Source organism: Lemur catta, chromosome 4 (genome assembly GCF_020740605.2).
Source record: "Lemur catta isolate mLemCat1 chromosome 4, mLemCat1.pri, whole genome shotgun sequence".
NCBI classification, from domain to species: Eukaryota; Metazoa; Chordata; class Mammalia; order Primates; family Lemuridae; genus Lemur; species Lemur catta.
In genome coordinates, this window is record NC_059131.1 from 77,318 (window position 1) to 221,496 (window position 144,179).

At 44.5% G+C, this 144,179-nt stretch overlaps 3 long non-coding RNA genes across 20 annotated transcripts; 1 reads left to right on the plus strand and 2 right to left on the minus strand.

Annotated features, from left to right (window-relative positions):
* Positions 1–2,629: 2,629 nt before the first annotated feature.
* On the plus strand, positions 2,630–34,779 carry LOC123636548. 3 transcript variants are annotated; one of them, XR_006734605.1, is made up of 3 exons: positions 2,630–2,819; positions 27,838–27,984; positions 34,612–34,779. It is a non-coding gene; the product is annotated as an uncharacterized LOC123636548 (long non-coding RNA). The 3 variants fall into 3 exon arrangements; XR_006734606.1 differs by lacking the exon at positions 2,630–2,819 and adding an exon at positions 6,078–6,175 and having other exon boundaries at positions 27,850–27,984; XR_006734607.1 differs by lacking the exon at positions 2,630–2,819 and adding an exon at positions 16,648–16,783 and having other exon boundaries at positions 27,850–27,984.
* Positions 26,609–32,155, minus strand: LOC123636549. Its single transcript, XR_006734608.1, has 2 exons — positions 29,732–32,155; positions 26,609–27,184 (listed from the first exon to the last, which is right to left on the minus strand). It is a non-coding gene; the product is annotated as an uncharacterized LOC123636549 (long non-coding RNA).
* LOC123636547 lies at positions 32,629–110,682 on the minus strand. Of its 16 annotated transcripts, none has more exons than XR_006734592.1 (8): positions 103,440–103,566; positions 90,679–90,848; positions 74,087–74,201; positions 70,310–70,402; positions 70,130–70,203; positions 68,054–68,128; positions 36,210–36,301; positions 34,083–35,814 (listed from the first exon to the last, which is right to left on the minus strand). It is a non-coding gene; the product is annotated as an uncharacterized LOC123636547 (long non-coding RNA). The 16 variants fall into 16 exon arrangements; XR_006734589.1 differs by having other exon boundaries at positions 36,210–38,406; XR_006734594.1 differs by lacking the exon at positions 36,210–36,301.
* Between the last annotated feature and the right edge of the window lie 33,497 nt (positions 110,683–144,179).

The window sequence follows — 144,179 nt, forward strand, 5'->3', positions numbered from 1 at the left end:
AGCATTGTCTTGCAAGAGGACTGGCCTGTCTCTATCAACCAATATCACTGCTTAATTTCAAGCATCCTCATCATTTCATCCAATTGGCTGCAGTAGACATCCACTGTAATCCACTGACCAGGCTTCATGAAGCTGTAGTGGATAATACCAGCACTGGACACCAAACAGGCACCATTAGCTTTTTTTGATGAATATTCAGTTTTGGACTGTGTTTTGGCACTGCATCTTTATCCAACCATTGTGCCAAATGCTTGCAATTGTCAAAAATAATACATTTTCCATCACACATAACAATATGGTGTAAAAATGGCTCATCTTTATGTTGTGACAGCAAAGAAAAGCAAGCTTTGGGGTGATTTCTCTCCTGACACTCATTTAATTCATGCAGAACCCATTTATCCAGCTTCTTTACCTTGCCAATTTGTTTCAAATGATCCAATGCCACTGGAACAGTAACAGCAAACCTTGCTGCTGGCTCATTCACGCATCCATTGAGATGGATTCGTTTCCACTACAACTTTTAGCTCATCATTATCCACCTTGGTCTCAAGTTGCCCACGTGGCTCATTAGCAAGTCCTAAGAAATTTGAGTTGGTCTTTATTATACAAAGAAAGTAGGAGAAAGGGTATTACAAGAAACTTCTTATGGACATATTTTAGAGTAGGACTATACTTGTTTTTCACATATAGGATTTATAAAGTTTTACATACTCAAATTTATCAGTCTTTGTGTGCATGTGATTTTTTTCCCCATTGCTTTAGGGCTTTGGATATTCTTCTCCATGCTCAATCTTACAAACAGGTGCCTATATTTTCTTATAGCTTTTGAAAAAAATCTTGTGTTTTTACAGTTGTATTACTTAAGTGATTTGGACTTTGTAAAAAGAGTGTAGTGTAATGTAAGGATATATTTAATTTTTACAGAGACAAATTTTCCACTCCAGTTTGTTGACTAATCCATGCTTTCTCTATTTATATAACATTTCTCAATGCAGAATCTGGAGAAGTGGTATACTGGTCAGGTGTTATGAAACACAGAGAGTGTTCGTTGGGGCAAGGAAGAATTTGGAGGGCCATGCCTAGGGGTCCTTCCCTAGGTGGTCCCGGCTCTGAAACTAGTTGATGAAAAACCATACCTCATGCCCCATTACTCTCCCTTTCCCTTCCTTCCCCTCACCACCTTAGTCTCTTGCCCTCTCTTCACAATCTAGTAGATAAATTCATAAATTCAACCTAATCCGAATTAGGTTGCATGGAAATAACTCTTTTGGTCTTCTGGACTTCCCCCCAACCTCCAGCCCCTGGCCACCAGACCCACACACACATTCACTCAGCTGAAGGACAAAAGAGATAAATAGAACCATTGTAAAGGGAAAACAGAGCCAAGGGTTAAATGCTAGGCAAAACCATTTAGAAATTCATAGATAAGTTACCTAATTTACATTAGGTTGAATGAGAGATGGTATGTGGGTACAAAAATTGAAATGATGCCCACAAAGTATAAGAGGAGAAAAATGTGCAGTTATGCAGCCACTACTTTCCTACACATATATGATGCTGTCTTACTCGAGTGGTCTCTGTGAAATATTAATATATAGAACCATACAGTCCTCTATTTTATAAATTAAGTACCAGACTTAAAAAAAAAGAAAGGCGATTCACTTAAAGCTTTTCATTGTTGGAAGTCCAATGTTCAAACCAGTTATGGCTTGCTTTTCTTCTCACATTCTTTAACCTCTCTACTAAATTTTAATGGCATATATTTATCCTTAAAATCAAAATAAGTTAAAATTATTTTGTGATGGTCTTTGAGATAGACAAAAACTCTGGGATGTATGAGAACAAGGGCTGTGAATGGTTTGAAAGATCATGTTTGACTGATGTACATCATAGACCTATTCAAGTACCACCTGTTTCTAAGTTCTAACTTAATCTTAGAGACCAGCAATGAAAGCTAATTGATAAATTGGATTAGATTCCCAAAATTTCTAGAACAGTCTCTTTCTGATGATTCTCAGGTATAGTGGTCCCCCCTTAAGCTGTAGGGGTTCCAAGACCCCCTGTGGACGCCTGAAACCAGGATACTATCAAACCTTACTTATACTATGATTTTTTCCTACACATACATGTTTATGATAAAGTTTAATTCATAGATTAGGCACAATAAGAGATTTACAACAATAATAATAAAATGGAAGAGTTATAACAAAATACTATAACAAAAGTTATGTGACTGTGGTCTCTCTCAAAATATCTTACTGTACTGTACTCGCCTATTTTCAGACCTCACTTGACTGCTGGTAACTGGAACTAAGTATAGGTGCACGTGCCCACTGATGATGAGAGCAAGACGTCTTAGCCAAAATGTCTTCCTTCCAAACTCCTGGGAGAAAGGACAAGAGGGAAAATATGCGAGCATTATAAAAGTATGCCTATCGCTGATACTTTCTTAAACCACAGGTGTGCGGGGTCTCCTCCCGTTAGATGTCAGATGCAGACTGACTGACTGATAGACAACCTACTTGGAACGCAAATTTGCGGTGCTCTTGCCAAATTGGCAAGGGCTGGTCCTGTTCTTGTTGAGGTGCTGCTTGCCTGTGCACAGAACGGGAGTGCAGCACCTGTCTGCAATTCCTCCTGACGACGGATTAAAAAGATGCTAGAACCAGGTGGCCGGTTTTGTGGCTGCAGAACCAGCGGCGCTGGGACCGCGGAGCCGGCTGCCCCTCGGCGCGCGTGCGGACGGAGGGCGCGTGCGGCTGCGCGGGAACGCGCTGAAGCGGCTGCGGGCAGCGCGCCGGAGCTGGGACGGAGCGGAGGTAGGAGCGGCGCACGGGGCTCTGGCGGGCACAGCCCGGCCGGGCGGCAGGGACGGGCGGCCCGCGGGGACGCCAACCTTTCCGGCGACGGCGCTGAACTTCCTGCCTGGCCGCGGCCACCGCTCGGAGGACACACAGACAGTGCGGACGCGCTGCCAACATGGCGCCCCCCGCGCCCGCCTGGCGCCGGCTCAGGCCCCAGAGGCGCCGGGCGGCGGGAACCGGCGGCTCCGGAGGGAGGGCCGGGCGTGGCGGCGGCGGAGCCGGAGTATAATGGTGGGGAAAGCACGGCGGCGCGGGGCGGAGGCCCGGGAGGACGGCGCGGGGCCTGGTCGGGCCGGGAAGCTGCATAGTCGCGTGATCACGTCCGCCGGGCCCCGCGCCGCCCGCCCGGCCAGGCCTCCGGCCGTGCGCGGTGGGGCCGGCGGCAGCGCGGGCCCGGCGTGTGGACGGCGGAGAGGAGAGGACGCTTCGCAGTCTCCGGGCGCCGTGGGCGGTGGGAGCCGCGGCGCAGGGTTGGGCCGAGGCCAGGCGGGGGTCCGTGCCTGTCCCGGGGGCTGCGGGCGATCCCGGGGGTGAGGCCGCCGCTGCCTCAACGGGTCCTCGCAGGCCTCCGGGACTGTCCCGTGGGGTCCGCCGCCCTCCTCCCGCCGGAGCTCTGGGGAGAAGCTGCCGGGCCGCGCTGGGACGAGGGGGCTCCTTGGGGACGGCCGGGCCGCGAACTGTCCTTTGCTCTGTCCTCCCTCGCGGTTTTCTTCAGAGCCAGGCTGTGGAGGCGCTTTGCGGTGTGTGCACAGCACCTGGTGTTTTACACGGCGTCCTGTGCGGGGTTGTATGTGGTGTGTACTCAGAGTCATGCTGTGTGTGCACGGCATCCTTGTCCTTAAGCTGTGTATGCAGTACCGAGTGTCATATAGAGTATTACACAGTACCCAATGCCATGTACAGTGTGTTCATAGTACCTAGTGTTCTGTACTGTGTGTACACACTGTCCTTGTCACGCTGTGTATGCAAGCGCTACCGGTTGTCTCATACAGTGTATACGAAGTACTTGGTGTCATATACAACAGTGTATACATAGTTCCGCATGTCATACATGGTGTGTAGGGAGTATTCTCGTCACTTATGCTGTGCATACGGTACTCAGTGTCATAAATAGAGTATATACATAGTACTTGGTATCATGGGGTATGTACATAGTACCAAGTGTCATATAACGTGTAGATGGTATCCCTGTCTTGCTGAGTACGCAGTATACAATGTATCGTATATAGCATATACATAGGACTGCTGTGTATGCAGTATCTTTGTCATGCTGGGTACACAGTACTCGGTGTCATATACATTATATACATAGCATCTGGCATCACATACAATGTGTACATAGTACTTGGTGTTATATACAGTGTGTACACAGTATCCTTGTCACTTTTGCTGTGTACCCAGTTCCCATTGTCATATACGGTGTGTATGCAGGACCCACTATCCTATACATTGTATATGTAATAAGTGTTGTCATATATGGTGTGTACAGTATCCTTGTCACTTCTGCTGTGTACCCTGTGTACATAACCAGTGTTATATACAGTGTATGTGCAGCATCTGGTGTTCTATGCTGTACACATACAGTACCAGTGTGCATGCAGTACCCAACCCAGTGTCATATACAGTGTGTATGCGGTACCTGATGCTCTATGCAGTGTGTACAAGGTACCCTGCTGTCATGTACAGTATGTATGCAATACTCAGTGTCATACAGTGTGTACCTAGCACAGTACCTGGTGTCACATATAGTGTGTCTGTAGTACCTGATGTCATATTTGGTGTGTATGTAGTATCCTTGTCACATAAGCTGTGTACCCAGCACCCACTGTCAGATGCAGTGTGTACACAGTCCCCAGTGTCCTATCCTGAGTATGTAGTACCCTATGTCATACAAAGTGTAAACATTGTCCCTGGTAATAAGGATGTTTGTGAGGTTGGAAGTGATGCCCAGGTGGCCCCCTCAAGGAGCGGGCATCCTACAGGCAGGCTGGGTTTTTAGGAAGGTCCTGGGTCCTTGCTCTGCCTCACTGTGGCATTCTGCACCCCACAGTCGCTGTGTCTCATGAGGCAAGACAATTCTTAAAAATAATCTAATTTGTTTGTCCACAGGCAGAAAATTAATGTTTACTTGTTTACTTTTAAACTGAGAAGCACAGTAGTATCAGCTTACTAATAATGGAACGTTTAAACTTTTCAGATTTTGGGGTCATTGGTTCTAATTAATGGTCTGAAGTTATCAGAGAGAGAATGTTGGTTGTACTTTAAAAGTTTAAAGGTTTGAGTGCTTTCTGGTAGGCAAGGTCATATTTGTAATTCTTCTGAATGTCTGATTTGTACATGCAGGAGATAAAATATGATTTTCTGTACAGGCATATTATTTTACTTGTCTTTGACTAATTGATGCAGATTACATTACAGTCATTATTTTTGGTTGACTCATCTTTATAAGATGAACAGGATACAGAATCAGATCAGAAGATATAGTTTGTAATTATGACAGAATCAAAATATTTTTCTTATTTAAGTATGAGATTAAGAGGATTTCTGTATTTTACAATGTCTTTGTTTTCTGTAGAAATTGCTGATGTGAAAACTGAATCTCCCTTTTACATTCTCTAAATTGGGCACCTTATTTTTGCAATTACCATTTGTGAGGTATTTAAATAAGCATACATGTCCTTCCAGCTTTACAAAGAAAAATCAATTAAAATGTTAAAATTTAGCTCTTTAGTTCATACTAAACATTCCTAGGATGTGGTTATGTTGGTGCTTTGAATAGATATCATCTTGCATGCTTCAGTAAATGACATATGTTTGTTTGAACTCTTACCGTTTTGTAACCCCCCCTTTTTTCTTTTTAGGGTTGCTCAGATAATGTATAATATGGGCATTCATACCCTTTGGCATACCTTAATTGAGACACTAATTGGAGCGAACTAAGAATTTTAACATTTGTAATAGAAGTATGAAATGCTGCTCTAACTTGCTTACTTAAAGCCCTAATGCTCTGATGTCAGATTGTCTTTGTCTTCCTTGTCCTTCAATTGAATTCTACACAGAGACCATCATTACATTTAAGCAAAGAGGCTGTGTCTTAAAAAAAAAAAAAAATGGAGAAAATAGTCTTATCCTTGATAGTTAAAAACTTTTCACTGTTTGCAAACCTTAACTTGAATTTACTATTTAATTTTTTTTACAGGGTGATAGGGGGTTTTTTGTTCGTTTGGCTTTTTTTTTTTTTTTTTCCTTTGTCATTAGAGGTAGCATGGCAAAATGATGAAGAGCACAGACTTTGAGACACAACAGCTCAGGTTTGAATCTCTCCTCTGTCCTTTACTAGCACAGTGACCTTGGGCAAATCACTTTAACTTGCCATGCCTTGTCTCAGTTTCCTTATATGAAAAACAAGGGGGATAGTAATTGCAGCAAACTCATAGGGTTATTGTGAAGATTAGATGAGGTACCATTTTTAAAGCACCTGAAACAGTGCCTGGCTCATAATGAGCACAGCAAAGATAGGTAAACACAAGTTGAGCTCCTTCTTACAATACATTAATTTCAAGTTGATTTAGGAAACACAGATCCTCAACCTGTAGTCTCAATAAAGGTATTTCCGTACTGTGTTCTGATATAGGCTGTCTTGTGTTCCCAGTGACAGTCTAACCTTAAGAATTCTTTCTAAATTTATTTGTTTTTTCTTCATTCTACTAGGAGAAGGAATATGTGTAATGCATGCCCGTCACTATTTTTTAAAAGCTGCCAGTATAAAAGTTGCCTATTAGAAATGGTAGTTTTAGTATTTGGAGCTCAAGTACCATGTACCTTAGGTTTTGAAACCTCATGTGCCCAAAGCATGGATTTAAATGAAATTCATAAATAACCTAAAACCTCATTCATCATTGATTTTGACTGTTGTTTCCTATGATAGAAGTTAGACAGTTTCTGTGTTTAGTTTGCTTTGTTTCTGCTTTGCTTTTCCTAGTGTGCTCTTATTATTTTTTTATAAGTCATATTAAGAATAGAAGGAAGAAGAAAATGGACTGTCACATACATAGAAGGTACTCAAGGTGGTTTATGAGTCAAATCTAATTCAGGAAAATAGTAATTAAACTAGTGTGGAAAGGGATGAGATCTGAAATTATGGTATGATATATTCACATACGATATGCCTTGTCTTATTAATTTGTATTTAACTCTCATGACATACATCTGAATCTCTGCTTTTGCACAGTAGTTATCTCAGAATGTTGGAAAATAAGCATTCCTTACACTCCTGAGGGCTTGTTTACCTGAAGCAATTTTAATGTTTTTTATCATGACTCAATCTTTGACGAATAATACAAATATCTGAAATACGCATTGTGAGAGTTCTTATTTTAACCATTAGTTTTAAATTAATATTTCCCTCCACATCTGTCACCCTGTCTGTAATTGTTTCAGGTTGTATGTTTTATATTTGTTTGAAACAGACTTTTTGAATAAAGAAAATCTTTGTCACCTCTTCATTTGATCGTCCTTAATCCCTTACCAACATTTTTACTAGGAATTTTCACAAGAAGTAAAAAGTAACTGATTTGAGTTCAGTGTCTACCTGTATCTGTCATGTAATAACTTTGAGTTAGTTACTTGCAGTACCACTGTCACATTTCAAAACAAGTATGAATCTGCTTTGGTGCAGAGACTTTGTGCAGAGGTTGCACTGCAGGTTATCAGTGTTTTGCCCCCCAGTAGTCTTGGTTTTTGAAATGTTTTGGTGTCTACAATTTTATAACACAGATGAGTTATAATGATATATATTAATATCATGTATTGTCCATCTACTGTATGTCAGCCACTGTGCAATTATTTACATACATTATCTCACTTAAAACCCTTATGTATTATCATCTTAAAAGCATAGCAGTCCTCCTTTAAGTTATGGAAGGTTCACCTTGTAGCACACCCCTCATCCCCTCCCATTGCAGGACAAACAGAAAAACACACAAGCAGAAGAGAAGTGGGTGAATCAGATGTTTTGAGAGAGAATGTGATCCATGTCACATGAAAGTTTGAGAATCCCTGGAATAAGAGGTAAATGATAGAAATGAAGATAATGGGAGGGACATAAGACTCTAAATCTAAATACTCAATAAAATAGTCTTTTTGAGTAATCACGGCTTAACTTTAATTTTTAAAACATACAGAAATGAATTATTGCTTTAAAGAAAGAGCTTCTGTGTGTGTAGGTACCTGCTGTTATGTTTTTTCTGTAGGAAATTCATAAAAAGTTATTTAGTTTGTATTGTGAAAATGCTATATAAGCTTTAATATCAAAATTAGTTACAAATGGAAAGAAATAGTCTATAAAATAAAAATTATTTGGAATTTTTTTTAGTACTTGTATAATCCATTACATATTTTAGGAGGGAAATTTAGCAAATTAGATATTTAACTCAATTCAACAAATTATTTAGATATTTAGTTAATCTTTGTTTTTTGTATATTTTCTATTTCAGAGTAGTATTCTGATTTTTAACACAGGTTTCTTTTAGGGGAAATTTAGCATCTTGGAATGTATTTTCACAATTAAGGTGCAGGGTAAGATCTTTTAAATGTGTTTGATCAGATAGCAGTAGAAATACCCTTATGTGCAAACACTGAAGTAATTTATTCACACTATTAAGTCATTGGAAAGTTACGTTTGCACTGGGTATGTGGCAGATTGCACTTAAAGTTGGTAACATCAGCAATTGTCCAGAGTGTTTGCTCCATAAATGGCTAAAAGTTTGTCTTTATGTAAAATTAAAAAGAGAAATGATGAGGGTAATAGAATACTGTTGCATCAGAGTTTTAAAGGAGTCATATAGACTCTTATCTATGTGTTCTTCAGAGATGAGAGTGATATATTTCCAGATCACATTATCTTATACATTAGTTGGAAAATGTGTTGCTGAAAACTTGTACACAAAGTTTTATTTTTTAAACTGAATAATAAGTATAGTAGGTAAGCTAGTTTTATTTTAAATAAATGCTTTTATAGTTCAAGTTGCTTCATAATTAAATCTTTCATAAAATCACATTAAAAATTGCATTTTTGTACAAGTAGAATATATGCAATTTTAATGTCTTAACTTCATTTATTAATACATTGTTATTTATTGGAACTCTGCTATGTGCCATACACTTGCTAGCTGCTGAGGTGAACAAGATAAGAGAGTTCTTGCCATTGCAGAGTTTATAGTTCAGAGTAACACAATTACTGAAGGAAGCACAATAAAGTGTAACAAAAGAGAGTAAGTGCAGGGTACTGTGGAACAGAATCTGAAGTAAGATACATTGTATTTGAGTTAAGATTATTTGTGAGGTGTTACCACTGATGACTTAAAATTTATTCTAATTTGTAACTTTGAGATTTTACCGTATTAACCACCTGCGGGTTTTGTTTTTTTTTTTTTTTTTTTGAGACAGAGTCTCACTCTGTTGCCCGGGCTAGAGTGAGTGCCCTGGCGTCAGCCTAGCTCACAGCAACCTCAAACTCCTGGGCTTAAGCGATCCTACTGCCTCAGCCTCCCGAGTAGCTGGAACTACAGGCATGCGCCACCATGCCCGGCTAAATTTTTATATATATATTTTTAGTTGGCCAGATAATTTCTTTCAATTTTTAGTAGAGACGGGGGTCTCACTCTTGCTCAGGCTGGTCTCGAACTCCTGACCTTGAGCGATCCACCCGCCTCGGCCTCCAAGAGGGCTAGGATTACAGGCGTGAGCCACCGTGCCCGGCCCACCTGCGGGTTTTTAAAAGCAACTTTCTTTCTTTCTTTTTTTTTTTTTTTTTTTTGAGACAGAGTGTCACTCTGTTGCCCTGGCTACAGTGTTCTGGCATCAGCCTGGCTCACAGCAACCTCAAACTCCTGGGCTCAAGCAAACCTACTGCTTTAGCCTCCCAAGGAGGTGGGGCTACAGGCATGTGCCACCATGCCCAGCTAATTTTTTCTATATATTTTTAGTTATCCAGATCATTTCTTTCTATTTTTAGTAGATCCGGGGTCTCGCTCTTGCTCAGGGTGGTCTCGAACTCCTGACCTCTAGCAGTCCATCTATCTCAGCCTCCCAGAGTGCTAGGATTACAGGCATGAGCCACCACTCCAAGCCTAAAAGCAACTTTCTTATGTTAATTTTTTACAGTACTCTGTTAAAAAGTAGACCTGTATTAAATATCAAACATATGTTCTCCAGATATTATCTGAGCATTTAAGTGAAACATAGACCCATTTAAAAGTTTTAGTGCTTTTTTTTCCAGTTTGGTCAGCTTGTATGTTAAATAAATTTAAAATATAATTCAAAGAATGTAGGATCTTCTTTCTTAGTTTAAGCATTTATCATATGGACATAAAAGCAAGATATACAAATATTTTTCAATGGATTTCTGTTGAGAGTTTGTCACATTCTCATAAGTGGAATTAAAAATACTATTTAAAAAAATTCAGTTAGATACGATGGTTTATAGCAAGAGAATCTGACTTATATACATTTTAATTTGACCATGCACATTAGATCACTTTGCAAGTCCACTTTGCAAGCAGTTTCTAGCAAGCTAAGTTTTATCACAAACAGTGCCTGTGGCACTACGGTCTTTTTTTAAAGATGTCCATCATTGAGCATCTTCCATACTAGGCAATGTATATTTTCCATTTAGTCTTCACAACAGCATCATGAAGGGAATGTTGTTACAACGATTTTACAATAAGGGAAGAGACACAGTTAAATTGCTGGCACCCAAGTTCACACAGAGATAATCAAATTGGTTTCAATCCATGTGTATGATGACTACCAAACCTGTAGTATGTTATGCTACTCTGTCTCCCTAAAACCCATCAACCTCTTGGGTCTTTGTACTGATATGCCTTCATCTTCCCAATGTATCTTTATAAGTCTGCAAAAGTATGTAATATTAACAAAATGTAAAAACTATGCTCATTCTACCTACAGAAGCAGAAGGTGGAAAGGCAGGGATATTAGGAAACTCCTGATAATCAAAACATTCCTCACATAAAATTCTGGTTAATTCCAGTTTCACTGGTGATGATAGCTGGCAATCTAAGAACAAGTGTGGGTAATTGGCTCATTTTCTTGCTGTCACTATGGTAGCTCATGTTATAAAGATAACTTGAGGCAGGAGCAGTGGAGGTGGGGAGACCTATGATCTTTATTTTAATACTTATGTAATGGAGAAAAATGTTTGAAAACACTTGGAATTAACTCCAACATTAAAGCATTCTTGTCTTCAAAGGGGAAGTCATTGTCTTGAGGAATCTTTTAACATGCCTTCTACTGGATAAGTTCAATTTAGATTGAAATAGCTAATTTCTTGAAAGCTGCGGTAAATGCTAAGGCTTCAGAATTCCATTAGGTGTGCACTGTCATCTAAAATAAAATACCCTTTCATGGCCGGGCGCGGTGGCTCACGCCTGTAATCCTAGCTCTGGGAGGCCGAGGCGGGTGGATCGCTCGAGGTCAGGAGTTCGAGACCAGCCTGAGCAAGAGTGAGACCCCGTCTCTACTAAAAATAGAAAGAAATTATCTGGCCAACTAAAAATATATATACAAAAAAATTAGCCGGGCATGGTGGCTCATGCCTATAGTCCCAGCTACTCGGGAGGCTGAGGCAGTAGGATCGCTTAAGCCCAGGAGTCTGAGGTTGCTGTGAGCTAGTCTGATGCCACGGCACTCACTCTAGCCCGGGCAACAAAAGTGAGACTCTGTCTCAAAAAAAAAAAAAAATAAAAAAAATAAAAATAAAATAAAATACCCTTTCATGAGAAGCATGTGGTGAAGAGAGTAACAGACCAAGTGAGTTATAGCATCCACAGATCCAGAGCATCCTGACAGCCATCAATAGCAATGTTCCAGTGGGTTATTAAATGATTTTCTCATATTTGATAGCTATGGAAAGATTTTTAAAAAGAAATTTTTTAACAAAGGCTAAGTATAGAGAAGCTCTCTGAACTTGAAAGCTATTATGAATTTTTTACTTTTCTCTTTTTGTAGATTCTTGATTTACTTGCTTATTGTTTGTTTTTTGTATCTCAAAAGTGCATCTGAAAAATGCTGTTTGAGAGAGCAAGTCCTTAATTTTCAAATGAATTTTGACATGGGGCACTTCCCCAATTAATATAAAATATGTCTGTTTTAACTTTCCAGTCAAAAAATAAGAATAATTTATTTGGGGTTTCCATTGATGGCAAATTTAATAGGTTTTGGGAGGAGGTGTATTTACCATTAGAGATGTTGTCTTTTTAAATTATAGACAATATAAAGTCTAAAGTAATTTTTTTCTACTGTACTTATAATTTATCATTTCTCTTATATGTTTGGAAATACCAAGTTTAATATCACTTAATATCAACATACCTGAAATGTTTCTTTTGAAATACCTACTTATTTACCACTCTTCACATATATGTTCTACACAATCTTAAGAAGCCTCTTACTTGTGATTAATATTCATGTTGGTTTGTTTCAGGCAAGAAACTGCCATTTCAATCATTTGAAAGTTAAATTTTATTTTTTTTAAGGACTATTCAAATAAAATTAGTTTTAGTCCTAGTTACTTTGTTTTTTTTTTTTGTTTTTTTTTTTTTTTTTGAGACAGAGTCTCACTTTGTTGCCCAGGCTAGAGTGAGTGCCCTGGTGTCAGCCTAGCTCACAGCAACCTCAAACTCCTGGGCTTAAGCGATCCTACTGCCTCAGCCTCCTGAGTAGCTGGGACTACAGGCATGTGCCACCATGCCAGGCTAATTTTTTTTCTATATATATTTTTAGTTGTCCAGATAATTTTTATTTCTATTTTTAGTAGAGACGAGGTCTCACTCAGGCTGGTCTCGAACTCCTGACCTTGAACAATCCACCCTCCTCGGCCTCCCAGAGGCCTAGGATTACAGGTGTGAGCCACCACGCCCGGCCAGTCCCAGTTACTTTCAAGTGACTTAAAAGCCAAACGACCAGCACTCTAACATAAAGTTGGACTTTCTCTCAGTTCATCTGCATTTTTAGACAAATGCTGATTAAAAATGTACTATTGTAAGCCTTAGTTACAGTAGTATTTGTACCATATTGTTTTAAATGAATTCTTTGGGATTTTAGGTGACAGTGCTACACAAGTCACATTAGGAAGAAACAATATTTAGCATGCTGGTTCTCAATCATGAGTAAGCATCTAAATTGCTTTTTAAATTTTGTTTTATAAAAACATTAAACCAGAATCTCTGGGGATGGATCTAAGCTCTAAGTTTTAAAAGTTACACTTTTTTAAACGTTTACATTTCAAATTTTTTATTTTTCTAAGTGGTATTCATGCTTTCTTTTTAAATATTTCTTTTTGGAATAGATTATAGAAAATGGTGTACCCTGGGACCTTTAGCTCTAAATCTCAGAAATTCTCTTTCAAGAATCAGATCAATTAAGTTTCCTAGGGAAAAAAAGACGATAATCAAAACAACCTGGGGGGAAAAAACACAACCTGAAAAATAAGTGCATCCTGGAAGAAAGCCTTAAGTCTTTTCAGGTTCCTCGGAAATGCTACTGTGTTGCTAGGTAAGATGGATAGCAAAAGTATCATTGACTGATGTTCCTTGATGGGCTCAGATATAGCTATAATCACAGGTAAATACGTACCATATCTTGAGGTAGGTAATATTCAGGAGATAGGCTGACATCCAGTTTGAATGTCTGGGCATTCCAGTAATTGGACTGAAAAGCAGCAGTGTGGTGTTCCTGCCCCTTCTGCCCTCAGTGCTCTGGATTCCTCATAATCCTGTACGAAAATCAGAAAAGCTTGAAAGCCTTTCCCTAGGGCAGTCAGACCAGCCGTCTTGGGGTCACATCTGCAGTCCATGATGAGACAACCTCAGAAAGTTTTCCAGGCTCTGCCCTGCTCTCTGGCTAGCCCCCTCTTTTCCCTGGCGTTTGTCTGGGTTTCAGATGATTCTTCCTGTCCCTTCAGATTGGGGGTGGCATTTCCACCTACAGGTGGTTCAGTGGGTATGGCCATCCAGAGGAGGAGACTCAAAGTCTTTCAGTTGAGCTCTAGAAGATTACTTACTTCCTTTGCCCTGGGAAGAAGTCCTTGAGCTGCAAGACTTACTGTGGCTTCAGCCACTACTGGACAATATCTGTGTTCACTCCTCACTAACTGTATTTCTCATACAAGCATTTTGAGGCTTCATAGTGATCCTAGGACCTAGACAGTTGTGATAATTTCCACAGGTTTCTTTAATTCCTCTTTAATATAGGTTCATAATTCTCCACCAGTTTCACAAAGTCAAGGTGCATGGCAGATGGGTTTTAAAGGAGGAGGGACATCTGGGAAGTGACAGGGAAGCCTCCCTGGGCTGGCACTGTTGACAGGGTGTTCAGCAGAGTCTGGTCCATGTTCTTTATTTGCTTCTCCCACTGCATGACATGGCCCTTCCCCAGGTGGCTGGATTCCCAGTGGTGTTAGTGTTCTGTCTTCTCAGTTTGCCTCGGGGATAACACACAAAGTTCTGTGTTTTTAAAGTGTGTTCAGTCAAATTTTCTAAATACACATCATTTTCTCAGTCTCAGATTATCAGATACAGTCAAGAATTATATTCTTAATTGCTGCTGTTAGAATTACATTTTAAAGAGAATATTTTTATAAAATTTGATCTTGAACAGAGTAGAAAATGTTAGGTGGCTATACTATTGTGAGTCAGTATTCTTAAGTAGGTACCATTTCATAGAATTATCCTAAATATTGTAAATAATAGGAAAGCAAAAGAATCTGAAGTATTAATCATAGAAAATAATTGGCTTTGAAAAATCTGAATTCTCTGAAAAAAGGCTAAACTGAAAATTGGCCACTTCAGTCTCTGGTCTCTGTCTCTGCAACTCAGTCCTCAGACTCCTTTTGGATTCTCTGTCCCTGCACTGTGGCCTGAGAACTGCTTCAAGGCAGTAAACTGGTTATTATTTTAAAAATATAGTTTACATTTGGAAGAGCAACACACTAGTAAAGTATAACTAAATATATTCAGTTACCTTACATTTTAAATATTTGTACTCTACATTCTGGGTATGTTTTAGTGTATATGGGGATGGATTTTATACTTTATCAAGCCTTACCCTTTAACTAGACATTATATCACTTAGGAGAATGGCACTTTATTGTGAGAAAGGACAAAAGCTGAAACAGTCTAACGACGTGCATTGTTTTCACTCTTTCACTTCCTTTTTTATGGAATCCTGCTCCTTAGGTGATGTAATGGTCACTAGTTACCTTGCCCATCCTATCTTCAAAGATAGTGAAGGGGAAATGTGAGAAATGTCATTGTGAGTGAAGGAAATAGTTTGCCAGAATTCACCCAAAGTTAGCCTGAAAGTGTTACATGACTGGCCCAGCACCATCCTGGCAGGTTTGAGTGATTAGCCATGCCTCAGGCTGTGGCCTGGGTCTTGGCAATTTCAGGAAAATAATTTAGATTTAAAATACATGGCACATGTTAATGAACTATTGTAGCACAAAAGGCTTATATAATTCTCTCTACTTTTGTGCTTGAAAAATGTCCATAACAGATACTTTTAAAAGTTAATAGTAACAGTAACAATGATGAAAACTTTCCTAGAGGGTGGGGGAAAGTCGCAAAGGAAGGGGAGACACATGGAAAAATCAGGAATCATTGAAAATTCTTTGTAAATTGATAATTTTAAATAGAAGCTACAAAAATAATCCTCTGCTGACTCCTCACTTGAACAAAGTGACATGTAAATTGGCTCCAGTGACTTTTTTCTTTAAATATACAGTTCAGTGGTTTCTAGTATATTTACAAGGTTTTGCAGCTGTTACTAGTATCTGATTTTAGAACATTTTCACTGCCCCCAAAAGAAACCCCAGATGCAATATCAGTCGTCTCCCATTCTCTTCTCACCCCAGCCCCTGGCACTCACTATTCTACTATTTGTCTCTGGATTTGTCTATTCTGGACATTTTATATGTGTGAAATCATATAATATATGGCCTTTTGTGTCTGGTTTCTTTTACTTAGAACGTTTTCAAGGTTCATCCATGTTGTAGCATGTATCACTATTTCATTCCTTTTTATGGCCAAATAATGTTTCATTGTGTCAATAATATTCCATCTGATGTAACACATTTTGTTTATCCATTCATCAGTTGATGGACATTTGAGTTTTTCCCACTTTTTGGCTATTATGAATAATAATGCTATGAATATACATGTACCTGTTTCTGTGTGGACATATATTTTCAGTTCTTTTGGGCATATATATAGAAGTGGAATTGCTGTGGTCACGTGTCAACTCTGTTTTCTTTTTGAGGAACTGCTGAACTGCTTTTGAAAGCAGCTGTACCATTTTACATTCCTACCAGCAATGTATGAGAATACCAGTTTCTCCTCATCTTTGTCAGCACTTGTTATTGTCCGGATTTCCTGACTATAGCTACCCTGGTGGTTGGGAATGGCATCTCATTGTGATTTTCATTTGCATTTCTCTAATGACTAATGATGTTGAGCATCCTTGTGCTTATTGGCTGTTTGTTGATCTTTGAATAAATGTCTGTTCACATCGTTTGTCCATGTTTTAGTTGGGTTGTCTTTATATTGAATTGTAAAAACCTTTTATGTGTTTTGAGTAGAAGTCTTTTATCAGATGTAGGATTTGCAGGTCTTTTTGACCATTCTGTGGCTGTCACTTTCTTGATGGTGTCCTTTGAAGCACAAAAGTTTTTAATATTGACGTAGCCCATTTTATCCATTAAATTTTTTCTTTGGTTGCCTTTTGACATGATATGATCTCTTTTTTCTAGTTTGTTTGCATTCCACTGTGTAGATGCCTTGCACTGTATTCCACCAGTTCCTTGTGGATTTACTATTACAAATACTGCCATAAGACATGAATGTGTATGTATATCATTTTGTGATTTTGCCAGTGGGATTGCTGGGTCAAAGAGAAAATGCATATGTAATTTTGGTGGTTATTGCCACATTCCCCTCCATAAACATTGGGACATTTTCTGTTCCCACCACTGCTATATGAGAATTCCTGTTTATAGTTTTGCTAGTCTGATAGGTATTAAATAGAAATGCTATATTAGATGTAGTTTAGAAATTGGTCTTCTCTAAGAGAAATTGTCTTTCCATAACTTGACCTTTTGTGTTGTGTTTTCTGTTTGTATCTTTTGCTCATTTTTTTCATTGGGTTTTTGGGGCTTTTTCTGAAATTTTAGAAGTTTCTTTTTTTTTTTTTTTAACATACCGAGGATACTAACCCTTAATTCATAATTTAATTTGCAAAAATTTCTTTTACTTTTACCTATCCCATTTGTCATGCATATTTTTGTGTTGTTTATGGTGTATTTTGGACATGTAAAAGGTTTTAATTTTGCTTGTTTGTTTTTAGGTTTTGTGGGGTTTTTTTGTGTTTTTGTGTGTATGTGGTGGTAGTCCCATTTTTCAGCCTTTCGCTTGCTTTGTTTCTGGATTTTGAGTCATAGGAAAGGGTGAAGCAGGGAGGATCTCTTGAGGTCAGGAGTTTAAGACCAGCCTCAGCCACATAGCAAGACCCTGTCTCTATAAAAAATAGAAAAATTATCTGGGTGGGGTGGCATGTGCCTGTAGTCTAAGCTACTTAACAGGCTAAGGCAGGAGGATGGCTTGAGCCCAGGAGTTTGAGGTTGCAGTGAGCTATGATGATGTCGCTACACTCTAGCTCAGGAAAGAGTGCAAGACCCTGTCTCCAAAAAAAAAAAAAACTGGAGTCTGTCTTCTCAAGCCCTGCTACTGCTTTATCAATTAAATTTATTGAATCCTTTGTTGTCATTTAAATGATGTTCACTGTATCTTCACCAGGAGTAGATTCTATTTCAAGAAACCACTTTCTTTGCTCATTCATAAGAAGCAACTTCTCATGTGTTAAAGTTTTATCCTGTGATTGTGGCAATTGAGTCACATCTTCATCTTCCACTTCTGTTTTTTTTTTTTTTAATTTAAAAGGCATTCTCCATGATTTTCTAGCTTCCAGGTTGCTACTGAGAAATCTGATACCAGTTTGTTTTATGACCTCTCCTGTCACCCACCCTGCGGAGCCTTTCACCTCCTCTTCGTACCACCAGTGTTTGACTTTCCAGGTGGATGTGCTTTGCGCTTCCTTCCATTCATATGCTGGGCATTTCATGGTCTTTGTCCATTTGCAGATGCCTATTTTTCATTGGCAGGTACTTTTCTTGAATAATTTTTCCCGTTTTCATTCTGTAACTCTTGTTATTCAGATATTGTATCGCAAAGTTTTTTTCTCTTATCTCCTATTTGTGTATTTCTTGTCTTTTGTTTCTACTTTGTGCAAGATTGCCTCAATTTTATTTTCTAACCCTTTTACTGAATTTGTTTATCATATTTAAAGTTTTTTGAATATTTCTATTTAGAGTATCGTATTTATGGTTTATACGTGCAATTCCATTTCTTACTTTTCCATGATATCAATTATATGTATTCTGTTTGCTCCATGTGGCCTCTTTCTCTCCTTTGCAGAGAAGCTGGTCTCAAATGTCTGGTGATTCCTGGCTGTCTGTTTGTATTTATGAGTGAGACATTGGGAAGCTAGTTGGACATTCTTTGTGTGGGTTTTACTGTTGGGATGTCAGGTGGTCAGATGGCTTTTTCTTTAGGTTCCTTCAAATGTCAGTGTCTGAAAATTCTTTCTCTGGGATCATTTAATTTCTCCAGAAAGGTACTGTTTGGTCTCTTGTCTGCGCCTGAGATCAGGCAACTGGAATTTGGTGGTAGAAAGGGACTTTACCTGTTCATGATTCATTAGGTAGCTTTTCCCTTAAAAGCCCCCCGATGCCCATCCCACCCACTCCAGCTTAAAATCCCCACCTTGCTCACCTATCGAAATGGTATGAAGCCCAAGCTGCCCACAGTCTGCCTTCAATCCTGCGTGGCCTGGTCTGAGTACAGTTCTCCACCTCCTTCATACTGATTCTCCTTATTCACCACACTCCCTCCACTGTCCTTTCTCAGTTATGTCTTTGCATGTGTTTTCCCCTTGGTGTGTCTAGCTCTTTTTCATCATTTAAGTTTTACTTCATTTATGATCCCCCTAACTTTCTATGATAGGCAGGATTGGTTAGGTTGTGCTCCGAAACAAGCAACCTCAAACCTCAGTGGTTCAAAAAATGGGTCATGCTCATTCTACCCATCCATCATGGGTTAGTGGGAGCTCTGCCTTGAATGGTCCTCATTCTGGTAGGAGGCTGACAGCAGCCACCATTGGGGCATTGCCATTGCCCGTGGTATATAGAAAAAGCGTAGCAAATCAGAGTAAGATTCATGAATCTTCAAATGCCAAGTGTCATAAATCACTTTTTTAGGGTTGTGGGGAAGTGTGACAACCCAAATAGGTGGCCAGGCAAAGATCTCAATCAGTGGAGGATTACGAAGCCAAAGTTCAAGGACAAACCACAGAAGCACCTGTGCTATCTGAAGAGGGATTTGGAAACTCAGTATTTAAAGAGTGAGGGCATATAGAAAGAAAAAAGGGGAGAGGGTGGGCCATGATGCAAATGGTGACATTCTTGTGTTAGTGCCAGGAAATCTTTATTTTACACAAGATTAGGTAAATGTTTGAAGAGAAAAGGGAGTAAAGGAAGAATCAGTTATGCAGATGTCCCTGGGTAGCTGGAAGAAAGAATGGTCTTGTCTCTGTTCTGCACTTGGGAAGATAAACTTGTAATCCACATTATTAGTGTGGAATCAAAGTGGACTTTAGTTTTAGGAACTAGAGTTAGCCTGCAGACCTGGAAGTTACAATTTGCATGTCCTCATTGATGGGAGGCCAGCAAACAGTGTCCTTATGGATGATCTGTGGGAACTGTCCATGTAGATGCCTGAAGCCTTTTACCTTTCTGTGGCAATCTGGCTAGTAGTGTTAGTAACAGCTGTTCATTTGCAAGAGGGCGTTGCATGACTCAGCATCTGGGCTTGACCTTCCCTTTTGGCATAAGGAGTTGGAGGGTCCTGAGGTTTTGATTTTCCTTTACAAGTGCAATACTGCTGTTGCTTAGGACAACTAGAAGTATTTAGTGAACAACACTGATGACCACCACAGCAACCTTGACCACCCAATCTAAAGTGGCACTCCCCATTGCCTGCTGTTTTTTTCCTTTTCTTTTCTTTTTTTCACAGGACTTGTCACTATCTGAAATCATCTTTTTGTTTTCACATTTATTGTCTGTTCCCCCAATAGCCTCAAATATTAACACTAAGCCATATAAGTATAGGAACCTTTCTGAATCATTCACCACTATATCCTGAGTACCTAGAGCAGTGCTTAGCAAATAGTAGGTGCTCAAAAACATTGGATGAATGATTCTAGGTTAATTTTTGAAATAAGCAAAATTTTACACTTCCCACTAACGGGAATACGCACTTTAATAGAACTGGGCCCTTTTCCTATTTTCTTTAATGTCCATTAAACAAAATTAGGTGTGCTTTTGATATGAATTGCTATAGACAACTGAGAGTAATTTTCTTTGATAGTAATAGAGTTATTTTTTAAGTATTCAAAAACATTTTAGGAAAAGTCTTTAGAAATGACCATCATTAATCAATACAAACCAGAAAGTTATTGCAAAAATACAATGTATTATGCTTATAATTCCATAAACTTCCAATTGCAGTATTGATTTAGATCACTGGTAAAAAACTTCGTTGGCCCAACAACGTGGAGTGCAAAATGATGCAAAATTAGTAGTGTTGTCTAACAGCAAATATTTTCAGCTCTTAGCTATATTTTTATGAGAATACTTGTTTATCTTTGCTGAATAGGGAGATATTTATGTTATATTTAATCATAATTTTACATGACAAGAAGTAAAAAAAAAACACCTTTTAACTTCCTTCTAGTTCTTTCTGTCCCTGCAGAAATGAATAGTCACTAATAATTATTACTCCCTTTTGTTTGTAAATGACATTCTTCCTTATGAAAGAGTTTTTCCTTCCTGTGAATAAAGAATTTTTTACATTTTGAAATTTTAGCTTTATATACTTATAGGCTGCTTTCTATTAGAAGTGTAAAATATTAGAGTTTTTAATGGAGGAAGTTTGTAACTTAATATTTGTTAGGTTTGGACACATAACCCACTTTGGATAAAACCAAAATAATTTATAGCAAGTAGAGAAACTAACAGCCTAGGTTTCATAATGTAGTTCTAAAATTTTTAGATTAACGTGATATACTCATCTTTTTAATGTAGTAAATTGTTGATAAGCTATTACAACTCAAATCTCTTCCATAATTTATGATTTTTTGTAGACTTCCATTTTTATGGAGAAATGTGTAGACAGCAAAACTGCTTTAGGTCATTTTTGTATGTGATAGTGTTTTTGACATGTTCAGAATGCAAAAATTTGGCTCACACCTGTAATCTTTGCACTCTGGGAGGCTGAGGTGGGAGAATTGTTTGAGGCCAGGAGTTCAAGACCATCCTGAGAAAGAGCGAGATCCTGTCTCTACAAAAAATAGAAAAATTAGCCAGGTGTAGTGGTACACGCCTGTAGTCCCAGCGACTCAGGAGGCTGGGGCGGGAGAATCGCTGGAGGCCAGTAGTCTGAGGTTGCAGTGGGCTGTGATGACACCACTATACACTGGCCCAGGCCACATAGTGAGACTCTGTTTCAAAAAAAAAGAAAGAAAGCAAAAATTTGAATTATGCAATCTGCACCCAAAATTTCTGTTTATATGGATTTATTTGCTTCCCCAGGATACAGTGTTGTACAGTGTTTTGGAATTATTAAATTCAGACTTTTCCATGTTAAGCTTGGATCCCATGCTGAATGGTGTAGGGTCTCTGTCCCACAGAATGTAAAGAAAGTGTCAAAACAAACTAACTCTTATGGGAACTGTGCTGTGCTCTGGCAGGTACAGTGCAGGTTGTATAGGTACATAGGACATTTTTATGCATCAAATACTTGAGGCTAACAGAGAAGCCCTTTATAGTTCCCCACTCTTTATGATTAAGCAGGAGAAAATTGAATACTTTCTTTTCACTATTCTTTTATATTGATTTCAATAATTTTATGGCGTATTCCTGAATTTCTATTTAGGAGAAGATAATTATTTTCCTTAGGATTCTTTAGATTTATAAATATTAATAAATTTTTTCAAATATGGCCAAAGTTATTAATTTGCATGTGATATACTTTTTTTGTTCTTATTAAAAACTATGTTTTCTCTGGCTTGAATTTGATCTTCTGGCTTTAAAAAAAGTTTATGTGTGTCTTTTCTCTCTTATATAGTCAACCTCATCCTCTCAACTGAATCTTTTTATAGGATCTCAAGCATTTTGAAGCCTTTAGTATTTGAAATGAATCCTTTGTTGAAACATGATTAACTGAATGTGCATTCTTTCCTGAAACCCTATTGAAATGAGTGTTGGGGTGTGTGTGTGTGTGTGTGTGTGTGTGTGTGTGTGAATCCATATATAGAGACAAAAAGAATGAGATAGACTAGAGTGTAGAAAAGATGACATTTTGGAAACTGGAAAGAAAGTGGTGGAAGTGTCTTTTGATTTAGCAGGAAAGGTAAGTGCCTGAGAGGGAAGGTCAAGGAACATGCCAGTTTGAGCCTCAAAACCATGGAAATCTCAAGAATTAGAGGCACCAGGTACCTCTGGGGGTGGGGAAGTGAAAGGGCTGAGAATGGGGTGATTTCTCCCAGTCTGTAGTAGTTACATGCGCAGAGTCCTTCCCTAGCACCTGCAGCCAGCTCGCCACCTTTTTCTATACTGCAAAAGCCTTGAGGTGTGTTTTCTGAAAAGGGCAAATGAGAACAGTTCTCATTTAGACTGTCTTGAAAGTGGATGATGCCCTTCTAGAAACAGGGGTACTAGGAAACAGTCTAGACTTCTACTTCTGGCCATGGCAGAGCAACTGCTAATGGACTTACACTCCCACCATCCATGATGAAACTGGGTAAAATACACGAGTCTATTGTTTTCCGGCACTGGGCGATAGACAGTATAAGACTGCAGTCTCGAGAGGAAGTAAATAGAGGAGATGAGCCCACAGTTGCCCTGCTCTGTGTCTGGGGAAATGTCTTGACTGGGTCTTGGGGCACTGGAGATGCGATAAGAGTTCAGAGCAGTTGTGAGTGTCAGCACGTTGTCCTGGTAGTTAAAACAGTGAATGCTGGGCCGGGCGTGGTGGCTCATGCCTGTAATCCCAGCCCTCTGGGAGGCCGAGGCAGGTGGATCACTCAAGGTCAGGAGTTCGAGACCGGCCTGAGCAAGAGCGAGACCCCCATCTCTACTAAAAATAGAAATAAATGATCTGGACAACTAAAAATATATATATATAAATTAGCTGGGCATGGTGGTGCATGCCTGTAGTCCCAGCTGCTCGGGAGGCTGAGGCAGTAGGATCGCTTAAGCCCAGGAGTTTGAGGTTGCTGTGAGCTAGGCTGACGCCAGGGCACTCACTCTAGCCCGGGCAACAAAGCGAGACTCTGTCAATAAATAAATAAATAAATGAATGAATGATAAATAAAAACAGTGAATGCTGGTTTAATTAGAAAGTCGGGTATGACTTTATTGAGAAGATAAGAGGAAGGATAGTGTATGTGCATTTCTGTTGGGGGTGGGTGTATGTGGAAGAGATTAATTGACTTGAGGTAGGACCTCAGTAGGTAAGGGTAGGGCTTATAAATACAGAGGTAAGTACCAAAAAACAAAACTAAAATAGAGGGCAGGGATTGCCGTAGGGTAGCAGCAATAGAGGTACAGGGTTTGGGATTGTTTGATTTTTGAAAAATCATACGTACGTATTTGAATTAAAATGAGGATAAAATTTGCATAATCATAGACCTTCCTGTGCCTTCTCATCTCTTTCCAGGTCCTTTCTCATCTGCCTCCTCCCTTTGTTCAGTCTGTCTTCTGGGAAGAGCTCTATTTCTGTTTCAGTTTCGCCACCTGTCACTCACTCCTTCACCCACCCTGATCTGATTTGGAACAATATTATTTCAACAAAATAATATTACTCTTGCTAAAGTCACCAGTGACCAACAGTTTGCTAAATCTAGTGGACTTTTCAGTTCCTTTTGCTTTTTGACTTTTCAGTGATACTCTGCACTTTTTGAAACCCTATCTTCACTGGATTTCTATAGGATAGCTCTCCTGGATTTGCTCTTAGTTCTTGGGGCCTAGGTCTCTTTCTGCCATATTCTATCCTAGGGAAGTCAAATCTGCAGTTATGGTTTTGGTTACTATTCTTGGGTGTCTCACAGATCTTCAGCATGTGCTCTCCTGAACTCCCCAGCTGTATCTCCACATAGCTGCTTGGCATCTTCCCTTGGATTTCTAAAAGGCATCTGAACTTGGTCTGCCCCAAACTGAACTCAGCACACACACGCACACACCACTGCCTTCTGCAAACTTAGTCTTCATCCCACAGTCCTTACTTCAGTACCCCGTGTAAGCCAGAAATGGAAGCTTTGTCCTTGAGACTTGCCTCTCCCTCATTCCCCGTCCAAAATTAAGTCCTGGTGATGTTTTCTCTAGGCTTTTTTTTTTTTTTTTTTTTGTAAGGCAAGCATGGAAATGAGGTTTATTGAGGAGAAAAAGATAGGATTATAGGGCAAGAGCAAGATACAGGTTTACAGAGTGTGATACATATGCCACAGATGACGACCAGACCCATTGTCACAGCAGAAAAAGAGAGCTAGGCTTTTTTTTGCTTGACTTGTTTTATGACGAAATAAAATAAAAACCTTATATGAGTTAACTCCAGAAGAACTCTCTGATACATAATCCTCTTGGGATCATTGTACTTTATTCTTGATCCTAATATAAAAATATATGAAGAAAAGACCTCTTAGGACTTTTCTGGCCCCCCATGGCTCTTTAACAGTAAAATTTAGTATGTAATTAAAAAATAGCATCCAAGATTCATAGGTCTTAATATATTTAGTAACTCTTATCTATTTATCTTTATAAATTCTCTTCCTTTGTGCATGACTTATTTCTTATTAGCTTCATGCTCTTATTTTATACTGATCTTGAATTAAATTGCTGAAGGGGATGTTACAATAGGGTTATTAAAAATATTTCAAAACTGTTAAAGTGGAAATAATTAAACTCTTCAAAACAGTTTCAAGAACAGTACAAAGATATCCTGTGTTCCCTCAGCCTGATTTCCCAGTTGTTAGAAATTTACCATATCTGCCTTATCACTCTCTCTTTCTCTGTAGATACAAGTCATTTTTTTTGGAACCATTTGACAGTAAGTCACAGATATGATGTCACAGGACCCCTCAATACTTCAATGTCTGTTTCCTAAAAAATAGAGACACTTTTCTACATGAATCACATTATGCCCATCAAAATCAGGAAATTAATACAATAGCGCATTCTAATCCACAAACCTCATTCAAATTTTACTGATTTTCTCCAATAAAGTCTTTTATACATCCAGGATCCAATATAGGATCACATGTTGCATTTAACTGTCATGTCTCATTAGTTTCCTTCTATCTTGAACAGTTCTGAGTCTCTCCTTCCTTTCATGACCTTGATATTTTGGAGAGGACAGGCCAATTACTTTGCAGAATGTCTATCAGTATGTGTTTGCCTGATGTTTCCTCATGACTGGATTTAGGACATGCATTTTGAAAGGCAGCTGTGCTCACCACTATACCACCAATGTACTCAGGACATACATTTTTGGCAGGAATACCACAGAAGTGATGCTGTGTTCTTCTCAATGCATCCTATCAGAAGGCACATGATGTTGATTTGTCCCATTGCTGATGACATTTACTTTTATCATTTGGTAAGATGATATCTGCCAGACTTTGCAATGGAAAGTTAATGAATAAATATTGTCTGGAGATATTTTGAGACTATGTAAAAATCCTGTTCCTGATCACACTTTCACCCATTTATATTAGTATCCAGTTTTGCTCCTTGACCAAAACAATTATTATAAGGGTTACCAAATGGTAATCATCCCTTCCATCATCGTTCTACATTTATTAGTTGACCTTGTATTGTAAGGGAAAGCTTTCCTGCCTCTGTATCCACCCCCCATTTATTTATTAATTGATATCAGTATGGGCTCCTAGGTTCCTATTTTATTCAATGGGTTATAGACAATTGCTCTCATTATATCATTTCTTTGATGTTCAAATTGTCCCAGATTTAGCCAGTGGGAGCCCCTTGGTTAGCTCCAGTGTCATTTTGACATATCTCCATGATCTTTTGGGAATTTCCATACTTTATGGCACATGATGTTCTAGGCTTATTCAATACTTTCCCTGCCTGAGCCCTGAAATTAGCCATTTCTCTGGTTCCTTTTGAGGAGAATAGTATTTAGAAACCAAAGTCTGGATGTCTGGCATGCTCATTGCTGCTGGTATACTCATCTTTGTGTTTATGTGTATATGTATGTATGTGTGTGCATGTATACATACATACATACATATACATTTGTCCCTTGTTCCTTAGTGGGGGATTCAGTCCAGGACCTCCTATAGGTACCAAAATCCATGGATGCTCAAGTCCCTGATATAAAATGGTGTAGTATTTGCATATAACCTATGCACATCCTCTTATCTACTTTAAATCATATCTAGATTACTTATAATACCTATAATACCTAATGCAATGTAAATGTTATGCAAATAGTTGTTACATGGTTTAGGGAATAATGACAAGAGAAGAAAGTCTGTACATGTCCAGTACAGATACAATTTTTTTCTCAAATATTTTTGATCTACAGTTGGTTGAACTGTGGGGTTTACTTGGGTTTGTCAAGGAAAGGGAGGACTGAGGGGGCTGTGAAAGGAAGTGTGGAGGTGTGGGGAAAGAGGAGATTCACAGGGGTCAGTTGCAATCATGGAATACTGTGAAGTGCTGAGAATGAGCTTCTCTCGCTCATTCTCTTCCCTTATGGGATGGGAAAGGTCCGGGCAAGGAGATTTTAGGAATCCCAGAAGCTTTAATGTTTACTGTATTTTTAAGGCCTAGAATTTAAACAGTATTATGATCTGTAAGATTTAGAGATATGTTTCAGTTGTTCCCAAATGCTGGCGCTCATGATCTAACACAAGGTTCGTGGTGAAGGTTTCCTAGGCTCATGCTGTTCCTAACAGACGAGTCCCTCCAAGCTGAGTCAGGAGAGGCCTCTTCTGTGAAACCCTCAGTCATCAGACACCCGAGTGTAGCCCCAGGGTTTTTCCCAGTCTTGCCAGGCACAGGTGGAAAATCATCTGGAGGTCGGGTGACTATTTTCTTCTGTTAATCCAGAATACTGAAATTTGAATAAAATAGCAATGTTGTTTCTTAATAATGTAATAAATACCCCTGAAACTAACATCTATTCAAGAATATGATTGTTCCTAATAATTTGTGGCCCTCTGGTATCCTGTTTGCCAGCTTTTCCCATCTTACCCCAGAAGTAACTATTAATACTTTTTGCATTTTCTGTTCATGGTTTTATTTTATTGAAATGCTTTCATTTATCAATATATGCATATACAATTGGGTTTTTTAAGCCATGATTATAATAAACCAAAGTACAAACAATTAGGGCATTTAAATTCCATTTTCTATTGATCAAATTACAAACAATGCATTATTGATAAATGTTGTCTTGTAATATTTCTGTGCATTAGAATAAAACTTAAATTTATTTAAAAAAACATGTTGGCATAAGGTAGCCATTTGTTCTCCTTGGGAAAACCTTAACCCTTTCATTTTTAGACTCTCACTTTTTATGAAGTAACGAAGCAAATGGTAACTTGTATGAAGAAAGTGGTGAGGCGGATGGTAGGGAATGAGGCAGAAAGTTGGCAGAGCTACCTGCTACCTTGGTATGATCAGTAGTCAAGAGGCACTGATGATGTTACTCGCTTGTGTTAATAATAATTCAATTTGTAATCTTTTTTTCCCTTATGTTTTTAGGTATTACTACAGCTAAAGAAGTAAACAGCTCATGGCACGTTTAACAAAAAGATGACAGGTGGATACAAAAGCTATCCAGCATCTTTGGGCAGCCATTGAGATTATACGGAACCAGAAGCAAATTGCCAACATTGACCGTATTACCAAGTAAGTAAATTTAAACAAACAGACAAAAAAATCCTTGTAAAATTTCATGTGAGACCTTGGGGGAAAAGTCCAAAAATACTTTATTATGCTAATCAACATATATTACAAAGGACTGAAGTCACTTTCTTTGCAGGAGTATGTAGTTGTTAGAAAAACAAATATAGAAACATACACAAGCAACTTGTGTTTATAAAATAAATATTAGATAAGTAAAATATCAGTATGTACTATTTATAATAGTTTTGCAGTTATCAGAATTTTTAACTCTTGGTAACTTTATTTAGGTCTTTTATTAAAATGGATTTTAGTTAATCATTTGCTTTTATGTAGTGAAGCTGTCTAAAAATAGTATACTGTTCATTACTCATTGTAATACAGGACAAGCATGGTATGTGCAGTAAGTAAATAACATCTTGGCTGTGTGCTCACGCTTGTAATACTAGCACTTTGGGAGGCTGAGGCAGGAGTATATCACCTTAGCCCAGGAGTTGGAGGCTGCAGTGAGCTATGATGATGGCACTGTACTCTAACCGGGGCCACAGAGCCCCTCAAAGACCCTCAAAAGAAAACAAAGCAAAATTGTATTAGGTCATAGCCCACTGACAGCATTTTTAACAATTTCATTCTATATTTTAGAAATTATTAAATAAACCACTCGGTTTTGGTTTTTTTGTTTTTTGACACAGAGTCTCACTCTGCTGCCCAGGCTAGAGTGCCGTGGCATCAGCCTAGCTCACAGCAACCTCAAACTCCTGGGCTCAAAGCAATCCTTCTGCCTCAGCCTCCCAAGTAGCTGGGACTACAGGCATGCACCACCATGCCCGGCTAATTTTTCTATATATATTTTTAGCTGTCCATATGATTTCTTTCTATTTTAGTAGAGACGGGTCTCGCTCTTGCTCAGGCTGGTCTCGAACTCCTGAGCTCAAACAATCCGCCCGCCTCGGCCTCCCAGAGTGCTGGGATTACAGGCATGAGCCACTGCGCCTGGCCAAACCACTCAGTTTTTAAAAAGAAATTTCCTCCCCACCCCAGTTTGTAATGCTATTTATATTGGTAGACAAAGATTCAGGATACAAAAAAAAAAAATCAAACTAATTCATGACTCTTCTATTTACTTGTTATATACTAATTATAAGGATGTCTTAAAATAAGAACTTGGTTTTATTTTGTTTCTCTGGGTATTTTTAAAGGAATAAAGCCAAATTTATCCTAGCACTCTGGGAGGCCGAGGTGGGCAGATTGTTTGAGCTCAGGAGTTTGAGACGAGCCTGAGCAAGAGCAAGACCTGTCTCTACTAAAAATAGAAAGAAATTATATGGACAGCTAAATATATATATAGAAAAAATTAGCCGGACACGGTGGCGCATGCCTGTAGTCCCAGCTACTCGGGAGGCTGAGGCAGGAGGATTGTTTGAGCCCAGGAGTTTGAGGTTGCTGTGAGCTAGGCTGATGCCATGGCACTCTAGCACGGGCAGCAGAGTGAGACTCTGTCTCAAAAAAAAAAAGTCAAATTTATCTTTTTAAATGTTTGGAGGTTGGTTTTTTTGTTGTTGTTGTTAATTTAGATAAAATTTCTTTATACCTATTTCTCCATATTCTTTAAATGCTATTTGTAAAAATGGAAACAGATAATTTAGAAAAGCTCACTTAAACACTTTTTGTTGGCTTTTGTTAATAAGTAACAAAATTGAATTCCATATATTTTTGTCCCTTCCCTGTATTCTGGTGAAGATCATAAAATTACCTGCAAGGGAAGGAACAGAAGATGGAGAAAGGCTTCGGGCTCTGTGTGGCTCTGACTCTACACTCACCCTCAGAATACTTTGACGCTGACCATGTTCAACTCTTAGCTCCTGTAGGTTAGTGGAAGGAACAAAATAATACTGTATGAAAAGTAAGAATAAAATAAATAGTACATTGTTTTAATTATTATAGTTTTAATTAAAGCAAATAATTTGAGGTGTGGTAGCTAAATACAAATTACAGAGAGGTGATGTTGATAATAAAAACATTTAAAGAAATCTCAAAGAATAAAAAGTATTTTCTTATGGTTGAGACTTTTAAGAAAACAGTTTTTGTATATCAAATTGCTCGTAGAAGACCACTGAAATAAAATACTGTTCTTTGGATTTGTTTTTAAAAATTAAAATCATGTAAGCTTGACTGAAACATTTCAGTTTTTCAGACTATTCCTTTTTCTCACGTGTAGCATCTTTCTAGATCTCACGTGTAGCATCCTTCTAGAAGCTCTAGGGATGTTCCCTAGGAAGCTGTCAGACTCTCCTAGTGAATATTGCTGTTAGATTGTGACCACCTGCTGTGTGGGAGTCAGAGAATTAACCCCACAGTGCCGGGTGAAGACGTCTGTTGGATTATCGCAACACTTATGTGTGTACGTGTGTGCGCAAGTTAAACTGTGACAAAAGATGCGAAGGTTGTTAAACAGGATTGCACACACCTTCTCCTTTTGTATCGCGGCTTGTCTTTAAGTGTTCCTTTCTCTCCTTGCTTCATCGGTATAGCCTTAAATGATGCCGAGGCTTATTTTCCTTCATGTTGTGAGGTCCATAGTTCCTAATTAAATATCAATAAATTTATTTTACCTAGTAAATAGTCTTAGTTTTATTAGTGTCATCTAAAGATAGATGAAAAGAAAGGAAGAAAATCGGAGGTTAAGTGCTCAGGAGGGGTTCCCCGTGTGTCCTCTGCCTCGTCCCCTCTGAGAGCTGTGTCATATTTCCTCCCATCGCAGTGGCTCACGTCTCAGCGTTCTGTGCTTTTTTCCCAACATCAGTCACAGTCGTAACTATTTCCCTGCTGGACAGTTGGCTCCAGGGGGGACTGTGCAGAGAACTGCCTGACCCAGTGCCTTTGCTTCTTGGTTAATGTCAACTTTCTTGCCTGTTGCGCTTGCCTGAGGTCAGTTAGGAAGTGGCGTGGGACGAGGACAGGCACTCTGATCTTTTGCTGTAAAACCTGATATGCCTATTCTGCACTCTCAAGCCTTGGATTCATTTTAAGTCAAGTTGTTCTGCTTATTTACAGGTAAGTCTCAACATAGAGGTGTCTTTTAAACTTTAGAAATGGCTGAAGTTACAGAAGGCTGCAGAAGAATTATTGTTAGGATTGCATATGTAGTCATTAAGTTTCACTCTTTATTTTGACTGGTGACTCCATTTTAAAAAAAATTGAAAGCTACATAGTTTTAGTCATGCATTCAAAGTTATGGGAGTTGGTGTGACTCCCTCTTAGGCTATCCTGCATCCTAAACATTATCATTTACTTTGGTATAATGGCTTCATTCTGCTTGTTTCTGTTTTGATCTGTGGATTTCTCATCCATCTTTTTTGTTGTGGCTTTCATTTGGGATTTATTGATTGGGGAAACTGGGTCATTTGGTTTCTCATAGTCTGGCTTTTGAGGATCGCAGCTCTGTGGTCCAGTTTGACCTGCTGCTCAGTCCTCTGTATTTCCCGGAAATTGATGGTTGGTCCAGAGGTTGTGGGGTGGGTCGAGGCTGTTGCACAGGCTGCGGAAAGTTGTGTTTTCAGGAGGCACACATGTCAGTTATCTCGTTTTGTGATATATGTAGCTATTGATGCTAGATCCAGTAATTCATTAAGAATTGCAAAATGGTGGTAATCTAATTTTCTTTCCTTTGCTAACTGGAATGCCCCTGTAAAGACATAGGCTTCCCATTATCTGCTATTTGGTTATGCTGTGGTATGGTTCACATGGGAAAAGTAGGAGAAGTGTTTAATTCCTTCTCTTCATGTATTTACCAGTTTTCAAAATAGCATCCTTCAGTGGTAACCAGCTAGGTTTTTTCTTTTAGTTGTCATTTTTTGACAAAATCCTTTCTGATGCTGAGGTTTTCCCATCTTTGACCAGTGGGGGCCTCTGTGTTGGATCCCAAAGTTTGTTCCTGCTTTCTCGGGTGACAAGGTTTAAGGCCCATTTTGTACACATCCTAAACCACTGCTTTCTTCCAAGGGCTCTGGTTTCTTTTAGTTTGAAATTGTATTTCAAGAGTACTTTCTGGCCACTCCGTGTTGCTACTGTGTTGTCTCTCTAGGCCTTGGAATGGACAGAGTTAGGAAATCAATATACTTTTAAAAGATAAAAACACCTCATTAATTAATACTGATATTTTCCATTGAAATTTATGGCTAATGGGTTTTATGTATCTCTTCTATCTAAAATCTTACCTCCTCTCTGACATGGTGAGAATTGTGGATATCATGAACAATAAAATTTTAGAATATCATATAATTAGTCAATATTTTATGCAACATTATATACACAGCTATCTGAGAATAAGAAACAAAATTATATTATATATAGTTAAGATTATATTACTATTATATATATTTAGTTAATATTATTTGAGGCCTGTCTTAGTGTGTTCAGTCTTCTTTTCCTGTCTTCTGTTTGTAATTTTCAATTGAATTCTTTTCATCTTTTTTCTTTTTGATTTTTAATTTTTTCATTCTTTGCAACTTATGTTTATTTGATATTATCTGCTGTATAATCACTCTTGTGTAGCTTCTAGTTTAGACTTCACTTCTGAAGTGATTTCTTTTCCATTTACTTCAAATGTTTAACCCATTCCTGAGTTTTTCTAATTCTGGTTTACAGCATTCCTATTATATCATTTTCTTAATGTCTTTTCTCATTTCTTGAAACAGTGGATCCTGGTTTTCTTCTGTTTTGCAGGCGTATCTTTCTGACATGCCTTCATCGTAAGGGTGTCACTCTGTCCTGTGAGCCACAGTCCTTCCTGTTGTCATTCTGGTGTGAAAATCTGTTTTCCCAAACTTGTAGCAGGGAGAAGTGGGTCTGAATCCTTTTACTAGATTTATGGCTCTAATGCTCTTCTTAGGCCAGTTTTATGAAGTGCTAAAAATATGGCCTCATATTTCTTGAGATTTCCTAGGTTTTTCTCTATCTTTCCCCCATTTTTCCTTGAACCACCCTTTCTTATACTAAAGGTCTTTTTAATTGACTCCAGTAGTATTTGATACTTTAATTCCTCACACTTCTCTATAATGTGGGGCTTTGTCCTGGAAGGGAGCTTTGCCTAATTTTGGGTGTTCAGAGAACTGTCGTGCTCCAGCTCCTGAGGACTTTACCATGGATCCGTGCGTTACTGTGAATCATTTCACGTGAGGGTGTCTCACTCTGTCCATTGCAGCCGCGAGGTTGGTCCTCCTGTGCTCAGCTCCCCTAGATTCCCCGCCATGTCCCTCCTTGTCCTCCGTAGCTGTCAGTACCAATTGCAACTGTAGCTCTTGCAGATTTGTCCTGACTGCTCAAATTTTGGGATTCACAGGACTCCTTATCACTTAATTTTTTTGGTACCGTAGATGTTGTCCCAGGGCCTTTTGCTTTGTTTTGTTTGCTTCTCTTCCAGTAACTCTGTCTAGGAGGTTCAGGGGCAAGTTTAAAACTGTTACCTCCACCATCTTCCCAGCTGACAACAATCTTGTGATTTTTCTTTAAAAAAAAAAAAGAGTTGTTGCTAAAGGCACTGGATATTTTCTGAAGTTCAAAAGCAGAGCTAAAAGCAATAAAAAGAATCCCTTTTAGCAGAAACAAACCCAAGACATGTTCTTCATGTTTGTATATAACACTGGACACCTCAAAATCCACAGCAATATCATCATCAAATACAGGATCCTGAATGTAGTAAGACTTATGTTACAATTTTAAAAGGAAATTCCACGAGTAGAATTTGTGGCCTTTTAAAGCAGTTAAGCCTCAGATCCTCATAATTGATTGAACTGTTAGGAACTAATAATAATATTCTTATCTCAATAACAAAACAGGAGAATGTATCTGTGTTCATTCTAGATGTTTATTCCACCTAAGTATTATGATATCCAACATTCAGAGTTCATAGCAGTACCTGTCCATGATACCTCCCCAGGAAAGAGTGTTCTGAGTCCTTTTTACCATTTTCTTTTAATTTTCCTTTTTTAAAAGAACTGCTAGTGCTATATCCAAGAAAGTAGGAAAGACGCTGTAAGTTACAGAATCACTGCTGAGATTTATTCAATAATTCAAATCTTTAAAAAAATATACCTAAGGGAAACTTCTTTCACAAGTTTTATTATTTTGCTGTGGAAAGTATTTTTACTAAAAAGATCAATCTGAGCTCAAAATACATATCTGGGATTAAGTCTGATGTTTTGATTAATGGTGAAGCTGTCCCTCTGATTTACAGCTCATGTTTATAAATTAATTATAACATAAATTCTATAGATGACTTCATTTGGGAACTAAATAAGCACGAATTTTGGCCTCTCAGTAAAAACGTTTTACGTTTCTAGAAATGGAAGGATGTCTTCTAATGTTTAATCATCATAAAATTGAAACAATTGAGTCATTTTATTATTAAAAAAGGAAATACAGTAGTCAGTTGAGGGTTGTATGAAGTTACGCATAATAGTAGTCCTCTTTTCAGCTTAAATGTCTGTAAACACTATAGTTGTCACATGAATTCATCACTTTAATGTAATTTGGATAGGTGTCATTAAAGCTTTGAAATACTCAGTTACTTAACATTTCTATTAAATATTTATAAAATATTTTTATGCTTCAGATGATGCCCTTGTTTTACAGATTTCCAATCAAGATGTAAAGGGTGAAGAATCATAGAACAAAGAATCAATAACAAGTGAAATTTAAGCCTTCAATCATGCAGATTCCTAATATGATTCATAACTCATTGTCATGTTATTTCTCTAAATGCCATGTATAGTTTAATGTCCAATAAAATAAAGTTACATATATCACTTCCTTTTCTTTAATCCAAACAAATTATGCACACCTAATCTGGGTAATTATAACATGGCATTAGAAGTTTATAATTATTTTAAGTAATAGTTACAGTTTAAAGACACGCTTTTGAAACAGATACGGATTTTTTACTAGTCTCTACTGGCATTATTAGCTAGGCAGTGTGATTGGGAGGTTAACGTATTTTTTATTGACTACTGGGAAAAAGCAATCAAAATAGTCAACCTATATGTTTCCTTTCTGTCTTGAGTAACTTTGACTTTGTGTTTTTAGAGATGATCACATTGTGACTAGCATGATTAGACTAACAGCGGATTGGTAGACTAGTCCCATTCAAGTTAATGTTTCAGAATAGGGCATCAATTAATTACATATATTGCTTACTTTAGGGTCAAACCCCAGTTAGAAAAATGTGACCTCTGACCTCTTGTGACATGTTTGGCATTGAAATTTCTGAGTTCTCCTGGAGTTCTTCCTGTTGCTACAGATATATATAAGCCCAAACTGTAAGTCCTCTTCGTGTGTAGCTTGACTTTGAAATTGCAACTAGGTACATATTATTTCTTTTTTTATGTATTATAATTTAACTTGTTGAAGCCCAATTTCCAGGAACTGTTTATTTAAGTTACAGTTTGCTATGTCTCTCTCTCTTAGAATTATTAGAGAGGAGGAGAATGTCCATTCCTAAGTTACTTCTTTGTAAATAAGTTAGTTTGAAAAACTACCTGTTATTATGCTGCTTATGTAATTCCAAGGATTCTTCATGGAATTACTCATTGTATTCTCCTTTCAATCTATATTGATTTATTCTTGTTACGTATCTTATTGTGAAAGTGGATTGGCAGGTATACTTTACCACTGTTATCATTACTATTTTATTTTATATGATAGCCTTACAGAAGTAGCTAATTCTGAATAACCAAAGTCCATGGTGAGTTTTTTCCAGAATGCCAAAATCTTCTGACATTCATCTTGCCTTGGATTGTTGTCTAGCTGTGTTCATGTGCTTGACATTTCTTTGCAGTTCTATGAAGGAAACATACAGACAAGGCACATAGAAATGTAAACAGCTGTTAAAGAATCAGACAGTAGTACCTAGTAATAGGAGAGGGTCGTTACCACATGATGAGGGTTTATTAATTTACAACACTGGAGGCTTTGTTTGAGGGGAGAGGCACCAGGAGAGCTCAGAAGGCCTTGTGGGTGGCATGGAATTAGTCAGGTCTCAGTCGTCAGATGGGGTTTGACATGGCAGAGAGGACAGTCCAAATAGAGGGACCATGGGGTGTAAGGAAAGTGGATAAAAAGGCAGAGAGGTCAGACTAGGAAGGCCTTGAACGCCAGCATTGACATTTTAATCCATAGGTAGAGGGGAATAGTGAGTGCTTTTTGAATAGGGAAATGGTAAAAATAGAACATACTCATTTTTTTCCCTCCCAGGCTAGACTGAACGGTCCCCTCAAATGTCTCTTGAGTCCATCTGTTCTTCCCTCTTCTGGGCTGAGTTTTCACTCTTGTGATTTCCTGCCTGTTCCTCCAGCCCCTGTTTTTCCACAACGTCATCTTCTCAGATCGCTCTACCATCGCAGGCCTTTCTCTCTCGCCCTCGAAGCCCACATTCCTGGGCAAAGGTGTCGCTGTCTTGGCCCGTGTCTTCCACATCACCTCCGCCGCCCCCACTCTGCTACGCTCTAGAAGCCAGAGATGCGCTTGGCAGGTCCTCAGGTCTGTGTCTCCCACACGCCACCTGGGATGACCTTCCCAGACTTCTTCTTCCAAATGTCATCCCTGGGAAGTCTTTCCTGACACTGTTAAGTCAACCTAATTTTACCAGTTATTTTTCTAAATTTTAGGTCTGACTGTGTTCTTAAATCCTCTTTTGATTTCCCTATTGTGCATAAAGTCCAAATAATGGAGCAGGGCATTTGTATAAAGCTCTTCACAATTAGATCATGATATTTCTTCTTTTTACAGCCAACATTTCCCCTCTCAGTGTTCCATCTGATGAGACAAGTCTCAATGGCCGAGCACTCTATAGATTTTTTTTTTAAGAGATGGGATCTCGCTAGGTTGCCCAGCCTGGACTCAAAGTCTTGGATTCAAATGATCCTCCCACCTCACCCTCCTGAGTAGCTGGGATTACAAGCATGTGCCATCATGCCTGGCTTGGATTTTTAATTTTGTACTTTTCCATCATTAATGGACAAAATCATACCCAGTCTTTCAAGATCCAACTAAAATATCATCTCCTTTGAGATTTTGATACATTCCTCATTGTAACCAATCCTGTTCCCCTTTGTCTCTGTTCTCATAGTAATAGACATAAAATTTGATTTTATTAGTTATTGAAGTCTCCTATTATCTTTGAAATATATTTCCATTTCTTTTATTGACTGTGAGAACCTTAAGAGTAGGGAATGTGTCTTTTCTATTTTTGTATCTTAATGTGAAACAGTGATTGGGACATTAATAATAACATTCAGTTTTATTAACTGTAGAAGTGGTTTTAAGGAGGATTATAATAATTGGTAACATTAAATGAGCCATTATTTTGTGACAAGCACTGTGCTATATATAAGTTACTTATTTAATTTTCACAGCAACGCAGGCAAGTGGTCGTTACCCCCACTGCTGAGAAGGTGCTGTAGTGAGAAGGTGAAGTAGTTGCCCAAAGTCATCCAGGTTGTTGGTGGCAGAGGTAAAATTTGAATATAGGTCCATCTAATGTTGGAGTTCAAGTTACTAAACATTTAAAATTTTTTCTTCTGGTATTTAATGGGTTTATATTTACATCTTCGTAAACTTCGAAGTTTTCAAAACATGATCATCTCCATGGTACTTACATATTATCTCATTTCATCCTCACAACTGTGAGTTAAAATTAGCCCCACTTTATAGGTGAAGAATGCAGCTCTCAGAGTAAATTATTTGTCCCAGGTTAAGTGTTAGAATTAAGAAGAACCTAGTGCTTCAGAATATACTCTAGAATTTTAAAATTAACTCCATTGATGGAGGATCTATAAAGATGCTGTTTAGGTTTTGAAGTTTAACACTTTTTGTTCAATGCAATTTTAAAGTAAAATATTTGTTTGCCATGAAATATTCCACTTCTAAAAGTAATATAACCATATTATAGGATACTCGGAAAATAGAAAAACAGAAAAATAACCACCTATAATGTCTCTACCCAAATTCAACTAAGGTACTCATTTTGATGTTGTTCTTTCTAGTCATTTTCTGTGTACGTGTGTGTTGTCTCAGCATGGCTGAGTCATCCTCCATGTTGTCGCGTGGCCACTGCAACGTGTGACGGTGGCACAGGGCTCCCCCTGGTAAGACAGTGCCTCCCCATACCTGGGAGGGAGGAGAAGCGATGTGAACAAGCACTCGTTACGAGGTTTGCATTATCTCATTTAACCGCAACACAGCCACATGGTACTGGCTTTAATAATTCTCTAGATGAGCAGCTGGAGATGCGGGTGGGGTGAGGGCTTGTCCCATCGTGCAGTGGCCGCTGTGCACACGGGACCCACAGACTCCAGAGGACTCGCCTCCCCTGGAGCTCACGTGTCCGCTGCGTCTTCTATTAAGTTCTCGTAACAAAGCTCCGTGCTCCAGCTGCACAAATAAACAAACGGTGGGGTGAAAGCTCAGAGGGGTAACCTATACCAAGGAGCAGGAATTACTTTCGTAGGACTAAGGGCAAGGGACTCGACACTTTACGTGCATTACCTCGTCTGGCTCTGTCTACAAGGCTGAGGTGAGTGTCCTCTGCCTTTTTCATCACCGTGCCATCACCGTCGCATGCTAGGATAACCTGGGTTTTTTTCACCATGCTCTGTGTCCCCTCGCATCATACCCTTGCCCCGTTCTTTGAATTATTTCCCTACCGTGGACAACACAGGTGAGTGTCTCCGGCTTCCCTCCAGCCCAGATGACTGTGCATTGCCCCAGCTCTTCACGGCCACTCACTGGGATGTACGTCCAGAAAGAATTCCTCCATGGTGATGCCATGCGCATATGGGTACTTAATTTGAGTAAGCTCTTAAGAAAGGATGCCTCAGTCTACAAGTTCGGTAGCGCCGTGCTCATTGGGTTTTGTTTTCCTGTACATCTGCATATACTTGAAGTTCACGTGCCCAAATTTTGTCATTCAGAGGGATGTTTTAATTTGCATTTCTGTATTTGGTTTAGGCAGCTCGTGGTGTTCTTATATGGTTCTGGGCTTCCTTTGCTGCGGGTGCCTGTTACTGCCTTCTGCCCATTTCCCACTGGGATTGCTGTCTTTTCCTGTTGACTTGCAGAAGCTCTTGTTACACTGGACAATAATTCCTTTATAGGTTTTATGGTTTGTAAATCTTTTCTCCGTCATCTGTTTATTAATTTCTTCCATAGTTTACTGAACAGAAAATTCTAATTTGCATGTGATCAAATTCAGTGTAGTTTGCCTACTGTTTTATGCTTTTGAAATTTTATTTAAGAAGTCCTTAAGGCAACAAGAATATTCCCTACATTTTCCTTTACTAACTTTTTAGTTTTACCTTTCATAGTTAGGTCTTTAAACCATCTGTAGTTATCTTTTTATGTGTTAGGTAAGGATCTACCTTATTTTATTGTTTGTTGTGAGTCTACCTTCTTCTTTAGACTTTAAACTTAAAAGCCTCAAAAACTCTTGTGGGAGATACTTTAGGGGCCCCTGTAGCAGACCATATGGTTGAATTGCTTGTTGGCAGTGCCATAGTGTTCTTTGCCCTCTGCCGTGAAACCTCTTCCCACCGGTGTGTGGTCTCTGTGAGGTCGGGGTCTCTGTCACATGTGGCTGGCATGTGGCCCTCACCCAGCTGTCTCCAGCAGTGTTTGTTACATGCTGGGTGCACGTGAGCTCTTTTCCTGCAGCCAGTTTGTCCTTCTGAAAGCTTGAAAATGTTAATAGACCGAGACTAATGCTAATATTGCTCTACTGTTAACTGGCTGTGTTTTCTCAAGGAAGTCATTTTTCTTACTTTGTAAATCGGTGCCCCTGTGTCACCACTGTCTCATTCAAGATACAAGAAGTTCCCCGTGCTCTTGTGTGGTCAGCCCACCCTGCCCTCCAGCCCCACTCCATCACCGATTGGCTTTCTGTCACAGTGATGAGCTTTGCCTGCTTTGGAATTTTATATAAGTGGAATTATACAGTGTATTACTTTCCATGATTGGCTTTTTTGATCAACATGTTTTGAGATTCATCTGCTTAAGGATGTTGGTGGTTCATTCTTTTTCATTTCTGAGTAGTAGTCCATTGTGTGCATATATATACCATGAGTTTTTAAATGCATTTATCTGCTGGAGGGACATTTGGGGGTAATTATGACATAAGATAGAGTGTAGGCCATATGATAAATGTATATTTAACTTTATTAGAAACAGCACAACTGTTATCCAAAGTGAAGAGTTTACATTTCCACCAGCAGTATATGAGAATTCCAAGTTTTCCACACCTGGTATTGTCCATCATGTAAAATTTGTGTCATTCCAGTGGGTTTGTTAGTGGCATCTCACAAAGTTTAAGTTTGCATTTTCCTGATGTAAGCACCTTTTAATGTGCCTATTGACCAATGATATCTTCTTTCACAAAGTGTCTGTTCAGTCCCTTTGCCCATTTCTTACTGAGTTGGTTTATTTCAGCATTCTTACTGAAGTGTCATAGAGTTCTTTATATGTGCTGGATACGAGTTCACTGACAGATCTATGTATCTATGGTTCTAGAAGGAGATAATAGAGGAAATGAGGAAGAATCACTATTTATAGAGATATTGGGTAAAAGATACTAGTACTCAATCCAGGAAGCCCAGTGCAGAACAAATGAAAAAGCCATATTATAGTGAAAACTGCACAGTTTGCTAGAGGGAAAGAGAAAACCTTAAATAACAAACAATAGATTTTTGAAAAGATATCATTTATAAAGGTGTGGTAGTTAGACTCATGACTGACTTCTTAACTGCAGCACTGGAATTCAAATGACTGGAACAATAGCTTCAATATGTTTTGAGAGATAATAACTCTCAGCCTAGAATTACTTACCTTTTAAGTAAGAAATTGAAATAAAGGCTTTTTTAGACAAAGTCTGAGAGAAAAGAATTTCTTAATGGTTTACATTAGGTAGAAAAAAAAATGATCCCAAATGAAAGTTCTGAAATGTAAGAATGAACAAGGATCAAAGTTGGAAAGTGTGGTTAAAATTAAAGCATGAACTATAAAATATAAAAATAACATTCAATTTGTGAAAAATAATTAGGCCAGAGCAACTGTAACACCAGCAGCAGAATATAGAAACAACAAAGGATCATTAGCAGCAGAACAGATAGTCATATGTTTATATAACAGGCTATTACACTACAATAAAAATAAACTGCCTCACACATCAATGTGGATTAATTGCAAAAATGTAATGTCGAAGAAAGGAATCAAATTACAAAAGAATACTTGGAGAATCACTCCATTTCTGTAAAGCTCAAAAACCGGCAGCACACAGCAATGTATTTTTAAGGGATGCACATACACAGAACCCAACGGTATGAAGACAAAAATGGGGAGATGGTTAACACAGAATTAAGGACACTGGCGGTGGTGGTGGGAGCCGGCAGGAGGGGCCTATCCAAGGAGCTTCTGCTCTTTCTGAGGCGAGGTGGTGGTTTCTCTGGTGTTTATTTTATTCTTCAAACTGCACATATTTCAAAATACTTCCTTGTATGAGTAATTTCTAAATGAAAAATTCTAAAGAAGGAGTAAGTGGATGGCACAGAAGCCTGTTGGGGAACGTGGATGATAAACAGGGGTCGGGGGGTGGGATATGTAATGAAAGGATTGATTATCCTGCCTGGTCGGATCCCTGTTGTGTTGCCAGCAGAGCTTTCCTTCTGTTCCCAGATGTGCACATCTCAGTCACACTCAGGCATTGACAGCCTATTCCACTATGTTTTAGGGAACCGGTTCATTCAGTAGTAATCACCATCATTTAAGTCAACTGTTTCTTTTTAGCTATTTCTCTTTTCTTCCACTGAAGACTTTTCTATGCCAGATTATCAAACTGAAAATGATATCCTAATTAAGTGGAAACTACATTATTTGGATGCTGTGTGTTTTTGAACACTTAGTACTATAGAAAGAAGTGTATTTGGTTGAGTGTTGTTGTGAGTAGAATTCTATCAAGTGTTACCAAGAGGAATTTCATACAGAATTGAAAAAGGCGGCCTAGTATTTACCATTAATTATTTTTCTCTGACAAATGGACAAAGCATATAATTTTATTGTGACCTTTTTTATTAGTTTTTTTTTTATTTCAATAGATTTAGGGGGTACAAGTATTTTGGGTTACATGGATGAATTATATCATGCTGAGGTTAGGGCTTTTCAGGTACAATGTACATTATTATGATACTATTTTACAATTGAGTTTAAAATGAAAATGGAAGTTTTAAAAATGTGTATGATTTAGAAAGATGTAATTTTCTAATTTTTAATTACATAATTTATTTTGAAAGAAAATCCATTCAATAAAATTAGTAGGTTATATACATCATGAAGTTTGCTAATCAATGAAAGTTCCTTAGAGTTCTGTTAAAATAGATTGTGTACTAAGTGTTGTACAAAATACAGTTAGATTTGGTTTAGGGCTAGTAAATGTATATAATAAGAAAAACATATAACAAATATTTTCCATGGTGGAATTGAGCTTTAATGTAACATTTTGAAACATCCCATTTCATTATAAGACATTGATTAATTCCTATTCTCAACTGCTGAGGAATGGAGAAACAAGAGATAGGAATATTTGCCACTGGCCAAGAGTGAGACTGGCGCTGTTACCAGTGCTGTTGGTGCAAGACACGAGCCACACAGTGCAGGAAGCAGGGTCCCCATCATCCTGAAGGAAGAATAAAATTCGGTTGGCTTTTAATCCATGTGTGTGCACATTGTCCTCATGTGTATCAATCAGTATACACGGTATATTTTATTAGAGCTTTTGTTCCAAAAATATTTTGAGGACAATTAGAAGATACAGAGTAAGGCTATATATATTAGAAGGGGATGAGAAGGATGAGGAAAAGAGAAATGAAGTTTAGGATCTAAAATAGAGCCAGGAGGAAACCTAATACGAGAAAGTCTTCCATGAATTCCTACAGCTTGTTAAGGATGTGTCACCAATTTGCCTTTTGGTATAAAAGGGCATGCTCAACATTTTAGTGATGGCCATAAAGCAAATTTGTGGCCCAGGTGAACGTAGCTATTATTCACAATGCTAAAACCAGAAGGAAATTTATCCTGAGGGTTTTCAGAAAGGTAACCATTTTCTAATTGATGGCAGAGCATAGCCCTGTGTCTTGAGTAGTCAAGGTTGGGCTTTCAGGTGCGATTTTGACTAAACTGTCACTGGTTGTGTGATGAAGAGTGTCCCAGGACAGTCCTCTGCTGTTGCCTGTGCTCTTTTTCCCAACTACCAAGGAAATGGACTGTACACCTTACCTTACAGTATATTTTAGGCCTGGTGCAGTGACTCATGCCTATAATCCTAACACTTTGGGAGGCCAAGGAGGGAGGATTGGTTGAGGCCAGGAGTTCAAGACCAGTCTGAGCAAGAGCGAGACCCCATCTCTACTAAAATGGGTGGGGGGGGGAGAAAAGCCAGGTGTGGTGGCATGTCCCTGTAGTCCCAGCTACTGGAGAGCCTGAGGCAGAAGAATCACTTGAGCCTAGGAGTTTGAAGTTGCAGTGAGCTGTGGTGGTAACACCGTACTGTATCCCAGGTAACACTGTGAGCTGTGGTAGTAACACTGTACTGTATCCCAGGTAACAGAGCGAGACCTTGTCTCCAAAAAAAGAAAAAAAAAAGACACTTCCCCCCCAAATTTACAATATGTTTAATCTTCAGATATGAAACAAGTACATTATTCTTGAACCTATGGTGAGTTTTGCATCGTTACAGAGATGATATGTCATTTTCATCAGTTGCATCATTGTTATAGACTGGTAAGTTTTTAAAAAGTCGGTAAAACTTGGGGATAGGTCCAATTTGTGTAAAAAGATTAGAGCAAGCTATAAAATGTATAATTCATCATTACTGAAATCACAACTTTGAATTAAAAATACTCTTTTTATAAAATGGAACCAATGTTAATAATGTAAGTAGTGTATCTGTCACAGTAAAAATGGTTTATTTCTCCCAAATGAAAACTCTGCCTGTTATGGAAGGGATAGTTAAGTCTTTACTAGCTTTAAGATAAATAAATGTTTTACCTTTCTAATTTTAATTAATGTCACTGCATAAATAAGAGGTCAAAATCTAATGTAATTATTTGCAGTGTAACCTTTGGGACAATCATAATAGAGAAACTTTTTAAAGAGAAAGTATTTCTAATGCCTTCACTATTCATGAAAGATATGGAAAGAAAACGGATTTTATTGGTTAGTTAATGCCCATAAAATCTACATAATCTTCCACATATATTTTTATTTGTCCTGGGTATACACCTAAGCGTGGGAATGCTGGGTCCTACAAGAGGTAAACACTTAACTTTTTAAGACAATGCCCAACTGTTTTCCAAAGTGGTGGTTCCATTTTACATTCCTACCAGCGGTGTATGAGAGCCCCACTTTCCCCCTTCCTTGCTAACATGTGGAGTCGAGACTGGCTATATAATTTGCTGGGTCTGGGGCAAAATGAAAATGCCGGGCTCCCTGTTCTAAGATCATTAAGGATTTCAAGATGAAAACAGGAGGGCATGAAACAAAGCGCAGGGCCCTCCGTGCAGGGGCTCTGTGTCACGGCACAGGTCACAGGCCCACAAAGCCAGCCCTGCGCGGCCCGCCAGTCTCTTTCAGGCACTCAAGCAGATGAGCAACAATTCTCACTGCAGTGTAGGTCGCGTTTCCCCCACGACTAATGACATTGAGCATACTTACTTGTCTTCTGAGCATCTTTCTTTGGTGAAGTATCTAGCCAAATTTTTTGCTCATTTTGTCATTGGGTTATTCATTTTTTATTACTGAGTTTGAGACCTATTTGCATATTCTGGATACAAGTCCTTTATCAGGTACAGGCTTTGCAAATATTTCCTGCCAGTCTATGGCTGGTATTTTCATGCTAACAGTGTCTTTGGAAGAATATAAGTTTAAAATCTTGATAAAATTCTGCATGTTCTTTCAGAAAATCATGCTTCAGGTGTTATATTTAAAATGTCTTTGCCTAGCCCAAGATCACAAACATTTAAGATGTCTTTGCCTAGCCCAAGATCACAAACATTTTCTATTTTCTTCTGGAAGTTTATAGTTTTACATTTACATTTATGGCCCATTTTAAGTTACTTTTCATATATGTATGAGGTGTGGAATGAGTTTTTTTTTTTTTTAATACATGAGAAGCCACGTTTTCCATCACACTTTATTGAAAAGACAATCCTTTTTCTACTGCATGGCCTTTGCTCATCTGTAACACATCTGTTTTCCATGCATGAGTGAGTCTAATTCTTTTCCTTTTTTTTTGAGACAGAGGCTTGTTCAGTCGCTGGGCTAGAGTGACATGGTGTCCGCCTAGCTCCCTGCAGCCTCTAGCTCCTGGGCTTGAGTGATCCTCCTGCCTCAGCCTCCTGAGCAGCTGGGACTGCAGGTGCCACCACCACACCTGGCTAATTTTTTTTCTATTTTTAGTAGAGACAGGGTCTCACTCTTGCTCAGGCTGGTCTCACACTCCTGACCTCAAGTGATCCTCCCTCCTCGGCCTCCCAGAGTGCCAGGATGGCAGGAGTGAGCCACTGCACCCGGCCGTGAGTCTGTTTCTGAACTCTCTATTTTGTTCTATTGATCTATTTGTCTGTCTTTATACCACTGTCTTGATTACCATAGCTTTATTAAAAATCTTGAAATTGAGTGGTATTAGTCTTCGACCTTTGTTCTTTTTTTTTTTCCAGAGGACTTATTCTACGTCATTTGCATGTCCACATGAGTATTAGAATCAGCTTGACAATTTCTACAACAGAGAACACTTTGATGTTGACTGGGCTTGTGCTGAATCTGCAGATCAATGTGATCAGAACTGATGTCTGAGTGTTTTTCTGACCTGCGAAGAAGGTGTATCTTTCCCTTTGCTGAGGTCTCTTTTATTTTTACTCTGCAATGTTTACAGTTTTTATAGTACAGGTCTTTTGTAGTTTTGTCAGATTGACCTGTAAATATTTCTTTTTAAATGCTATTGTAAATGGTATCATTTTTAATTTAAATTTCCAATCATTCATTGCTAGTGTACTCAAATAAAATTTATTTCTGTATGTTTGTCTTATATCCCAGTAGTCCCCAACCTTTTTGGCACCAGGGATCGGTTTCACGGAAGACAATTTTTCCACAGACCAGGTGAGGGGGGAAAGGTTTGGGGATGATTCAAGCGCATCACATTCATTGTTCAGTCAAGCCTCTGCTAATAGTAATCTGCATTTGCAGCCACTCCCCAGCGCTAGCATCACGGCCTCAGCTCCACCTCAGATCATCGGCATTAGATTCTCAAAGAGCCACAACCTAGGTCCCTCCCATGCAGTTTACAGTCGGGTTCGAGATTCTATGAGAATCTAATGCCACCAGTGGTATGACAAGAGGTGGAGCCCAGGTGGCAATGTGAGCGATGGCTTCTTCCAGAGCAAACGTTCCAAGAGACAGACAGTGGAAGCTGCTGGTTTCATGAGTCCTGGGCCTGGAAGCCGGCACCATGTCATTTCCACCATGTTCCATTCACCAAAGACGTCCTGTATGTTTTCTCTTCATCTCATCAGCTCTTTTTGCTCTGTTTTCTTTTATGACTTCTTTTGCATTGAGTACTTTTTCATTCTTATTTCCTTTGAGGCCCATTAGCTATAACTTTTAGCTTTAGGGCATGGTTTCTCAACCTTACATTTTGGGTTGGACAGTTCTTTGTGTGGGCACCTGTCCTGTGCAGCATAGGATATGAAACAATACCGTTGGTTTCTACCTTCCAGTGATATGACACCACTTTCTGTGCTGCCTAAGAGCCATACAGCATGCTCCACACTTCCGTCGCTTCCCCTCGGGTCTCTATGCTACTGTCACACATGTTACTTACACATGTCATACACCCCAATTTCATTATTGTTATTTTTTTTTAAACAGTCAATTATCTTTAAAAGATGTTTTAAAAAGAACAAAAGTCACATACTACCCATTTGGTTACCATGGCCAGATCTCTAAACATAATCTCATCTGGTATCATTTTTCTCCTGCCTAAAGTCTGTCTAACATTTCTTGCATTTTAAGAGTCTGTTGCTGATTGATTGATTCTTTCAATTTTTGTGTATCTTAAAAAGTACTTCACTTTAAACCTATTTTTCTTGTGATACAATTTGCCACTGTAACCATTTGTAAGTGTAGTTCACTGGCATTAAGTAAATTCACAATGCTGTACAACCATCATTATATATTTCCAATTTTCTCATCATACCAACCGGAAGATCTGTAAACATTAGGCAATAACTCCCATTTCCGCCTTCCTCAGCCCCGGGTAACCTCTAACATACTTTGTCTCTATGAATCTGCCTATGCTAGATATTTCACAGAAGTGGAATCATATGGTATTTGTCCTTTTCTGGGTAGAGGGATTCTGGTTTTTATGGCTGGCTTCAGGGAGGGATTGGTACAATAGGCAGGCAGACAAAGAAAGGTCAGAACGTTTTTGCTCCTGAAGACTTCGTTTTAAGCTAAGTTTTCTGAATGCCATATCAACATAAGATCATTTGAGTGTAGACTGAGAAAGAGGAAAAAAAAAAAACTCTCAGCGCCAGTCCTCAGCACCTCAAATAATAACAAACTAGTAGCATGCTTTTTCCGTGAGGATCAAGATTAAGCTATCTGGAAAACAATCCAAATGGTCTCGGAACAATTTTTTTTTTGGGGGGGGTGTACACTTGAGTACACACGATATTTATAAAGAGTAAGACTGTTTTAAGATCCTCTGGATAGTAATCTTCATTGACTTTTCATCTTAAAATAAATTACTACACAAAAATTAATTTAGAAACTTTTTACCCAGGCACAAACTTTGTTACAGCCACGTAACGTACACATAACCGGCTCGCTTGTAAAGACTGGGACAAAAATGGACGAGACCAAGGGAAAACTGAAGCTTTCAATTTAAGCTCTTCTAACCACAACTTCTAGGACAACTCTGAGTCCCTGACAGTCCCGTTAACATTACATGACACTGCGTTTAGAAACACCTTCTGTATACCTCCCTATAGACACTGAAAACATGGACTCTATCTGCCATTAGGGTTAAAACACCAAAACCGATATATTTTCATACACCTTTGATGAATAACTGGCATCGGGATCACCACGCAGCCTTTCCATTGTAAATGCCATAAACAATGAGTCATCTGGACATCAGCAGAAAAACTTAGCAGGGTTTAGAGTAGCCACAAAAGGAGAGAGAGAAATAGCTCCAGACACTTCAACTCTATAAGCGGTAGGTCGACCGTTTCAGCTCTGAATTTTCCTGGATGTAACTTGCCCTTTCGTAAAAACTTGTGCACAAGCATTAGCTGTAACCAGCTGGAGCCCTAGCAGCACCTGGCATGCCTTCCACTCTTTTCATTTCCAGAACTACTTGCAAGTAGAGGCACCACACACAAACTGTGGTGCCCCATGGGGGTCATTCTCCCCTGTCTTTCCTCGATTTTAAAGGATGTCCCATTTCTTTCTTTAAAAGCAGCAAACGAACTGTAACACGGGGTTTGGTGTCGTGGATCAGAGTGTGCTGCTTGTGGGTGGGGCTCCTCAAGGTCTCACCACTGAGTCGCTCCCACCCTCTCAGGTTTCTCTCTCCGAGATCTAGTACCTCCGAGAGGGCTCCAAATGCTGAGTGATCAGCTCCTATATGCGTTTCCTGGACGAGCCTTCTTTAAATTAATGTGTGTGGGGGTTCCCTATGGGGCCACTCCCACCTCGGGGAATTGCCCCAGGCAACTCCCACCAGGGACCCCGGTCGCCCGGGGCTGCGAAGGCTGGGAGGAGTGAGGTTGCCCCTTCTCTTCGGAGCTGAGGAACTCAGTCTCTCATTTGTCTACTAACAAGATAGTTCAGTTTACTCTTTCAAAAATGCACAGCAAAGCCAATTGAGATTAATTTTAGGATAAAAAGACAAGGGAGAAGACCCTTTAGGATGCACCTCCAAATCTAAGTTAGGATCCCAAACAACAATTCCTAGGAAAAGAACCAGCTTAGAGTAAACCAAGACCATCGACCAAAAACGGCGCTCGGGACGACCTACCAGTCCCACCAGAGAAGCTCGGAGTCGGAGGGCCCAAAGGGGCCGTGCCCGTACCCGGCACCGAGGTCGGGCTGCTGTTTCAGTGGTCCTGAGTCTTCCCCGAGCCCCACGCCTGGGCCTCAATCTTGTCAATGGAAAAGAAGCCGAACTCCGTAACGTAATATGAAAGAGATTTAATCTGAGCCAAATATGAGGCTCATGACCCCGAGCCACACCCAAGAGGCCTTGAGCAAGTGGACTCGCTGTGGCTGGTATGTTATACTTTGGTTTTGTACATTTCAAGGAGACACGGGTCACAGTTAAAGTCATAAATCAATACGTGGGAGGCACAGATTGGTTTGGCCCGAAGAGGTGGGCCATCTCGAAGTGGGCGGGGCCTCGCAGGTTATAGGCAGCGGCGGTGGTGTCTGGGGGAGTGAGCCTCAAAATTTTATTTTACTTCACAAGTCTCCCCCTTTTAGCCAAGATATGTCAGAGAGACGGCATCTAGGGCCAAACTTCTGTGACCTTTAACTTTTATATCCACTTAATTTTTAATGACCACTGACATATTGAAGTTTAGTTTCAAAGACCAGTGAATTAGACAAAACCATCTTTTCACAAAATACTTATATCTTATGATGTTTTCATTAAAAAATTTGGTATGGAATTATTTTCCTTTCATCTACAAGGTTTTTTCCTTGTTTTTTTTTTTTTTTTTTCCAGACAGAGTATCAGTCTATTGCCCGGCTAGAGTGCGTACCGTGGCGTCAGCCTAGCTCACAGCAACCTCAAACTCCTGGCCTTAAGCAATCCTACTGCCTTAGCCTCCTGAGTAGCTGTGACTACAGGCATGCACCACCATGCTGGGCTAATTTTTTCTACATATCTCTTTAGTTGGCCAGATAATTTTTTTCTATTTTTAGTAAAGACAGGGCCTCGCTCTTGCTCAGGCTGGTCTCGAACTCCTGACCTCGAGCGATCCACTCGCCTCGGACTCCCAGAGTGCTAGGATTACAGGCGTGAGCCACCACTCCCGGCGTCATCTACAAGTTTTAATTACATACATATACAGATGATCATGTCAACTCTTAGTAAAACCTAGGCAGACAAGGCAAGGTCAGAACATTTTTGCTCCTGAAGCCTTCGTTTTAAGTTTTCTGAATCCCACATCAACATAAGATCACCTGGGTGTACACTGAGAGAGAGAGACAGAGAGAGAGGGGAAAAAAAAAAAAACTCTTAGCGCCAGTCCTCAGTACCTCAAACAACGATACAAAATAGTAGCATCCTTCTTCCATGAGAATCAAGATTAAGCTGCCTGAAAAACAATCTAAATGGTCTCAGAAAAAAATTTTTTTTGGGGGGGCTGTACAGTTGAGTACACGCAGTATTTATAAAGGGTAAGACTGTTTTGAGAATCTCTGGATTGTAATCTTGATTCACTTTTCATCTTAAAATAAATTACTACACAAAAATTAATAACTTAGAAACTTTTTACCCAGGCAGAAACTTTGTTACAGCCACATCACGTACACATAACTGGCTCGCTTGTAAAGAGCGGGACAAAAATGAAGGAGACCAAGGGAAAACTGAAGCTTTCAATTTAAGCTCTTCTAACCGCAACTTCTAGGACAACTTTGAGTCCCTGACACTCCAGTTAACATTACATGACAGTGCGTTTAGAAACACCTTCTGTGTACCTCTCTCTAGACACTGAATCCGTGGAGGTAAACTCTATCAATCTGCCGTTAGAGTTAAAAGACCAAAACCAAAATATTTGCATACACCTTTGACCAATAACTGGCATCAGGATCTCCAGGTAGCCTTTCCATTGTAAATGCCTTAAAAAATGACTTATCTGGACATCAACAGAAAAAGTTAGCAGGGTTTAGTGTAGCCAGAAAAGAAAAGAAATAGCTCAAGACACTTCAACTCTATAGCACGGTAGGTCGACCTTTCCAGCTCTGAATTTTCCTGGATGTAACTTGCCCTTTCCTAAAAACTTGTGCACAAGCATTAGCTGTAACCAGCTGGAGCCCTAGAAACACCTGGCATGCCTTCGACTCTTTTCATTTCCAGAACTACTTGCAAGTAGAGGCACCACACACAAACTGTGGTGCCCCATGGGGGTCATTCTCCCTTGTCTTTCCTCCATTTTAAAGGATGTCCCATTTTTTCTTTAAAAGAAGCAACCGAACTGTAACACGGGGTTTGGTGTCGTGGATCAGAGTGTGCTGCTTGTGGGTGGGGCTCCTCAAGGTCTCGCCGCTGAGTCGCTCCCACCCTCTTAGGTGTCTCAGGTTTCTCTCTCGGAGGTCTAGTACCTCCAAGAGGGCTCCAAACGCCGAGTGATCAGCTCTTATACGCGTTTCCTGGAGGAGCCTTCTTTAAATTAACCTGTGTGAGTGGGTTCCCTATGGGGCCACTCACACCTCGGGGAATCGCCCCAGGCAACTCCCACCCGGGACCCCGGTTGCCCAGGGCTGCCAAGGCTGGGAGGAGTGAGGTTGCCCCTTCTCTTTGGAGCTGAGGAACTCAGTCTCTCATTTATCTACCAAGACAGTTCAGTTTCCTCTTTCAAAAATGCACAGCAAAGCCAATTGAGATTAATTTTAGGATAAAAAGGTAAGGGAGAAGACCCTTTAGGATGCACCTCCAAATCAAAGTTAGGATCCCAAACAACAATTCCTAGGAAAACAACCAGCTCAGAGTAAACCAAGACCATCAACCAAAAACGGCACTTGGGACGACCGACCAATTTCACCAATGGAGCACCTCAGAGATGGAGGGTCCAAAGGGGCCGTGCCGGTACCTAGCACTCAGTTCGGGCTGCTCCTTTGGTGGTCCTGAGTCTTCCACACCTGGGCCTCAATCTCGTCAGTGGAAAAGGAACTGAACTCCGTAACATAATTTCAAAGAGATTTAATCTGAGCCAAATTTGAGGCTCATTACCCCGAGCCACGCCCAAGAAGGCTTGAGCAAGTGGACTCGCTGTGGCTGGTATGTTATAGTTTGGTTTTGTACATTTCAGGGAGACACGGGTCATAGGTAAAGTCATAAATCAATACGTGAGAGGCACACAGTGGTTTGGCCCGAAGAGGTGGGCCATCTCAAAGCAGGCGGGGGCTCCAAGGTTATAGGCAGTGGCGGCGCTGTGGTGAGGGGGTGACCCTCAAAATTTTATTTTAGTTCACAAGTCCCCCCCTTTGGCCAAGATATGTCAGAGAGACAGCATCTAGGGCCAAACTTCTATGAACTTTAACTTTTATTTCCACTTAATTTTTAATGACCATTGACATACTGAAGTTTAGTTTCAAATACCAGTGAATTAGACAAAATCATCTTTTCACAAAACACTTATATCTTATGATATTTTCATTAAAAAAATTGGTATGGAATTATTTTCCTTTCATCTACAAGTTTTAATTACCTAGGAAGTTAAAGTAACTTTGAAGTGTTAGTCGCCCATTTTACTGGCATTCCTAAATACAAAGGTAACAAGGTATAAGCCTTAAACTTATGTTTAAGAACCAATGTTGTAGTATTTTACCTTATAAACGATCCAAACATTTTATGATTATCTCTTTTAGCTTAACATAATGACTTTAAGATTTTCAATGATAGGAAAATTTTATTCATTTGTATTTACCTACTTTATCTTATCTATTCATTTACCTTAGCAGTTTATTTAGATTTCAGCTATTCGTTTAAGTTACTTTTCTGCTTGCCATTTTTGTACCCTGTAAATTACATCTGTAACAGGGAACAGGGATTAAAATATAGTTTAAGTTACTGGCTTTTCAATCTTAAACTCGTAAATCTTACCGAGAAAAGCAAGTAAGTGCTTCAGTAAGTCTTAGTAAACAAATATGACATCACTATTAAATGTTATAAATGTAGTAGACGTTTTAGAACATCCCATTAGTTCGTTAGATCCTTCCAAAACGTGACATCCCAAAACAGAAGTTATTGACATCACAGGGATCAAAGTGTCTCTGGTCCCCAAAGTCTGGGAGCAAAGGCCCCCAAAAGGTCCCCGTGAAGACCTGTTCAGAATTTACTGCCATGAAGGTTACTAGGAGAAAGGATTAAAACTTAGGCCTGGACACCTTCAAAACAAACACTCAAAGGTGCAGGGGAAACCGTCCATTATTTATGTTTAAAGCATGGCCAGTGCAGTAGAAATGACTGGCCCAAAAGGGGGTGCGCTCATTCTAACAGGCAGAGTGGCAGAACCAGCAAGGCTCTTACATTTAGATTCTGCTTGGCCTCTCTCCAGTGTGCCTTCCTCCCTTCTGGGCTGCAGGGCGACAAGGCCCTTTCTGGCACGGGGTTTTACGGTAAAACGAAGTAAGAACAAAGCAGGTCAGATAATTACTTCATGGCCATTTTACGTAGACTAACTTGGGTTTTGAGGCTAGCTTTCAGAAAAACAGGGGTTCTGGGCTGTACGACCTGCCTTGGGTAGAGGGATTCTGATATTTACGGCCGGCTTCGGGGAGGGATTGGTCCAAGAGGCAGGCAGACTAGGCAAACTCAGAACATTTTTGCTCCTGAAGCCTTCGTTTTAAGTTAAGTTTTCTGAATCCCATATCAACAAAAGATCACCTGAGTGTAGACTGAGAGAGAGAGAGACAGAGTGAGAGGGAAAAAAAAAAAAAAAAAATTCTCAGGCCGGGCGCGGTGGCTCACGCCTGTAATCCTAGCTCTGGGAGGCCGAGGCGAGTGGATCGCTCGAGGTCAGGAGTTCGAGACCAGCCTGAGCAAGAGTGAGACCTCGTCTCTACTAAAAATAGAAAGAAATTATCTGGCCAACTAAAAATATATATACAAAAAAATTAGCCGGGCATGGTGGCTCATGCCTGTAGTCCCAGCTACTCAGGAGGCTGAGGCAGTAGGACCGCTTAAGCCCAGGAGTTTGAGGTTGCTGTGAGCTAGGCTGACGCCAGGACACTCACTGTAGCCCGGGTAACAAAGTGAGACTCTGTCTCAAAAAAAAAAAAAAAAATTCTCAGCGCTAGTCCTCAGCACCTCAAACAATGATATAAAATAGTAGCATGCTTTTTCCGTGAGGATCAAGATTAAGCTGTCTGGAAAACAATCTAAATGATCTCAGAACAATTTTTTTTGGTGCGGAGGGGCTGTACAGTTGAGTACACACAGCATTTATAAAGCGTAAGACTGTTTTGAGATTGTCTGGCTTGTAATCTTCATTAACTTTTCATCTTAAAATAAACTACTACACAAAAATTAATAATCTAGAAACTTTTTACCCAGGCACAAACTTTGTTACACCCACGTAACGTACACATAACTGGCTCGCTTGTAAAGAGCAGGACAAAAATGGACAAGACCAAGAGAAAACTGAAGCTTTCAATTTAAGCTCTTCTAACCACAACTTCTAGGACAACTCTGAGTTCCTGACGGTCCAGTTAACATTACGTGACAGTGCGTTTAGAAACACCTTCTGTGTTTCTCTCTATAGACACTGAATCCATGGAGGTAAACTCTATCTGCCATTTGGGTTAAAACACCAAAATGGAAATATTTTCATACACCTTTGACCAATAATTGGCATCAGGATCTCCAGGCAGCCTTTCCATTGTAAATGCCATAAACAATCAGTTACCTGGACATCAATAGAAAAAGTTAGCAGGGTTTAGAGTAGCCAGAAAGGAAGAGAGAGAAATAGCTCGAGACACTTCAACTCTATAGCACGGTAGGTCGACCGTTTCAACACTGAATTTTCCTGGATGTAACTTGCCCTTTCGTAAAAACTTGTGCACAAGCATTAGCTGTAACCAGCTGGAGCCCTAGCAACACCTGGCATGCCTTCCACTCTTTTCATTTCCAGAACTACTTGCAAGTACAGGCACCACACACCAACTGCGGTGCCCCATGGGGGTCATTCTCCCTTGTCCTTCCTCGATTTTAAAGGATGTCCCATTTTTTCTTTCAAAGAAGCAACCGAACTGTAACACGGGGTTTGGTGTCGTGGATCAGAGTGTGCTGCTTGTGAGTGGGGCTCCTCAAGGTCTCACCACTGAGTGGCTCCCACCCTCTTAGGTGTCTCAGGTTTCTCTCTCGAAGGTCTAGCACCTCCGAGAGGGCTCCAAACGCCGAGTGATCAGCTCTTATATGCGTTTCCTGGAAGAGCCTTCTTTTAATTAATGTGTGTGGGGGTTCCCTATGGGGCCACTCCCGCCTCGGGGAATCGCCCCAGGCAACTCCCACCCGGAACCCCAGTCGCCCGGGGCTGCCAAGGCTGGGAGGAGTGAGGTTGCCCCTTCTCTTCGGAGCTGAGGAACTCAGTCTCTCATTCATCTACCAACAAGACAGTTCAGTTTCCTCTTTGAAAAATGCACAGCAAAGCCAATTGAGATTCATTTTAGGATAAAAAGACAAGGGAAAAGACCCTTTAGGATGCACCTCCAAATCAAAGTTAGGATCCCAAACAGCAATTCCTAGGAAAAGAACCAGCTCAGAGTAAAACAGGACCGTCCACGAAAAATGGCGCTCGGGATGACCCAGCAGTCCCACTGGAGGAGAAGCTCGGAGTCGGAGGGCCCAAAGGGGCTGTGCCGGAACCGGGCGCCGAGTTCGGGCTGCTCCTTGGGTGGTCCTGAGTCTTCCCGGAGCCCCACGCCCGGGCATCAACCTCTTCAACGGAAAAGAAACCGAACTCCGTAACATAATTTCAAAGAGATTTAATCTGAGCCAAATTTGAGGCTCATGACCCCGAGCCACGCCCAAGAAGCCTTGAGCAAGTGGACTTGCTGTGGCTGCTATGTTATAGTTTGGTTTTGTACATTTCAGGGAGACACGGGTCACAGGTAAAGTACTAAATCAATACGTGGAAGGCACACAGTGGTTTGGCCCAAAGAGGTGGGCCAGCTCGAAGGGGGCGGGGGCTCACAGGTTACAGGTGGCGGCAGCGGTGTGTGTGTCAGGTGGGTGAGCCTCAAAATTTTATTTTAGTTCACAAGTCCCCCCTTTTTGCCAAGATATGTCAGAGAGATGGCATCTATGGCCAAACTTTCATGACCTTTAACTTTTATATCCACTTAATTTTTAATGACCACTGACATATTGAAGTTTAGTTTCAAAGATCGGTGAATTAGACAAAATCATCTTTTCACAAAATACTTATATCTTATGATATTTTCATTAAAAAATATGGGATGGAATTATTTTCCTTTCATCTACAAGTTTTAATGACATACGTATAGAGATGATCACGTCAACTCTTAGAAAAAGGTACGAAGTTAAAGTAACTTTGAAGTGTTAGTTGCCCATTTTACTGGCATTCCTAAATACAAAGGTAACAAGGTATAAGCCTTAAACTTATGTTTAAGAACCAATGTTGTAGTATTTTACCTTATAAACGATCCAAACATTTTATGATTATCTCTTTTAGCTTAACATAATGACTTCAAGATTTTCAATCATAGGAAAATTTTATTCATTTGTATTTACCTACTTTATCTTATCTATTCATTTACCTTAGCAGTTTACTTAGATTCCAGCTATTCGTTTAAGTTACTATTCTGTTTGCCAATTTTGTACCCTGCAAATTAGATCTGTAACACAGAACAGGGATTAAAATATAGTTTAAGTTATTGGCTTTTCAATCTTAAACTCGTAAATCTTACCGAGAAAAGAAAGTGCTTCAGTAAGACTTAGTAAACAAATATGACAACACTTTTAAATGTTATAAATGTAGTAGATGTTTCAGAACATACCATTAGTTCGTTAAAATCTTCCAAAACGTCACGTCCCAAAACAGAATTTATTGACATCACAGGGATCAAAGTGTCTCAGGCCCCCAAAGTCTGGGAGCAAAGGCCCCCAAAAGGTCACTGTGAAGACCTGTTGACAATTTACTGCCGTGAAGGTTACTAGGAGAAAGGATTAAAACTTATGCATGGACACCTTCAGAACGAAAACTCAAAGGTGCAGGGGGAAACTGTCCATTATTTATGTTTAAAGCATGGCCAGTGCAGTAGAAATGACTGGCCCAAAAGGGGATGCGCTCATTCTAACAGGCAGAGTGGCAGAACCAGCAAGGCTCTTACATTTAGATTCTGCTTGGCCTCTCTCCAGTGTGCCTTCCTCCCTTCTGGGCTGCAGGGTGGCAAGGCCCTTTCTTGCACGGGGTTTAACGGTAAAACAAAGTAAGAACCAAGCAGGTTAGATAATTACTTCATGGCCATTTTACATAGACTAAGTTTGGGTTTTGAGGCTAGCTTTCAGAAAGAAAGGGGTTCTGGGCTGTACGACCTGCCTTGGGTAGAGGGATTCTGGTTTTTCTGGCCAGCTTCAGGGAGGGATTGGTACAAGAGGCAGGCAGACAAGGCAAGGTCAGAACATTTTTGCTCCTGAACCCTTCGTTTTAAGTTAAGTTTTCTGAATCCCACATCAACAAAAGATCACCTGAGTGTAGACTCAGAAAGAGAGTGAGAGAGGGAGACAGAGAGAGAGGAAAAAAAAAAAAAAAACTCTCAGCACCAGTCCTCAGCACCTCAAACAATGATACAAAGTAGTACCATGCTTTTTCCATGAGGATGAAGATTAAGCTGTCTGGAAAACAATCTAAATAGTCTCAGGACAATTTTTTTTTTGAGGGGGGTGTACACTTGAGTACACGCAATACTTATAATGAGTAAGACTGTTCTGACATTCTCTGGATTGCCATCATCATTCACTATTCTTCTTAAAATAAATTACTACACAAAAATTAATAACTTAGAAACTTTTTCCCCAGGCACCAACTTTGTTACAGCTACATAATGTACACATAACCGGATCGCTTGTAAAGAGTGGGACAAAAATGTATGAGACCAAGGGAAAACTGAAGCTTTCCATTTAAGTTCTTCTAACCACAACTTCTAGGACAACTCTGAGTCACTGACAGTCACAGTGCGTTTAGAAACACCTTCTGTGTACCTCTCTCTAGACACTGAATCCGTGGAGGTAAACTCTATCAATCTGCCGTTAGAGTTAAAAGACCAAAACCAAAATATTTACATACACCTTTGACCAATAACTGCCCTCAGGATCTCGAGGTAGCCTTTCCATTGTAAATGCCTTAAAAAATGACTTATCTGGACATCAACAGAAAAAGTTAGCAGGGTTTAGTGTAGCCAGAAAAGAAAAGAAATAGCTCAAGACACTTCAACTCTATAGCACGGTAGGTCGACCGTTTCAGCTCTGAATAATCCTGGATGTAATTTGCCCTTTCTTAAAAACCTGTGCACAAGCGTTAGCTGTAACCAGCTGGAGCCCTAGCAACACCTGGCACGCCTTCCACTCTTTTCTTCTCCAGAACTACTTGCAAGTAGAGGTACCACACACCAACTGCGGTGCCCCATGGGGGTCATTCTCCATTATCTTTCCTCCATTTTAAAGGATGTCCCTTGTTTTCTTTAAAAGAAGCAACCGAACTGTAACACGGGGTTTGGTGGCGTGGATCAGAGTGTGCTGCTTGTGGGTGGGGCTCCTCAAGGTCTCGCCGCTGAGTCGCTCCCACCCTCTTAGGTGTCTCAGGTTTCTCTCTCAGAGGCCTAGTACCTCCGAGAGGGCTCCAAACGCCGAGTGATCAGCTCTTATATGCGTTTCCTGGACGAGCCTTCTTTAAATTAACGTGTGGGGGGGTTCCCTATGGGGCCACTCGCGCCTCGGGGAATCGCCCCAGGCAACTCCCACCAGGGACCCCGGTCGCCTGGGGCTGCCAAGGCTGGGAGGAGAGAGGTTGCCCCTTCTCTTCGGAGCTGAGGAACTCAGTCTCTCATTTATCTACCAACAAGACAGTTCAGTTTCCTCTTTGAAAAATGCACAGCAAAGCCAATTGAGATTCATTTTAGGATAAAAAGACAAGCGAGAAGACCCTTTAGGATGCACCTCCAAATCTAAGTTAGGATCCCAAACAATTATTCCTAGGAAAAGAACCCGCTCAGAGTAAACCAAGACCATCTACCAAAAATGGTGCTCGGGACGACCCACCAGTCCCACCACAGGAGAAGCTCGGAGTCGGAGGGCCCCAAGGGGCTGTGCCAATACCCGGCGCCGAATTCGGGCTGCTCCTTCGGTGGTCCTGAGTCTTCCCCGAGCCCCACGCCCAGGCGTCAATCTCCTCAATGGAAAAGAAACCGAACTCCGTAACATAATTTGAAAGAGATTTAATCTGAGCCAAATTTGAGGCTCATGACCCCGACCCACGCCCAAGAGGCCTTGAGCAAGTGGACTCGCTGTGGCTGGTATGTTATACTTTGGTTTTGTACATTTCAGGGAGACAGGGGTCATAGGTAAAGTCATAAATCAATACGTGGGAGGCACACATCGGTTTGGCCCGAAAAGGTGGGCCATCTCGAAGCGGGCGGGGGCTCACAGATTATAGGCGGTGGCAATGGTGTGTGTGTGGGGGGAGGTGAGCCTCAAAATTTTATTTTAGTTCACAGGGCCCCCCTTTTGGCCAAGATATGTCAGAGAGACAGCATCAATGGCCAAACTTTTATGACCTTTAATTTTTATATCCACTTAATTTTTAATGGACATTGACATATTGAAGTTTAGTTTCAAAGACCAGTGAATTAGACAAAATCATCTTTTCACAAAATACTTATATCTTATGATACTTTCATTAAAAAATTTGGTATGGAATTATTTTCCTTTCATCTACAAGTTTTACTTACATACATATACAGACGATCACGTCAACTCTTAGAAAAACCTAGGAAGTTAAAGTAACTTTGAAGTGTTAGTAGCCCATTTTATTGGCATTCCTAAATACAAAGATAACAAGGTATAAGCTTTAAACTTACATTTAAGAACCAATATTGTACTATTTTACCTTATAAACGATCCAAACATTTTATGATTATCTCTTTTAACTTAATGTATTGACTTTAAGATTTTCAATTATACGAATATTTTATTCATTTGTATTTACCTACTTTATCTTATCTATTCATTTACCTTAGCAGTTTACTTAAGTTACTTTTCTGTTTGCCATTTTTGTACCCTGTAAATTGGATCTGTAACAGGGAACAGGGATTAAAATATAGTTTAAGTTATTGGCTTTTCAATCAATCTTAAACTCGTTTAAGTCTTACCGAGAAAAGCAAGTAAGTCCTTCAGTAAGACTTAGTAAACAAATATGACATCACTTTTAAATGTTATAAACGTAGTAGACGTTTTAGAACATGGCATTAGTTCGTTAGATCCTTCCAAAACGTCACATCCCCAAACAATGTATTGACATCACAGGGATCAAAGTGTCTCTGGTCCCCAAAGTCTGGGAGCAAAAGCCCCCAAAAGGTCCCCGTGAAGACCTGTTGAGAATTTACTGCCGTGAAGGTTACTAGGAGAAAGGATTAAAACTTACGCATGGACACATTCAGAATGAACACTCAAAGGTGCAGGGGAAACTGTCCATTATTTATCTTTAGAGCATGGACAGTGCAGTAGAAATGACTGGCCCAAAAGAAGGTGCGCTCACTCTAACAGGCCGAGTAGCAGAACCCGCAAGGCTCTTACATTCAGATTCTGCTTGGCCTCTCTCCAGTGTTCCTTCCGGCCTTCTGGGCTGTGGGCAGCAAGGCCCTTTCTGGCATGGGGTTTTACAGTAAAACAAAGTAATAACAAAGCAGGACAGATAATTACTTCATGGCTATTTTACATAGACTAAGTTTGGGTTTTAAGGCTAGCTTTCAGAAAAAAATGGGGTTCTGGGCTGTACGACCTGCCTTGGGTAGAGGCATTCTGGTTTTTATGGCCGGATTCAGGGAGGGATTGGTATAAGAGGCAGGCAGACAAGGCAAGGTCAGAACGTTTTTGCTTCTGAAGCCTCCGTTTTAAGTTTTCTGAATCCCATATCAACATAAGATCACCTGAGTGTAGACTGAGAGAGAGAGAGAGAGAGGGGAAAAAAAAAAAAAACCACTCTCAGAGCCAGTCCTCAGCACCTCAAACAATGATACAAAGTAGTACCATATTTTTTCCGTGAGGATCAAGATTAAGCTGTATGGAAAACAATCTAAATGGTCTCAGAACAAATTTTTTCGGAGGGGGGCTGTACACTTGAGTACACACGATATTTATAAAGAGTAAGACTGTTTTGAGATCCTCTGGATTGTAATCATCATTCACTTTTCATGTTAAAATAAATTACTACACAAAAATTAATAATTCAGAAACTTTTTCCCCAGGCACAAACTTTGTTACAGACACATAATGTACACATAACCCGCTCGCTTGTAAAGAGTGGGACAAAAATGCACAAGACCAAGGGAAAACTGAAGCTTTCAATTTAAGCTCTTCTAACCACAACTTCTAGGACAACCCTGAGTCCCTGACAGTCCGGTTAACATTACATGACAGTGCATTTAGAAACACCTTCTGTGTACCTCTCTATAGACACTGAATCCGTGGAGGTAAACTCTTTCTGCCGTTAGGGTTAAAAGACCAAAACTGAAATCTTTTCATACAGCTTTGACCAATAACTGGCATCAGTTATTGGACCAATAACTGGTAGCCTTTCAATTGTAAATGCCCTAAACAGTGAGTTATCTGGACATCCACAGAAAAAGTTAGCAGGGTTTAGTGTAGCCAGAAAACAAGATAGACAAATATCTCGAGATACTTCAACTCTATAGCGCGGTAGGTCGACCGTTTCAGCTCTGAATAATCCTGGATGTAATTTGCCCTTTCCTAAAAACTTGTGCACAAGCATTAGCTGTAACCAGCTGGAGCCCTAGCAACACCTGGCATGCCGCCTTCCACTCTTTTCATCTCCAGAACTACTTGCAAGTAGAGGTACCACACACCAACTGCTGTGCCCCATGGGGGTCATTCTCCCCTGTCTTTCCTTGATTTTAAAGGATGTCCCATTTTTTCCTTCAAAGAAGCAACCGAACTGTAACACGGGGTTTGGTGTCGTGGATCAGAGTGTGCTGCTTGTGGGTGGGGCTCCTCAAGGTCTCACCACTGAGTCGCTCCCACCCTCTTAGGTGTCTCAGGTTTCTCTCTCAGAGGCCTAGTACCTCCGAGAGGGCTCCAAACGCCGAGTGATCAGCTCTTATATGCGTTTCCTGGACGAGCCTTCTTTAAATTAACGTGTGGGGGGGTTCCCTATGGGGCCACTCGCGCCTCGGGGAATCGCCCCAGGCAACTCCCACCCGGGACCCCGGTCGCCCGGGGCTGCCAAGGCTGGGAGGAGAGAGGTTGCCCCTTCTCTTCGGAGCTGAGGAACTCAGTCTCTCATTTATCTACCAACAAGACAGTTCAGTTTCCTCTTTGAAAAATGCACAGCAAAGCCAATTGAGATTCATTTTAGCATAAAAAGACAAGGGAGAAGACCCTTTAGGATGCACCTCCAAATCTAAGTTAGGATCCCAAACAACAATTCCTAGGAAAAGAACCAGCTCAGAGTAAACCAAGACCATCGACCAAAAACGGTGCTCGGGACGACCCACCAGTCCCACCAGAGGAGAAGCTCGGAGTCGGAGGGCCCAAAGGGGCCGTGCCAGTACCCAGCGCCCAGTTCCGGCTGCTCCTTCGGTGGTCCTGAGTCTTCTCCGAGCCCCACGCCCGGGATTCAATCTCCTCAACGGAAAAGAAACCGAACTCTGTATCATAATTTGAAAGAGATTTAATCTGAGCCAAATTTGAGGCTCATGACCTCGATCCACGCCCCAGTGGCCTATAGGGAAAGTCATAAATCAATACGTGGGAGGCATACATCCCTTTGGCCTGAAGACTTGGGCCATCTGCAAGCGGGGGCTTGAAGGTTATAGGCAGCGGTGGCAGGGGTGGGGGGGTGAGCCTCAAAATTTTATTTTAGTTCACAAGGCCCCCGTTTTGGCCAAGATATGTCAGAGATACGGCATCTATGGCCAAACTTTTATGACCTTTAACTTCTATATCCACTTAATTTCTAATGACTATTGACATATTGAAGTTTAGTTTCAAAGACCAGTGAATTAGACAAAACCATCTTTTCACAAAATACTTATGACATTTTCATTAAAAAACTTGGTATGGAATTATTTTCATCTACAAGTTTTAATCACAGCCATATACAGATGATCACGTCAACTCTTAGAAAAACCTAGGAAGTTAAAGTAACTTTGAAGTGTTAGTCGCCCATTTTATTGGCATTCCTAAATACACAGATTACAAGGTATAAGCTTTAAACTTATGTTTAAGAATCAGTGTTGTAGTATTTTACGTTATAATCGATCCAAACATTTTATGATTATCTCTTTTAACATAATGAATTTAAGATTTTCAATTGTAGGAAAATTTTATTCATTTGTATTTACCTACTTTATCTTATCTATTCATTTACCTTAGCACTTTACTTGGATTCCAGCTATTATTTTTAGTTACTTTTCTGTTTGCCACTTTTGTACCCTCTAAATTAGATCTGTAACACGGAACAGGGATTAAAATATAGTTTAAATTACTGGCTTTTCAATCTTAAACTCGTAAATCTTACCGAGAAAAGCAAGTAAGTACTTCAGTGACACTTAGTAGACAAATATGACATCACTTTCAAACGTTATAAACCTAGTAGACGTTTTACAACATGCCATTAGTTCGTTAAAACCTTCCAAAATGTCACGTCCCAAAACAGAATTTATTGACATCATAGGGATCAAAGTGTCTCTGGTCCCCAAAGTCTGGGAGCAAAGGCCCCCAAAAGGTCCCCATGAAGACCTGTTGAGAATTTACTGCCGTGAAAGTTACTAGGAGAAAGGATTAAAACTTATGCATGGACACCTTCAGAACGAACACTCAAAGGTGCAGGGGAAACTGTCCATTATTTATGTTTAAAGCATGGCCAGTGCAGTAGAAATGACTGGCCCAAAAGGGGGTGCGCTCATTCTAACAGGCCGAGTGGCAGAACGAGCAAGGCTTTTACATTTAGATTCTGCTTGGCCTCTCTCCAGTGTGCCTTCCTCCCTTCTGGGCTGCAGGGCAGCAAGGCCCTTTCTGGCACAGGGTTTTACGGTAAAACAAAGTAAGAACAAAGCAGGTCAGATAATTACTTCATGGCCATTTTACATAGACTAAGTTTGGGTTTTAAGGCTAGCTTTCAGAAAAACAGGGGTTCTGGGCTGTATGACCTGCCTTGGGTAGAGGGATTCTGGTTTTATGGCCAGCTTCAGGGAGGGGTTGGTACAAGAGGCAGGCAGGGGAGGCAAGGTCAGAACATTTTTGCTCCTGAAGCCTTCATTTACGTTTTCTGAATCCCACATCAACATAAGATCACGGGAGTGCAGACTGAGAGAGAGAGAGACAGAGAGAAAGAGGAAAAAAAAAAAACGAACTCTCAGGCCAGTCCTCAGGACCTCAATGATACAAAGATGTAGCATGCTTTTTCCGTGAGGATCAAGATTAAGCTGTCTGGAAAACAATCTAAATGGTCTCAGAACAATTTTTCGGGGGAGGGGGGGCTGTACACTTGAGTACACACAATATTTATAAAGAGTAAGACTGTTTTGAGATTCTCTAGATTGTAATCTCCAATCACTTTTCATCTTAAAATAAATTACTACACAAAAATTAATAATTTACAAACGTTTTCCCCAGACACAAACTTTATCACAGCCATATAATGTACACATAACCTGCTCGCTTGTAAAGTGTGGGACAAAAATGGACGAGATCAAGGGAAAACCTAAGCTGTCAACTTAAGCTCTTCTAACCACAACTTCTAGGACAACTCTGAGTCCCTAACAGTCCAGTTAACATTACATGACACTGCATTTAGAAACACCTTCTGTGTACCTCTCTCTAGACACTGAATCAGTGGAGATAAACTCTATCTGCCATTAGGGTTAAAAGACCAAAACCGAAATATTTTCATACACCTTTGACCAATAACTGGCATCAGGATCTCCAGGTAGCCTTTCCATTGTAAATGCCGTAAACAGTGAGTTATCTGGACATCCACAGAAAAAGTTAGCAGGGTTTAGAGTGGCCAGAAAAGAAGAGAGAGAAATAGCTCAAGACACTTCAACTCTATATAGCGCGGTAGGTCGACCGTTTCAGCTCTGAATTTTCCTGGATGTAATTTGCCCTTTCTTAAAAACCTGTGCACAAGCATTACCTGTAACCAGCTGGAGCCTTAGCAACACCTGGCACGCCTTCCACTCTTTTCATTTCCGGAACTACTTGCAAGTAGAGGCACCACACACCAACTGCGGTGCCCCATGGGGGTCATTCTCCCTTGTCTTTCCTCGATTTTGAAGGATGTCCCATTTTTTCCTTCAAAGAAGCAACCGAACTGTAACACGGGGTTTGGTGTCGTGGATCAGAGTGTGCTGCTTGTGGGTGGGGCTCCTCAAGGTCTCACCACTGAGTCACTCCCACCCTCTCAGGTGTCTCAGGTTTCTCTCTCAAAGGTCTAGTACCTCCCGAGAGGGCTCCAAACACCGAGTGATCAGCTCTTATATGCGTTTCCTGGAAGAGCCTTCTTTTAATTAACGTGTGTGTGGGGGGGGTTCCCTATGGAGCCACTTGCGCCTCGGGGAATTTCCCCAGGCAACTCCCACCTGGGACCCCGGTTGCCCAGGGCTGCCAAGGCTGGGAGGAGTGAGGTTGCCCCTTGTCTTCGGAGCTGAGGAACTCAGTCTCTCATTTATCTACCAACAAGACAGTTCAGTTTCCTCTTTCAAAAATGCACAGCAAAGCCAATTGAGATTAATTTTAGGATAAAAAGACAAGGGAGAAGACCCTTTAGGATGCACCTCCAAATCTAAGTTAGGATCCCAAACAACAATTCCTAGGAAAAGAACGAGCTCAGAGTAAACCAAGACCATCGACCAAAAACGGCACTCAGGACGACCCACCAGTCCCACCAAAGGAGAAGCTCGGAGTCGGAGGGCCCAAAGGGGCCGTGCCCGTACCCGGCGCCGAGTTCAGGCTTATCCTTCGGTGTTCCTCAATCAAATTAATCTGTCAAACTGAAAATACTGTAGAGTCAGAATTAAGTAAAACAAAGCCAAATGGGGGCAGAAAAGTGTCATGTGCAGAGAGGAGGAAGAGAATGAACACACAGAGATGCAGAGGCAAGAAACCATATTAACTGCTACATGAGAAGGGAGAGGAGAAGCCACAGTTCCCAAACCTTCTGTTTAGGTCCCCATGTAACCTAATTCTACTTTGTTTCCTTCCTTCCTACTGTGGAAGGAAACAAAAAATTCACCCTACATATGAAAGGTCACTGAGATGAGAGGAAAGGAGTTTCCAGAAAGAAATGACTAATTTAAAGAGGCCAAGGAGTCAAGAAGGCAGATGGGGAAAGACCAACGAAAAGGTCACCAGTGACAACGGAAAGAGCAGTTCAAGTGAAATTGTAAAAACTGAAGACAGATTATTAGGACAAAGGAGAGAAGCAACCAAAGAAATTGAGACATTGGATATAAATCACTTTACTGAGAAGTCTGGCAATAAGAGCACAAGACAGATAAGGATAGTAATGTCAAAGGAATGCGAAGTCAAGTGGAAATCCTGTCGGGATAAAGAAGGGCTATGCCTGACTGAGAGTAGAGACAAAGGTCTGTGAATGGAAATGGTAATGGTAATGGTATAGAAAAGGAACGTCCTAACTCCAGGAATTAGGAAAGGATTGGAAAACAGACCGAGTTGAAAGAGATCCCTTTATCTTATTAAGGGAAAAATTTAGATTCATTTATTCAACGAATATTTTTCTTTCATCCATTTATTAAAAAGGGATTTGTGCTGATCTATAAATTCAAAGTAACTCCAGTAAAAATCCAAGTAGGATTTTTGTTGTAGATAGACAAGTTGAATTATAAAATTTATACAGCAAGACAAAACAGACTAGAACAGCCACAATTTTAAAAAATAATAAAGTTAGAGGACCCATTCCACCTGATTTCAAGAGTTACTATAAAGCTACAGTAATCAAGGCCATGTACTATGGGTGGAAAAATAGATAAAAAGTTAAATGAAACTGTCACAGTCTAGAAATAGATCCACACAAATGGGGCAACTGATTTTTGGCCAAGGTGCAAAGGTAATTCAATGGACATTAGACAGTCTTCTCAACAAATGACACTGGCACAATTCTATATGCAAAATAGAAACAAATACAAAGAATCAAAACCACCGCAATTCAACCTGAAACAATATATAAAAATTAACTCAAAACCTTTGTGACCTTGAATTATGCTAAGAGCTCTTAGCTACAACACTAAAAAGTTATAAAAGCAAAATTGATAGTTTATACTTTACAAAAATTAAAACCCCTGCTAAGAAAGACACTGTTAAGATGAAAAGACAAGGCACAAGTTGAGAAGAATTATTTGCAAATCACATATCTATCTGATAAAAAACTCAAAAGTCAGTAAGAGAATAACTGAATAAAAATGAGGAATACTTGAACAGGAATGAAATACTTACACACACAACAGCATGGATCAATGTCAAATGCATTAAGCTAAGTAAAAGAAGCCAGACTACTGGGGATACATAGTATGGTTTCATTTACATGACATTCTGAAATAGGTAAAATTTTAAGAACAGGAAATATATCAGAGCATGACAGAATTTTCTGGAATGATGAAACTGTTCTGTATCTTGATTATGGTGGAGGTTACTTGCCCATATGCCTTCATCTAAAGTCATGGACACCAAAATGTGCATTTTACTACATATACATTGAAAAGAAAGGTCTGTGGATGCCTACGGGATCCCAGGCATTTTGCTGAGAAGTGGAAAGAGCGAACAAAGCAAACTTCCATCATTTTCCACATCGTGTTTAAAACCTCAGTGAGGTAAAGATGAGGGCATAAAAAAATAAAATGACTGCATTTTATGGTTTCAACAATTATGAGATAACGTTAGCTATAAAAAGTGATGAAAGTATAATAATTAGTCACTTATAGAGTAGCACTATTCAAGAATAAAGAATAAAAAAAAGACTGTAAAGCAGCAGTCCCCCACCTTTTTGGCATCATTCCTTTCACAGCCATCTTTACATCACTGTTTCCTTTTTTTTGGAAAGCAAGAGATGCATGTCTAAATACAAAAGCAGAAAACCAAAAGATTTTTCATTAACGACTTTAAATTACCTCAAACTTAATTTTGTAACCTTTGGCTCAAATATAGTTTTCACAATAAAAAATGCTCTTATAAAGGATGATATACTAAGCCAGGCATGGTGGCTCACGCCTGTAATCCTAGTCCTCTGGGAGGCCCAGGCGGGTGGATCGCTCGAGGTCAGGAGTTCGAGACCAGCCTGAGCAAGAGTGAGACCCCGTCTCTACCAAAAATAGAAAGAAATGATTTGGACAGCTAAAAATCTATATAGAAAAAATTAGCCGGGCATGGTGGTGCATGCCTGTAGTCCCAGCTACTCAGGAGGCTGAGGCAGTAGGATCAGCTTAAGCCCAGGAGTTTGAGGTTGCTGTGAGCTAGGCTGACGCCACGGCACTCCCTCTAGCCCGGGCAACACTCTGTCTCAAAAAATAAAAAATAAAAATAAATAAATAAATAAATAAATGGTTGATATACTTAGCTTAAAATCAGGAAGAATGTTTATTTAGGATAACTGAAGAAAAACCAAATTGAAGATGAGAAATAAAAGATAGTAAGCATTTCTCATGAATTATCTCCTATTAATTTTATATTAAAATTTAATGTAAAACATTTGCAAAGCTGATATATGATAAAGTTGCAGAGATTAGCAATCTGGGGACCACTTATACTAAAAAAATTAAAATTAATTCCTATGTTCAAACATAACCTCCAGATGACTCAAAGGCCTGCAATGTGAAAGTCAAAATTTAAAACATTTACCAGAATATTTAAGAGAATATCTTTATGGCCTTGTTGTGGGGAAATATGTAGACCAAAAAAAAAGAGTTGGAACATCTAATCAGAATTTTAGCCATGTAACTGAGACAGTCGGGCAAGAGCTATTCCTACAAAAGCACAGACCTAGACAGTGGCAGGATACGTACCAAATCTGAAAAGTGGCTGTTTTCAAATGATGGGACTATGGATAATTTTTTATAACCTCCTTGTATTTTTGCATTTAATTGTATTTTCTAAATTTCCACACAGTATGTATAATACTTAAGAAAAAAAAAACCCACAGTTTGTTTTAAGGATTCAACAAGATACTGAAAGAATCTTTCACATCAGGTAATACTACTAGGATTATAATACTACTTTAATATAATGCAATGTATTAATACCACATTAATGAGTAAAATTTAAAAAGCATATACTCTTAGGTGACTCCATTAAATAAAATTAAACACCTATTTTTTAACAAATTTCAACCTCAACTACAAACAGGATTCTCTTAATTGATAAAGATTTTCATATCTGAAATGAACAGCCATCACTTTTTATCAGAAGACAGTAAAGGTATTTCCATCACCATTGTGATTTGAATGATCTGACAATGTCACAAAATAGAAAGTAGCTATGTATATAATGGAAGAGATTATATATAGATGATGTAGCCATCTACCTAAAAAGTATAAAAGTGTCATCTAAAAAGTAATTAAAATTAGAAATAATAGAATACAATTTTCTGAGCATTTACTATGTGCCAGGCTTTACTCCTAGTGCTTTCCATACTTAACTCATAGTTTCACAACAACGCTATAACAGTACTATTAACCTCACTTTATAGACAAAGAGGAGGCTGAGGTACAAAAAGGTTAAGTAAATTGCCCAAATTTATTCATGAAGTTGCTGACAGAACTGGGAATTGAGCCAAAGTTATCTATTTCTGGAGCCCATTTTCCTTAACTAAGGCACTCTAATAACAAGCTACAAAGTATAATCAAAGAAAGATCTGATTAAGAACAGCACAAACTAATGACTGCAGCTATTTGTCTATAATGACTGCAACTATTTATCTACGTGTCCCCCTATACTAGCCTGGGACACTGCTGTGGGAATGGCCTTTGACTTTATCACCACTGTGGCTGATGTCTGCTACAGAACCTCTAGTGAACAGCAGGCACACAGTAATGCACATTTGACTGAATTTGGGAAACACACCTGTAATTAGTAGAAGAATCATAAATTGAAATTTCAGAAACTTGGTATTTCTGGAAATGAGACCTTCAATCAGCCTAAAAAAAGAGAAATAACTTTGTGAAAAGTAGAAACACAACAAATAATCACAATATGAACAATTAACAAATTTAAAAATGAAGTTCAAAAAAGATCTTGGCATACCTCAGATACTGAAGGGCAGAGACCACCAATATGTACCAAATAACCTTTATTCTCTTCGTAAGGGTTCAGCATTCATTTCTGCTTGTAGAAAAACTCAATATACCACAGAAATGATCATTATTGTATTGACATGTTTAAGAGAAAATGAAAAATTGCTAAATATTTCATGATTTCTTTTTACTATCACAAAGCTTATTATAAAGTTATCAGCAAATATCAGCAAGACCAGACTAAAGACCAAAAGCCTGGAGTACAGTGCTAAGATTTCTGGGCCTTAATCATATCTTAAAAAATAAATGGGTTGGATTAGTTAATATTAACTCTCTCATAGCTCAAATAAATAAATTACATCTAAACGGAGTAATCTGTTACAGCTGTCCCTTGGTATCCCTGGGGGACTGGTTCTAGGACTCCCTGCACATACCAAGATCTGAGGATGCTCAAATCCCTTATGTAAAATGGCATAGTATTTGCATATAATCCACACACATCTTCCTGTATACTTTAAATCATCTCTAGATTACTTATACTACCTAATACAATGTAAATTCCATGTAAATAGTTGTCATGCTGCATTGTTTAGCAAATATTGAAAAGAAAGTTGGTTGAATCCATGAATACAGAACCCATGGGCTGACTGTGCATCACGACTAAAAAAGTCTGTCATTTGTCCTTGGTTCAGAGAAGTGCTGTGAGAACACTGGATGTACACAGGATCTTAACTCCTTAGTGTTAGCACTGGCTAGAGCTAGTGGTTTCAGAGAATTCTTTACACACATTCCTTTGCTGGGGAAATAATGCACCAAGAAAACCTTTCAATCAGATAAATATCAACAGCAGGTATTATATAACTTGTGATAATGTTAAGAGCACATACGAAAAAAAGAGACAAATTACTTGAGTTAGACAGCATGATTTAGGAAACCACAAATACTAGGATTATAGATAATTTTTTTCTTCCTTGACAAAAAAAATTCAAAATTCTTAGACTGCAATCTCATAGTCAATATTGTGAAGGGAACCTGGTCTGAAATCAAAAAAGATTCACTAAATTGAGATTTGAATTACTAGCAAATCCTATACCTGGCACATAGGGAGTACACAAATATTGTTGAATGAATCCATGAGTACTTTTACTTATGTTTTAATGATTTTTAAATAATAATGGGAGATTTGTAAATTTTATTGTGCTCAGTAAGTAATAATAGTAACAAGAGTAGCCTAGCACTTACTGAATGCTCCAGGCAACATGCTAAGCACTTTATATACACATCACCCCACATGATTCTCCCAACCACCCCATGAGGGAGCTATTATTAATATTATTTCCATTTTACAGATGATGATACTGAGGTCATAGAAGTTTAGGTCACAAATCTGTTAAATATTAGTGCTAGAATTCAGGCAGAGTCTTTCATCTTTAGGTAATTAATACCTAACCTTCTTCATTAACTTCATTTAATTTGTTAATCTCTTTGGATTATAAATGTATTCTACAGAGACAATAGCGAAACCACCTAGCTTTACATTTTTATATTGCAGTGAAAAAGTAGTAAAGAGATACAGTACAGTAAAGGAGTCAGAAGGTATACATTACACCTATCACCTAAACCTTCACTAATTCAGTACAAAATACCTACTGGACACTCTATGGGCTGCATGTTGTACTTGGCAGTGAACAAAAATCCTTGATCTTGTTGAGCTAATATGTAAGGGTGGGAAGGCAGTCAACCAAGTAATTAATCAAGTATCAAGTAAGCAAAACACACAGTATTGTGACAAGTGATATGGAGAAAAATAATGCAAAGGAAGAAAAAAATAGTTACAATAAAATCAGATGATATAACATTAAGTTTGGTATATGCATAAAGAAATGCATTGAAATGGTCACTAAAATATTCATAGTGGTTACTGCAGGTTGGAGAAACTTCAGGTAATTTTAATTTTCTTATATTTTCATATTTTATTTAAAAATCTTAATAAGCCATTATTTATACAAGCAGAAAAAAAATAAAACCGTTGCTAATATGGAAAATTAAAAAACCCACAGAAACATATAGATAAAAATAAAGGAAGGTAGCATAACTATCACAAGAAATGATAGAATAATCACAGGCACTAGAGAAAATTCTAACTATTGTAAGCATTTAAGGACTATCTAAAGATGCAAATATTCCTGAAATACATGAAATTATTAAAGTGAAGGAAAGCAAATAGTTTTCATCACTAATACGGATTTGATAGATTAGTACTGGTTACCTGATGAAAACTGAGAAGTTGGTTTTGTTCACCAGGTAACCACACCTGGAAAGTGTCCAATGAGGGCTCAGTGGAAAACAATGCAGCTTATCTACCTGCTAACTAAATCTTGGATTTAAGCTTTTAGCAATTTTCTGCTCTTTAAAATGTTGACCTCCAGGCCGGGCGCGGTGGCTCACACCTCTGGGAGGCCGAGGTGGGTGGATTGTTTGAGCTCAGGAGTTCGAGACCAGCCTGAGCAAGAGCGAGACCCCGTCTCTACTAAAAATAGAAAGAAATTATCTGGCCAACTAAAAAATATATATACAAAAAATTAGCCGGCCATGGTGACTACATGCCTGTAGTCCCAGCTACTTGGGAGGCTGAGGCAGTGGGATCGCCTGAGCCCAGGAATTTGAGGTTGCTGTGAGCTAGGCTGACGCCACAGCACTCACTCTAGCCCAGGCAACAAAGCGAGACTCTGTCTCAAAAAACTAAAAAACAAATAAATAAATAAAATAAAAAGTTGACCTCCAACTGGCCAATTTCTCATTTTGTATACAGAAAAGCCACAAACAGGAATAAAACATTAAAACAGCTCAGGCACTCAACACAACACAGAAGCAGGTAAGTATTATTTTACAAATAGGTTAGGATTTCTCAGTAAATTGTTAAAGCAATCGAGTGTAAACTTCGGATTCCATCTATCTTGTTCTATTTGATTTTCTTGCCTTCCTGAGAAGTCAGCTCCTGTCAGGTTTTCTTTAGCATCAAACCAGCCTTTACTTATTTCTTGGTAATTTCTACAGTCTCATAAATTGAAAACAATGAGCTATGAATTACCTATAATGTTTAACCCTCTGAAAAGTTATCTAAAAAGCATGATGAATCACTATGATAATTACTTGTTTGACATACAAATCTAAAGATGAATATTAAGCAAAATAAGAAAACCAAGCATAAAGATTCTATGAGAAGGGATTTCAGCAGTCTCGAAATAAAAAGTTCTTTTCAGTTTGAGTGATCTGCTTCTTAGTTTCCCTGTAATTAATATTGATTCCCAGTTTATTAAAACTGTTACTTTTCTGATTTTTCAATTATTCTTTATTGGAAAAAAGACATTATATACAGAATAAGAGAAAACTTCTTTAAAAGGACTAAATAGTGCTGCAGCTCTTTACATCATTAAAATTAATGATCTTTTTGGAATGACCATAATCTCTTTTCATAGAGGACAAAACTAAAAAAATGTACACAATTTACAGAGATACAATTAAACACAAGAAAAAAAGTTTTCAAATTGGAAACATGAAGCAGAAGAATAAAAGTCTATATTATTATTCAGCATTATCAGATATATTCGGTGACTTTAAAGACAAGTCAAGCAAAAATAAGAACATACTTAACATTCACAATCAGAACGATGGCATTGTAGTCTATTAAAAATATTTATTTTGATTTAATGAATAAACACTAGAGATATTTTAAACCCTGACTGTTTTCTGGCAACTATGAAAGGTAATATATTTTTATACTAACCTTTATCATCAAGTTTCAGTTGATCAAAGTCTACATTTATATCACCATTTTTTAAACCGTCTTTCTTGGCTGATGTATTTTGTTTAGGATGACTCTTGTCAGATAACAAAGATATCTGAGGATTAAGATGATAAAAACAATAATAAGAACTAGCAATTACTGCGCTCTTACTATGTGGCAGGCACTCTTCACTGGCATTATTTAGCCCTTACAATAATGAAGGCTATGAGAGTAAAACCATCAACTTGACTTCACAGATGAGGAAACTGAATCTAAGAAACTCACGGCGCCAAGTCACAGTTAACAAGAATTAGGATTTGAACCCAGTCTGTGTATAGTTACTATGTGCTAACACTAGTATTTTGCAAAGTGTGCCAGATACACACTAGAAGTACTTGAGATAACTTTGGGAGGTACATATAAATATTAATAACATTAACCTTTAACAGTTATGTATTTAATTTAGTGCATGTTTATGTATATCTTTTATTTATGGGAAATAATATTTCTTATATGTAAGAGTGAATTATTCTTCACACTTAAAATTTCGTGACAAGGAGAATCATTTAAAGAAAATTACAGAATAACATTATAGGTAACATAGGGCTATGGTAAATTGTGAAGATGGTACATGAATAGCTGAAATTTAGAAATACTGTACTGCCTTTCATGCATAACTAGTTAATTTAATGAGACAGGGACTAAAATGTAATCCCAACTTAAAATAGATATTGTTTTATAGCCAAAAGTAAGATTATAAAAATTATGTTACATCTACATCTTGTACTTTTAAAAATAATTTATTATTCTCCCTAAATAAGCAGGTTATACCATTGGTACCATTGCAATGAAAATAAAGCCCTTAAGAATTATCATGTAGTACTAAATGTATAAACTGTTTAAGCAAATTATTAATATGTAAGAAATTTAAGTACATAAAAATCTAGTTATGAATCTGTTAATTCTTTGTGGATAAGTGAGTTTTTTAAAAAACAAATTTAACAATAGAACAATTTGTTAAAGCAATTTACTTTTTATCATTCATGTTAGTAGAAAGCAACATATATTAATCAAGTATTTCACTTTGGACTTGGGAATCCATCTTGGGGGATTACCTAAGACCACTCAAATAATGAAACCTTAAGGTTAAGACCAAAGTCAGAAAAGCAGAAATAAACTTCAGCTTTCCTATCCCATTGCCTCCTGGCTTGATAATGGAATATAACTTATGTTACTATAACACTTTATAATTTGCAGGGTGTTCTTATATAGATTAAACCATCTTTCCTGATTGTCATTTGACCAAGATTCCCTTGGTGGAATAAGAGAGAATGAGAAAACCTATGAGAGGCATTTAAAGACTATTTTCATCATTTCAACAAAGGAGAAATTAAAACTTTGCCCTCCCTAAAATAAATGGAACATTACTTTATTCTACCTCATGACACGAAGGTGCAAGATATTAATTTTAACTACACTCATGCAACATGATGGTGGCTATATGTCACGGATTTGCCTGGGGCAGTCCAGATTTATACCTATTTCTGTAGTGAATGATTAACATTACCATTACTCTCTTTCATCCTCAGAAGTCTAGTGATTTGGTGATAAACTTGTTTACCCTACTCAACATATATTGCTGATATCTGTTTGATTAGGCTTAAACACACCATTATGTTCCTCCTAATTAAAGTAAGCTATAAAGTAAGCTAGTTGAGCGAAAAGAAGGATGTCAGAGTCTCTAAAAATTATAATTTACTTAAGCCATAAAATTAAAGATTTAGGGCTGGGCACTCTAAACTTCTGACTTCTGTCATTGATAGTTTGCCATGTGGGATATGCTCGCCTGAGGGAGGATCAAAATGATCTACTGGGAAGTTAGAGGAAAATACTAGAGCTTCCTTTTTTTTTTTTTTTTCAGAGTCTCACTCTGTTGCCCTGGCTAGAGTGCTGTGGCGTTAGCCTAGCTCACAGAAACCTCAAACTCCTGGGCTCGAGCGATCCTCCTGCCTCAGCCTCCCAAGTAGCTGGGACTACAGGCATGTGCCACCATGCCTGGCTAATTTTTTATATATATATATATATAATTTTAGCTGTCCATATAATCTCTATTTTTAGTAGAGACAGGGTCTAGCTTTTGTTCAGGCTGGTCTCCAACTCCTGAGCTCAAACAATCCTCCCGCCTCGGCCTCCCAGAGTGCTAGGATTACAGGCGTGAGCCACCGCGCCCAGCCTTAATGCTTTCTTTAAATGTTTCCTGATGCCAACAAGCAAGCTATTATTCCACTATGATGACCACAGGCCCTGCAGGCCAAAAAGGTTAAGAAATCAGATGTCCATGGAGTTTCTGTGGAATATTTCACATAAACATGTATTTATAAAACAATAACACAATGCTGACATGTTAAATATTGTACGCAAAAAAATCAAGTTGCAAATCCTCAGCAGAAAATGTATTTCTGATGTTTCATTCTTGTAACTTCTAAGGCTTTATGTTCTTGCTACTTAAATTTCTAATCTGTGCCTTTCTACTTTAGCTATTGATAAGTATACCTTTATAACATGCCTGAATAGAAGTTATAGTGTGAATACTGGCAAGCAATCAATCAATCAATCTTGAAAAAATATGGCAATTTGACTTCTGGTTTCCGATCTGTAAGGAGCTTATAAGTCATCATTCCCATCCACAGAACAAGAAAAAGGCTGAACAAATAAAAAACCCAACATCTCAGATCCACTGGAGAAATGAGGGTGTAGGGACCATCCCTGGGCAAGAATTGGCTTGAGCCCAGAGTCAGCGAAGCTGGACGTGCTTCTTGGGTCCAAAGGTCAATAGGTCCAGGACACTCCTTGAGGCCAGAAGTCAGTAGGTCAGACGTGGCCTATTGACTGCTGAATGCTCCCTGGAGCTAGAGGTGAATGGCCCATTGAACAGACAAACTGTTCCCTATGGAAAATAGCCAAGGGCCTTAGGTCCTGCACTCAAGCCAAGGCGTGTCTCATTGTCCTGCACTCGGTAATGAGGTCCAAAGGTTGACATGCAAATGTCTACCTTCCTTGAGCAATTTCCATAACAAATGGAATGTATCACCTCAGGACTCTAAAGATAGTCATGTACCAGAAAGTAGCTGCTGGACAAAAGGAGTATAAAAATAAAGCGACTGGTGCTTTTCGGTGCTGCAGTCTTGTAACGTCTTTGTGTGTCTGTGTGTTTTTCTGTGTTCATCCCCCGTTCTGTAATCGGGCTGCTACAGAAGGTGCACAGAAAACTGCTGCTCCAAAAATGAGAGAGACCGGCAGGCAGACACAGAGAACCACGACTCAGCCAGAACAGAAACCCACAAGCAGAAACTCTGCAGGACCCAGTACCAGGGCAGGGAAATCGAAACTATAATTTATGACTAGCTGGAGGCTCAGCGTGGGCAAGTTTAAGAGTTAAAAACTCCAGGGGTGCCTGGTCTTAGGCAGGCCCCCACACGTCTGTGGGTTTTACCTCCAGGAACCGTCCTACCAAGTTCCCACAGTGAAGGTCAGAGAAAATCTCCTGTGCCCCAGCAAACGGAGGGGAAGGCAGCCATGGTGAAACACACCAGGGCATTCTGTTCTCCTAATAAGGCTCGCCCTGGAGAGAAACTTTCACCGGAGCCTAACCAACCGGGTTTTACCAAAAACTAACCAAGTTGGGGGAAGGGAAATAAATATCCAACTCCAGTCTGCTCCAGCCTTTTCGTCTTACTTGGGGGTAGAAACAAAACAAAACTGAGAAGCACTTTTGTGTAGGTCACAGCCAGAGGCACAGATTCACTGAAAATCTGAGACCTAATCATAGCACTATACAATGTCTCTCCTTCCCCCACACCTTACCACACACCTACACGGCTCCCATATAACAGGATGACAAAAGAAACAAGCGCCTTATTAGTCTCAAACTCAACGACAAAAGAAGACAAACATAAGGGCACAAGAGGAAACTTTATCCTCCAACACCTAAAGGTACAGTAAATAGTAAAATGGCCTAAACCCCAACCAGATAAACATAAAACCTCACAATAAATGCCTATTTACCATGGCGCCTTTTACCCAGTATATTATCATGTTCAACAAAAAATTACAAGGCATACTTATTATGGCAATAGGACTCAAGTGTTCCACAATCTTTTAAAACACTGTTAAAAATGTAATCTTTGATAACATCATCGATTATAAAAAGTCAGGATAAACAAGGATATTCAGCCAACACTTGCACTATTCAACATTATACTAGAGGTCTTAGTTAATTCAATTAAGATTCCAAAAGGATAAACAGTTTAAATATCAGAAACAACTAAAAAATGCCACTATTTGGAGATATTTGGAAGATATAAGCATTTCAACTATCAAACTAATTGAAAACCAGGCACAGCAGTGCATGCCTGTAGTCCCAGCTACTAGGGAGGCTGAGGACAGAGGATCACCTGCATCTAGGTGTTTGAAGACCAGCCTGGGCAACATAGCAAAATCCCTTCACAAAAAAGAAAATGATAATAATAATAAAAATAAAATTTAAAAAATTAATTCAAGTGTTCAGTATGGTGTTTGGATTAAAAATTAGCATATAAAAATTATTAGGTTCGTATATACTAGTAATAATCACTTATTCGTATATACTAGTAATAATCACTTAGGAAAATGTAAAAATAAGACTTCAAATAGTAAAAAAAAAAAAATCCATAAAATACCTAGAACAAATCTCACAAGAAATATACAAACTTACAAAATAAAATTTTACAAATTTAATAAAAGAATATGAGACTGGGTGCTGTGGCTCATGCCTATAAACCTAGCACTTTGGAAGGCTAAGGCAAGAGGATTGCTTGTACTCAGAAGTTCAAGAACAGCGTGAACATGAGCAGGACCCTGTCTCTACAAAAAACAGAAAAATTAGCTGGGCATGGTGACATGAATCTATAGTCCCAGGTACTCCAGAGGCTGAGGCCGGAAGATCACTTGAGCCCAGGAGTTTGAGGTTGCTGTGAGCTATGATGATGCCACTGCACCCTAGTCTGGGAGACAAAGCAAGACTCTGTCTCCAAAAAAAAAAAAAAAAAAAAAAGAATTACAATAATGTAAATGAGTTGAACTTGTCAATTTAAAAACAAATTAGGACAAAGATTTTATGGTGGGTTAAAAAATGATAAAGCAATATAGTCCCTGCAAGAGAGAGATTTAAGAAAGGATACATCAGAGGAGTGTGAACCAAAAGAAAACTACGGTAGCAATCATAATAAAATTTAAGGCAAAAAGTATCATACAGGACAAACTGAGATATTATATACTGATGTAACAAAAATGTATCATCATCATGAACACATCCACAGCAAACAAGAAAACTTCAATATACATCAGGAATAAATACTACAAATATAGGCATAAAAATTCAAGTCTAGTTGAGAATTTTAACATCAATTGATCAAGAAGAGAACAATATAAGTAGAGATATTGAAGATCCCAGCAAAAAAACTAGAGAATACCTATTATTTTCATGAGCATACAGCATATACACAGACTGGTCATACAACAGAAAAGGCGTGCCTCAAAACACTTGAGAGGATCAATACCAGACAGACTGTATTCTCTTACAAAAATGGGATAAAATTAGAAATTAATGACAAAAAGATGGTTTTTTAAATCTCATGTTTGGAAACTACAGATAATTCAAATTAAAAGGTAAAAACATGTAAACATTTTTTAAAATACTTATTAGCACTTAACGGTAATGAAAATTCAAGGCTACCCTCTAATTGGATCAACTTGGCTGACTTGTCATTCCCAAACCAATCACTGGGGCCAAAGGAATGGTAAAAACCAATGGGTTCTTTAAACCAAAAGACTAGGATTAGGCTGATTTACTTAGGCCACAGGAATCCACAAGTATAGTAGAAGCAGCAGGGGCAGTGGGAAGAAATCTGGTATCGTATCTGGAAGAGCAAAGAGGAGATACATGGAAGAGTATGGAGGCAACAAAGCCTACAGAGCTTTAATTCCAGTTCGGCCACAATTCCCTAAGGTTAATTACTGATCGTGTAATTTGGGATGGGATCTCAGTTTTCTTAGGTGAAAAATGAAAACACTATATAAGAGTCCTTCTAGCTCTAGGAGTTTGCAATTACATCATGATGTTTTGTTCAAGATATAACAAGGTCTGACATATTGGTATGTAGGTACACAATGAATGAGAAGTTTACCACATTCAATTTGAGAGATTCTCAGGGCTATTACCTAAAACAACTAATGGATTTCCAATAGATAAACAGGAAAAGGATGTAAAATTTACAATCCACAGAGGAGAAGCTGGTAGGCTTCTTTTAAAATGTTCAAAGTTCCTAATTAAAGAAATTAAAAAAAAAACAAAGAATGCAACTACCATTTCACATCTATTCAATGAATTTCAAAATGTGGTAATCAATAAAGGGAAAGAAGGAAAGAAACTACCAATTGCATACATACTGTCAGAAATTATTGAAAATTTTTACATTTAATGCATTAGTAACACTTCTGGAAATACAGAAATAATCCTGAGTAATCCAAAAGAAAGCAAAATACCTATATGGACAAAAATGTTTTATTGTAGTATTTCCTCTTATAATAGGAGGGAAAACCCAGATGCAACATAATTGTATAAAAACCAGGTAATAATGAAATTATGATTTAATGATAGATTATATAGTCACTGTCATAGTATTAAGAGAATATGTTTACTAAATTGTATTATTTAAGGGAATCTATGGAGTTCAATAACCATGCAACATGCACATTAAAACTGCTATGACCATTTAATTTTTAAATTATTAAAACCTCGGCTAGGCGTGGTGGCTCACGCCTGTAATCCTAGCACTCTGGGAGGCCGAGGCGGGTGGATCGCTCGAGGTCAGGAGTTCGAGACCAGCCTGAGCAAGAGTGAGACCCTGTCTCTACCAAAAATAGAAAGAAATGATCTGGACAGCTAAAAATCTATATAGAAAAAATTAGCCGGGCATGGTGGCGCATGCCTGTAGTCCCACCTACTCGGGAGGCTGAGGCAGTAGGATCACTTAAGCCCAGGAGTTTGAGGTTGCTGTGAGCGAGGCTGACGCCACGGCACTCACTCTAGCCCGGGCAACAAAGCGAGACTCTGTCTCAAAAAAAAAAAAAAAAAAAAAATTGCTGGTTAAAAATATAGATTAGGATCACCTCATACCCCTTAGGATAACTATTATCAAAAAAACAAAAAACAAGTGTTGGTGAGGATGTGGAGAACCTGGAAACCCTGTGCACTGCTGGTGAGGCTGTAAATGGTGCAGGCGCTATGGAAAACATGATTACCGGTCCTCAAAAAATTAAAAATAGAAATACCACATGATCCAGCAATCCCATTTCTGGGATATTGTCAAAAGAATCGAAGGCAGGGTCTTGAAGAGGTATCTGTACACCCACGATAATACCAGCACTATTCACAATAGCCAACCCAAACGTCCGTCAAGAGATAAAGAGATAAACCAAATATGCTACATACACAATGGAGTATAATTCAGCCTTAAAAAGGAATGGAATCCTGTCATACGCAGGATGAATGAGCCTTGTGGACATCATGTCAAGTGAAATAAGCCAGTCACAAATACTGCATGATTCCACTTATATGAGGTATCTAAAGTAGTCAAGTTCATAGAAACATAAAGTAGGTGGGTACCAGGGATGGTGGCAGGGGGAAAAGGAAAGTTACTGTTTAATGGGTATAGAGTTTTAGTTTTACAAGATGAAAAAGTTTTGGAGATCTGCTTCACAGCAACGTAAATATGCTTATCACTACTAAACCATACACTTAGAAATGATTACCATGATAAATTTCATGTTATGTGGAGTTTTTAAAAATTTATTCTTCAACTACACCAATGTTATGTGGTTTTTACCAGTACTATGGAAAAAATTTTTCCAATGGAGATTGGGGGTGATATCACCCTTGGAGATTCTGATAAGTTGATAAAGATGAAAATTTGGTGGAATTTTTTTTTTGCTTTTACCAACTATCACTATTTCTTCCCCAGATAGGTCTTATATCACCATGACACAAAACTCAAGATATTAATTATGAAAACTAAATCTCCTTCCCACCTTACCCCAGCCACCCAGTTCTCCTCTAACACAGCCACTAATATTAGCTTCTTCTGTAGCCTTTCACAGGTATTCAGTATATGTAAAAATATTTTTACAAAGTATCATATATCATTGGCACCCTACTTTTTCACTTCATACTACATCTTGAAAATCAGGCAATAGCAATAACTTTTTAAAAACTACCTCCCCTCAATTTTCAAAGGCTGCATTTTTATATCAGTGTAACTAGTCTCTGACAGATGGAAAGGCAAGTTGTTTCTAATATTTTACTATTATAAAAAATGCTGCAAAGAATAACCTGTATATTCACACATGTGGAAATATGATGAAGTAAACCCAAACCTAAAGATTTATCTGCAGGATAAATACCAAGAATCGAAAATGATTAATCAAAGGACACGTACATTTAAACTTTGGTAGCCATTTTTAAATTTTGGCAGATATTTCCCAAATCTCCTAAGAGAATGTACCAACCTATACTTCCTCTAACAATGCATCAGAGTACCTGTATTTTCTGTCTTTCAAAAAATGTTTTCTTAAAAGGCTTCCCTAATTTCAAATATGTAAAAGGAAAAAAATCTGTATTCCTTCTCTGAAGGATCTGATTTTTTCCCTGATGACTACCGAGCTATATATACTGCCAAAAAAAAAAAAAAATTCCTTATCTCCTTTTTACACTGAAATGTGCCTTCAATATATTATAAATTTCCTTATGAATTTGGGACTACTTTTATTCTGTACCACTAATCTATCTAATCATATACCTGAATCATGATGTTCTGACTACTGTAACTTTATAATATACTTTTAATGTCTGGGAGAACTAACTCCTTTTTAAAAGTTCCTTCTTTTTAAGAATTTTTCTGGATAATCTTGCTTATTTTTTCGTTACAAAATTTTAGATTCAGCTGGTCTAATCCTTAAAAATCCTGCTGGTATTTTTATTGGGATCATGCTATATTATTGATTAAAAAAGAATAACATTTTTCACATATTGAATCATGATAGTGACTCTCTATATCATCTTTTAGGTTTTAGATGATTCTGCTACAGGTGACCTGCATCTGAGAAAGAGCCCTGCACATCCAACGGCAGAACAGTGGTGCCTGACAAGGGCGAGGGAAGCCGCTGCACACAGTGCAGGCCGCGTCTAGCAGCGGGGCTGCAGCCTGACTGTGCTATGGATCAGTGCAAGGTCATCCTTGTTAGGGAGATCAATAGAAGTTCTTCCCAGCAGTAGAAACTGCACTCCAAACCACTGTCTATGTCCCTAGGGTAGAGGACAAGTGCAGCTGAAGTAAGTGGTTCAGAATTCCATTCTATACAGGAACTTAAAAATCAGTGGTTTATTACAGGTTTAAGAGAACCAGAATGACATGAGACCCTGGGTGTGGGGAGGAAAAATTAACACTGTGACTTGAAAAGATCATTCTCCCACCTTCCATTCCTAGTTCACTTAACAGATCAGCATTTCAGGTAAATATACTAAGTTGCATAAAATTAAAACCTATGTGACTAAGTCAGTCCCAGCTGAAATGAATGGGCTCAAAAAAGCTTTTCTTAAGAGATAGGGTCTTGCTCTGTTGCCCAGGCTGGACTGCAGTGGCACAATCATAGCTCACTGCAGTCTCAAACTCCTGGGTTCAAGCAATCCTCTTAGCTCAGCTGGGACTATAGGCATGCACCATGATCCCAGCTTTTTTTTTTTTTTTTAAGAAACAGGGTCTTGCTATGTTGTCCAGGCTATTCTCAAACTCCTGGGCTCAAGCTATCTTCCCACCTCCACCTCCCAAAGTGCTAAGATTACAGGTGTGAGCTACCATGCCTTGCCCCAAAAAGGCTTGTTGAAGTGACAGGCAGAGCTTTAGTGTATGGAAAAGCACTCACCCTAACAATGGCCAGCTAATTAAGGTCACCAACTCTATTTACATAAGCATATCCCCTTAGATGGCAATTATTTCCAGATACTTCTAACCTGGACCATTAACTAAAAAACTGAAAATTTAATACCAGTTTCCATTCCCTAAACTTTAAACTAATATCAGACTTTAAAACATTTTCTATCTATAGGCCAGACACAGTGGCTCATGCCTGTAATCCCAGCACTTTGGGAAGCCAAGGCAGGAGGACTGCTTCGAGACCAGCCTGGGCTAAATAGTGAGACCTCATGTCCACAAAAAAATGTAAAAATTTGTTGGGCATGGCGGTCCATGCCTGTAGTCCTAGCTACTTGGAAGGCTGAGGTTGGAGGATAGCTTGAACCCAGGAGTTCAAAGTTACAGTGCATTATGATTGTACCACTATACTCCAGCCTGTATGACAAAGCAAGACCTTGTCTCTTAAAAAATATATATATATACACATAGGCCAGGCACGGTGGCTCACGCTTGTAGTCCTAGCACTCTGGGAGGCCGAGGCAGGAGGATCACTCGAGGTCAGCAGTTCGAGACCAGCCTGAGCAAGAGCGAGACCCCGTGTCCACTAAAAATAGAAAGAAATGATTTGGACAGCTAAAAATCTATATAGAAAAAAATTAGCCGGGCATGGTGGCACATGCCTATAGTCCCAGCTACTTGGGAGGCTGAGGCAGAAGGATCACTTAAGCCAGGAGTTTGAGGTTGCTGGGAGCTAGGCTGATGCCACAGCACTCTAGCCTGGGCAACAGAGCCAGACTCTGTCTCAAAAAAAAAAAAAAAAAATATATATATATATATATATACATGTGTATACACACACACACACACACACACACACACACACTTTTTTCTAGCTATAGATGAAGATTTTCACATTGGATCAAATTCCAAAAACTGAAGAGCTAATACCAATTATTCTGTTCCCTGAAAGTTTCCCAAACACCTTCTTTATAGATATTAACATTTAGAAAGAGAGAAACTCGGAGCCATTAAGGCTGATGTTTGAAAAAATATCCCATTGTATTTGAGTTTTAAAAAATTTCAATTTCTACAATGTGTACATTCTCTCACATTTTGTGAACAGATTATTCCTTTTGTCTCTGTGGGGGGTGGGGGGCTAAATACCTAAACCCAACAGATTGCTTCTAGTAGACTGGTACTCACAGCAAGATGCTATCAAGTCAGAATGGGAGATCAGGATCGGAAGTCAGCCATGTGACTGTGAAACCAGGAAACTAAAACTGTTAATACTGCATAAATATTTTCTGGGTTTTTTTCCATCTCTAAAATTGCTACATTCTTTTCCTATCACCAGTGAAAAAATAAGCTATCAAGATAACTCACTAATCAGATAATTACAAAAATTAACTTATTCCACAAATATTCGCTGAGCTCCTACATATTAGGCCCACATAGATATTTTAATAAGACATATATAAATTAAACATAAGTCAACATATTATAAAACTATAATAAATATTTTTAAAAGCACAAAAATAAAATAAGCACTATATTCTTGAAACTACCATAGAAGTAAAAGATTTATAGACTACCAGAGATTAGCTACAGTGCAGTTTAACTAAATAAAAGTAACTTTATTTTTAGTTTGTAGCAACTGCAACACAGTGACAACTAAACACTCTTTAAGATCATTTTAAAATCTGGCCTATACAGATGTCAAAATTGAATTGACAATATTCAACATATACTTCTGACTTTAAAAAGTCTTAACCAGCAAACTGATCTCTTTCACAGTTATAAAGCACACTCAAAGACAGACATAATGCTTAATGGTTCCTAGGACATAGGCGCATCTTAAAAAAGAAAAGAAAAAAATGCTGTATGTCAAAATATTATAAACATTCCAAAAATCTAAGCATTTAATGGAACATTAGAAGCATTAATTAATGAACAAGACAAGATGCTCATTATAATCACAATGTTCTAGAAGTTCTAGCCAATGCAATAAACAATCTGGCTCCAGAGTCCCTTCCTTTTAATTTTCTACATCTCTCTTCCAAAAGAATAATAGATTTGTGAAGACCACTTAAAGTCTTTTAAAATCCTGAAGGAAAAATGAAAACAGGTAAAAAAAAAATACATAAAAAATGTTAAATCTCAATACCAATTAAAGAAATAAAAATGAAGAAAATAACAAATATTTCCTGCTCAAATGGGCAGACTTAAAAAATATTATAATTCTAAAGATTTCACGAGTTCAGTGAATACTCCTAGGATTACAGACCAGAACTTCATAATTAAAGTTCAAAAGACTAAATGATGTGCCGTTATCCTTACCCCTAGAATCCCAATCCCAGGAATCAAGTTTCAGAAAATACTCGTGGATGTGCACAGACTGAACCTGGGAGTGGACACTGGGCTGCGATTACCCTTCCCATGTTTCTGATAGACAACACTGATAGAATTTTATTTTAGAAAACGTGGTATCAGAGATATGTTTCAATTCTTTTAACCCATCATGTAGCTGTGATATGTGATGGGTTAAAAGTGTATTTTAAAAATTTTCTTTCTTTTTCCCTGTACAGTAACATTTTAAGACAGTCCCTTCTTCACCCCCTTCCTTTCCTCTCTCACCATGTACTCAAGAAAGTCCCTGCTGAAAAGAATAGTAACCTAGGGGGCAAGACATGACACCTGCACTAGCCCCGAGCAGCACAGCACAATCAACAGTCTGAATAGCGGTTAAGGGCACAGACCTCAGAGCGAAAAGCTATAGGTTACAATCTCAATTCTCCTATCTCCTAGCTGAATAAACCCTGATAAAGTCACTTAGCCTCTCTAAATTTTCTCAAGTATATAAATGAATACAATTTATTAAACAGGTAAGTTTATACAGAAAAGTACTTTACACAGAGCCTGGCACTTATTTAGTAGTTCAACTAATGTTAAGATATTATTATCTGTATTATTAGTATTAAAAAAAAAGCCACCTGTCCATTCCTTAAAAAAACAGATTGTCCTACCTGTTTGTGTTCTTATAACAGAATACTTGAGGCTGGGTAATTTATAAATAAAAGAAGTTTATTTGGCCCATAATTCTGGTGGCTACAGAGACCAAGAGCACGGCACCAGCATCAGCTCAGCCCAGCTGCACTAGCATGTGGTGGAGACACGGAAGGCAAGCGGGCATATGTGAGGGCCCAAACAGGAGAAGGACCCTCACTGTACAGCACCCACTCTCGGGGAACTGATCCAGTCCCACAAGGGAGGGGACATGCTCCCTGGGGAGGGCATCAGTCTCCTCAGGAGGGATCCACCTCCCTGGCCCAAACACCTGCCACCAGGCCCCACCTCCCAACACTGCCTCACTAATTTTTTTGGCAGGGACGAATCACATCCAAACCCTAGCAGAGAAGTCACATTAAATAGACAGCATGTACAGTCCACCCTCAGGATCCATGGGCCCCTGCATCCAGGGATTCAAACAAGCATGGATAGAAAACATCTTGGGGAAAAAAATTCCACAAAGTTCCAAAAAGCAAAACTTGAATTTGTCACATGAATAAAGTGATATTCAGGCATCATAATGGGTGTTAGAAGTAATGATTTAAAGTATATGGGAGGACGTGTGCAAGTTATATGTAATTACAATGCCATTTTATATAAGGAACTTGAGCATCTGTGGTCCCAGAACCAATTCTTCCTTGATAATGAGGGGAGTCTACCAAATTAACCTTTCTAAAATACAAAAAGTTCTGAAATTTAAAAACACGTGTGGGCCCCAAGATTTTGAATAAGTGATTGTGGTCCTGCACCTTTATAAACTCTTATGAAAAAATAATTACTAATGACTTATTGTATTTATTTTTTTAAGTCAGCCAGATGCCAGGCTGCCCATATTGTTTACTGTCCAGCTCTGGAGGAGCCCAGGGTCCGGCAGGAGTCCCTGCCGAAGGCCAGTCGCTGCAGATGAGCAGACGCTCCTTTTCTCCTAGAACCCCGACTCCGCTGACAAGAACATATTCATAGTAAGACCATCCACATAACGTCAGTCTCCTCGAGTTAACAACAAACTCCATTTGCAATGGCATGGACTATATGTTTGTTCACCACCTTAGTCCTTGTATTTGGTACTGGAAAAAAAAAAATCAGTGAGTAGATTGCACTATCTGCTACCCTGCATAACTGTATTAGAGGCTTACTTGCCTAATTCACAATCCAAGATTTAGTGAGCTCCTTGAGCTCTTATTATAAAGGTATGGAATGAGTGATGAGAAGGGTGTATCAGGACATTTTCACATACATGTAAGAGAAAAATCCAAAGCAAATTGGATTAAACGAGGTGTTTATTGACTCCTGTAACTGAAAGTGTAAAGGCATAGCACCTTCACGGAAGGCTTGATCTAGCAGCTCAACTGAGGTGACCAGGACATGGTTTTTCTCCACTCTGTTCCTTCAGCGTTGACTTCTTATTCAACTAGCTTTCCTCTCATGGTCAGAAGATAACTGCCAGGAGTTCAATGACTACATTTTCAGGTTGAAATTCAGAAAAAAAAGTGCCTTCATCCCAGCATTCCTAGCAAATGTCCTAAGACTCATTCTGACTGATCAGGCTTAAGTCACATGCCTGCCGTGATGGGCTTAGGTAAGACACATGATCCATTCCTATAAACCCATCAAAACTTATATGAAACAAAGCACACTAAAGTTGACCTTAGTGATTTAAATTTCTTATATTACTAAACAATGATATTACTGCATTTAAACTGATGGGTAAAACACATCATATAACTTCCCCTATCTTCTTAAAAAGTTACTCTCCCAGATTTTCATCACAACCTATCAAGGAAAAAAATTAAAATTTTCCCTTAGTGTGAATCACTTTTTGAAGGATTCAAAATATACCACTAGATTACCTGGTAAAATCAAAAACACAAGTTTATGATTGTTCTTGTTAACATAACTGAAAGGAATACCATAGATTTTCAAGAAGAAAAAGAGGTGCTTACCCCATGCTTTTTTGAGATTATAATAACAACTTAAAAGATACAAGAGTATAGGAATATCTTGACTTTGGCAAAAAAGAAAGAAAAAAAAAGTGGTTTGTTTCATACAGCCTTAAAATATAAGCAACTAGATAATCCATCCTATGGCTCAAGACCCCTCTTACCATACTCACCACCAAATCTCTTCTCTTGCCCTGCCCAAAACACAGGGTCCTAGGAACACAGTGGGGGATGCACACTTTAAGAAATCTTATTGTGAATGTGCATTCCAAAGCCAAATACAAATCATTCCTGAACTATGTTTCCCAATGTTCACGTCCCTCGTTCTTACAATTAGCACAGAAAACACAAAATTTAATCTCAGATTTTATAATGGAGAAGAAAGCAAAATTGCATTTATTAGACTGAAAGCCAATACTCAAACATATAGGAGTATTCTGGTTCTGATGGTAAAGTTGCACAAAAACAAAAGCCAAATTCAAGCAATATGTTTTAGAGTAGAACTAATCACCTGAACATACATTACACACTAGTCATCTTAAATAAAAAGTCAAACTTCACTAATAATCCTAGAGGGAAGTAGTGTGGTTAAAGAAAAGGACGTGAATTAGAAGAAAATCTCTATTCAGTTCCGTGGACTGGTTTTTCAAATACTCCACCATTCAAATAATTCAGTTCAACAAATATGTACTTAGGAATTCACTAAGAAGAGCGCATTAGGGTCAGACACGATAGGGATATACACATAACCTTTGACTTCAAACATTCCTGAACAGCATAAAACATAATCAAGTAGAAATGCCTGAGACACTAAAAGATAGGGCTTTGGGTAATCAGAAAAGGAAGAAATCAAACGAATGTGGATGATTTCTATAGCAAGTAACAGAAAATCTCAAGGCAAAGCTACTTAATAAAGCAATTCAGGTAGGGTGGCTCTAGGCATAGTAAACGGGGCTCCAGTTCTACTTTTCTGCAATTCTGTGGGTGCTGCCCTCCTTCATGGAGGCATCGCCTTCGAGCTACTAGAAAAATGGCTACAGCAGTCCCAGATGTCACATCCAGATAAAACCAACCCTGGAGAGAAGAGGGACCATCTTTTTTCTTCCTTTTCTCAAATGCAAGAAAACCTTCCCCAGAAGCCTCTTGCAGATTTCTCTTTTATCTCCCATCAGCCAAAACTGTCTCTCGTATCCATTACTAGAACAGTCACTCCAGAGGGAATGAGATCCACTACAACTAAGATTACCATGGATACCGGTAACCATCATGACCATCACTTCAGTGTTGGCTGAGTATTTCAAGAATATTCCCGGCCTTGCAATGAAGAAGAAATAAAAAAGAAAAATACATAAGCAAAGGAAGAGATGTGCCTAACTGGAAGAAGAAAGCCAAATTCTGAAATCATACATTAAATACACTGTGAGGGATAAAGAATTCTCTTAAACTGCACTGTTGTCTTTCCCAGTGATACAAAAATTAACTTACTGTTCATCAGTAAATGCTAAGAATGCAGAAGTCATCCTATTTTTATGGAAAGGATTGAGGTTATTTAATTACCAGTGGGGACAATCAGACTTACCACTCCTCATCAGTGGAGCCACCCATTCAGCTGCGTCTGGGCTTAGAACATTCCATATTATGCATCCAGATGACTCTGCAGACTCACTGCCAATAGTTGTTCCTTGAAGGTTTCTTCTATCTGGGGAAGAGGTTTCACTCAAAAATCCACACATTCCAAACTGGCCCTATCTGCAAATGAAAGCATGCAATTAGGAGGCAAAAAGCTGCAGGGAGCAATTCCCCCTCCCCCATCTACAATTAACTGATCCATAGGAAAACTGAACTCAAACATCAGACTAAGCACCACATTTAAACTAAGCAACCTACACTTCAACACTTGTAACATGCTTATTATATGTGGTTACCACCCTTTCCCCATCATATAAATCTGTTGTTGCTTCCACAGTATACCAGGTACAACCCTACCCAACATTGCCAGTAAGCAGAATTCAGCAGACAGATATTTTTGTTGGACCCACGCAAGGTTGGTCTACACAGTGTGTTAAAGGATAGCTACCTACATTTATAAATCAGAAGACTTCACCTGAAAAATCAACACTTCTAGCTCTCTGGAAAAATCAGAAAATCTGGCAATACTGGACCCATGTTCCCACATGGTAATAATCTGTTGGAGCTGATTAACAGTTCGCCCTCTAGGTGGGGCATGGACTTTGCAGTTCTCCAAAGACAACGCCACTCTTTGATGTTACAACCTGGCTCACAGTTACCTGCCTGGACTCCACAGGCATCTGAGCTTCCAAACTCTGCTACATATTTCTAGTAGCTCCCAGGGAACATTTTATTATTGCCAAAGCCAGGCATGTTTTTCTGCCTTGAGGATATAATATAGCATAAGGGAATAACAACATGGGCTTAGTCAGAGCACCCAAGACCTGAGTTCTAATTCTGTAAATGACTAGCTATGGGACCTCAGGCCTGTTTTTAACCTAAAATATATTTCTTCATTTACAAGCACCCAAATAAACCTATAAGCATTTAACACAGTAGGCAAACAGGCCTAAAATCTAACCTGTCCAAGCTGAATTGATAATCTTAAATCCACTGCTTCCTCATTCTTCCTCATCTCAGTAAATCATACCATGATCCACACAGTTCTGCTCAAGCCACATACATGAAAGTCCTTACCATATACTCTCCTTGTCCCCCAAAATCATCAGCAAGGCAATTGATTCGCCCTCCAAAATACATAATTTGAACAGATGGTTAGAATTCCAGCCATGAAAACAAACAGCAATTCCTCCCTCAGAATCAAATACTTTGCTGAAAGCCTACAAATTCAACTACTTAAATAATAGTACCTTGAAATGTCAAGGTTCCATATTATGAGGAATATTAATATTTAAAGAAAAATGAAGACAAATATCGGGGATGCTGCACACCACTCCTTGCAAGGTATTGATATTACAATTCATAAGCTTACGCAATTCTTCAACTCTAAGCTGACAAGGAACTAAGAGGCTATGCTAAATCTTATAATGAAATCGGGAAAACCAAAAGACTACTGTTAGCAGAACTAAAGTGATTTTAGGAACATTGCAGGACACATGATCAACACTCAAAAACGAACTCTATTTCTATAAAACAATTGTTCAAAGATCAGAAACTGACACTGTAAAAAAAGTTCATTTATAATATGAAAAATATGAATTATTAATCAATTATCAAATGATGTGCAAAGACAAACAGAGACACTATATTCATAGATCAGTGCAGTCAATGGTGTTAACATGTCAATTCTCCCCAATTTAAGCAATAGAGTCAGCGCAATTCTAGTTAAAATACCAGCAGACTTTTTTGTAGAAACTGACACGTTGATTCTAAAATCACATAGAAATGCAAAAAAAGATAGAATAATGAAAATAACTTTGAAAAAGAATACCATTAGAAACCTTATACTATGTGAATTCAAGGTTTATTATAAAGCTATAAAGAAAAAGTACTGATACAACATGGATAAACCTTGAACATACTAAGTGAAAGAAGACAGTTACAAAAGGCCACATGTTACCTACTCTGCTGACAGAAATGTAAAATTGTACAGCTACTCTGGAAAACAGTCTAGCAGCTCCTCAAAATGTTAAACATAGAATTACCATATGATCGAGCAATTCCACTCCTAGGTATATATCCAAGATAAATTAAAACATATCCACACAAAAAAACCGGTACGTGAATTTTCATAGCAGCATTGTTCATCATAGTTGTTTGGGTTCACTATCTATTCATTAGTGAATAGATAAGTCAAATGTTGTATATCCTACAATGGAATAATACTTAGCCATAAAAGAGAATGATGTACTGATATACACTATCCAGATCACACTTGAAACATTATGTGAAATGAAAAAAAGCCAGTTGGCCACACAGCATATAATTCCATTTATATCACATGTCCAAAGAGACAAATCTAGAAAGACGAAATATGTTAGTGGTTGCCAGGGGCTGAGGAGAGGGAAGAACGGGGAATGACTACTAATTCCTTTTTTTTTTGGGGGGGGGAGGCTGATGAAAATACTGTACAATTAGATAGTGGCAAGGGCTGTATAACACTGACTTATGTATTTTAAAAAGGTGTTTATGTTATATGAATAATCTCAATAAGGCTGCTACAGTAAACAAAATAATTTCTCCCCTCACTCCCGCAAAACAGAAAAATCGGTTACTTAGGACGTACTCTCGGAAGTACTAAGTTCTGCTCTGTGACATTGCCAAAGTGCTTCTGCAACAGGTTCCACAGATTTGTACTCCCTCCAGCACTGCATTTAGCACCTGTGTCACTGTGCGCATGTCTGAATCAGCACCATCTCCTAAATCTGATAAAAAAAATTTTATTATTGGTTAAACACTTTTCCCTCCTATTTTCATCATATATTTCTTTTCAAAGGATCAGTTCTTAGCCTTTAAACTTTGCCATCCTTATGCATACAGCACAAATGCTTCAATTTCTCAGGAAATGCAGAAATAGTTACTTTCTTGCCATTTTGGTCAGCAATAATTAACTCATCCCAATGGGTTCCATTTCAGCTTTTAACAATAAAACCTGCCTTGAAGTCAAATATTTTGAACAGTTATAAGAAGCACTCTGCTTCTCAGACAGGGAAATTAAGAGGGTCACTACAATATGAGTCCACCTGGGTTACGTCTATTTCCAGTTTCCTGACTGCAATTCACTTTCAAGTGAAACGTCCAAGTGGCTCCCAAGATATTTCAAAACCATAAGGTGTAGCAGAAAGGAAATGAAACATTTATCAGCATCTTCTACAAGCCAAGTGCTTTATGTGTATTACTTCATTTAATCTTAATAAGCCTATTATCCTCACTTAAATGAAAAGGAAAATAAAAATCACCAAGGGTAAGAACTTGCCATGCAGCAAATATGTGCCAGAGTTAGGGATCAAACTGAGGTGTGTCTAACTCCAAAGTCCATATTCTTTCTGCCACTGTACAGCGCTTCCCAAGCTTACTGACTCTGAAAAATCAGAAAGGACTTCAAATGGGAGTTCTGCCACTTACTGTGTGACTAGTTTCTAAGCTTCTTTAGAACAGTTTACAAAAACAAAATAATAAATGTAAAAAGAGGAGGCTAAAAACTCACTGTGAAATGAAACTTTTTAAAAAATAACATTTTTTTTAAAACAGCAAAACGTATGGAATAATTATAAACAGTTTTCTCAAATTTATCTCAAGATTCACTTTACCTTCCAACAAACAGAGACACCTGCGTACCCATTCACAAACATAATGTGCATGAAAAACATTTTTTAGTGACTACACTGCCAGTCTCTAAACAAGAAATACATCATTTCTCAGTAAAAAAGTCCACATTGACTACACTGCTTTTTGTTTTTCTTTACCATGTGAGAAGTGCTTTCCGCAACACATGCACTGTCCAGGATGTAGCATTGCAGGGTAAGAGAAATGGCTACTGAACAGAAAAACACTACAAGACCTTGCGAGCAAGCAGTAATACAACACAGAAAATGACATAGCTAAAAACAAGGCAAAACATCAACAGCCTACTCTACCCTAGGTAACAGGGACCTTTCCTGTGGCAAAGGAAAAAACATTTAAATTATAAAACCCTTAAAGGATATTTGATTGGCTTTAAAAATTGCTACTTTAGGCCCAGTGCAGTGGCTGGCGCCTGTAATCCTAGCACTCTGGGAGGCCGAAGGAGGAGGATCCCTTCAGCTCAGGAGTTCAAGACCAGCTTGAGCAAGAGTGAGACCCCATCTCTACCACAAACAGAAAAAATTAGCCAGGCATGGTGGCGCATGCCTGTAGCCCCAACTACTCGGGAGGCTGCGGCAGGAGGATCACTTGAGCCGAGAAGTAGGAGGTTGCAGAGAGATATGACTACTCCACCAGCACTCTAGCCCCAGCAACTGAGTAAGAACTGTCTCAAAAAAAAATTGCTGGCTGGGCACGGTGGCTCACACCTGTAATCCTAGCACTCTGGGAGGCTGAGGCAGGCGGATCGTTTGAGCTCAGGAGTTCAAGACCAGCCTGAGCAAGAGCGAGACCCCGTCTCTACTAAACATAGAAAGAAATTATACAGACAGCTAAAACATATATACAGAAAAATTAGCCGGGCATGGTGGTACATGCCTGTAGTCCCAGCTACTTGGGAGGCTGAGGCAGGAGGATTGCCTGAGCCCAGGAGCCTGAGGTTGCTGTGAGCAAGGTTGACGCCATGGCACTCTAGCCCAGGCAACAGAGTGAGACTCTTGTCTCAAAAAAAAAAAAAAAATTGCCACCTTAAGACCTAAACAATTACTTGACAAGATTGGGACTGGTAATTTCCAAGAATGCAATACACCAATACATATCAGCAATTCTTCCACAAGAATTTTAAGTCATAAAACAAAAGTCAAATCAAACATTAACATAAGAATTCTTACATGCTAAATTTTCTTTTTCTAAGAACTCCCTCACTCTGACCACTCTGACACATAAAAAGGGTAGCAATATCTAATAAAACTGTCATACTACACATAGATGAAGGCTGTCAAAAAAACACATTTTTCTTCTAGAAGTTTTTAATATTAAGACATCAGTAGGACTTGAGCAATCTAAAAAATATGAACATATTTACAGGCCCATATTTCACCATATGGCTATTTAAAATAATTCTACTTTACATAGAGTCAGGGACGGTTTGTGTTAGCTAGTATAAGACAATCAGGCTAGTATAAAACAATGGTGAGAGAGCTCTTAAGAAAACAATTACTGCTTAAGTAATTCTTGTCTCCAGTTGACTCTGCCACATCCTGCTCTCCATAAACACCATTGTTTTTAATCACAACTTTACTGACAGCTTTACCCTTGTCAAACAAAATTTTCACTTTCCAATAAGACCCTTTCAAACTGAATAAAAAGCAATGCTTATATGATCATAACATTTGCTAAGGCAAAATGTTATAGAATAGTATGTATAATAAGATCTTACTTTTGTGAAAAAGCATATATTCACTGATTTATCTAGAAGGACACTCAGCAAAATATTACCAGTGATTGGTTATCTTGCGGTGGTAGGAGTAAAGGTTTCTTCTTTACCTTATATGTACTTTCTGATGCTCTATATTAAACACTTTTTTTCATATGTACATAAGAGACAGAACAATTTGAGATAAAGGATAGGAAACGTAGGTGTCATATTTTATAATAATTCAATGCCACCAGTTCAAATCCACTTATTCAGAATTAACATAAAGCAAATGTTGCTCAAGAAATACCAATAAATTCCCCTGAGCCAACAAAGTTCAATTTTTAAACAATAAACTTCCTCAGATAAGAAAATGATGTCTGTAATTTCATGTCTCTTTACTGGAGAGCTGGGGGGAGGGTTGGAAATGGGCTGGAATGTCCAGGCAACCACAGGAAAGATAACAGGAAAAAACTCGAGAAACAAGACAAAATCATTTCATTGATTTAGTGACATTTATTTACAGAAGAAATCACGGAGTAGCAGAAGTAAGTGATCAGAAAATGTAAGCAAGCACTTCAAGAGTAATAATGGGCACAAGAAGAAAAAAGCCAGAAAAAAAAAAAAAACCAAAGAACTGAATTCAGACGCATTTATGTAAATCATTCTGGGGGAAAAAAAAGGGTAGATAATGCTGTATCACTAACTGAATCGGATCTGCTTTCTTGACTAGAAAAGGAACACCTTTCAAAAGGCTTATTTACTGCTCAGTAGCAAAACCAAGAACACTCAGAGGAATCTGAAGATCTTTTGTGCCTGCTTTGGAATAAGCTAAACTGTTAGATATACAGTTAAATAATTAACATACAAACATATAAATAGCTAATTTTATGCATTAAATGAATCTTAAGTAATCATCAGATGTGAAGGGAACATAATTTTGAAAAAGAAAGAAGGTAAAGCACTGAGGTAATTTCACTAACTCCTACGAAGAAATTATCTTTAAACCAAACCAAGTAACTCTACTAGGTTAAAACATAAGAAATTGCCAATATTCAAGCAAAAACCAGCAATTTCACATGGGCCCACCAAGTGGTCTCCTGATAAATACTGAATCACCACCTCTTTTGAAAGAAAGAGCCCTGATCTTCAGCTTTTGCCCATTCCTGTGCTGTAACTGTCCCCCCATGGCCAGTCCAAGCTGCAGACGAGGCACCGGGCAGGACTCGGAGCAAGAGGCACAGGCACCCACCGACGTCAGCACCACTGGCTCCACGGGACACGCTGAGGACCAGAGCAGGTCCCAGACTGTCTCACCCTTTTCTAAAACCAGGCTTTTGTCTGATCCAGTTTCTGTCTTCCCCAGGTCAGAAGAAATGTGCTGTTGACAGTTTAAAATACTAGTACACTAAAGTCATTCATAACAGAACAGATGAGACTGGTACCTGGTTTCATCCATTCAACACTTTACTGCACACCTGTTTGGTGCCAGGTAGCGTTCTGGGCATTGCGGATATCAGGGAACAAGACAAAGGAGGTCCCTGCTCTCATAAGAAATATATATAAAAATACATAATTTCAAGGACTGAGAAATGCCATGAAGAAATTAAAACAGTAATGGGGAAGCTATTTTAAACTGAGTGGTGAGTTAGGTGATATTTAAGCTGAGACCTTAAAGTTAAGGGGCCAGGCTCAAGATCTGGGAAAGACCATTCAGACAAAGGAATTGACTAGTGTAAAAGTCCTAAGGCAAGACCAAGCATGGCATGTTTGAGAAATTGAACAGACTAACTTGGATAGAATATAATGAGCAAAGGTGAGATTGTCTGAGAGGTTGTCAGAGGCAGGAAGATCTCCTGAGCCCAGGAATTCAAGACCAGCCTGGGCAACACAGCAAGACCTCATCTCTAAAAAAAAAAAAAAAAAAAAAAAAAATTCTGCTCAGCTGGGCACGGTGGTACACGCCTGTAGTCCCAGCTACTCAAGAGGCAATGGGCCGGGTGCGGTGGCTCACGCCTGTAATCCTAGCACTCTGGGAGGCCGAGGCAGGTGGATTGCTCAAGGTCAGGAGTTCGAGACCAGCCTGAGCAAGAGCGAGACCCCGTCTCTACTAAAAATAGAAAGAAATTATCTGGCCATCTAAAATATATATATAGAAAAAAATTAGCTGTGCATGGTGGCACATGCCTGTAGTCCCAGCTACTGGGGAGTCTGAGGCGGTATAGGATCGCTTAAGCCCAGGACTTTGAGGTTGCTGTGAGCTAGGCTGATGCCATGGCACTCATTCTAGCCCGGGCAACAAAGCGAGACTCTGTCTCAAAAAAAAAAAAAAAAAAGAGGCAATGGCAGGAGATTGCCAATGTAAAAACCTCCAATAGAAGTCTCATAGTTTTAGGGAGGGATTTTCAGTGTACAAAAATGTATTGGTATACCTGTCCTCTTGGTACTGTACTGCCTATTTAGTCCCCCCTTAAAAAAGGAGAGGAATATAAGTACATTTATTGTTTTGCATGGTAAATTAGTAGCTAGCTACAACAATCCCAGGAGTTATGATCACACCATTACACTCCAGCCTGGGCAACAGAGCAAAATTATGTCGCTTTAAAAAAAAAAAACTGTGACTACAGCTGAAATAAACTTAGTGGTAGGACTACACACCAGCTCAGAAGGCAAAAATGCCAGATCACACTCAGATGAGCTAAAATAAACCATACCTTTCCCCTCAATCCCTTTTCCCACTGAGCTGGACCCTGAGCAGGTGAGGATGTCATATTGAAGAGAATCTGGCAAAGTAAAAAGAGAGATCAAGTAGGAATCTTCCTCCAAAGCAGGCTTCTAGGTCTGAAACAGTGGGAACCAAAAGGAAAGTTAAGAATTGTGTGAGAGTCTCAACACTGATTAAACTAAACTGTACCCTTCTAATGACTAAAATAAGATTATGAATGACAAGTAACCACAAGAGTTTTTATTACCTGGAAGTTACTGGAAAAGCTACCTGATCTTACTAAGAGCTCATCCAGAGGTAGAGACTGAATCTATGGCGGGTCTGAAGGCACAGTGAAAACTGTTTTCTGCTTAACCTTACCAAGTCCCATTCACTGAACATACTAGTTCCACAGATACCCATAAATTTCCACTACATGTAAGGCATAAAATATACACAATGCTAGATGTAGTAAAAATTCATTTTTGCTTTACTAAGCAAAAAGTGAAAGCAAATTATTAAGTCAAATAAAACAAAAGTCATTTTATGTTTGAGTACAAGTACAAAATTTGATCATGGAAGATGTCATAAGAAATCTTAGCGTGAGTTTCTAAGCAGGCAGGCGACAAAATAGAAATATCAGGGCTCACCATTTAGTCATTTTCAAAGTCACCTCTATTTAATTCGGGCTTATCTAATGCATTCTAGGAAAAGGAGTGAGCATGTGTTACTGTAATTTTGACTGGAATACATTTACAGGTATTTTACAGTGTCAAGATAAAGACAATAGAGACAATTTATTACCAAGTCTTTCTGGCATTTCAATCCAGAAACCCCATTTGGATGCAGTCACAGAGCAGTCTCAACTAAATTCTACTCCATTCATAATCTGGTAGTATTACAGAAAGATTCAAGCATACTTAAGCTTTGAACGGAGGCAGCAAGTCAATATTTAATATGCTAAATTCCAAGTTTTTCCAGGAAGTATGAAAAAAAATCAGAAAAAATGCTATCACCTAACTAGCAAGCAAGCTTTAAGGATAAGCACATGTTTTACTCAGTTCCTCTCAAGAATACACAGAGAACCTACAATGCCCCATTCTGACGCAGACCTAAAACATTACTAACATTTAACATTCAATAAAATGTTAAAATATTTGTTTCATAAAAACTGAGATAAAAAAACACTAAAACAGGCCAGGTGGGGTGGCTAGTACCTGTAATCCCAGCAGTCTGGGACCCAGAGGCTAGGAGTTCCAGACCAGCCTCCGCAACATAGCAACACCTTGTCTCTACAAAAAATTTGAAAATTAGCTGGGCACGGCAGTGCAAGCTTGTAGTCCCAGCTACTAGGGAGGCTGAGGTAGGAGCATCGCTTGACCCCAGGTGTCTGAGGTTGCAGTGAGTGATAGTCATGCCACTGCACTCCAGCGTGGGTGACAGAGTGAGACCCTGTCTCTAAAATTTAAAAAAAAGAAAAACAAAAAAAAACAACACTACAATAAATCAAAACCAATAAGCATGTTTCATTGTGAGTGAAAAATCTTACAAAACCTTAAAAAATCCCAGATTCATCCTAAAACAGATGAGAAACCTAAACATTTTCATGTTTTTTAAAAAGACAACTGGGAATTAAAAACATAATGCAACCTATACTAGACAATTAACATGAGAAATTTGTTATATAGCATTTAAATAAAAATTTTAAAATTCAAAAATGTTTTCTACAAATGCTAATTGATAAACTCTCACAATCTACACAGGCAAACATGGGCACAGCTGCAAATGCCACATTAGCATCATTGTTAATCACTAGATTAATTACATCTGAGAGAAAAGAAATTCCTTCTAGATCACTCTGAAGGGTCTTACAAAAAAATGAACCACCCCCGCCCCCAGCAGACACATCTACCTCGATGAAGAAAACACCAACATTTCAAATATTCCAACAATTACAAAATAGGATAATCCTGGAATTTACTCAGCCTCAAAACATTATGAACTACTCCAACACAGGAATAATACTTTAAAAACATTTACAGTGTTTTCTAAAGTACAAAAAATATTCATTATGAATCCTGATTTCTTGGAAAAATTATTTTAATATATCTCAATGCTGTTAATTGTCAAGAATTCTGATGACGCGCTTATCCAAAAAAACATGCCAGGCACTTTTTATTTAACACACCACAGCCTGCTTCCACTGCTCTGTATCATCACTATTAGATTCTTATCAACACCAGACTGATAGCGGTAAACTGTCAAGAAATACACATTTCTTCCTCCAAGAAATACACATTTAAAGAAAAACTCTCACAACTCTCTACCACTAAAATTTGAGGGATTCCTTTCCTTATTATTCCTAGGAACAACAATCATAAAAAGCTAATAGCCAGTAAGTCTAAAATCGAAAAGTTCTATTTGAACGTATACATTATTTTCAACAATGTACAAACCATTAGAAGCATTGACAAGTCAAAAGGGTCCATCAAAATTCAAAAGCTAACTGCAAAAAAAAATAGTAATCTACATTATTTTGTAAAGATCAAGATTGGCTTTGGAGTGCACTAACTCAGACTTCTGAAGAGGCCAAATATTGTTTTTACACATATATAAATAAGAAAAATAGGCAATGCAACCTTAGAATAAATGCAATACTAAAAATTTCATCCTCTTTTTAATAAGCAGTTTTATCAGTTGTAAAACTACAGGTAAAGTCCATATATGGAACCACAAATTGTTACTAATAATCCTTCAAATTTCAGCACTATCAAGTTAATACTGTATTTGTTTGTAAATAGTAAAGAAAAGGACAAAATAAAATTCCTGAAATGGTGCTTTACTTAAAAACGTTTCTTATGGAAAAGGAATCCAATGTTTATCATCAGTGATTTTTAAACATAGAAAATATTGTTGTTGCAAAGATTATTTACAGAACACAGAAACAGAAATACATGACCTTTTAATAAATACACTGTACTAAAATCTTCTTGTGAGAGAGATAATAAAAACACCAGTTTGTTAAATCTCTTCCTCCCTTCTTTTTAAAATGTAGATAGATTTTACTAAATAGACAATATGAAAGTGTAACCCAATAATCTTAGCCCTTTTGAGCTACTTATTAACTTTTAAATAGACTGTTAGGAATTTACAGTTCCTGCAGTTCACCTGCCATCTTTCCCAACTTAAAGCAGGCACTAGGCGTTTAAGACAGCCTCCACATGCAACATCGATTATAAGAACTTTATGCTCGTTTTAAAAAAGGATTATTGTGAGTTTTGTTCGTCCCCAGAAACACCGCTCAACACAGATCTCAGCACATAATAGATGTTTAATGAATATCTGCTGAGTAAATGGTAATGTTTAATTGTATTAGTGCAACATTAGTTTTTTTTTTTCTCCTTCAATTTACAGTTCTCCCTTGTTGGAAAAGAAACTGAAGACCATACCAGTCCCTCAAAAACACATAAACAACTTTATTCACAATGAAAAATAAAGCTGGGTCTCAAAATACAATCCCAGCGCCTCTTTATGTTCTCCATTATTTTTAAACAAAATGAGAAATAAAGCCTGTTTTTAAGAAATAGATAATGTATACCAACTTTTCTCAAAATAAAAAATTCACATTTCAAACTTATTTTCTATGTTAGTAGCACTGAGAGTAACAACTGATTTTCCAAAGTATGCATATATTGGGTAAAAATCAAGAACAGGCATATAAACAAAACTACATGTTTTTTGCCAATGTTTTTTCCTTAATCTTAGGCAAAAGGGTATGTGCCTACATTTTACTAGATGTGAGACCCGCTTTGTCTGATGTTTCCAGATTCATTCGTTCAACAAATATTTTAATGAGCATCTACTGTATTCCAAACCCTTTAACGTTTAAATTTTGTAAGCTGCACGGCACCACCAAATTTCTCTACGAAGCCTTATCATTTAAAATAATTGCGAGGTAATAAGGAATCTCAACACTGTTTATTGCACATATTTAAGTCAGTGGATTGGGGCGCTTTTTCAGCTGTTAAAGCGGCAGGGCGAGCCACTACCCACCACGCCCGGGACCAAAGTCACAACCCGCAGCCACAGCCGGTGACCCACCTGCGGGAGTCGCCCGCGCTCCTCCGACGAGGTGGCGGGACTTTCGCTCCGAGCCCGGCGAGCTCCGCGGCGGGACCCGCGGGCGGGACGCGCCGGGCGCCTCGGGCGACAGTCGGGGCTCCGGAGCCCGGGTCCCCGCCCCGCCAACCCGCACCCGGAGACCCCGGGCGTCCCCGCCCGCCCCTCGCGCCACCCTCACGACCGCCAGACCCGCCAAGTGGGGGAGGGGCCCGCATTTCCATGTCCCCGCGCGGGCGCTCGGCCGCCTCAGTGCCCGCCTGCCTGAATTCCGAGCTGCGCTCGCGTCGGTTCCTCAGAGAGAAGGGACGAAACCCAAAGGGCAGTCCTCGGGGGAGAGACCTCGCCCAAACCTGGAAGCGGAGCCGCAGGCGCAGCCCGCAGCCCCCGGCGCGAGGCTGGCAGGGCCGGGCCGCGCTCACCGCGGAGCCCTCGGGGACCGGGGTTCGGGGCTTCAGGCCGCCGCGCAAGGGCCCGAGAGGGGGAGGCGCGGGGCCGGCGCTGCACTCACCGTCGCCATTGTCTCGGCCGCCCGCTCCGGCAGCCCCGCTGCCGGGACGGCTCCGCGGCTCCTGCCGCCCCCAGGCCCGCAGCTGCGCTCCCGGCGCGCTCGCCGCTTCCGCTTCCCGGCTCCGTCCGCCCCGCCCAGACTCGTGCGCAGGCGCAGGAGCAGGCGTCCGGAGATCCGAGAGCGGCGGGAGGGCGGGGCTCCGTGACGCAACCGCCGCGGCGGCCATGCCGGGCCCGCCCCAACCCAGACAGGCCCCGCCCCAGCCCCGCTCCGGCCCCGCCCCAGCCAGGCCCCGCCCCGGGATGGGCGGTGGTGGCGGCACCCCCACCCCCACGCCGCGCAGCCGCTTCCGAGGCGAGCCGCCCGCCGGCAGCAGGGGGTGGAGCCTGCGCGGGAAAGCGCGCGCGGAAGATGGCGACCGAGCCTGGGCGGGAGGGCGCGCAGAAGATGGCGACCGAGCCTGGGCGGGAGCGCGCGGGAGCGTCTTCCCCGCCCGGCCTGCAGGCGGCTGCGGGTGGCGCCTGCCCGGCCGCGCAGGGGCGGTGTCTGCGCGCGCTGTGGGGCGCGGCCGCGCCCTGACGAGGAAGCGGGGGGCCGGGCTGGCGGGGGACGAGGTGTCTGTCAGTGGCAGGTGAGACCTCGAGGTCCTGAAACCCTCCGACCACTGTGTTTTTCAATGTAACAGTCAGAATCGTTTTGTCATTCACTGGCTTCAGGCCCAGCACATCCAGCTGGCTTTTTTTTTTTTTTTTTTTTTTATACAGAGTGTTGCTTTGTTGCCCCGGCTAGAGTGAGTGCTGCGGCGTCAGCCTAGCTCACAGCAACCTCACACTCCTGGGCTTCAGCATCCTCCTGCCTCAGCCTCCCGAGTAGCTGGCACTACAGGCATGCGCCACCATGCCCGGCTAATTTTTTCTATATATATTTTTAGTTGGCCAGATAATTTCTTTCTATTTTTAGTATAGACGGGGTCTGGCTCTTGCTCAGGCTGGTCTCGAACTCCTGACCTCGAGGGATCCACCAGCCTCAGCCTCTCAGAGTGCTAGGATTACAGGCGTGAGCCACCACGCCCGGCCCTGGATTTTTTAAATAGACTTCATTTTTTGTTATTCAGATATTGTATCACAAAGTTTTTTTCTATTATCTCCTATGTACTACACCATATTAGCATAATGAAGGAAAAGTATCACATCATCATATCAATTCTTACAGAAGGAGCTTTAAACAAAATACAATGCCATTTTTTTATCTAAAAACCAAACAAGCTAGGTATAGAATGCAATATTATTAGCATGATAAAAAGCACTTATGGAAAACACACAGTGAACATTATCTCAATAGTGGGGACTGAAAGCTTTTATGGCTAAGATCAGGGACAAAGCAAAGATGCTCACTTTCACCTCTGCATACCACATTATACTGAACAACAAATCTGGAGGTATGACATTACGTGACATCAAATTATACTACAAGGCTACAGGAACCCAAACACCATGGTACTGGTGTAAAAAACTGAGACTAATCCAAGGGAACAAAATAGAGAACCCAGACATAAAACCATCTACCTGGCACCAACTGATTTTTGACAAAGCAGAAAACATACACTGAGGAAAGGAAGTCCTATTTAATAAATAGTGCTGGGAAAATTGGATATCCATACGCAGAAGAAGGAAACAGGATCCCTCTCTCACTATATACAAAAATCAATTCAAGATGGATTAAAGACTTAAATGAAAAGCATGAAACCATAAAAATTCTAGAAAAAAAGTAGGAAAAACTTTTGAGACTTCAGCCAAGTCAAAGAATTTATGACCAAGACCCCAAAGACAAATAGCAAAAACAAAAATAAATAAATGGGACTTAATTAAATTAGAAAATTTGTACACAGCAAAGGAAATAACCAACACCCTGAATAGACAACCTACACGATGGGAGAAATACTCATAAACTATACATCTGACAAAAGACTGATATCCAGAATCTACAAAGAACTCAAACAAATCAGCAAGAACAAAATGAACACCCTCATCTGAGAATGGGCAAAAGACTGAAACAGACATTCTTGGAAAGAAGATAGACAAATGGCCAAGAAACATATGAAAAACTGCTCAACATCACTAATCACCAGAGAAATGCAAATTAAAATTACAATAACGTACCACGTTACCCCAATCAGAATAGCCATTATTAAAAAGTCAAAAAACAGGGCCGGGCACAGTGGCTCACGCCTGTAATCCTAGCACTCTGGGAGGCCGAGGCGGGTGGATGCTTGAGCTCAGGAGTTCGAGACCAGCCTGAGCAAGAGCGAGACCCCGTCTCTACTAAAAATAGAAAGAAATTATCTGACCAACTAAAATATATATATATAGAAAAAATTAGCCTGGCATGGTGGCGCATGCCTGTAGTCCCAGCTACTCGGGAGGCTGAGGCAGTAGGATCGCTTCAGCCCAGGAGTTTGAGGTTGCTGTGAGCTAGGCTGACACCACGGCACTCACTCTAGCCCGGGCAACAAAGCGAGACTCTGTCTCAAAAAAAAAAGAAAAGTCAAAAAACAATAGATGCTGCCACAGATGCAGAGAGAAAGGAACGCTGATACATTGGTGGGACTGAAATTAGTAGAAACTCTATGGAAAACAGAATGGAGAGTCCTCAAAGAAACAAATGTAGACCTACCATTCGATCTAGCAATCCCACTCCTGGGTATCTACTCAAGGGAAATGAAGTCATTTTATCCTGCACTCGAATGTTTATAGCAGAACAATTCACAATTGCAAAGATGTGGAATCAACGTAAGTGCCCTTCAATTCATGAGGGGACAAAAATGTGTGTGTATATATGTGTGTGTGTATGTATATAAATCATGAAGTACTATTCAGCCATAAAAAGGAGGGAAACACCAGCCAGAGCAAGAGTGAGACCCAGTCTCTAAAAAAAAAAAAAAGAAAGAAAGAAAGAAAGAAAGAAAGAAAGAAAGAAAGAAAGAAAGAAAGAAAGAAAGAAAGAAAGAAAGAAAGAAAGAAAGAAAAATAAGGCAGGCATGGTGTCATGTCCCCGTAGTCCCAGCTACTCAGGAGGCTGAGACAGGAGGATCACTTCAGCCCCAGAGTGTGAGGTTGCAGTGAGCTATGATCATGCCATTGCCATGTATCCCAGGAAACAGAGCAAGACCCTATCTCTAAAAAAAAAAAGGACTGAAGTAATGTCATTTGCAGCAATGTGGAGGGAACTAGAAACCATTATCCTAAGTAAACTATCTCAGGAATGAAAAACCAAAAACCATATGTTTTCACTAATAAGTGGGAGCTCCTAGGTGGATATACATGGACACAAAGCGATATAAAGGACATGAAAAACCCATAGGGGGGGGAGAGAGGGAGAGTTGTTGTAAGATAAAAACTTGCCCACAATGAACACTATTCTGGGGATGGACACACCAAAACCCTTGACTTCAACATCATACAAGACATCCATGTAACAAAAAGACTTGTACCACCTTAATTAGCGTTTTGAAATAAAAAATAACATTGTACTGAAAGTTCTATCCAGAACATTTACATAAGAACAGGAAATAAAAGGCATCCATATGTGAAAGGAAAGTAAAACTATTCACAGATTCCGAATCACATGATCTTAAGTATACAAAATCCTAAGGAATTAAAAAAATTATTTGAGCTAGCAAACAAATACAGCTTAGTCACAGAACAACATATTAATGCACAGAAATCTATTTTATTTCTTTACACTAGTAATCGACAATGGGGAAATAAAATTAAGAAATAAATTCCATTTGAATAACATCAACAACAATAATCCAGTTAGGAAAAAACTTAACCAAGGTGCAAACCTGTATGTGGAAAATTACAAAATGCTACTGAAAAAATTAAAGAATATCTAAATAAATGTAAAGACAGTCCATGCTCATGGACTAGAGACTGAATGTGTTTGAAGATGGCCATACTACACAAAGTGATCTCAAATTCAATGCAATTCCTACAAAAATCCAAAATGGCCTTTTGGCAGAAATGGGCAAACTGACCCTAACATTCAGATGGAATTTTAAGGGAACACAAATAACCGAAATCTTCTTGAAACAGAAAGACACACTTGGAGCCTCACACTTCTCAATTTTAAATCTTAAACCTTACTGCAAAGCAACAGCAATCAAAACAGGTTGATACCTGCATGAGGGTACACATATAGATCAATGGAACTGAACTGAGAGTCCAGAAATAATTCCATACCTTTACGGTCAATTGATTGTAAACAAGGCCCGAGGTCATTAAATTCAACAAGTGATGTTAGAGAACTATCCACATGCACAGGAAGGAAACTATACTCTTACATCACATCACACACAAAAAAATTAACTAAAAATGGTCCAAAGCCCTAAATGTAAGAGATAAAAACATAAACTCTAGAAGAAAACACGGAGATAAACCTTCATAACTTTGGGTTTAACAATGGCTTCTTAGATCTGACACCATCAACACATCAAGTAGATAAAATATTTCCTCAAAATTAAAAACTTTTGGGAATCCAAACACACCACCAAGAAAGTAAGATGACAACCCACAGAGGCGTGTTATATGTGATAAGGGTCCATTATCAAGAGTATATAAGTAACTTTTAAGACTCAACAGCAAAATGACAAACAACCCAATTACAAAATGGACAAAGAGCTTAAAATACACACTGCACAGAAAAAGACAAGCAAATGGCCAACAAGCACGTAAGAAGATAGTACACATTATGAGTTATTATGGAAATTCACATTCCAACCACAATGACATACCCACTCACACACACTAGAAAGGCTACTGTTAAAAAACATTAAAGATATGTGTTGGCAAGGATGCAGAAAAACTGGATCCCCTTAAACACTGCTTGTAGAAATATAAAATGGCACAGCCTGTGCGTAAAATAGTTGAATGTTCCCCTCAAAAATTTATAAGTAGAATTACCATGGCTCAAGAATTCCATTCCGAGGTATACACCCCAAAGATTAGAAAACAAATGTTCAAACAAGAACTTGTACATGAACATTTATAGCAGCTCTGTTCACAATAGCCGAAAGGTGTAAACAACCCAAACGTCCATCAACAGATGGATGGATAAGCAAAATTCGATACATCATAAACTAATATGTTTATTATTCATCCATCAAAGGGAAAGAGAAAACTGAAATGGAGCAGTTGTTATGGAACACAATATGGCAATACCTCAAAAATTAAGGATGGAATTAACTTACAACACGGTGATTCCACTTCTTGGGTATATACTGAAAAGAACTGAAAACAGGGACTTGAATACCCACGTTCATGGTAGCATTATTCACTGTGCCAAAAGGGCAACACAAGTGTCCACTGACAGATGATCAGATAAATAAAATGTGGTCCATCCACACAATGAAATATAATTCAGCCTTAAAAATGAGTAAATTCCGACATATGTAACAACACAGATGAACCTTGAGTCACCGTGCTAAGTGAAACAACCCAGGCACACAAAGACAAACAGAGTATGCTCTAGTTATGAGGCACCTGGAGTAGTTCTCAGGGGCTAGGGGGAAAGGAAATAGGAAGCGGGTGTTTAAGGAATACAGGGTTCCACTTGGGGAAGATGAAAGAAATTCTGGAGATGGATGGTGGTGATGGTTACACAGCAATGTGCATGTGGTTCATGCCACTGAAGTGTGCACTTAAAAATGGTGAAAATGGTGAATGGTGTATGTATTTAATCATACAGAAAAAAGGAATGAAGTACTGATGTATATCGCAACATGGATGAACCTCGAAAACGTCCTAAGTGAAGGAAATCAGACACAAAAGGCCACATATTATATGAGTCCATTAGTATGAAATGTCCAGAGCAGGCAAATCCACGGCGATGAAAAATAGATTAGTGCTTGCCAGGGACTTGGGGGACAGGGCAAGGAAAGTAACTTTGTAATGGGCTCTGAGTTTCCTTCAGAGGAAGAAGAAAAGCATCTGGAACTATTAATAAATACATGGTTGCACAACACGGCCAATGTATGACACTCCATTGAATTATATATTCACAAGTGGTAAAAATGGTGAAATTTTAAAAGGTGCTTTCCAATATTTACATACATTGTCATAGTATGGACTAGGACTTTGTCATATCGATTGGTGATGTAAACATAAGTGTGCAAACCTGAGATACCTCGCAACTGGTGGACACACGTGTGCACACACACGGCTAGAGAACACAGCAAGGTAACATGTGGTTCAGTAAATTCTTATGAAATTTCCATGATCAATTAGGCCATTTGCCTTTCATTTGGCAGTGAGATTTAATTTTTCTTTACTAATTATCTAAAATATAAACTGTTTTTGACTACTATTTCCTTGGTCTATATATAAATCTGAGTCTCACAAATGATACACTAAATAGTGAATTTTTTTGCCTTTTGAAAAATCACATTATCAACTTTTCTACTGTTAGATACTACAAACTGCTGTGACTTTAAGGCTCTAGCTGGGCAAACGCTTTGAAAATTTGCTAAGGGTGTCCACTGGGTGGATGCCTTGAGAGACCCTGAATAAAAACCCTGACACCAAAACCCGGCTGTGTCCCTGAAAGTGAGAGCAGAGTAGACAGCAGGCAGCTGGGGTAGACTGTGTGGGAGAGGGGAGCAGGCAGGACCGCTCAGGGTCTGGAGGCCATGGCCAGTCCTGCGTTGTTTCTCCAAGGCCAGTAGGAAACCACTGGGAAAGTTATAAATCAGGAGAGCGACATGACGAGACTTGAGTCTGTAAAGCGCTGTTTGCCTTTGTCAGGTTGAGACCACCAGTGTGTGTGTGGGGGGATCTGCGCTCCCCCTGGGGGGCTGCACTGAGAGAGCACGGCATAAACACAGGGTGTTCCTGCCCGGAATGTGCGGTCTGCGTCTGCTCAGGAGGAAGCGCTGCCCAGACCAACCTTGGAGTCATCTCTGCTCTTTAGATCTGCCAAGGCTGGGAAACTGAGGGATAGTCTCAGAAACAGTTCCAGAAAAAGAAAACTGGAACCGAAGGGAAAGACACATTTTTCTCCCAGTTGGGGAAGGCGGTGAAGTGGGCCCGGTGGATCGGACTGTCAGGGAGAAAGGTGTGTTTCCTGATTTGGGGTTAACAGTGATGACCTGGGAGTGTGTGGCTGCTGCAAAACACATGGTGAAACACACGGGAGTACCTACCGTGCAGTCGCAGACCTCACACAGCAATGACGTTGGAGACTCTGAAGGCAGGACACAGAGGACTTTGCGCTGCGATGGCACGTTCCCTGGAAGGAGGAAATTACTGTAAGGAAACTACGTTTATGAACAACCACCTGCACACCCTGCCAGTGAAACAGAGATGACAACGAACTCCCTCACAGAGGCTGAGCCAGACCCACGTCCAGCTCAGAGTCTGATACTCCATTAGGGTAGAGAGGCCACCGCGTGCACGTCACACCCGTGGCTACCACGTCCTGGGCTTGGGGGACCTCAGTGTGGTGGAAACTGTGGTTCCCCGTTTCCAAATGTCCACCCAGAGCCCCTCCCGGGTCTCTGAGGACCGGCCGCCCCTCAGCAGGCGGCTGCAGACAAGAAGGCACTGTCCCCGGGGCTGGGACCGGAAGGTGGCATTCACCCTCGGGGCCTCACGTCTGGGCAGGGGAGGGCCTCACTCACTGGCAGCGGCATCCTCTCACACAGGGCGTGACGCCAGAGGTCAGGAGCAAACAGATGGTATATCTGATATACCATCAGAACAGAAAATGAAATAACTTTTTCAGACCAAAAAATGAAAGAAATTATCACCACCAGATTCTCATTACCAAAAAAAAAAAAAAAATTAAAAGAAATTCTTCAAGCAAAAGAAAAATTAACCAGCTGGAAAGCTGGATCTGCACAAAACAACGAGGATGACAAGAACGATGCCCTGTCCCCATCCAACGATCCTGCGTTTTCAGACCAACTCGCAGAGTCCCAGAGGGAGGGACCGTCTCACCCACGCGCGCAAACGCTAACCTCGGTGACGGCTCTGCCGGGTCCCCCACGACGGGGCCGACACAGACTCCACAGTGGCGGGTCAAGGCAGAGGCGGCAGCTCTGCCCGGGCGCCTCGGCCCTTCCCACAGGTCACGAGAACACGACCTCCCCAGAGCCCAGGGGGAGTCAGGGCTTCACGGTGTGTCCCAACCCCCGCGGGGCCGGAGGGCAACGCCGGCTGAGCCGTGGCCGCCTCCTCCCGGGACGCTGTCGCTGCGGCCGTCTGGGAAGCGAACGCGGGCACCTGCCGTGTGCAGAGCGCGAGAGCGGAGCACCGTCCGGCCACTGCTGCCCCCCACCCCATGCAGAGAGGGAGACTGAGTCAGAAGTCAAGGAGGGCCCTGTTCGCCCCTGGTCACTCGGCCACAGGGGACAGCTCCAGGGCAGGGACCCGGTGGTCCAGCAGCTGAGGCCCCAGCGGCAACGCCCTCTGCCCCCCACCCTGGCGCCATCTGCCTCCTCATGGCCAGGCCAGGGCATCCGCCCCTCCACTGCCCGCCATCGGGCAGACGTTACCCGCACTGCAAGGAGCGCAGAGGAGACCACAGCCTTGCAGCAGCCCCTGCTGGCCCGTCACACTCGGCTTTCCCACAAGCCCCCGGTGCTGCCTGTGCCTGACGCCTCCAGACCAGAAAGCGGCCTCTCAGCTGAGCTGCGGGTTTGCTGTGCTGTTACCTTCAAAGGCCAGGGAGAGGTTCACCTGCTCAGGCGCCAGAGGAGTTTGCGCACACCTGGAGAGAAGCTCACCAGGTGACCCAGGAGTTCCCCCACAGGCTGCTCAGACGTGGGTGCCGGTCCCTGCTGCGTCCTGCCCGTCCGTGGCCCAGGCGGGAGCCGACAAGCACCAGAACCTGCTGTGTGGTCAGCACACGGCTGGGAGAAGCCCCTGGCACTGAAGCTGTCCAAGCCCCAGGGACAGGCAGGGCCAGACCAGGCCCGCGTCGGGACGATTCAGCACCGGCCATGCAGGAGCCCAGGGCAGGGCAGAGCCCCAGCCAGGAACCTGACCCGGAGCCCCAGCCGTGCCCCCCCCCCACAGCGCCCTCCCCACAGTGCAGACGCTGCCTGCTTCGTGGTTCTGTGAAAGAGGAAGTAAATCCAAGCGTTGTCCTTGTGAGGACACAGCAAGAGCAAACCCCAACCTGGGAGAGCTGGAGACTGTGCAGCGGCCAGGCCATCCCTCCTGCTTCCCAAGTATTTTTCAGCTCACACAAGGTAGTTTTCATATATGTAAGTTTCATTTGGGTCCTCTTTATTTACATCTTCTATACCTCTGCTTTGAACACGTTGATGCAGTTATGACAGCTGTTTTAATGCCCTTGTTCTCTGCTGACATCTGTATCAGTTCTGGTTTGCTTTCAATTTATTGACTGCTCCTTAGTATGGGGGTCATATTTTTCTGCTTGCTCAGACATTTCGTTGGATGCCAGATTTTACCTTGTGGATTTTACCTTGTTGGGTGCCAAGTGTTCTTATGAGGCTACGAATACTCTTGAGTTTTGCTCTGGGATGCAGCTGGGCTTCTTGGAAAGCATTGACCAATTCGCATTGACCAATCAGGACTCAGCCTCACTGACCAATCAGACTCAGCCTCACTGGCCAATCAGGACTCAGCTGCACCACCCATTCAGATTCAGCCGCATTGACCAATCAGGACTCAGCCACACTCCAATCAGACTCAGCGGAATTGACCAATCAGGAATCAGTCCCACAAACCAATCAGACTCAGCCACACTAACCAATCAGGACTCAGCTGCACTGACCAATCAGACTCAGCTTTAGCACGTCTGGAGCTCACATGCATTAAGCAATTAGACCTGAGATGCACTGACCAATCAGTCTCAGCCACACCGACCAACCACACTCAACGGCATTAACCAATCAGACTCAGCTCCATTGACCAAACAGGACTCAGCCGGACTGACCAATCAGATGCAGCTGCATTGACCAATCAGGACTCAGCTGCATGGACAAATCAAGTCTCAGCTGCATTGACCAATCAAACTCAGCCGTATTGATGAATCAGGACTCAGCCGCACTCCAATCACACTCGGCGGAATTGACCAACCAGACTCAGCCACACTGAACAATCAGGACTCAGCCTCACTGACCAATCAGACTCAGCCTCACTGACCAATCAGGACTCAGCTGCACTCCAATCAGACTCACCCACACTGATCAATCAGGACTCAGCTTCCCTGACCAATCAGGACTCAGCTGCACTCCAAACAGACTCAGCAGAATTGACCAATCAGACTCAGCCTCACTGACCAAGCAGACTCAGCCTCATTGACCAATAAGGAGTCAGCCTGATTGACCAATCTGGACTCAGCCTCACTGACCAACCACAGTCAGCTGCACTGACCAATCAGAACTCAGATGCACTGACGAATCAGGACTCTGCTGCACCGACCAATCAGGACCCAAGTGCACTGACCAGTCAGGACTCAGTTGCACCGACCAATCAGATACAGCTGCATTGACCAATCAGGACTCAGTCTCACTGACCAATTGGAGTCAGCTGCACTGACCAATCAGGACTCAGCTGCACTGACCAATCAGGACTCAGCCTCACTGACCAATCAGGACAGAGCTCCATTGACCAATCAGGACTCAGCCTCACTGACCAATAAGGACTCAGCTGCACTGACCAATCATGACTCAGCTGCACTGACCAATCAGGACTCAATCTCAGTGACCAATCAGGACTCAGCTGCACTGACCAATCAGGACTCAGCTCCACTGACCAATCAGGACTCAGCATCACTGACCAGTCACGACTCAGCCTCACTGACCAATCAGGACTCAGCCTCACTGACCAATCTGGACTCAGCCTCACTGACCAATCAGGACTCATCTGCACTGACCAATCAGACTCAGCTGCTCTGACCAATCAGACTCAGCTGCATTGACCAATCAGGACTCAGCCTCACTGACCAATCGGACCAAGCCAGTGAATCCCTCATTTGTATGATGAACCTGACCGGGGAGCCTGGGCGGGAACTTCCGCTGTGTGACCTGAGCCTTCCCTGTGCTCTCTGGATCAGCCACCCTATCACACGGAAGGCGGGGTCTCTGGAATGAGTCTCTTTCCTTCAGACTCCTTTTTAGAGAACTTCTGTTCCCGGCATGCGCACGTCCAGCAGACCTTCCCCCAGCTGTCCATACCCGCCAGCCGGCCCGGCCCCGCCCTGCACCCTCCCCAGACCTCCCGCTCAGGCTGCAGCTCATCCCTGCCGGGGCTGCACGGGAGCTACTGGAGCCCCGAGGGCACGGACCTCGCTCGCTTGGCAGTGGGCTGCACGGTCGCGGTGCCCGGCAGAGGCTGCCCGGCTCCCACGCATCACCTGGTTCTGGCGAGCAGTGGGGTCGCGGGGTGTGCTCCCTGGTGAGGGCTGTCATTGGGAGTGTGCAGATGTCCTGGGGACACCTGCTCCGGACAACAGCTCCGCCCTTTTCCTCTCACTTCCTCGGGAACAGTGGAGGAGACCTGCTGGGCTTCGTCCTTTCCAGCCTCCAGGTTGCCCGAAGGAAGGGCAGGCACACCTGGCACCCTCGCGGGGCTGGGGCATCACTGGAGTCAGAGACCTCGTCCCAGCGACCTTCTGGGCCAGTGAGCAACCTGAGGCTGGGCACCTGGGCTGGGCTAGAGCTCAGCAGCCCAGCCGTGCCTGGCCCCTGGGTGGCCTGTGCCCGCAGGGTGCGGGGACAGCGCTGTGGCTCACAGCGGCTCAAGCTTCCGTGGCTCCTGCTGGGTGTGCGGGGGAGGCACAGACAGCCAGTGCTGCTCTGTGCCGCCCTGGGAAGCTCTCCCTATCTGGGGCAGCGGCTGCAGCCACAACAAGTGGCCACTCACATGGAGTGTCCCGAGGAGAGGCGGAGGATTGCCCTGCTGTGACTGGAAACACGGACAACTGCCCCAGGGCCCCTGCGCTCGACTGGACTGTGACAGAAGAGCTGAAAACGCCCAGTGTGGGAGCTTGGTGCCGTCTGGGGCGTCCACAGCCTCTGAACGGCCTTTGTTCCCCTGGGCCTGTTCACTCGGGCCCTGGGGACCCAGGAAGCGCTGGGCTCAGGGACGCAGCACAGGGAGGTGAGTTCTTCAGGGGTGCCGGCCACTTGCTCCCACCAAGGGCAGTAGGGAGCCTCCCTCCCCCGACTCCAGACTGCTGTGGTCTTTCCATTTCACTGTCCCCAGGCCTCACTATGACCACCAGGGGTCTCGAGAGCCCCGAGCAGCCGTGGCCCAAGCGCCGCAGGCAGGTGCCTCCCCTTGCCCCAGAGCCCGGCCTCCCTCTCGGGTGCTGCAGCTGGCTTTGGACTTAGCTGGGGGCTGTTCCCCTCCTGTCCCCGTCTCCTCTCCCCTTCCCCCGTCAGCTTCCAGGGACCAGGCCATCATGGAGCCCAGGGCATGTTCTGGAGAGGCTGTCTGGAGCCCTGGCAGGACTTGCCTCCCTGGAGACCCGGAGGAGCCGGAGCTCCTTCTCTTTCCTCCTTTTCCTTCTGCCCACTCTGGGCTGGGCAGGCTGCCTGTGAGGGTCCAGTCACGTCCTGCCAGGCGCAGGGCCTCCACAGGCATGTCCTTCACTCGGCTCTGAGTCTGAGGGCGATGGCTGGAGGGGCCCTGTCCCCAGGGCCTGGGCAAACCCACGGTCTGTGCAGAGCCAGGCCTCGTCCGATCCTTGGGACGCCTCTGTCTCCAGGACGCACGGGCCGTCCCTGCCTGCAGCGGTGGCAAGATGCCCAGTGTTGCCTGCCCAGGAGTGGGGTCTGTCTCAGCAGGTCCTGCCTCGGTCTGCGGCCACACCTGGTCATGGTGAGCAGCACGGGCTCAAGGTGTGCTCCGAGGTGAGGACACGATGTGAGGTGGCCCAGGAAGGGTCCAGGGACTCCGGGAGGGCCGCAGGCCACTGCCCCTCTGGGTGGAGGGCACTACCCTGGACAGGGCTTGGGATAGAGATTGGAAGGGTCCCGGCGGCACCACAGCCCCCAAGCCAGCCCTGCGGAGGCTGGAGCATTGAGGGGAGAACCACGGATGGGCGTAGGAGCCGGCAGCCCTCGGAGGGGGGGCGCCCAGCAGTGGCTCAGGAAGACCCGCTTTAGGAAGCCCTGCCCACCTGCAGGGCCTGGGGCTGTCACCAGCTGGGAGACACAAGCTCCTGCCAAGCACAGCAGCTGCCCAGCCGTTTCTCAATGGTCTGGCAACACAGCTCGGCCCACACAGCTCCCTGGGCTACGGCACCCTCGAGGTGCTTGACGCTTTGCCCATAGACGGAAGAGGTTGGTGAGAGGGGCCCAGGCCAGGGCACCCATACACAGGGTGCTGGTTCCTGCCAGGCAGAGACACGCAGGGTGAGCCGAGAACCTGAGTTATGAAGATTTAGGGGTAAAGGTCATGATGCCAAGGTCACAGAATGTCTTCATCCGCAGGGATGGGTTATCCCCATGGGACAACGTGGTAATAGTGACAGGCCCCTGGTCCTAGTGACAAGACTTTGTCCTAGTGACAGGAACCTGGTCCTGGTGACAGGCCTCTGGTCCTAGGGCAGGAACATGGCCCTAGGGACAGGAACGTGGTCCTACTGACAGAAACCTTGTCCTACGGACAAGGACTTGGTCCTAGTGACAGGGACATGATCCTAGTAACAGAGACCTGGTCCTAGTGACAGAGACCTGGTCCTAGTGACAGGTCCCTGGTTCTAGTGACAAGACTTTGTCCTAGTGACAGGTCCTTCGTCCTAGTGAAAGGCCCCTGGTCATAGTGACAGACCCTGGTGCTGGTGACAGGAACCTGGCCCTGGTGACAGGCCCCTGGTCCTAGGGACAGGGACGTGGTTCTAGTGACAGAGACCTGGTCCTAGTGACAAGACTTTGTCCTAGTGACAGGAACTCAGATCTAATGACAGGAACCTGGTCCTAGTGATAGGTCCTTGGTCATGGTGACAGGTCCCTGGTCCTAGTGAAAGGCCCCTGGTCATAGTGACAGGCCCTTGGTGCTGGTGACAGGAACGTGGTCCTAGGGACAGGATCTGACCCTGCTCACAGGCTCCTTGCCCAGGTTGCTGTCACCTCACTGGCGCCCCAATTTCCAGTCCTTCTGTTGGTGTCTCTGCTCTGATGCTGCCATGGCAGCTGTACCTCTGCCTGTGACGTGTTGGATCACATTTCTACAGGTTTTGTTTCAGGCAGGCGAGTGGCCAGGAAGGTCCAGGGAGATTCATTTTGGGCTGTGGGTTCCATGCGGCCTATTCTGAGCAGCAAAGGCCTGTGAGCTGGTGGGCAAGGCCAGTTCAGGTGTCTGAGCCAAGTGGGGATGAGGGCAGCAGTGTCCAGGACTGTGGCACTGCGGGAGGGCACTTGCTCCCCCAGAATGTGACATCGCTTACCTGTGTGTTCGCACCTGTGATCCCGCCAGAAGGCAATCCTCATGAGGGCAGGACTTTCACCTGCGCTAGGTTCTCACGCCTCACTTTGCCCTGAAGGCCGATCTCTGAGTGGGCTCAGGCATCCTGCGTGAATGCCCAGGGCCGGCTCGAGAGCCAGAATCAGCCACATTGACCAATCAGGACCCAGCCGCACTGACCAATCATGATACAGCCTCACTGACCAATCAGGACCCAGCTGCACTGACCACTAAGGACTCAGTCGCAACGGCCAGTCAGATACAGCCACATTGACCAATCAGGACTCAGTCTCACTGATCAATCGTAGTCAGCTGCACTGACCAATCAGACTCAGCTGCACTGACCAATCAGGACTAACCCTCACTGACCAATCAAGACACAACTGCACTGACCAATCGGGACGCAGCAGCACTGACCAATCAGAATTCAGTCACACTGACCAATCAGGACCCAACTGCACCGACCAATCAGAATTCAGTCACACTGACCAATCAGGACACAACTGCACTGACCAATCAGGACTCAGCTGCACTGACCAATGAGGACTCAGCCGCACTGAACAATCAGAACTCAGCTGTATTGACCAATCAGGGCTCAGCTGCACTGACCAATCAGACTCAACCGTATTGTCCAATCAGGATGCAGCAGCACTGACCAATAAGGACTCAGTCGTACTGACCAATAAGGACTCACGTGCTCTGACCAATCAGAACTCGGCCTCACTGACCAATCAGGACACAACTGCACTGACCAATCAGGACGCAGCAGCACTGACCAATCAGAACTCAGTCGTACTGACCAATCAGGACTCACGTGCTCTGACCAATCAGAACTCGGCCTCACTGACCAATCAGGACACGACTGCACTGACCAATCAGGACTCAGCTGCACTGACCAATCAGAATTCAGCCACCCTGACCAATCAGGACTCAGCTGTACTGACCAATCAGGACTCAGCTGCACTGACCAATAGGAACTCAGCTGTATTGACCAATCAGGACTCAGCTGCACTCACCAATCCGGACTCAACTGCACAGACCAATCAGGACTCAGCTGCACTGAGCAATCAGAATTCAGCCACACTGACCATTCAGGACACAGCTGCTCTGACCAATCAGGCCGCAGCTGTATTCACCAATCAGGACTCAGATGCACTGACCAATCAGAACTCAGCCGCACTGACCAATCAGGGCACAAGTGCACTGACCAATCAGGACTCAGCTGCACTGTCCAGGTGCTCTGCCCAGCCCTCGCTCCCGTCTGCCCGGACCCCCATCATGGTGTGCAGGGCGCCCCCCCCTGCCCCCCGGGAGGGGAAGGGACCCGCAGTGCCGCCGGCCAGGGTGGCCTCTGCGCACCTGGCTGAGGCATCAGCACCCAGGCGGGCTCTGGGGAGGCCTCGGGAGGGTCCTGCCATACCCTGACCTTCGTTCCTATGTCACCGAGGCCGCACAGGAAAGGAGCAGACACATGACGCCAGAGGTGAACAGGCCAGTCACCCTTCCAATGTCACAGAGCACATGATGGGGACTCCTGGGACGGCAGGACACGGTCTGCCATAAGTGTCCAGGGTGACAGGGTCAGACAGTCGGGGGAAGGCATCTTATTTCCAAACTTCTTTTACTTGGGGGACCAGAGAGCAGGCTGTCAACACCCCGATACATTATTAACAATGTGTCACCCCCACCAGGAGGCTGCCAGGGCCTTCAGAAGGGGTGGCAGGTCCTTCAGGCGTGGGGAGGCGGCGTGGGTGCCCGTGCTCATGGCCCATTTGCTATTTTAAAATCTACCCGTGACAGGAGCCCCCACAGCAGAGCTGCACCCCTCCCACCGCTCTCCTGCAGAGAGACTCGCCCAGGGCCCACGGGGGTCCGCAGGTGAGCCAGGGGCCGGGTCTGCCAGTCACCTCGCGCTCTCCATGCAGGAACTGCTGCGGGACCCTGGTCCCCCTTCCCTGGGTGGGCTCTGGGTCTGGAAACCAGCTTGGGTTAGAACTGGGCGTAGAAAAAGTCATTTTCCACTTGCCCCCACCAAGGCCACCTCGGGCAGAAGAGCGGTGACGTCCTTTTGTTCTCAGACGTGGGCCCCAGGGTGCCCTCACTCTCCCCAGCTCTGCACCACCTTTTCTTCCTTGTCTACGGCGGTACCACCCTGAATGCGCCCGGTCCTGGCTCATCTCGGACGCTAAGCAGGGTCAGGCCTGCTTAGCACTTGGCGACCCCACCAACCCCAGCCTTCTGTAAAGGCTGCAGTTGCCCCGCCCTGTGGTCGGAAGTCCTGTGCCAACCCCACATCCACAGCCCTCGCTGTGCTCCCTGACTGCACCTGGACAGACCCGGGGCCGGTCCTGGGGCAGGACCCCAGGCACAGGCTCTCTGAATCATCTCTGGGTGTCTGGAATAGGTTCTCTGCTCCGACCTGCAGGGCATTCACACCCTGCTTCCCGAGGTCCTGGGTGCTCGTTGCCCGCAGGACTGGCAAATAGTGGCAAAATACTAAAATTGTCACCTACAGGTACATCTGTAGTCAAGTGTGGGAGGCGAGTAAGTAGCTGCTTCTAAGCGTGTTGCAGGACTTGGAGGAACAGGGGAAAGCCCCCAGTTTAGCACCAAAGGTCCCGGGCAAACTGGGACAGTTGCCATACCAGATGGAGACACTGCTCCGAGACCAGGGAAGCAGGCTGGGGGCGCCCGAGTCCCAGCCCCTGTTGGTCTCCTGCACAGAGGTGCAGAGTCTCCGGGCCCCAAGCAGCCCGGGGAAGGAAATCCCTGCACCTCCTCTGCAGCCAGGCCTCTGGCCCAGGGGGTGTGACCCTCAGTTCTCTTAGGCAAGGGACCTCCAGCCAGCCTGTGGCGGGGATCAGGCCAAAGCTCTGACCACCCCGCTCCCCGCAAGGACTCGTTTGGCCTCTGTCGCCTCACCGAACGCTGCAGATGGAGCAGCCTCTGCCAACCAGGGAGGGCTGCATGTTTCCGGGAGGGGAGGGCACTGTCCCAGGCCAGGGCCTGCCTCCCCACCTGAAGGACCGCAGGGCCAGCACGGATCCCATCCCCAGGGTACAGGGGTACCAACCTGGCCCTGACTCCAGCCCTGCAACGGGCACACACGTGGCCATTTAGGGCTGCACTGGCTCTTGTCCCCAGCAGCGACAGAAGCTGTGATCGAAGCTCTCGCCAGACCCGTCCAAGGCACCCGAAGCCCGGGCTCAGTCTCAAGCTCTGGGTGGACTTGGCTGACCCTGAGCAGGCCGAGCCCCCGTCACTAGGAAATTTACCTAAAATCAGGAACTTGCTCACCACTTTGAGTCCCCTCGACGTTGGCTAAACTAATAGTAATTGCATTTAAAAACGTGTCTGCCTTTACTCTTACCTGAGACTTTGACATTCAAAGCGTCTGTCAGTTCAGTCGTCAAGAGTAGTTACTGCTGTGTCACGTTTAGGTGGGTCTAACCTGACATTCAGGCCAGCCGAGGGTCAGGCGAGGGCTGGGTGAGGGCTCAGGCCCAGCTCTGGCTTGTGCTGTCCAGGGTTGGAGTCCCAGGCCTGCTTTGGCCTTTTCACTGGTTTGTGTGTCTCAGTTTCCCCACGAGGACGACCAGAATAGCCAGTGCCTGTTAGCGCTGTCCCCGCGGACCACGAGCACGCGCTGCACGATCTGTTTCCGCCAGCCACGTTCAGCGACTCATTACAACGACCGTCACGATGCTGCTCGCGGGCAGTGTCAGGCTTGGCCCGCCCGGGACCGCGGGGTGCCCCGGCCCCGCCCCTCCCGTCCGCGCCCACCCCCCAGCCCCGCGCCGCGGCTCCGCTCGTCCCCCCGCGGCCACACGGGGGCGCAGCCGGACAGCGGGCGAGGGCGGGGCGAGCCGGGGCGGGGCGGGGCGGGAGGACCGGGATGGGGAGAGGACGGAGAGGGGCGGGGAAGGGGGCGCCGGGGAGGCGGGGGTCTGGCGTGTGGCGGGGCAGGTGGGGGATGGGAGGGGAGGGGGTTGGACGGGCAGGTGGAGGATGGGGCGGGAGGCGGGCCCAGGAGGTCGGGCCTCGGGCGAAACCTGGGGAGAAGGCCTGAGGGGTCACCGGGAGCGGAGCCTTCAGCCCCGCGGCATTTCCCTGCCAGGGCTGGGGGTGCGCTGGGCCCCACGGCCCCCTGGAAGGGGTGCGGGCTCTCGGGAGCTCCTGCCAAGGCTGCCCCGCCCCGGGCCGCGGGCAGAGGGTCCCAGAGCCGGCCGTGCAGCTGGGGGCGCCGGGCCCACCTGGGAAAGCCCAGGCAGCGCCGGAAAGTGGGAGGCGGGGCCTTTCCCTCCTCCGCGTTTAAGGCTTCAGGTGGCCCTGTGGCCTGGCGGGCCGTGGAAGGCGGAGGAGGCGGGTGTGGTGGCCCCTGCCGGGCACCAGGTGCTCCTCCCAGGCCCAGCGCGCGCCAGGCCCCACCCCAGCGCCTGGCCGGGTGCAGACGGGTGCGCTGCTGTCTGCCCAGCCCCCACCCCGCTAGGTCCGTGGCTCAGGGCACATTCCCAAACCTACCCCAGGATGAGGGCAGCTGCTGCCACACTGCACTGGCTGGTCAGAGGGCGGGGACGTAGGCTCCTTCCTGGGGACCGTCTCCAGCGTGTCTGCCCAGTGCACGCCCGGTGAGGGCTGCAACCCGGTGTCTCCCCCAGTGCCCCGTAAGCAGGGTGGGCCCCGTCGGGCTGGCACGGCGTCTCCGTCTGAGCCAACCCCGCAACGGCAGGCGCAGCCCCCTCCCCGCTATGACTCAGCACACACACCTGTGCGGTTCAGGCCAGCCCAACAGGTAGAATCTTCTCTTCTCTCCACAAAGGATGAAGGTTTCCCTCTGCAGAGCGAGGCTTCCCAAGTCCCTCGGCAGACCTCAGGGTCACCCACATCTCGGACCCGGGGTCTGCGCCTTGGGGCAGGCCCTGCCCCAGGAGAGAAGGGACAGGATGGCAGGACACGGCTGTGGCCCTGGTCAGCTCCCTGCCTGGCTGGGACAGTATGTTTCCCCAGCTGCACTGACCAATCAGACTCAACCGTATTGACCAATCAGGATGCAGCAGCACTCACCAATCGGCATGCAGCCTCACTGACCAATCAGGACTCACCTGCACTGACCAATCAGGACTCAGCCTCACTGACCAATCAGGACCCAACTGCACCGACCAATCAGAATTCAGTCACACTGACCAATCAGGACACAACTGCACTGACCAATCAGGACTCAGCTGCACTGACCAATCAGGACTCAGCCGCAATGACCAATCAGAACTCAGCTGTATTGACCAATCAGGGCTCAGCTGCACTGACCAATCAGACTCAACCGTATTGTCCAATCAGGATGCAGCAGCACTGACCAATCAGGACTCAGTCGTACTGACCAATCAGGACTCACGTGCTCTGACCAATCAGAACTCAGCCTCACTGACCAATCAGGACACAACTGCACTGACCAATCAGGACGCAGCAGCACTGACCAATCAGAATTCAGTCGTACTGACCAATCAGGACTCACGTGCTCTGACCAATCAGAACTCGGCCTCACTGACCAATCAGGACACGACTGCACTGACCAATGAGGACTCAGCTGCACTGACCAATCAGAATTCAGCCACCCTGACCAATCAGGACTCAGCTGTAGTGACCAATCAGGACTCAGCTGCACTCACCAATCCGGACTCAACTGCACAGACCAATCAGGACTCAGCTGCACTGAGCAATCAGAATTCAGCCACACTGACCATTCAGGACACAGCTGCTCTGACCAATCAGGACGCAGCTGTATTCACCAATCAGGACTCAGATGCACTGACCAATCAGAACTCAGCCGCACTGACCAATCAGGGCACAAGTGCACTGACCAATCAGGACTCAGCTGCACTGTCCAGGTGCTCTGCCCAGCCCTCGCTCCCGTCTGCCCGGACCCCCATCATGGTGTGCAGGGCGCCCCCCCCTGCCCCCCGGGAGGGGAAGGGACCCGCAGTGCCGCCGGCCAGAGTGGCCTCTGCGCACCTGGCTGAGGCATCAGCACCCAGGCGGGCTCTGGGGAGGCCTCGGGAGGGTCCTGCCATACCCTGACCTTCGTTCCTATGTCACCGAGGCCGCACAGGAAAGGAGCAGACACATGACGCCAGAGGTGAACAGGCCAGTCACCCTTCCAATGTCACAGAGCACATGATGGGGACTCCTGGGACTGCAGGACACGGTCTGCCATAAGCGTCCAGGGTGACAGGGTCAGACAATCGGGGGAAGGCATCTTATTTCCAAACTCCTTTTACTTGGGGGACCAGAGAGCAGGCTGTCAACACCCCGATACATCCTTAAGACTGTGTCACCCCCACCAGGAGGCTGCCAGGGCCTTCAGAAGGGGTGGCAGGTCCTTCAGGCGTGGGGAGGCGGCGTGGGTGCCTGTGCTCATGGCCCATTTGCTATTTTAAAATCTACCCATGACAGGAGCCCCCACAGCAGAGCTGCACCCCTCCCACCGCTCTCCTGCAGAGAGACTCGCCCAGGGCCCACGGGGGTCCGCAGGTGAGCCAGGGGCCGGGTCTGCCAGTCACCCCGCGCTCTCCTTGCAGGAACTGCTGCGGGACCCTGGTCCCCCTTCCCTGGGTGGGCTCTGGGTCTGGAAACCAGCTTGGGTTAGAACTGGGCGTAGAAAAAGTCATTTTCCACTTGCCCCCACCAAGGCCACCTCGGGAAGAAGAGCGGTGACGTCCTTTTGTTCTCAGACGTGGGCCCCAAGGTGCCCTCACTCTCCCCAGCTCTGCACCACCTTTTCTTCCTTGTCTACGGCGGTACCACCCTGAATGCGCCCGGTCCTGGCTCATCTCGGACGCTAAGCAGGGTCAGGCCTGCTTAGCACTTGGCGACCCCACCAACCCCAGCCTTCTGTAAAGACTGCAGTTGCCCCGCCCTGTGGTCGGAAGTCCTGTGCCAACCCCACATCCACAGCCCTCGCTGCGCTCCCTGACTGCACCTGGACAGACCCGGGGCCGGTCCTGGGGCAGGACCCCAGACACAGGCTCTCTGAATCATCTCCGGGTGTCTGGAATAGGTTCTCTGCTCCGACCTGCAGGGCATTCACACCCTGCTTCCCGAGGTCCTGGGTGCTCGTTGCCCGCAGGACTGGCAAATAGTGGCAAAATACTAAAATTGTCACCTACAGGTACATCTGTAGTCAAGTGTGGGAGGCGAGTAAGTAGCTGCTTCTAAGCGTGTTGCAGGACTTGGGGGAACAGGGGAAAGCCCCCAGTTTAGCACCAAAGGTCCCGGGCAAACTGGGACAGTTGCCATAACAGATGGAGACACTGCTCCGAGACCAGGGAAGCAGGCTGGGGGCGCCCGAGTCCCAGCCCCTGTTGGTCTCCTGCACAGAGGTGCAGAGTCTCCGGGCCCCAAGCAGCCCGGGGAAGGAAATCCCTGCACCTCCTCTGCAGCCAGGCCTCTGGCCCAGGGGGTGTGACCCTCAGTTCTCTTAGGCAAGGGACCTCCAGCCAGCCTGTGGCGGGGATCAGGCCAAAGCTCTGCCCACCCCGCTCCCCGCAAGGACTCGTTTGGCCTCTGTCGCCTCACCGAACGCTGCAGATGGAGCAGCCTCTGCCAACCAGGGAGGGCTGCATGTTTCCGGGAGGGGAGGGCGCTGTCCCAGGCCAGGGCCTGCCTCCCCACCTGAAGGACCGCAGGGCCAGCACGGATCCCATCCCCAGGGTACAGGGGTACCAACCTGGCCCTGACTCCAGCCCTGCAACGGGCACACACGTGGCCATTTAGGGCTGCACTGGCTCTTGTCCCCAGCAGCGACAGAAGCTGTGATCGAAGCTCTCGCCAGACCCGTCCAAGGCACCCGAAGCCCGGGCTCAGTCTCAAGCTCTGGGTGGACTTGGCTGACCCTGAGCAGGCCGAGCCCCCGTCACTAGGAAATTTACCTAAAATCAGGAACTTGCTCACCACTTTGAGTCCCCTCGACGTTGGCTAAACTAATAGTAATTGCATTTAAAAACGTGTCTGCCTTTACTCTTACCTGAGACTTTGACATTCAAAGTGTCTGTCAGTTCAGTCGTCAAGAGTAGTTACTGCTGTGTCACGTTTAGGTGGGTCTAACCTGACATTCAGGCCAGCCGAGGGTCAGGCGAGGGCTGGGTGGAGGGCTCAGGCCCAGCTCTGGCTTGTGCTGTCCAGGGTTGGAGTCCCAGGCCTGCTTTGGCCTTTTCACTGGTTTGTGTGTCTCAGTTTCCCCACGAGGACGACCAGAATAGCCAGTGCCTGTTAGCGCTGTCCCCGCGGACCACGAGCACGCGCTGCACGATCTGTTTCCGCCAGCCACGTTCAGCGACTCATTACAACGACTGTCACCATGCTGCTCGCGGGCAGTGTCAGGCTTGGCCCGCCCGGGACCGCGGGGTGCCCCGGCCCCGCCCCTCCCGTCCGCGCCCACCCCCCAACCCCGCGCCGCGGCTCCGCTCGTCCCCCCGCGGCCACACGGGGGCGCAGCCGGACAGCGGGCGGGGGCGGGGCGGGCCGGGGCGGGGCGGGAGGACCGGGATGGGGAGAGGACGGAGAGGGGCGGGGAAGGGGGCGCCGGGGAGGCGGGGGTCTGGCGTGTGGCGGGGCAGGTGGGGGATGGGAGGGGAGGGGGTTGGACGGGCAGGTGGAGGATGGGGCGGGAGGCGGGCCCAGGAGGTCGGGCCTCGGGCGAAACATGGGGAGAAGGCCTGAGGGGTCACCGGGAGCGGAGCCTTCAGCCCCGCGGCGTTTCCCTGCCAGGGCTGGGGGTGCGCTGGGCCCCACGGCCCCCTGGAAGGGGTGCGGGCTCTCGGGAGCTCCTGCCAAGGCTGCCCCGCCCCGGGCCGCGGGCAGAGGGTCCCAGAGCCGGCCGTGCAGCTGGGGGCGCCGGGCCCACCTGGGAAAGCCCAGGCAGCGCCGGAAAGTGGGAGGCGGGGCCTTTCCCTCCTCCGCGTTTAAGGCTTCAGGTGGCCCTGTGGCCTGGCGGGCCGTGGAAGGCGGAGGAGGCGGGTGTGGTGGCCCCTGCCGGGCACCAGGTGCTCCTCCCAGGCCCAGCGCGCGCCAGGCCCCACCCCAGCGCCTGGCCGGGTGCAGACGGGTGCGCTGCTGTCTGCCCAGCCCCCACCCCGCTAGGTCCGTGGCTCAGGGCACATTCCCAAACCTACCCCAGGATGAGGGCAGCTGCTGCCACACTGCACTGGCTGGTCAGAGGGCGGGGACGTAGGCTCCTTCCTGGGGACCGTCTCCAGCGTGTCTGCCCAGTGCACGCCCGGTGAGGGCTGCAACCCGGTGTCTCCCCCAGTGCCCCGTAAGCAGGGTGGGCCCCGTCGGGCTGGCACGGCGTCTCCGTCTGAGCCAACCCCGCAACGGCAGGCGCAGCCCCCTCCCCGCTATGACTCAGCACACACACCTGTGCGGTTCAGGCCAGCCCAACAGGTAGAATCTTCTCTTCTCTCCACAAAGGATGAAGGTTTCCCTCTGCAGAGCGAGGCTTCCCAAGTCCCTCGGCAGACCTCAGGGTCACCCACATCTCGGACCCGGGGTCTGCGCCTTGGGGCAGGCCCTGCCCCGGGAGAGAAGGGACAGGATGGCAGGACACGGCTGTGGCCCTGGTCAGCTCCCTGCCTGGCTGGGACAGTATGTTTCCCCAGCTGCACTGACCAATCAGACTCAACCGTATTGACCAATCAGGATGCAGCAGCACTCACCAATCGGCATGCAGCCTCACTGACCAATCAGGACTCACCTGCACTGACCAATCAGGACTCAGCCTCACTGACCAATCAGGACCCAACTGCACCGACCAATCAGAATTCAGTCACACTGACCAATCAGGACACAACTGCACTGACCAATCAGGACTCAGCTGCACTGACCAATCAGGACTCAGCCGCAATGACCAATCAGAACTCAGCTGTATTGACCAATCAGGGCTCAGCTGCACTGACCAATCAGACTCAACCGTATTGTCCAATCAGGATGCAGCAGCACTGACCAATCAGGACTCAGTCGTACTGACCAATCAGGACTCACGTGCTCTGACCAATCAGAACTCAGCCTCACTGACCAATCAGGACACAACTGCACTGACCAATCAGGACGCAGCAGCACTGACCAATCAGAATTCAGTCGTACTGACCAATCAGGACTCACGTGCTCTGACCAATCAGAACTCGGCCTCACTGACCAATCAGGACACGACTGCACTGACCAATGAGGACTCAGCTGCACTGACCAATCAGAATTCAGCCACCCTGACCAATCAGGACTCAGCGGTAGTGACCAATCAGGACTCAGCTGCACTCACCAATCCGGACTCAACTGCACAGACCAATCAGGACTCAGCTGCACTGAGCAATCAGAATTCAGCCACACTGACCATTCAGGACACAGCTGCTCTGACCAATCAGGACGCAGCTGTATTCACCAATCAGGACTCAGATGCACTGACCAATCAGAACTCAGCCGCACTGACCAATCAGGGCACAAGTGCACTGACCAATCAGGACTCAGCTGCACTGTCCAGGTGCTCTGCCCAGCCCTCGCTCCCGTCTGCCCGGACCCCCATCATGGTGTGCAGGGCGCCCCCCCCCTGCCCCCGGGAGGGGAAGGGACCCGCAGTGCCGCCGGCCAGAGTGGCCTCTGCGCACCTGGCTGAGGCATCAGCACCCAGGCGGGCTCTGGGGAGGCCTCGGGAGGGTCCTGCCATACCCTGACCTTCGTTCCTATGTCACCGAGGCCGCACAGGAAAGGAGCAGACACATGACGCCAGAGGTGAACAGGCCAGTCACCCTTCCAATGTCACAGAGCACATGATGGGGACTCCTGGGACTGCAGGACACGGTCTGCCATAAGCGTCCAGGGTGACAGGGTCAGACAATCGGGGGAAGGCATCTTATTTCCAAACTCCTTTTACTTGGGGGACCAGAGAGCAGGCTGTCAACACCCCGATACATCCTTAAGACTGTGTCACCCCCACCAGGAGGCTGCCAGGGCCTTCAGAAGGGGTGGCAGGTCCTTCAGGCGTGGGGAGGCGGCGTGGGTGCCTGTGCTCATGGCCCATTTGCTATTTTAAAATCTACCCATGACAGGAGCCCCCACAGCAGAGCTGCACCCCTCCCACCGCTCTCCTGCAGAGAGACTCGCCCAGGGCCCACGGGGGTCCGCAGGTGAGCCAGGGGCCGGGTCTGCCAGTCACCCCGCGCTCCCCTTGCAGGAACTGCTGCGGGACCCTGGTCCCCCTTCCCTGGGTGGGCTCTGGGTCTGGAAACCAGCTTGGGTTAGAACTGGGCGTAGAAAAAGTCATTTTCCACTTGCCCCCACCAAGGCCACCTCGGGAAGAAGAGCGGTGACGTCCTTTTGTTCTCAGACGTGGGCCCCAAGGTGCCCTCACTCTCCCCAGCTCTGCACCACCTTTTCTTCCTTGTCTACGGCGGTACCACCCTGAATGCGCCCGGTCCTGGCTCATCTCGGACGCTAAGCAGGGTCAGGCCTGCTTAGCACTTGGCGACCCCACCAACCCCAGCCTTCTGTAAAGGCTGCAGTTGCCCCGCCCTGTGGTCGGAAGTCCTGTGCCAACCCCACATCCACAGCCCTCGCTGCGCTCCCTGACTGCACCTGGACAGACCCGGGGCCGGTCCTGGGGCAGGACCCCAGACACAGGCTCTCTGAATCATCTCCGGGTGTCTGGAATAGGTTCTCTGCTCCGACCTGCAGGGCATTCACACCCTGCTTCCCGAGGTCCTGGGTGCTCGTTGCCCGCAGGACTGGCAAATAGTGGCAAAATACTAAAATTGTCACCTACAGGTACATCTGTAGTCAAGTGTGGGAGGCGAGTAAGTAGCTGCTTCTAAGCGTGTTGCAGGACTTGGGGGAACAGGGGAAAGCCCCCAGTTTAGCACCAAAGGTCCCGGGCAAACTGGGACAGTTGCCATAACAGATGGAGACACTGCTCCGAGACCAGGGAAGCAGGCTGGGGGCGCCCGAGTCCCAGCCCCTGTTGGTCTCCTGCACAGAGGTGCAGAGTCTCCGGGCCCCAAGCAGCCCGGGGAAGGAAATCCCTGCACCTCCTCTGCAGCCAGGCCTCTGGCCCAGGGGGTGTGACCCTCAGTTCTCTTAGGCAAGGGACCTCCAGCCAGCCTGTGGCGGGGATCAGGCCAAAGCTCTGCCCACCCCGCTCCCCGCAAGGACTCGTTTGGCCTCTGTCGCCTCACCGAACGCTGCAGATGGAGCAGCCTCTGCCAACCAGGGAGGGCTGCATGTTTCCGGGAGGGGAGGGCGCTGTCCCAGGCCAGGGCCTGCCTCCCCACCTGAAGGACCGCAGGGCCAGCACGGATCCCATCCCCAGGGTACAGGGGTACCAACCTGGCCCTGACTCCAGCCCTGCAACGGGCACACACGTGGCCATTTAGGGCTGCACTGGCTCTTGTCCCCAGCAGCGACAGAAGCTGTGATCGAAGCTCTCGCCAGACCCGTCCAAGGCACCCGAAGCCCGGGCTCAGTCTCAAGCTCTGGGTGGACTTGGCTGACCCTGAGCAGGCCGAGCCCCCGTCACTAGGAAATTTACCTAAAATCAGGAACTTGCTCACCACTTTGAGTCCCCTCGACGTTGGCTAAACTAATAGTAATTGCATTTAAAAACGTGTCTGCCTTTACTCTTACCTGAGACTTTGACATTCAAAGTGTCTGTCAGTTCAGTCGTCAAGAGTAGTTACTGCTGTGTCACGTTTAGGTGGGTCTAACCTGACATTCAGGCCAGCCGAGGGTCAGGCGAGGGCTGGGTGGAGGGCTCAGGCCCAGCTCTGGCTTGTGCTGTCCAGGGTTGGAGTCCCAGGCCTGCTTTGGCCTTTTCACTGGTTTGTGTGTCTCAGTTTCCCCACGAGGACGACCAGAATAGCCAGTGCCTGTTAGCGCTGTCCCCGCGGACCACGAGCACGCGCTGCACGATCTGTTTCCGCCAGCCACGTTCAGCGACTCATTACAACGACTGTCACCATGCTGCTCGCGGGCAGTGTCAGGCTTGGCCCGCCCGGGACCGCGGGGTGCCCCGGCCCCGCCCCTCCCGTCCGCGCCCACCCCCCAGCCCCGCGCCGCGGCTCCGCTCGTCCCCCCGCGGCCACACGGGGGCGCAGCCGGACAGCGGGCGGGGGCGGGGCGGGCCGGGGCGGGGCGGGAGGACCGGGATGGGGAGAGGACGGAGAGGGGCGGGGAAGGGGGCGCCGGGGAGGCGGGGGTCTGGCGTGTGGCGGGGCAGGTGGGGGATGGGAGGGGAGGGGGTTGGACGGGCAGGTGGAGGATGGGGCGGGAGGCGGGCCCAGGAGGTCGGGCCTCGGGCGAAACATGGGGAGAAGGCCTGAGGGGTCACCGGGAGCGGAGCCTTCAGCCCCGCGGCATTTCCCTGCCAGGGCTGGGGGTGCGCTGGGCCCCACGGCCCCCTGGAAGGGGTGCGGGCTCTCGGGAGCTCCTGCCAAGGTTGCCCCGCCCCGGGCCGCGGGCAGAGGGTCCCAGAGCCGGGCGTGCAGCTGGGGGCGCCGGGCCCACCTGGGAAAGCCCAGGCAGCGCCGGAAAGTGGGAGGCGGGGCCTTTCCCTCCTCCGCGTTTAAGGCTTCAGGTGGCCCTGTGGCCTGGCGGGCCGTGGAAGGCGGAGGAGGCGGGTGTGGTGGCCCCTGCCGGGCACCAGGTGCTCCTCCCAGGCCCAGCGCGCGCCAGGCCCCACCCCAGCGCCTGGCCGGGTGCAGACGGGTGCGCTGCTGTCTGCCCAGCCCCCACCCCGCTAGGTCCGTGGCTCAGGGCACATTCCCAAACCTACCCCAGGATGAGGGCAGCTGCTGCCACACTGCACTGGCTGGTCAGAGGGCGGGGACGTAGGCTCCTTCCTGGGCACCGTCTCCAGCCTGTCTGCCCAGTGCACGCCCCGTGAGGGATGCAACCCGGTGTCTCCCCCAGTGCCCCGTAAGCAGGGTGGGCCCCGTCGGGCTGGCACGGCGTCTCCATCTGAGCCAACCCCGCAACGGCAGGAGCAGCCCCCTCCCCGCTATGACTCAGCGCACACACCTGTGCGGTTCAGGCCAGCCCAACAGGTAGAATCTTCTCTTCTCTCGACAAAGGATGAAGGTTTCCCTCTGCAGAGCGAGGCTTCCCAAGTCCCTCAGCAGACCTCAGGGTCACCCACATCTCGGAACCGCGGTCTGAGCCTTGCGGCAGGCCCTGCCCCGGGAGAGAAGGGACAGGATGGCAGGACACGGCTGTGGCTCTGGTCAGGTCCCTGCCTGGCTGGGACAGTGTTTCCCCAGCTGCACTGACCAATCAGAACTCAGCCGCACTGACCAATCAGGACACAACCCCATGGACCAATCAGGACTCAGCTGCACTGACCAATCAGACTCAACCGTGTTGACCAATCAGGACGCAGCAGCACTGACCAATCAGAACTCAGCCACACTGACCAATCAGGACTCCCCTGCACTGACCAATCAGAACTCAGCCGCACTGACCAATCAGGACACAACTGCACTGACCAATCAGGACTCAGCTGCACTGACCAATCAGAACTCAGCTGCACTGACCAATCAGACTCAACCGTATTGACCAATCAGGATGCAGCAGCACTGACCAATCAGAACTCAGCCTTACTGACCAGTCAGGACTCACCTGCACTGACCAATCAGAACTCAGCCGCACTGACCAATCAGGACACAACTGTACTGACCGATCAGGACTCAGCTGCACTGACCAATCAGAACTCAGCTGCACTGACCAATCAGACTCAACCGTATTGACCAATCAGGACGCAGCAGCACTGACCACTCAGAACTCAGCCTTACTGACCAATCAGGACTCACCTGCACTGACCAATCAGAACTCAGCCTCACTGTCCAATCAGGACACAACTGCACTGACCAATCAGAATTCAGTCACACTGACCAATCAGGACACAACTGCACTGACCAATCAGGACTCAGCTGCACTGACCAATCAGAACTCAGCTGCACTGACACATCAGACTCAACCGTATTGACCAGTCAGGAGGCACCAGCACTGACCAATCAGAACTCAGCCTCACTGACCAATCAGGACACAACTGCACTGACCAATCAGGACTCAGCTGCACTGGCCAATCAGGACTCACCTGCACTGACCAATCAGAACTCAGCCGCACTGACTAATCAGGACACAACTGCACTGACTAATCAGGACTCAGCTGCACTGTCCAGGTGCCCTGCCCGGCCCTCGCTCCCATCTGCCCGGACCCCCATCATGGTGTGGAGGGCGCCCCCCTGCCCCCCGGGAGGGGAAGGGACCCGCAGTGCCGCCAGCCAGGGTGGCCTCTGCGCACCTGGCTGAAGCATCAGCACCCAGGCGGGCCCTGGGGGGGCCTCGGGAGGAGCCTGCCATACCCTGACCTTCGTTCCTAAGTCACCGAGGCCGCACAGGAAAGGAGCAGACACATGACGCCAGAGGTGAACAGGCGAGTCATCCTTCCAATGTCACAGAGCACATGATGGGGACTCCTGGGACTGCAGGACACGGTCTGCCATAAGCGTCCAGGGTGACAGGGTCAGACAATCGGGGGAAGGCATCTTATTTCCAAACTCCTTTTACTTGGGGGACCAGAGAGCAGGCTGTCAACACCCCGATACATTCTTAAGACTGTGTCACCCCCACCAGGAGGCTGCCAGGGCCTTCAGAAGGGGTGGCAGGTCCTTCAGGCGTGGGGAGGCAGCGTGGGTGCCCGTGCTCATGACCCATTTGCTATTTTAAAAACTACCCGCGAGAGGAGCCCCCACAGCAGAGCTGCACCCCTCGCACCGCTCTCCTGCAGAGAGACTCGCCCAGGGACCACGGGGGTCCGCAGGTGAGCCAGGGGCCGGGTCTGCCAGTCACCCCGCGCTCTCCTTGCAGAAACTGCTGCGGGACCCTGGTCCCCCTTCCCTGGGTGGGCTCTGGGTCTGGAAACCAGCTTGGGTTAGAACTGGGCGGGAAAAAGTCATTTTCCACTTGCCCCCACCAAGGCCACCTCGGGCAGAAGAGCGGTGACGTCCTTTTGTTCTCAGATGTGGGCCCCAGGGTGCCCTCACTCTCCCCAGCTCTGCACCACCTTTTCTTCCTTGTCTACGGCGGTACCACCCTGATTGCGCCCGGTCTTGGCTGAGCTCGGACGCTAAGCAGGGTCAGGCCTGGTTAGTACATGGTGACCCCACCAACCCCGGCCTTCTGTAAAGCCTGCAGTTGCCCCGCCCTGTGGGCGGAAGTCCTGTGCCAACCCCACATCCACAGCCCTCGCTGCGCTCCCTGACTGCACCTGGACAGACCCAGGGCCGGTCTTGGGGCAGGACCCCAGGCACAGGCTCTCTGAATCATCTCTGGGTGTCTGGAATAGGTTCTCTGCTCCGACCTGCAGGGCATTCACACCCTGCTTCCCGAGGTCCTGGGTGCTCCTTGCCCACAGGACTGGCAAATAGTGGCAAAATACTGAAATTGTCACTTACAGGGACATCTGTAGTCAAGTGTGGGAGGCGAGTAAGTAGCTGCTTCTAAGCGTGTTGCAGAACTTGGGGGAAAAGGGGAAAGCCCCCAGTTTAGCACCAAAGGTCCCGGGCAAACTGGGACAGTTGCCATACCAGATGGAGACACTGCTCCGAGACCAGGGAAGCAGGCTGGGAGCGCCCGAGTCCCAGCCCCTGTTGGTCTCCTGCACAGAGGTGCAAAGTCTCCGGGCCCCAAGCAGCCCGGGGAAGGAAATCCCTGCACCTCCTCTGCAGCCAGGCCTCTGGCCCAGGGGGTGTGACCCTCAGTTCTCTTAGGCAAGGGACCTCCAGCCAGCCTGGGGCAGGGATCAGGCCAAAGCTCTGCCCACCCCGCTCCCCGCAAGGACTTATTTGGCCTCTGTCGCCTCACCGAACGCTGCAGATGGAGCAGCCTCTGCCAACCAGGGGGGGCTGCATGTTCCCGGGAGGGGAGGGCACTGTCCCAGGCCAGGGCCTGCCTCCCCACCTGAAGGACCGCAGGGCCAGCACGGATCCCATCCCCAGGGTACAGGGGTACCAACCTGGCCCTGACTCCAGCCCTGCAACGGGCACACACGTGGCCATTTAGGGCTGCACTGGCTCTTGTCCCCAGCAGCGACAGAAGCTGTGATCGAAGCTCTCGCCAGACCCGTCCAAGGCACCCAAAGCCCGGGCTCAGTCTCAAGCTCTGGGTGGACTTGGCTGACCCTGAGCAGGCCGAGCCCCCGTTACTAGGAAATTTACCTAAAATCAGGAACTTGCTCACCACCACTTTGAGTCCCCTCGACGTTGGCTAAACTAATAGTAATTGCATTGAAAAACGTGTCTGCCTTTACTCTCACCTGAGACTTTGACATTCAAAGCGTCTGTCAGTTCAGTCGTCAAGAGTAGTTACTGCTGTGTCACATTTAGGTGGGTCTAAGCTGACATTCAGGCCAGGCGAGGGTCTGGCGAGGGCTGGGTGAGGGCTCAGGCCCAGCTCTGGCTTGTGCTGTCCAGGGTTTGAGTCCCAGGCCCGCTTTGGCCTTTTCACCGGTTTGTGTGTCTCAGTTTCCCCAGGAGGACGACCAGAATAGCTAGTGCGTGTTAGCGCTGTCCCCGCGGACCACGAGCACGCGCTGCACGATCTGTTTCCGCCAGCCACGTTCAGCGACTCATGACAACGACCGTCACGATGCTGTTGGCGGGGAGTGTCAGGCTTGGCGCGCCCTGGACCGCGGGGTGCCCCGGCCCCGACCCCGACCCCACTCCTCTCCCCTGTCCGCCCCGGCCCCGCCCCTTCCGTCCGCGCCCACCCCCCAGCCCCGCGCCGCGGCTCCGCTCGTCCCCCCGCGGCCACACGGGGGCGCAGCCGGACAGCGGGCGAGGGCGGGGCGGGGCGGGAGGACCGGGATGGGGAGAGGACGGAGAGGGGCGGGGAAGGGGGCGCCGGGGAGGCCGGGGTCTGGCGTGTGGCGGGGCAGGTGGGGGATGGGAGGGGTGGGGGGTGGACGGGCAGGTGGAGGATGGGGCGGGAGGCGGGCCTCGGGCGAAACACGGGGAGAAGGCCTGAGGGGTCACCGGGAGCGGAGCCTTCAGCCCCGCGGCATTTCCCTGCCAGGGCTGGGGGTGCGCTGGGACCCACGGCCCCCTGGAAGGGGTGCGGGCTCTCGGGAGCTCCTGCCAAGGCTGCCCCGCCCCGGGCCACGGGCAGAGGGTCCCAGAGCCGGCCGTGCAGCTGGGGGCGCCGGGCCCACCTGGGAAAGCCCAGGCGGCGCCGGAAAGTGGGAGGCGGGGCCTTTCCCTCCTCCGCGTTTAAGGCTTCAGGTGGCCCTGTGGCCTGGCGGGCCGTGGAAGGCGGAGGAGGCGGGTGTGGTGGCCCCTGCCGGGCACCAGGTGCTCCTCCCAGGCCCAGCGCGCGCCAGACCCCAGCGCCTGGCCGGGTGCAGACGGGTGCGCTGCTGTCTGCCCAGCCCCCACCCCGCTAGGTCCGTGGCTCAGGGCAGATTCCCAAACCTACCCCAGGATGAGGACAGCTGCTGCCACACTGCACTGGCTGGTCAGAGGGCGGGGACGTAGGCTCCTTCCTGGGCACCGTCTCCAGCCTGTCTGCCCAGTGCACGCCCGGTGAGGGATGCAACCCGGTGTCTCCCCCAGTGCCCCGTAAGCAGGGTGGGCCCCGTCGGGCTGGCACGGCGTCTCCATCTGAGCCAACCCCGCAACGGCAGGAGCAGCCCCCTCCCCTCTATGACTCAGCACGCACACCTGTGCGGTTCAGGCCAGCCCAACAGGTAGAATCTTCTCTTCTCTCGACAAAGGATGAAGGTTTCCCTCTGCAGAGCGAGGCTTCCCAAGTCCCTCAGCAGACCTCAAGGTCACCCACATCTCGGACCCGGGTTTTAGCCTTGGGGCAGGCCCTCCCCCGGGAGAGAAGGGACAGGGTCGCAGGACATGGCTGTGGCTCTGGTCAGGTCCCTGCCTGGCTGGGACAGCCTGTTTCCCCAGCTGCACTGACCAATCGGGACACATCTGCACTGTCCAATCAGACTCAGCTGCACCGACCAATTAGGATTCAGCTGCACTGAAAAATAAGACTCAGCTGTAATGACCAATCAGGCCTCAGCTACACTCACCAATCAGAACTCAGCTGCACTGACCAATCAGGACACAACTCCACTAACCAATCAGGACTCAGCTGCACTGACCAATCAGAACTCAGCTGCACTGACCAATCAGACTCAACCCTATCGACCAATCAGGATGCAGGAGCACTGACCAATCAGAACTCAGCGTTACTGACCAATCAGGACTCACCTGCACTGACCAATCAGAACTCAGCCTCACTGACCAATCAGGACACAACTGCACTGACCAATCAGGACTCAGCTGCCCTGACCAATCAGGATTCGGCCACACTGACCAATCAGGACACAATTGCACTGACCAATCAGGACTCAGCTGTATTGACCAATCGGGACTCAGCTGCACTGACCAATCAGGACCCAGCTGCACTGACCAATCAGAACTCAGCCTTACTGACCAATCAGGACTCACCTGCTCTGACCAATCGGAACGCAGTCTCACTGACCAATCAGGACTCAGCTGCACTGACCAATCAGAATTCAGCCACAATGACCAATCAGGACCGAATTGCACTGACCAATCAGGACACAGTTCTCTTGACCAATCAGGACTCAGCTGTACTGACCAATCAGGACTCAGCTGCACTGACCAATAAGAACTCGGCTGCACTGACCAATCAGGACACATCTGCACCGACCAATCAGGACTCAGCTTCACTGACCAATCAGAATTCAGCCGCACTGACCAATCAGGACACAACTGCCCTGGCCAATCAGGACGCAGCTGTATTGACCAATCAGGACTCAGCTGCACTGACCAATCAGAACTCTCCTGTATTGACCAATCAGGACTCAGCTGCACTAACCAATCAGAACTAAGCCACACTGACCAATCAGGACACGGCTTCACTGACCAATCATGACGCGGCTGCCCTGACCAATCAGAAATCAGCCTCACTGAGCAATCAGGGCACAACTGCACTGACCTATCAGGACTCAGCTGCACTGAACAATCAGATCTCAGCTGCACTGACTAATCAGGACACAACTGCATCCTCCTGGGGCTCTGTCCAGCCCTCGCTCCCGTCTGCCCGGACCCCCATCATGGTGTGGAGGGCGCCCCCCTGCTCCCCGGGAGGGGAAGGGACCCGCAGTGCCACCGGCCAGGGTGGCCTCTGCGCACCTGGCTGAGGCATCAGCAGCCAGCCGGGCTCTGGGGAGGCCTCGGGAGGGTCCTGCCATACCCTGACCTTCGTCCCTATGTCACCGAGGCCGCGCAGGAAAGGAGCAGACACATGACGCCAGAGGAGAACAGGCGAGTCATCCTTCCAACGTCACCGAGCACAGGATGGGGACTCCTGGGACTGCAGGACACGGTCTGCCATAAGTGTCCAGGGTGACAGGGTCAGACAATCGGGGGAAGGCATCTTATTTCCAAACTCCTTTTACTTGGGGGACCAGAGAGCAGGCTGTCAACACCCCGATACATTCTTAAGACTGTGTCACCCCCACCAGGAGGCTGCCAGGGCCTTCAGAAGGGGTGGCAGGTCCTTCAGGCGTGGCGAGGCGGCGTGGGTGCCCGTGCTCATGGCCCATTTGCTATTTTAAAAACTACCCGCGAGAGGAGCCCCCACAGCAGAGCTGCACCCCTCCCACCCCTCTCCTGCAGAGAGACTCGCCCAGGGACCACGGGGGTCCGCAGGTGAGCCAGGGGCCGGGTCTGCCAGTCACCCCGCGCTCTCCTTGCAGAAACTGCTGCGGGACCCTGGTCCCCCTTCCCTGGGTGGGCTCTGGGTCTGGAAACCAGCTTGGGTTAGAACTGGGCGGGAAAAAGTCATTTTCCACTTGCCCCCACCAAGGCCACCTCGGGCAGAAGAGCGGTGACGTCCTTTTGTTCTCAGATGTGGGCCCCAGGGTGCCCTCACTCTCCCCAGCTCTGCACCACCTTTTCTTCCTTGTCTACGGCGGTACCACCCTGATTGCGCCCGGTCTTGGCTGAGCTCGGACGCTAAGCAGGGTCAGGCCTGGTTAGTACATGGTGACCCCACCAACCCCGGCCTTCTGTAAAGCCTGCAGTTGCCCCGCCCTGTGGGCGGAAGTCCTGTGCCAACCCCACATCCACAGCCCTCGCTGCGCTCCCTGACTGCACCTGGACAGACCCAGGGCCGGTCTTGGGGCAGGACCCCAGGCACAGGCTCTCTGAATCATCTCTGGGTGTCTGGAATACGTTCTCTGCTCCGACCTGCAGGGCATTCACACCCTGCTTCCCGAGGTCCTGGGTGCTCCTTGCCCACAGGACTGGCAAATAGTGGCAAAATACTGAAATTGTCACCTACAGGGACATCTGTAGTCAAGTGTGGGAGGCGAGTAAGTAGCTGCTTCTAAGCGTGTTGCAGAACTTGGGGGAAAAGGGGAAAGCCCCCAGTTTAGCACCAAAGGTCCCGGGCAAACTGGGACAGTTGCCATACCAGATGGAGACACTGCTCCAAGACCAGGGAAGCAGGCTGGGAGCGCCCGAGTCCCAGCCCCTGTTGGTCTCCTGCACAGAGGTGCAAAGTCTCCGGGCCCCAAGCAGCCCGGGGAAGGAAATCCCTGCACCTCCTCTGCAGCCAGGCCTCTGGCCCAGGGGGTGTGACCCTCACTTCTCTTAGGCAAGGAACCTCCAGCCAGCCTGTGGCAGGGATCAGGCCAAAGCTCTGCCCACCCCGCTCCCCGCAAGGACTTATTTGGCCTCTGTCGCCTCACCGAACGCTGCAGATGGAGCAGCCTATGCCAACCAGGGGGGGGCTGCATGTTCCCGGGAGGGGAGGGCACTGTCCCAGGCCAGGGCCTGCCTCCCCACCTGAAGGACCGCAGAGCCAGCACGGATCCCATCCCCAGGGTACAGGGGTACCAACCTGGCCCTGACTCCAGCCCTGCAACGGGCACACACGTGGCCATTTAGGGCTGCACTGGCTCTTGTCCCCAGCAGCGACAGAAGCTGTGATCGAAGCTCTCGCCAGACCCGTCCAAGGCACCCAAAGCCCGGGCTCAGTCTCAAGCTCTGGGTGGACTTGGCTGACCCTGAGCAGGCCGAGCCCCCGTTACTAGGAAATTTACCTAAAATCAGGAACTTGCTCACCACCACTTTGAGTCCCCTCGACGTTGGCTAAACTAATAGTAATTGCATTGAAAAACGTGTCTGCCTTTACTCTCACCTGAGACTTTGACATTCAAAGCGTCTGTCAGTTCAGTCGTCAAGAGTAGTTACTGCTGTGTCACATTTAGGTGGGTCTAAGCTGACATTCAGGCCAGGCGAGGGTCTGGCGAGGGCTGGGTGAGGGCTCAGGCCCAGCTCTGGTTTGTGCTGTCCAGGGTTTGAGTCCCAGGCCCGCTTTGGCCTTTTCACTGGTTTGTGTGTCTCAGTTTCCCCACGAGGACGCCCAGAATAGCTAGTGCGTGTTAGCGCTGTCCCCGCGGACCACGAGCACGCGCTGCACGATCTGTTTCCGCCAGCCACGTTCAGCGACTCATTACAACGACCGTCACGATGCTGTTCGCGGGGAGTGTCAGGCTTGGCCCGCCCGGGACCGCGGGGTGCCCCGGCCCCGACCCCGACCCCACTCCTCTCCCCTGTCCGCCCCGGTCCCGCCCCTCCCGTCCGCGCCCACCCCCCAGCCCCGCGCCGCGGCTCCGCTCGTCCCCCCGCGGCCACACGGGGGCGCAGCCGGACAGCGGGCGAGGGCGGGGCGGGCCGGGGCGGGGCGGGAGGACCGGGATGGGGAGAGGACGGAGAGGGGCGGGGAAGGGGGCGCCGGGGAGGCCGGGGTCTGGCGTGTGGCGGGGCAGGTGGGGGATGGGAGGGGTGGGGGGTGGACGGGCAGGTGGAGGATGGGGCGGGAGGCGGGCCTCGGGCGAAACACGGGGAGAAGGCCTGAGGGGTCACCGGGAGCGGAGCCTTCAGCCCCGCGGCATTTCCCTGCCAGGGCTGGGGGTGCGCTGGGACCCACGGCCCCCTGGAAGGGGTGCGGGCTCTCGGGAGCTCCTGCCAAGGCTGCCCCGCCCCGGGCCACGGGCAGAGGGTCCCAGAGCCGGCCGTGCAGCTGGGGGCGCCGGGCCCACCTGGGAAAGCCCAGGCGGCGCCGGAAAGTGGGAGGCGGGGCCTTTCCCTCCTCCGCGTTTAAGGCTTCAGGTGGCCCTGTGGCCTGGCGGGCCGTGGAAGGCGGAGGAGGCGGGTGTGGTGGCCCCTGCCGGGCACCAGGTGCTCCTCCCAGGCCCAGCGCGCGCCAGACCCCAGCGCCTGGCCGGGTGCAGACGGGTGCGCTGCTGTCTGCCCAGCCCCCACCCCGCTAGGTCCGTGGCTCAGGGCAGATTCCCAAACCTACCCCAGGATGAGGACAGCTGCTGCCACACTGCACTGGCTGGTCAGAGGGCGGGGACGTAGGCTCCTTCCTGGGCACCGTCTCCAGCCTGTCTGCCCAGTGCACGCCCGGTGAGGGATGCAACCCGGTGTCTCCCCCAGTGCCCCGTAAGCAGGGTGGGCCCCGTCGGGCTGGCACGGCGTCTCCATCTGAGCCAACCCCGCAACGGCAGGAGCAGCCCCCTCCCCTCTATGACTCAGCACGCACACCTGTGCGGTTCAGGCCAGCCCAACAGGTAGAATCTTCTCTTCTCTCGACAAAGGATGAAGGTTTCCCTCTGCAGAGCGAGGCTTCCCAAGTCCCTCAGCAGACCTCAAGGTCACCCACATCTCGGACCCGGGTTTTAGCCTTGGGGCAGGCCCTCCCCCGGGAGAGAAGGGACAGGGTCGCAGGACATGGCTGTGGCTCTGGTCAGGTCCCTGCCTGGCTGGGACAGCCTGTTTCCCCAGCTGCACTGACCAATCGGGACACATCTGCACTGTCCAATCAGACTCAGCTGCACCGACCAATTAGGATTCAGCTGCACTGAAAAATAAGACTCAGCTGTAATGACCAATCAGGCCTCAGCTACACTCACCAATCAGAACTCAGCCGCACTGACCAATCAGGACACAACTCCACTAACCAATCAGGACTCAGCTGCACTGACCAATCAGAACTCAGCTGCACTGACCAATCAGACTCAACCCTATCGACCAATCAGGATGCAGGAGCACTGACCAATCAGAACTCAGCGTTACTGACCAATCAGGACTCACCTGCACTGACCAATCAGAACTCAGCCTCACTGACCAATCAGGACACAACTGCACTGACCAATCAGGACTCAGCTGCCCTGACCAATCAGGATTCGGCCACACTGACCAATCAGGACACAATTGCACTGACCAATCAGGACTCAGCTGTATTGACCAATCGGGACTCAGCTGCACTGACCAATCAGGACCCAGCTGCACTGACCAATCAGAACTCAGCCTTACTGACCAATCAGGACTCACCTGCTCTGACCAATCGGAACGCAGTCTCACTGACCAATCAGGACTCAGCTGCACTGACCAATCAGAATTCAGCCACAATGACCAATCAGGACCGAATTGCACTGACCAATCAGGACACAGTTCTCTTGACCAATCAGGACTCAGCTGTACTGACCAATCAGGACTCAGCTGCACTGACCAATAAGAACTCGGCTGCACTGACCAATCAGGACACATCTGCACCGACCAATCAGGACTCAGCTTCACTGACCAATCAGAATTCAGCCGCACTGACCAATCAGGACACAACTGCCCTGGCCAATCAGGACGCAGCTGTATTGACCAATCAGGACTCAGCTGCACTGACCAATCAGAACTCTCCTGTATTGACCAATCAGGACTCAGCTGCACTAACCAATCAGAACTAAGCCACACTGACCAATCAGGACACGGCTTCACTGACCAATCATGACGCGGCTGCCCTGACCAATCAGAAATCAGCCTCACTGAGCAATCAGGGCACAACTGCACTGACCTATCAGGACTCAGCTGCACTGAACAATCAGATCTCAGCTGCACTGACTAATCAGGACACAACTGCATCCTCCTGGGGCTCTGTCCAGCCCTCGCTCCCGTCTGCCCGGACCCCCATCATGGTGTGGAGGGCGCCCCCCTGCTCCCCGGGAGGGGAAGGGACCCGCAGTGCCACCGGCCAGGGTGGCCTCTGCGCACCTGGCTGAGGCATCAGCAGCCAGCCGGGCTCTGGGGAGGCCTCGGGAGGGTCCTGCCATACCCTGACCTTCGTCCCTATGTCACCGAGGCCGCGCAGGAAAGGAGCAGACACATGACGCCAGAGGAGAACAGGCGAGTCATCCTTCCAACGTCACCGAGCACAGGATGGGGACTCCTGGGACTGCAGGACACGGTCTGCCATAAGTGTCCAGGGTGACAGGGTCAGACAATCGGGGGAAGGCATCTTATTTCCAAACTCCTTTTACTTGGGGGACCAGAGAGCAGGCTGTCAACACCCCGATACATTCTTAAGACTGTGTCACCCCCACCAGGAGGCTGCCAGGGCCTTCAGAAGGGGTGGCAGGTCCTTCAGGCGTGGCGAGGCGGCGTGGGTGCCCGTGCTCATGGCCCATTTGCTATTTTAAAAACTACCCGCGAGAGGAGCCCCCACAGCAGAGCTGCACCCCTCCCACCCCTCTCCTGCAGAGAGACTCGCCCAGGGACCACGGGTGTCCGCAGGTGAGCCAGTGCGGGTCTGCCAGTCACCCCGCGCTCTCCTTGCAGAAACTGCTGCGGGACCCTGGTCCCCCTTCCCTGGGTGGGCTCTGGGTCTGGAAACCAGCTTGGGTTAGAACTGGGCGGGAAAAAGTCATTTTCCACTTGCCCCCACCAAGGCCACCTCGGGCAGAAGAGCGGTGACGTCCTTTTGTTCTCAGATGTGGGCCCCAGGGTGCCCTCACTCTCCCCAGCTCTGCACCACCTTTTCTTCCTTGTCTACGGCGGTACCACCCTGATTGCGCCCGGTCTTGGCTGAGCTCGGACGCTAAGCAGGGTCAGGCCTGGTTAGTACATGGTGACCCCACCAACCCCGGCCTTCTGTAAAGCCTGCAGTTGCCCCGCCCTGTGGGCGGAAGTCCTGTGCCAACCCCACATCCACAGCCCTCGCTGCGCTCCCTGACTGCACCTGGACAGACCCAGGGCCGGTCTTGGGGCAGGACCCCAGGCACAGGCTCTCTGAATCATCTCTGGGTGTCTGGAATAGGTTCTCTGCTCCGACCTGCAGGGCATTCACACCCTGCTTCCCGAGGTCCTGGGTGCTCCTTGCCCACAGGACTGGCAAATAGTGG